Here is a 129531-nt window from a genome sequence, read left to right as displayed (position 1 = left end):
TGTATGCAATCCTGATGGCTAAGAAAGAATAAATGTTAGTAAAAGCTAACTTTGGACAGAGGATGTAAGAATGACTGTTTTCCTTTTGTATTTTTCTACATTTAAAACATTTCCCCTGGGAAATCAAGCCTAAATTTCTCCTCTTTGAAAAGGTCAGACAACCACTTACCTAAAACATTGTTTTATCATCTTAGTACAGTGGTTCTCAACCCTGGCTACTCAGTAAATCATCTGAGAACTTTTTTTAATGCCATACCTGAAACCAAATACAGAGATTCAAATTTAATTGTTCTGAGGTGGGACCTGGGCATTATTATTGTTTAAAAGTGTCCCCCAGTAATTCTAATTTGCAGCTAGGCTTGAAAGGCAATGAGGTAATGTGCTACATTATCTAAATATCTCCCCAATCTCTTAGTAAGCGCCTTGAGAAGGAAACTGATTCTAATGCTTCATTTTATTCCTTATGGAACATTTGATTCATATTTATTGTTTGACTGAAGGTAAGAAGGAAGATAAGAAGGAAAAGATGTGTCCTGTGATCTGAACCTTTCAATCCAATCAGAGACTCAATTGGTTTATTTTTGACTATTATATTTCAGTGCCACGCATTTATTCTATTATCACCCTTAAGCTAAATTTCAATGCCTGTACTTGCTAGAAATTTTACATTCATGACTGGAATAATAATAGAACATGTTCCACGACCCTTGTCAGTCTGTTCAATGAATAGGTGACTGGCCATATGCCACGGGGATCTGCTGCCCTCTGGAGGGTGTTGTGCTGTTACACATGAAAACAACATTTCCTTATGTAGTAGGTATATTCCAAGTAACATGAGAAGTTATGAAACAAAAAGTGAAACAAAACAAAAAGGTTTCATGGTCAAATCATTTGGAAAATGCTACATTATTTATGTGTAGGGAAGTCACAATGCATATTAACAAAATAAAGACTGGGAAGTTCTATAATAAAGAAATTTGTTCAGCTTTGTTTACGGTGGCCAAGACATGGAAACAACCAAAATGTCCTTCGATGGATGGATAAGGAAGTTGTGGTATATATACACAATGGAATACTATTCGGCGGTAAGAAAAGATGATATAGGATGATTCCTGACAACATGGATGGATCTTGAGAGTATTATGCTAAGCGAAATAAGTCAGACAGAAAAAGCAGAGAACCATATGATTTCACTGATATGTGGTATATAAACCAAAAACAACAAAATAACGAGACAAACAAATGAGAAACAAAAACTCATAGATACAGACAATAGTTTAGTGGTTACCAGAGGGTAAGGAGGATGGGGGGTGGGAGATGAGGGTAAGGGGGATCAAATATATGGTGATGGAAGGAGAACTGACTCCAGGTGGTGAACACACAATGGGATTTATAGATGATGTAATACAGAATTGTACACCTGAAATCTATGTAATTTTACTAACAGTTGTCACCCCAATAAATTAAAAAAAAAAATCATTTGGTCATAAAAAAAAGAAATTTGTTTACCAAACTAATTGCATCATTTTTTTTGGGGGGGGGGAAGGGGAACAGGACTTTATTGGGAAACAGTGTGTACTTCCAGGACTTCTTTTTTCCAAGTCAAGTTGTTGTCCTTTCAATCTTAGTTGTGGAAGGTGCTGTTCAGCTTCAAGTTGTCCTTTCAGTCTTAGTTGTGGAGGGTGCAGCTCAGCTCCAGGTCCAGTTGCTGTTGCTAGTTGCTAGTCTTGCAGAGGGCGCTGCCCACCATCCCTTGTGGAACTCGAGGAATCGAACCGGCAACCTTGTGGTTGAGAGAAGGTGCTCCAACCAACTGAGCCATCTGGGAGCTCAGCGGCAGCTCAGCTGAAGGTGCCGTGTTCAATTGTAAATGGGATTATATTTTTAAATATCTCTTTCTGACAGTTCATATTGTTGTATAAAATGCAACCAATTTCTGAATATTAATTTCGTTACTTTAATTAATCCTGCTACTTTACATGTATCAGTTCTAACAGTTTTTTTGGTGGACTCTTTAGGGTTCTCTATATCTAGTATCATGTCATCTGCAAACAATGCCTGAGCCTCCGGGCCAGCCCTAATTGCATCATTTTTAATTTCCCACCTAAGTCCTGTTAATATTTGGGAAACTAATATTATACAAATAATATTTTGTATTAATCTACAAATAACATTTTGGATTTGGAGGAAAACCTGAAAGATTTTTTTTCAAGATGAATAATATTTTAATGAAAACAAATTTAATTATTTTTTTCAGTTACAGTTGGCATTCAATATTATTTTATATTAGTTTCAGATGTACAGCATGGTGGTTAGACATTTATATAATTTATGCTGTGATCCCCCTATTACTCTAGTACCCATCTGGCATTATATATAGTTGTTGCAACATTACTGACTATATTCTCTAGGTCGTACTTCACTTCCCATTTGTGTTTCTTAATCTCTTCACCTTTTCCACTCAGCTCTCTAACTCCCCTCCCCTCTGGCAATCATCAGTTTATTCTCTATATCTATGAGTCTGTTTCGGTTTTGTTTGCTCATTTATTTTGTTCTTTAGATTCCACATATAAGTGGAATCTCAGTCTGACTTATTTCACTTGGCATCATATCCTGTAGTTCCATCGTGTTGTTGCAAATGGTAAGATTTTTTCTTTTTTATGGCAAATTAATATTCCATTGTATATATGTAACACCTCTTCTTTATCCAATTGTCTGTTGACAGGCACTTGGTTTGCTTCCATTGATTTCAGGTAACGTGATACCTCCAATTTTGTTTTCCTTTCTCAAGATTACTGTGGCTATTTGGGGTCTTTTGTGGTTCCATGTAAATTTTAGGATTATTTGTTCTAGTTCTGTGAAAAATGCCATTGGTATTTTGATAGGGGTTGCATTGAATCTATAGATTGCTTTGGGGAGTATGGACCTTTTAACAATGTTAATTCTTCCTATCCATGAGCATGATATATACTTCCATTTATTTGTATCTTCTTCTAGCTCTTTCTTCAATGTCTTATAGTTTTCTGAGTACAGGGCTTTTACCTCCTTGGTTAATTTTATTCCTAGTGTTTTTTTTTGTTTGTTTGTGTGTGAGTGTGTGTGTGTGTGTGTGTGTGTGTTTAGGCAATTGTAAATGGGATTATATTTTTAAATATCTCTTTCTGACAGTTCATATTGTTGTATAAAATGCAACCAATTTCTGAATATTAATTTCGTTACTTTAATTAATCCTGCTACTTTACATGTATCAGTTCTAACAGTTTTTTTGGTGGACTCTTTAGGGTTCTCTATATCTAGTATCATGTCATCTGCAAACAATGACTGTTTTACGTCTTCCTTTCCAATCTGGATGCCTTCTATTTCTTTTTGTTGTGTGATTGCTGTGGCTGGGACTTCCAATACTATGTTGAATAAAAGTGGTGAGAGGGGGCCTCCTTGTCTTGTTCCTGATCTTAAGGAGAACACTTGTAGCTTTTCCCCATTGAGTATGATGTTAGCTGTGGGTTTGTTATATATGGCCTTTATTATGTTGAGATATGTTCCCTCTATTCCCACTTTGCTGAGAGTTTTTTTAATAATAAATGGATGCTGGATTTTGTCAAACGCCTTTTCTGCATCTATTGATAGGATCATATGATTTTTATCTTTAATTTGGTTTATATAGTGTATCACATTAATTGATTTGCAGATATTGAACCAACATTGCATCCCAGGAATAAATTCCACTTGTTCAAGGGAAAGACTTATAAAATAGATGTATTAAAATGAAAAGATCTCATATCCACACAGTGACATTTTGACTGGAGATATACAATTGGATGTGGCCGTGTGATGTGCCATTGCAATAATATTCATGTTTATCTTTCTTCTTAGTTTTTATCCTAATGAAACATTCGAGATGTTTGTATTGTTGCATAACAAATGGAATTGTGACTCGTGTTTTATAACATACGAAATTGAGTTCATATACTGTCAAATGTACCAGGAATCATATTTGACCAAAAATGTATGGATAGTGGGAGGCTAGGCATGTGGGGTTCCACCCAGAAGTTCAATTAGTACAAGTGTAGGTACCTTGTAGAAACTTACAGCTGTATTTTCCTCTGGCTAGGAAGATAGCGTGTTTAGTAGAAATAAAATATTTTCAGTCAAGAGGCTTTTGTGTCACTAATTATGTGATCCTTGCCAATTAAATACATTTCTCATGTGTTAAAGGAAGACATACAGAGCTGTTGTAACTGTTCAATGAGGTACTATATGTAAAAATGCTTCACACAGCTTTTGATATATATATGTATATATATTTGGTGCTCAACAAATTTAAGTTCAATGTAGAGATGATTGCTGAGCACAGAAATAAGACCAAATTAAAGACTCATGGAATCAAAGGGGAGGAAGCTGAAACTGGAAGTAAAAAGTAAAGAGACCAAATATCCCATCCCAATTTGCCAGGGACTGTCCCAGTTTTCACACTTAAAGTCTGATGCTGGGGAAACTCCTTAGTTCTGGGCAAACTGAAATGGTTGGTCATCCTAACTCAGAACCCAGAATACCCCAAGAAAAAACTAGTAGTCAGAACACAGACACAAAATCTAGGAACATTAGGAAGAACGGTCCCGAAATTGACCTTATTTCTCAGTCAAATGGCAAACCGGTCTCAGAGTGTGAGTTGGGCTACGACCACAGGTATAGGCAGTAGACACAGGAGGGAAACTCAACTGAGGGAAACTCAAGATGATATACACGTAGCTGTATGCAAGAGATATTTTACAACTAATTTCTTGAGTGACTGTGGTGGTAAGATTCCAGTGAACAATGAGGAAGGAATAGTCTTTTCAATGAATGTCAGGACAATTATTAACCATAGGAAAAAAACATTCCTTACCTCATACACTACAAAAGTTAGCAACATAGAGGCCCAAATATGGAAATACTTTTTCGAAGAAAATAAAGGAAAAAAGCTTGATGAAGGATTTCTTAAATAAGCTATAAAAAGGGAAAGATTAATAACATTGATTACATTGAAATGAAAAGACCCCATGAACATAGTGAAGAGCCAAGCCATAAACTGAGGAATAATATTTGTGATGCGTCGAACATACAAAGTACTTGTATCAAGATATGTGCAAAAAACCCAAATAATGCAATAAGGAAAATGTCAGCAATCCAATAGACACATGAGAGGAAAGGAATTCAGAGAAGAAACTTGGGTGGTAAAAACATTTTTTAAGAAGCTCAGTTTTACTAATCAGAGTAATGAGAATTAAATAACAATGAGATAACATTTTACACCAAGCAGATTGTCAGAAATTTAAAACCCTGATAATATCAAGTGTTGGTGAGAATGTGAAGCAACAGAAATTCTCTTACACTTCTGGTGAGGGTGTAAATTGGTGCAACCACTTTGGAAAGCAAATTCTCATTACAGATATTTTAGAAGTACACACCCAAGCACTGTTTTCTAGGTGTACAGCCAAGAGAAACTCTCAAATGTGTGCATAAGGGGTCAGGTGCAAAAGTGTTCGTTGTACCATAGTTTACGAGAGCAAGAGACTAGAAAAAAAACCAAATGTCCGTCATCTGTGAGATCAACAAATTGTGATCTAATTCAGTCAATGGATTGCTGTCACACAGCAGTTTAAATAAATGATGAGAGCTAATGACCAATATGAATAAATCTGAAAAGCATAATATTGAACTAGAAAAAGCAATTTGCAGAAGGATTTAGACAGTATAGTATCATTTATATTAAGTGTAAAAAGTGCAATGTTATAAATTTTATAGGTACACAAATAGGTAGTAATAATATAAAAATAGTCACAGAGATAATAAATCAGATAATGGTTACTTCTGAGGAGAAAAAGATGGAAATGAAATCAGGAAAGAGTCCACAGGACATCAAATGTGTCTATTATGTTTTACTTTTAAACTGTCTGAAGTAAATATACCAAAATGTTAGGATTTGCCAAAATTAGGTGATAGATACACAAGTGTCATTTTGTTCTTTATACTTCTCTCTGTGCTTTGACTATTTTATTTTTAAGAAAGTAAAAAATATTCTTAACATTTAAATTCAGATTATTTCAAAATTAGTGTAAAATGTTTTTAAATAATGAAGCAAAATTGTCATTTTAGGAATTGGTCAGGCCAAATTTAACATTATTTCCAAAGAATAGGTTATAGCTACCCAGTGTCCTGACACTATTTCACTGCCACTTAACCAACACTAGATGTCACTTTACTTCATGCATTTAGTTTAATATGAGAGCTTTTTAGCTGTGTTAGATGAACTTCAGTATGTTTTCTAATTTTTCTCTCCAGTTGATATAGAAAATGAGGAAAAATGAGAGTGCTTTCTGCTACATATCCATCCAGGAAGGCCAGAGACACGTCTGTTTTGGTTCATCATTTTTATCTTCAACATCTGCACAGAATAGGACTGCAAAAATATTGTTAGCTGAACTGACAAAGGGTACAAGCGACAAACAGAAGAAATGTTTAGTATCACCAAAATGAATAAAATTACATGGAATGGTTTTTCTGTCAATGGCAGTTAGGTGTTAGAAGGATTTGCCAGGGAAAGATTGTGACTCTAATCTCAAAATTCAATTTGTGGTCGACAGGAAAAGGTCATCATTTCAGATCTTTTAATTTAAAATTGTTATCGCAGTTTATTGGCACACTGGATCTTCCACGAGCGAGGACTGCTTAAATCAACGATTGTTACCCGTTTACGGGGTAAGCACCTTTGATAATCATGAAAACCATGGACTTTCTGAAAATTTTCATATAAACACATAAATTGTTTGTGTGTTTCTGCAGGTTTGCAGACCTCCTTAAAGTTCATGCATGGACCCCAGGTTGGGATCCCCTGCCGGGTCAGGCAGAAGCACTAGCCCAAGTGCTTTTCCCAAGCGTCTTTAACTCTGCTTTTCCTCTGGCAATAACCAGAATGTGCAGCTGAAGCCTGCACACATGATGCGGACTAAACAATTTGATCACGTGAATGAGTGGTACAGAAACTAACCCTACAAATTCAGGTGTTAACCAAACATAGGCAATATCTACTTTGGAAATATTTGGCTTATAGATACCAGTCAAAGTATTTATATATTCTTATCCTGTCAGAATATTTAAGAAAATGAAAAATGCAATAACATATTTATTTGCTAAAATATTTATTTGGAAATTTATTCTTTCCTATAGAGCAAACTAAATCCCAGGAATTGTTCCACAAATTAAAAATATTTCCTTGTGCCTTTTTGTTCAACTGTCTTCATTTTACACATGATGAGAACTAATGACCAATATAAATAAATCTGAAAAGCATATTGAAGTAGAAAAATCAAGTTGCCAAAAGATTTATATACAGTATATCATCTATTATCGAGTGTAAAAAATGCAATATTATAAATTTATCAGTACACATTTAAAAATTTTGTTACTGATTTTCTTGCATCATAAATATTTGAAAAGTAACCTTTAACCTAAACTAGGTGATAGTAGTTGACTTTATGAATATAATTTAGTGAAATTTTACTATATAGTGTAAAGATACTCAAAATCAAATAAGCTTGAAACCTTTTTATCTTCTTTGTTCCAGATTCTTTCCTTATTCAAAAGGCCTCAGAATTCTTCTTTATCATGACAACCCTTTTATTTAAACTACTTAGGCCATAGTTAACAACAGATAAATTGGGTCAATTTTTTTAAATTGTGGTTTTGCTCAATAGAGACTATGTTAATACTATGAGAATGATACCAAATGATATGAGAATTTATTTTTCTCATACTCTGCCACTCTACTATAAGTGTGCTAGGCCATGGTAAAATAAACCAAGTGTATTTTAGAGTCCTGATTTGGTGCAGTGACTGTGTAGACCTAGTCAGTCATAGCACCCACTGTGAAATTACATGTGAAAAATGGAACCTGCTGTAAAAGAAGAGAATCTATATTGGGTTCTAATTATCTCACCACCAAAACAACCCTTTCTAAAAGTTATAGAAGAACATAAGGCCTTTATCAGAGATATAAAGGACTCCATACAGCTGTTTTATTGGGGCAATTAAAATTACGTTTGCTTAAAGCAAAGAGCCAGAGTACTGATCCTTCTTTGTAATTGACAATTATCCCTAGGATGTTTTCTTAAACAAAATGATCAGTGTAAGCATTTTAACTCTATGGAGAAAAAAGTTTTTTCACAACTAAATATTGAACCATTTACCCGATGAAATCTGTAAATTTTCAGTGATTGATTTTAACTATTTCTCTTTGGCCTTAAAACTTAGAAATATCTGACTTCTCTTTATTATAAACTATTGTCATAAGTGCTTAATTGAATGACCAACTTTTTCCTTGGAGGAAACCATCCTATATGAGTCATGGCAGGCTTAATCAATAGATTCCTATTTCCATAGCCAAGATCTTGCAACAACATTTGATTATTCTGTCAATTTATGGTTCTGTAATAAAGTATTTTGTTTTTATATGCTAACACCATGTGCTGAATTTAAGTGTTTATTTTACCTTAATTCTTGACATTTAAAAAAATTATTAGCCTTTTTTTTTAAGGTGTAGAATTTCTCAGCTTGGGGAGAAGTTGGGTGACGACTGCTGGGAGTGTTAGCATTGGACCCGGGTGTTCCTGAAAGCTGGCTCCACCTCCTTCTGCTCCTCCTTGGAAAAACAGACTTTCTTTCTAGCTCAAATTATATCTTCTTTTTATTGAGTTGTAACCACATTTCAAGGTCTTGCAGTCTTCTCTCCTTCTTAGTAACACAATAGAAGTAATTGGGGGCAAATGGGAATCCAATATGGTATAATTTTGGCAAAACAGAAAATAATGTTAAACTTCTTCTGATTATACCCCACCTGCACCCCTCATCCCCAAAGAATGTTAAGTGTTATGAGAGTCGGAACCTGTCTGTTTTATAACCCCTGGAATCCCCAGGGACTGAAACAGTGCCTGCCACCTAGAGGGAACTGTCAATACTGACTGAATGAATGAGGGAATAAATCCAGTATTTCGGATTATGTGACTCTGGCTTTGGGATAAGAAGCCTATTTCAGTTCTTGCAGTCTCTACTCCCCAAGTAGCATTGTGATTTTGAATGATTACCAAGAAGAATTTTTAATTATAAACATTCTCCCAATTCATGAGAAAATTCCACCTCTGAAGTGATCCCATGATCTTTAGTATTTAGTACACTTTAATATTTTGTAGTATCCTGAGCCATTAGTTTGTTTAAAGACTTTCACAAGTGAATAGATCAACTACATCTATTTTTACATGCAGTATCACTAAGTTTGTCAAGTTGGATTCACTTTAAGAGAATTTTAAAAATGCAATTGATGTCACTGGTTTTAGTGTTAAACAAGTACTAGGTAACTATACTTGGTGACTATTTTAACTCACTTATACTCAAATCCTCAGAGTTCCACCATGTTCTTTGCTTGAAATATGAATTTTTATGAGGCAAATCTACATCACAAATAATGCTGAAATGTAGGGGAAATTTTAGGAGCTTTTCGACCTCATGTCTCATCATTTGATCTGGCCAACTACTCTAAGAAGGGCCACCTACTCTGAGAAAGGGTGAACACTTGGTCAGAGCATGGACTTTGCAGCCAGACTGTCTGCATGAGGATCCTGGATCGGCCACTCACCAGTTCCATGGCCTGAGGCAAAACACTTATCCTCTCCTCGCCTCATTTCCTCATCTGTAAAGTGGGGAGGATGACCATGCCTCTGTCATAGGGTTGTTAGGAGACCACCTGACTTGTATCTGTAAAGTCTTTAGAACAGTATACAGAGCATAGTGTTTTGCTAAACAAACAAACAAGAAACATATCATAGTAGATGTTAAATAGCTGTCATCCAGAGATGCTATAAAAGAGATGTTTGCACACTCAGAAAGATGACCTCTAAGCTCCCTCCAGTGCTGCATTCTATTATTCTACTCGCCTCTGGGTACCCTGCGCCTGTAGAACAAGCCTATCCAGTGTATCCCAAACATTCCTTAGTCAACTTGAAACCTTCGCGTATGGCTTTGGAGGGTGTCTTCCCTTATCCTCTTTAAGTTATCCAAATCTTATCATCATCTCCACGCAGCTTTCTTCCTCTCCTCCTCTTCCTCCTTCTTGGCATCCAGTCTCTTTTGGTGTTTTATTGCTTTATATTCTTCTCTTATTGTCTTATGTGCAATTATTGTAATCCTAATCACACTGTAAGTCTCTTGAGAACAGTCTTATGCTTCACTTATGTTTCCTAGCACATAAGTAAATACTTAATGAATGAGTAAGTGGTAGGAGGGAAAGTAAATGGGGAATCAACTCTTTAGTGATAATTAAATGCAAGTAAAGTAGATTATATATTCAATGTTTAGACTATTAATGAGAAGTTCTTATTTCTAAAGAAGTTTTGGTTCATAACTACCCCCTGTCAAATTTTTTTTTTTTTAGTCTGATCTACTGTTAGTGAAATATTTGTAGATTAGCTGGTTCCGCTTCATTCCTTCTCTTGAAACGTGTGGTGAAGTAAAAATGCCTAAAGCAATAATTTGTGGATAAAAAACAGCTGCACATGAAAAATAATTGATGTGGTTTTAAAATTACTCTGAGGTAGAAATTAAAATGCCTTTTCAACTTATGCTCTAAAAAGAGTGCTAAAGCTAATTCCTTATAAATCATGAAATGGAAAGAGGAAGACACAAATTTTTGGATAGTCGATTGATTTTAAATAAGTAGAGTTTTAAAATTTTTTATATAACATTAGAAAATGTTCACTTTGCTGAGAGGACTTAGCTGTAGTTAAATAAAATCTTATCTACACCCTTAGTAATGTGAATGCAATGTTTTTCATAATTATAAATAAGAAAGCTGATCCCTTTGACTTCTTTATAAGTAAATTTTAATGACTTTGTAGTTTTAGTTCTTTTTTGTATTATGCTTCTGACATTTTCCAAGGAGTGACCTAAATGGCACTTCATTCATCTTATTTCCCAAGGGGAGGTTATCACAATTGGGCTGCCCTAATGCCACTTACACCCACCTGGTGTGCAGGTATGTAACTGATGCCTGATGTTGGAATAAAATTGTAAGGTTCACAAAATAGTATTCTATCAATGTGACACAGACAATATTTGATTGAATTTTCAATTCTCCATGTACATAGACCCATCCTTTCTAAACGTATGAAAATAATTTTATTTTATTCACTTGTTCCTTCATCCGAAATTCTTAGCTATAGAAGATATGCTTGTTAAGAGAATTCAAATTCCCTGCTTTTCATTACATAAAGAATGTCTGAGTAATATTTAAAAATCAATACATTCCTTTAGAAGGAAATTGAACAGGAAATAGTAAAGGTTTTAGTCATTATTTTTTAAATTGTGGTATCTCTTAGCTAATGCACACAGGAAGTTGAAAAATTAAGCAGCATTAAAATGTGATGAGTCACTAGCATATTTCTCTGCTTGATTTGAGCCTGTTGTTAATTTCAATATGTCATAAACAAAAGCATAAAGATGAAAAATATGTACATGTATTTTGTTTAATCTTTGAGCCTTAAGATTTATGATGTTTAGCAGTGTTTGTATAAAAAGATAAAAATTGTAAGTATTTATCACATTTACTATATTCTAACAGTTTGCTTTTTCAGGGAATTTGCTCTAAAATTACATAAACATTGTAATTTAAACCTATGCATGGGTTTTGGGAAAAATAACAGGCTGAGACAATAAAGTCAACTAAGTATCTGAGGATTAAAATAGAGTTAAAGCAAGAATTACAATATACTAAAATTAGGCATATAGTTAGAAAGGCTTGAATTTCAACCACATATTAAATATATTTCAGCCTTTATGAGTGGGGACATTCCTTATGAACATTTTACTGATACGTTTTTTAAATTAATTGGCAAGATATATTTTCAGCTGTATAGAAAAAGTATAAAAGAAATAATAATTCATATAAGTGCATACTATGTACAAGACACTATTCTTAGAACTTTACATATAATGACTCATTTCATCCTCATAACATATCTATGAAGTAGATACTACTACTACTATCCCAATTTACAGATGAGGAAACTGAGGCATACAGAGGATAGACAATTTGCCCAAATTCACTCTGTTAGTGAGTAGAAGATCTGGGATTCTAAACTAGAGTTAGAATGCCAGAGTCTGGGCTCATAACCATTTCACCTCTGCATTTGTAGCATGATCAATAATCTTTTAATTTACTTTTGTTAAAATATGAACAGTAAGTTATGGTATGTTGTATTTCACTACAAGAAATACCCAAATAAGTTGTATAGAGTTTTTGGAAATATTACGACATGCTAGAAATCACATTCTTGGACTACAGAATATAAAGACATATAGTGATATTGAAATTTTCTTTAAGCTAATTAGGAAAAAGAAAAAAATTTCCACAGCACTTGAAAGGAAAAAGAAATATAATACTTTTTTATTATATTTTAAGTTTTATTAAATGTTATGTGCCAAGAATTATTCTAAGTGCTTTAATTAACTTATTTAATCATATCAAAACCTATAAGATACGTGTTATTATTCCCATAATATGAATTAAGTTAATTGGGAGGTAACATGCTCACCATGTCCTCTCTCACCTTTATTCTTTATTCCTGGAGATTTATGGGTCTTTGGTGGTTTTTTTGTTGTTATTGTTTTATATGGATGGGTAATTTAGAAACTTTTGGGTGGCTTTTTCTGGTAAGAAAGGTCAGGATCTTTGATAGAGTTGAAAGATAATTGCTGCTTAATGATGGAATGGGGGAGGCGGGGACTTGAAGGCAGATTGCTTTCTACCTGCCATGCAACTACAGCATAATCCAGCATAATCTAATTTAGTAGAATGGTAATAGCCAACAGCTCTAGATTCCAATTTTTCAAATCCTGGCTGTCTCTTTTCTGGTGATTTTGGGCAAGTTACTTAATCTCCAAAGATAGTCTCTTGAATTGATTATAGGGAAACATCCCTGCCTTGACTGGGTACGGTTGGAAGGGGGTGAGGGAGAAGGGAGGCGAGAACTAAGTCTGTGAAAGGGAATGAAAGAGACAAGAGGTTGTAATAAAAGTAAAAATGTTTCTTCCTGTCCTCAATTAACATTTTCCATTACCTATTTGATGTTTTCTATTTGTGTAATGAAGAAATCTGTTCAATTTCTGTCAGCTTCTTCTTATTCGTCTTAGAACTTTCTAGAATGAATGTGCTTGTAAAGAGAACTGACCTACCAGGCCCACCCATGCTGTTATAGTGAGATCACTTTTTACAGCACTTGTTCTCAGTCTGTTTGCCATCTTTCCTGATGCGTCACCCATGCTGCCTGGGAACCACACCCACAAAAACAACTCAGAAACAGATTTTCTTTAACCACATATGACGTTGGTGAATTGGGATATTTTTAACTAGGTTGCACAGCTATTTAATTGATCATTCTTCCTCCATTTTCAACAAATATTTATTGAGAATTTATTCTGCACCCGGCACTGGTGATATAAAGATAAATTAATCACAGCTATAGTCCCCGGCCACCTTTCAGTACCATCAAGTCTAATATGCCTTATACGTTGCCGTATAGACTACCTTTGCTTTTTAAGTTGCTTTCCAACTCGTGACAATTCATAACTTTTTCTTATAACTATGCTAGTATCATCATTTGCAAATAGGTCAGAGCATTTAAACTTGATCCTTTTCTATCAAGGTCATGATTGATTTTCACTCCTCTTTTGGCTCCATCCAGTGCTTTTTTCCAATAGCGCAACCTAGTTGCATGTGCTTACTTTGCACCTAGCACATGTTACTTCCTTTGTGGTATTACCACTTGTGAGGTCTAGACCTGTGCTATTCAATACTGAACGAATACTGAGCAAAATAGTTCCACAAATATATGTAATGAATACATATAATGAATATATATAATGCCCTTTTTATTCAATAACTAAAGACCTGCCTTTCTAAAGAGAACTTTATGATTTCACTCAGATAAAATATACTTTGACCTTGCTTGAACATGAGATGACAGTTCAAAAAGTTACAGTTGAAAATCTGGTGTCACTATATGTTTGGCATTCATCAACACTGACTTCCCTTGGTGAGAAAGAAGCAGCTATGCTATGTAATCCTGTCTCTCTCTCTTTTAAAGAATATTTTTATGACAAAAACTAAGCTACAATGCAGCTTAAATTTGGAACTAAGCCAAACAACTAGGATTCATTATTATCATTACCACCTTACTATTATCATTATCTCATTACAAATATTATTATTATGACTGTGAGATTTATAACTATATTAGTTTTATGTTGATTCTTTTCCCCAGGAATTCCTCCCCACTCTTCACATTTTTAACCTCATTCTAATTGTGTTTATATAAGCAGAAGTGACGATTCACTTAATCACATAATACTACAGTAAAAAACATTGAAGCAATACTGATTTGGGGTAGAAGAAGATTACCCTACTAAAGCTATATTATAGTAACATGTCTCTCAGACATACCGTGTTTCCCCGAAAATAAGACCTAGCCAGACAATCAGCTCTAATGCGTCTTTTGGAGCAAAAATTAATTTAAGACCCGGTTACTATAAGACCGGGTATAATATAATATAATATAATATAATATAATATAATATAATACAATGCAATACCAGGTCTTATATTAATTTTTGCTCCAAAAGATGCATTAGAGCTGATTGTCCGGCTAGGTCTTCTTTTCGGGGAAACATGGTAATATTTCTCTGCTTGCAGCCAAAGAGTCTTTTTGAAACATGTGTAGGTTTGTTTTTGGAGTCAGACATTTGCAGATTATTACTACTTGCTTGAGAGAGACCCAAAATTCCTAATTACACAGAAAAGTGAAATATGTAGGCAAGCAAATTGTGCACTGCACAATTCCAGGGTGTAGTGTTCACAGAGACAATGATATGTATGGTACCTCTGATGTTGTGCAACAAAGCAACCTGCGTGTTTGAAATACTAGAAACATTTAAAGAAAACTTCACTGAACTGTTAGGTGGACCCATAGTCATCTCATTGTCTTTGAAAGTAATTTCATTTGTAATTAAGTTTTTCCTGGAAGCCATGAGATTAAGAAGTAATTTGAATGAAGAAAGATAATTTCTCAGTAAGGAATTGATTTCACAATCAATATTCATTTTCACAAAAATATACCACTGGAAATGAGAAAAAATGAATTTTAAAACATGAACTTAGAAAGTGTATAAAGTGTAGAAAAGGTAAAGATATGGGAAATGATTAATGATAGGCTATAACTCTAGCAATAGTTCACATTAGATAGCTTGAATTCTATCCGCATAAAACACTTAGTGCTGGATAAAAAAATCTTTTTAAATACATTGCTTACTTTATAAAATAATAAGGAAAATCACCAGTCTTCCAATATTGTGACTATTCAAAATGTACAAAATGTTCTAGCCAGTGTAATTAACAGTGAAAAACAAATAAAAGCTATAAGGATTAGAAAAGAAAAAACAAACTGTATGTATATGCATATGATATGGTTGTTTATTCAGGAAAATAAAAAAAACTATATTATTGAAACTAAGAATTTAGTAAGGTTGCTATATATAAGATCAATGTATAAAATAAATCAATTACATTCCAATATACCTAACAATAAAGATTTTTAAAATATTGTTTTTTTAAAAGAAATCATTTATAAAAACAACCAAAAATAGTGTCTAGGAATAAGTCTAATAAAATATTGATGAGATTTTTACGAAGAAAATTATAAAACTTTATTTAAATGTGTTAAAGAGGACCTAAATACATGGAAAGTTATACCACGTTCATTAAAATGTAATCTCAGTTTCCTAAAGATATAAATACTCCTAAAATCAATGATAAATGTAATACAATTCCAATTCACCCAACCCAACAGATGTGGGAATAGAATTGAGTTGCTGGTATTTGGGGAGTCTAGTATAATTAACGGTACCTCTGATAGGAAAAAAATACCTGTTAATTCTGTTATCAAAAAGATGAATGTTCAAATATACTGCAAATAAAAAAGCTATTTTATTTACCAAGAACTGGAATATTTATGTCAACATAAGGAAATTAAGAATGCGATTTCTTGACAAAGGAATTGCTGTCTCAGTTGCAACATGGCATTTTTCATCTATGACTCAGAAGGGAAGTCTGGAATACCTGCCCAAGTGCCTAAGACACAGACGCTATGTTTCCAGATCTAGAGAGGAGAATGTTTTAGCAAGTGTGCCCTGCCACACATGAGAGCATTGAAAGCATCCTGAGGTATCTGAATGACTATACCTCACCCAAAGGCCACTTGTTAAACTATAACAGACATGCCACCTGTTCCTTTAGAGGCCAATAAATGATCTTTGGACAGTGTTGGAGTTAAAAAGTAAACCTATGCTTCACGTTTTTGCATTGTTATAACTAAGATACAACAATTGACTTGATATAAGTATGCAGTCAATGTTTGCTTCTAAGATTGGCTCAGTGTTTACATTTTAAAGGAAGAACACATTTGTTATATAAAAAAGAGGTTTTCCAAATAGTCTGATTGCTTTTGAAGCAGCTCTTAAAACTATAACCTTGTGTAATCAGCCAAACTTTCTGTACTACAGTTACCTTTCCAAGCCTATAACTGTGAGTTTGTGGTATTTTACAGTGAAAAAAGGGTCAGTTCAAAACACAAGATTATAGATGCTCTTTTTAAGAGTTATAATATTGCTTTTTTATTAAAAGTTATGAATTCTCAAGAAGACATAAAGATAAAATCCTTGGTCAATAAGCTTTGTTTTTTGTTTTTTGTTTTTTTTAATGGTCATGAAACCATCATTAGAACATGGAAAAATCTCAGACTAGTGACGTGATTGGTGTTTCCTTTCAACATTTTCTTCTGTGTTTCTGGCTTACCCTCTCACCCAGCTTTTCCTCTCATACATCCTCTTCATTGTTAAAAAGAGGGAATAGACAAAAACTAAAAACTTCATGGAAAGTATGTATGGAAATCTGTTTCCTACAATAAAACCTTTACGTGTAATTTAGATTTTTATTTACTTTCCTCTTCTGTTGTCTTGTTCACTCATTGCATTGCTAAACGTATGATTTAAAAAGGGTGAAAACTGTAAGGATATAGATGACCTGAATGATCAATCAATTTGATCAAGTTGACATTTACAGCATCCTCTATTCAACAACCACAGAATCCACATCTTCCTCAAAATCACATGAAATATACACCAAGATAGACCATATTCTGGGCCATAAAACACACCTTAACAAATTTAAAAGAATAGGAATCACACAAAGTACATTCTCAGACCACAATAAATTAAACTAGAAATAAATGACAGAAGGATAGTGGAAAAACTTCCAAATATCTGGAAATTAAACAAGATACCTCTAAGTAACCCATGGGCAAAAGAAGAAATCTCAAGAGAAATTTTAAAATATTTTGAATTAAAGAAAAATAAAAGTATAACAATCAAAATGTGTGGACCACAGCAAAATCAATCTGCTTAGAGGGAAATGTACAACATTAAATGCATATGTTAGAAAATAAGAAAGGTCTGAAAATCAGTAACTTAAGTTTCCACCTTAGGAAACTAGTGAAAAGGGTGAAATGAAACGGATTAGCAAACATAGAAAAAATGTTCAATTTTACATACAATTCAATAAAAGAAATGCAAATAAAAAATATCGCTTTTCACATACTTAATTAAGAAATTTATATTCCTAAAGTATAATATCCAGTGCTGGTAGGGTAAAGTAAAATAGGCACCATTTATTAGTGGTAGTTGTACAAATTGCTACAGCCCTTCTGTAAAAGAAATTTGGTAATGTAGCCTTAAATCTATTTTTCCTTTGATCTGGTATTTCCATTTTAATGATCATGAAGAAATAATCCCATATTCAGAAAATATTTAATTCACATAGAGAGCTACACAAGTATTATTTATAATAGCAAAAATCTGAAAATAGCCTAAGTGTCCAAATAAATGTGGTATTAAGTAGAAAAAGGCATATCCACTCATTGGAACAGTTGATGGCCATGAAAATTGATATTTTGGGAGAATGTCTAATAACTTAATAATAATGAGTAAAAAGAGTATTAAACAAATATTGTATAAAGATCAGAAAGAAACATACCAAAATAAAAACTGGTTTCTTGGGGTGATGGGTTTGCCTTTCCTGTGGCTTTTCTCTATTTCCCAAAGACCAATGAGGACATAGTGGTTTTGCTCATACGCTTTGGAAACCAGTGGCTTGGGTTACAATCTCAGCTCTGCCATGTGGGTCTCCATTCTCATTTGTAAAGTAAGGATGATGACAGAAGGTTTCTCCCTAGGGTGACTAAGAGGACAGAAGGTGATAATGTATGCCCAGCGTTTAGCACAGGCCCTGCCACACACCAAGTCCCCAATAAACACCAGCTATTATCATTGGCTGTAACAGGAAAAAGAATGGCCTGTCATGAGTAAGCACATTAGAACAGGTTCATTCAGATTTGCACAGGAGAATTTTTATTTCTATATAGGACTCTATTTACTTATACCTCTGGATTATACGTATATTCAAGATGGCAGAATATTTTCAGTCCATAAAGGGGCAATTAAATATCCTTTTATATACCAAAAAGAGGAGTGGGGGGAGACATACTAGGAAACCATAGTGTATTTAACTCTCTTGGTGTATTTAAAAGTACTATACCCAGGACCACACCAATGAGAATGAGAAATGAATTCAAAGCTCCTAGCTTTAGCTACTTATTACCTCAAGTCTGCAGGTTTTGATTTTTTTTTTTTTTTTCAGAGTAAGAGAAAGCAATCTGTACCTCCTCTTTTCCCCTATTGGGTGAGTGGGAAGCCAGAAAATGACAGTTCCACAGAGCAAATTTCCAAGAGGGTCACTACATTAGTAGACAGAATCTCCTGCTGCTTCAGGATTCTTTTTAATATAAATTTTAGTATTGCTTTAAAAATGTTAATACAGTTCTATATGCTTTGGGAACCAAAAAAGAGTTCTGTCCATATGAGGAATATCATGTATTCTAACAATAATTGATAATTTTAAAAGAAGATTCCTTCTTCTCTGTTTGTAATAAAACTTGCATTCCTTCAAACATTCCCGAAGGAGTGAAGAAACTGGGAAAATGATATACTATTCCTTTATGATGAAGGAACCTCCTATAGTTATGTTAAAGAGACTAATTGCATGCATGAAAAAGAATTTAAATTTCACCAGAGCAATGAATTTTTTCATATTAATTTTGTATCAGCTTTGGCTTTAAGGTTTTTATTCCTTAAGTTTAATAAGAAACATTTATGTCAATAAACAGCATTTATAAGTAGAAAAGGTTTAAGCTAGAACACACTGGAGGTGTTATTTTGAAGTTTGCCAGAACATAAATGAACTTATTTTTATTGCAACCTTACATGGCATGGCCTTCCAATTTCTTTTACCACTCATTTACAGGTTTTCAAAATGTATTAATACTCTGAAGCTGTATAAGCTAATAGTTATACATAGATATGTAATAGGCAGAAACTAAACCATTGTCCTGGCTTCATTTTAAATGCTGCTGTATATCTACAAAAGGCACTACAAGAAGCTGAAAGTATGAAGCAACAAATCTTATCCAGCTAAATGGAGAAGCGAATTAGCACTAATTTCCACTTTATGTGTCACTCTTCAGGTACTGCTTTTTCATATTCTGCCTTAAGTTGTTATATTTTTAAAATAAAAATGTAATCATAAAAATTATGATATCGCTAAAAGTTTAGAAGCTAGAGAAACAATCATCTTTAATATTTTTATATAGCCCATGCCTTTTTTATATGCATGTTTCCCATCGTTATATTTAAAGCATAAACATAATTTTGTTTCCTTCTTTTCCCACCACTCAATATAGAAGAAAAAAAACTACAATTGAGGATAATGAAGTAATCCAGAGGAGGAGAGAGGGGAAGTAATCCTGTTGGTAGAGAAGAGAGTAAGAAAGAAAGGTGTTATGGAAGTTACTGTCTGAACTAAACTTCTGAGGATCTGCCAGAATTAGCCAGAAGGAAGAGAGAAGAGGACGGAAAGGGGGAGAGTCTGCAGAAGCGAGAGGCAGGAAGCACTGCTGTCCATCTCAGAGGCAGGTAGTTCACTGTGGATGGAGCTAGAAAGCCTGCGGCAGGAACTGGTACATCATAAAAGGTCTGGGTACCAAGCCAAGCAGAATGACTTCCATCTGTCAATGGTGGGAAGTTGCAGAACATGTTAATAAGTGCTTGGGCCAAATACATTGATGAAACTGCTAACTTTTGATGACACATGTAGTTAGTGGTCTACTTGACATTAACCTCTTTTTCTTTCTAATTGAAGCCTGAACTCGTTAAGGGTGGCGATGTGCCCAGTTAAAATAATCACCTCCTCAGACTTCCTCATGGTCTGGAGAGGCCACATACCCCAGTTCTGGACAATTAGATATAAGCATGTGGGTGAGGCTGCTGGGAAAGCTTTTTCAGACATAGCTGGCATATAGCTTCTTCCCGTCTCTCTTTTTCCATTTCTCTTGCCTAGAACGGGGACACAGGTCCTGGAGGTGAAGCAGGCATCTTGTGACCAAGAAGAAGAAAACCACACAAGTCATCGATGGCTTCACTAAGCAGCTGCACTTGTACTGGACCATCCGCCTCCTGATTTCTTGTCACGTGAAGAAAATCACTCTCAATTTGGTTAAGCTACTGAGTTGGGTGCATACAACTGAATGCAATCCTACCTCATATAATAATATGTTCATTTCTCAGAGATTTGCAATGAACTTAGCATAGTAAAGCTTCTGAGAAGTGCTCTTTCACTTTGTGTAACCTAATGTTAGAGTTATTTGACAACAGAACTCTTTTTCCTCAGAACACTTGGTTTTGCATAGGTTTGCAGACTGTTTATGTGCTAATCCAGTAGATGGATAATTGTGACGTTCCGCAGGAGAGAGGATACAGCAGGAATAACGTGTTAGGGAAGGAAGATAATGAGTTTCGTTTTGAATGTGTTGAATTTGAAGTGTCTAAGGGGAGCTCTCCGTTGACAACTGGATATACGGCCCTGAAGCTCATGAGTGAGATTTGGAGATAAGTAAGGTGGGTGGTGGTTAAACCCATGGCTTACATGGGTTAAACTGTGATTATTAAGGTGGAAACATTCTAGGAGTGTTTTTATTGATAAGGACATTGGCAGCCTAGTTTTGAACCCCTCCTTAATTGCCTTGCTATGCCACCTCTCTCAAAAGAGGAACTGGGAAGAACTCTCCACCTAAAGTCACACACACAGCAGAGCTCAAATCCTGACTTATTAGTTTACTTAGCTGTGTGAACCTGGCTTAGTTATTCACATTCTCTGAGCTTCGTTTTCCTCATCAAGAGGCTGACAACCTAACCTTAAAGAGGTGCTAGAATTATAAAGTATTCAACGTCATGCCGGGTAAATTATAGCTGTTCCATCAGAGCCAATTCCCCTCTCCCTCTAGCTAGATAAGATTTGTTGTTTCATACTTTCATCTCCTGTGTAATGCCTTTTATAGATGTACAGCAGCATGTACAATTAGGCCGGGACAATGATTTAGTTTCTGCCTATTAAATATCTATATATAATTGAAGATGAAATTCCAGGGAAGACAAATACTATAGGCCTTTACAAGTGGAATCTGAAAAAAAACAAATGAACAAACAAAACAAAACAGAAATAGATTCATACAGAGAAAAAAACTGATGGATGTCAAAGGGGATGGGGTGGGGGGATGGTGGAAAAAGGGGAAGGGGATTAAGAAGTACAAACTTCCAGTTATAAAATAAATGATGGGGATGTAATGTACATCATAGAGAATATAGTCAATAATAAAATAATAACTTTGTATGGTGGCAGAAGGGTACAAGACTTACCGTGTTTCCCCGAAAATAAGACCTAGCTGGATAATCAGCTCTAATGCGTTTTATGGAGCAAAAATTAATATAAGACCTGGTCTTATTTTACTATAATATAAGACTGAGTATAATATGAAATATAATATAATATAGTATAATAATAATATAATATAATACCAGGTCTTATGTTAATTTTTGCTCCAAAAGATGCATTAGAGCTGATTGTCTGGCTAGGTCTTACTTTCGGGGACACAGTATCACTCCATAGGTATATAAATATTTCATCACTATGTTGTACACCTGAAATGAATATTGTATGTCAACTACAAATCAGTAAACAAAATTTAAAATAATAATAAAAATTGGGAAAAAATCACGCACACACAAAAATCCCAGGGCAGATCAAAAGAGATCGTATGTACATGATGGATTTGTATTTCACTGTTTTATGTATTTAACACAACTTAGTGTTTCTTGTGTCTTGCTCTTTCCTACCACTTCTAAATATTATTCATTTAATATTCACATTAGGTACTATTATTATTCCTGTGTGTTAGATAAGGAAATGGCTGCACCGAGAGGTTAAATAATTTGCCTACAGTCATACAGCTATGAGGTGGCAGAGCCAGGATTCAAAACTGGGAAGTCAGCCCTCACAGTCCACGACCCTAACCACTACACCACAATGTACAAGATATAAATAAAAGGAATCACCCATACTGTTTACTATTCTTTCATCCTCACCAGGCCATAGGCAATTGTTTCTTTTTCTATTTCCCTACATTTTAAAAGAAAGTACTAATTTGACTCCAAGCATCTTTTCATCAATGTCAGAAATAGCACCATGTATAGAAAGTTTTAGCTAAGAGCTATGGAGAAGAGAAAGTGTTTAAAGTTTGTGTCAATACAGTGCTGCCCAGAGTAGCTATCTCTGTAATAACAACAGAAATGTTCTTGTTTGTTTGAACTTTCTAGGCTCCATATAATTAATTTAAACATGAGAGAGCATGCGTGCAGTTTTGTTTTTTTTTAAAGAAAAGTACCGCTTACCTTCTTGGAAGAGCACATGTATTTTCAAAAGCTCTCACTCCCTTCCTAGGAATGAGCAGCTGTAGCCAGGAAGCACATGAAATAAGAAACAGTGCCAGTGGCAGAAGGCTTAGATTAAAATTTAAGGAAATTCTCAAGATGATGTTTTTAAATGGCATTTGAAGGACATAGACAGGGTAGAAAACTAAACATAGGATTATGTCAATGGAAACAATTCATTTTCTCCCAATACTCTTCTAGTTCAAGGAGAGGTAAGGTCATATTTGTAGAAAACTGATGGATAGCAATGATTTTTTAAAACAATCTGAAAACCCATGTTCTATCTCCTGTGTGTACTTACTGAATGTAAGTGTAAGTTTGGCACTTACACCCTTTATATCACTTTCTTTCTCTTTAAATGAGTGCAAATATTCCTGTTCTTTCCCACACATGGATGCTTTGAGGATAAATGGATCATGTTTATAGTTCCATGGAAGAAAGATACTAGGTATACTAAAAATAAAATCACTATTTCAAAGTCCTTCCTTCCCTTGGAAGTATATAGGAATACCATGTTTATACAGTGTTGTTGAAGAGTCAAGTTTTCCACACAAGTGATTTTTATTCAGAAAACAAATACTAATCCCATTCAGGACTAACAATTTCTTTTTAAAATTTTAACCACTTTTCAAATTTTACGATTTAACTTTGTTAACTTTTGTTCTTTAAATTAATATTTATTGAATGCTTACTACCTGCAACATATTTTAATGGAACTCTTTCTCTGGTTAAACAAAATATATTTTACCTTTTATTAATGACTCTTCAAGACATCAATATATGAAAAGGGAATTTTAGTTTGCTTCAAGCCTAATATCAGCCAACATCACAAAGCTGCTAATGCATTTTTAGCCTACAGAAATATAAGTCCTAGACCTAAGTAAAGGGAACTACTAGTTCTGTTTTATTCTACACTGATCCAGACAAACCTGGAGTTGAATTCTAGATGCACAGTATAAAAGCAACACTGACAAACTGTAGTATATCTGAAAGGGGTGATTAAGATGGTGAAAGGTTTGGAAATCATACCATATGGGTGATTAAACAAACACTTGGAGAAGACCATAGTTAAGAAGAGCAACAAAACTTGACTTCAAATCTTCAAATACCCACAGCATTATACAGAGTAACCAAGACATGGAAACAATTTAAGTATCCTTTGGTTGGATAAAGAAGATGTGGTACATAGTATATACAATGGAATACTATTCAACCATAAGAAAGGATGAAATACCGCCATTTGTGACAACATGGATAGATCTTGAGAGTATCATGCTAAATGAAATAAATCAGATGCAAAAGGACAAGAACCACATGATTTCACTCATATGTGGGCTATAACAAATAAAAATAACAAATGAACAAACAAAACAAACTCATAGACAGAGAAAACAGAAGCGTAGTTACCAGAGGGGAAGGAGGTTGGGGAAGGATGAAAAGGGCAAAAAGGATCAAATATATGGTGACCGAGGGAGACTAGACTTTGGGTGGTGAACACACAATGCAATATACAGATGATACAGAATTGTACACGTGCAACTTATATAATGTTATTAACCAATGTCACCCCAATAAATTTAATTTATAAAAATCTTTAAATACCTATAAGGAAAGAAAGTGGATCTATTCTGTTTAGTTGCAGACGACTAAACTGTAAACATAGGTAGAAATTTAAGATGAGAGGTGTCCTAGTTAAATAAAACAGTACCCAAAATGCAAAGGGCTGCTTCTGAGGCTTTGTTTACTGAGATTTTTGGAACAAAATCTGGATGACCATTGGACAGAGATTTTGTGGAGAGGGTTCCTGATAGGGTGAGAAGTTGGGCTCAATGATCCCTAAGGTCTCTTCTGATGCTGAATATCCTATGATCCATTAGGAACCTCACATATTGTACTAAGTTATAATAGAGTGACAGCTTCATAGCCTTTTGGTGCTTTGCCTCTGCACTAAAAGGCCTCAGACTGCTGTGGGTTTTTTCGTCCTTATGGCTACTTATTATAGTTCTCTCATCCTCCTTATTACCAGGTTGCCTCAGCTCATTCCTTGTTTTAACGACATCCTGCTCCGTTCTAATTTGTTAATTCTAATATGCTGTTGCCTAGGAAAATGGCATAACCAAACTTATTAACATTGCATGAATAATTTAAGTGAAGACCTAAGAGCTTTCCCATGAATAAAGTTTTTGGCACGTCAATTTTTTCTATCTATTTTAGTTCTTAAAGGCCCTTTTAGCTTTCTTCCAAGTTCTCAGGAATATTCTAGATTTAATTTGTCAATTATGTGGCTTCTGGAAACTTGTTGTTGAAAATCCATAGGTTTGTTAAGCTTCCTACTAATTCATAAATTTTTAAAAAATAAATTCTGAATCCATTACTGAAATTTTCAAAAACAATTATAGGCAATGATACATGTATCACTGAGTAAGATTTCCTTATGCAGGCCAATTTTTCCCAGATAGCTTCTTCAAAATGAAAATAGAATTTATAACTAAAGTAGAATTAAATTAAATTAGAATTTAGAACTAAATTAGACTATACAACCAAATGAAATTGATTGGAATGCTAATTACTTTTCTCTCCTGAACTGCTTCATATATAAAGTATTGGTGTAAAGGGACAGATTCGTTTAGAATATGAAGAATCATTCTGATTTCACTGTTTTTTACTTAATCCCTGTTTCTTAGTACATAGCCATAGTTTTATATAACTCAGTCAAAAATATTTAATGAAAATTTACTATATACCAAATAGGTGTTCTCAGCTAAGAATAATGAAGAATATAAGAAAAACATAATAATGTTTTGTGTAGATTATAAAAGACTGCTTTACCTGTAAGAAAATGATTTCCTATCATTTATTTGGTAAAAAGAATAATTTGGAGAGTTGTTTGGTTTCAGTGACTCCATCGGGAAGATTATCTATAAGCTATGAAAAAAGTCCTAATACTGCTAATATTTGAAAACCCAAAAGCTTTATTTTCTAAAGTGTTACTACACATTGCATTCCCATACCATTTGCCACTTCCCACTGTTGACTAGAAGAATAATTTTGATGTCTCCCAAATGGATGATGCTGACCTCACCCCAGTTTCTCCTGTGAAATATAAACTTCTTATATATCCCCAGCGGAGTCATGACAAATAATATCTACATGTGCCCTAAAGCTCTGAATTGTTCTCATCAGTAACACACACAACTGAATGATATCTGTAAAGTAGTCAATTTTCTGGAAAATATTCAAAGGCATAAAATGAACACTGCAATAAAAAATTGCTTTTTACTTAACTTTTGCAAATTTCCCTGGATGTGTACATCGAATTATGTTGTCGTAGAACTTGCAAAACAGTTCCAGACTCAAGTGCTGTTTAATCTCCTTCCATAAGCAGCAGTCTTGAGTCATTCTACCCGCAATTAGCTACTTGGGGTTGCTACTAAGTTCTTCCCGGTAACTATTTCACAGCATTATTGTTTCACAGCACAAGACACTCTACAGGGCGAGCGTGCTCACAAGGGCCGAGGACCTGCTTTCTGTCACGCCCCGTCTCTATACTACGATGTTCTTCAACTGCCCACCAGCTAATCCTAAAACCCCTTTCTTTCAGTACCTTGAGTTTGAAATAGGGAATACGTTTTATGTCACAATGGATATACCTGGGATAAAGTATTGATTGTTTAGCTGAAATGTCCGCCCCCACCCACAAAGGCGGCAGAGAAGCAGCGAACACCACTTAGCAATTAGTGCTCTCGGACACCGGTCACCTCGGGCTGGGTTGGGGGCTTCCTTCCCCAGGTGGTGAGACTCCTGGAGAAGGGGCGGCCGGGGTGCTGGGAGAGAGGGAGGGCTTGTCTTGCTGGGGGATGTGAGAAGTAGGCGCTAGCCTGTTTCGCGGTTTTTTAAGCCCCTTGGCATGCCCTGACCTGATCAAGAGGGAGTCAACTGCTCTCTGGAATGTTCCGGGAGAAGGTGGTAGATTGCTTCCCAGAGGAGGCCTGTGGGTGCTGGAGGGCACCAGGGGGGTCACGCAGGGAGATGCAGGGCGAGCGCCAGGAGGGGCACGAGGGAAGCTGGGGGCCGCGGTGACGGGCGTGCGCGGGGACTGAGGCGGGCGGGACCAGCTGGCAGCGAAGCAGCGGGGGCGGCCAGCGGGGCGAGGGGCTCTCTCTCCCCCGGCCGCGGTGGCGACCCTGCAGCGCGGGCTGCGCCGCCCCGGCTGTCAAGCGAGCGCGGGGAGTGAGGGGCGGGCTGGAGGAAGGGGTGGAGGTGCTAGGGGAGGAGGGCTGGCACCGGAGCGCCGCGGTGTCGGTGCAATAAAAATGCATCCCATGGACCTGCCCATGGAAAAGGACGGCACCGAGACGCAGCAGCCAGAGGAGGTGGTAAAAGCCGAGGAGGACGCCCGGGCGGCGGCGGCGGCGGCCGGGAAGTGAAAGGTCTCGCAAAGTTCAGCAGCTGCTGCGGGCGCCGAACCCCGGGCTAGCGGCTGAGGAGCCCGCAGGACCGCTCCGCGGGGCAGAGCCGCCAGGCCGGCTATGGTCCCGGGGCTCCCGCCGCCCCAAAGGTGCCCCGGCCCCTCCAGGCCGGTGCGCGAGAGTCACCCCACCTCCCGGCGCGGCCCCGGCCCGCGGCTCCCCGCCACCGGCGCGCACTGACCGAGCTTGGCGCCCCAGGAGGAGGAAGAAATAAAGAGCCCCGGTTCCTCCCAAGGACTGTTGGCGCTTCATTCCGCAACCGAGAGGGCTCCGCTCCCTCCCGCACCCGCCCGGCCCGGGTCCTCCCGGCTCCTCCCGGCCATGGGGAGCTGCGCGCCGCTGCTGCTGCTCTGGGGCTGCTCCGCGGTGGCCGCAGGTGGGTGGTGACTCTGCCGGGCCCCCACCCCCTACTTCCATCGCTCCTTCTGTTCTCCACCTCGGGACTCGGGGGTGCAGGGGAGTGCGGGCTGGGAGCGCCGAGCTCAGCTCCCGAGGATGAAATGAGTGGCCATGTTCCGCCTCCTTTCCCCGCTCTTCGCAGTTTAAAATACTATTGATTTTTTTGCAACTGCGATGCACATGCCCTTGGATCACCCGATATCCTGGGTGCGCCCTGCCGGAGATACCGCGACCTTAGTTTCTTTCTGGGTTTGGACTAGTAAAAAACTGCCTTTCCACTTTGTGAGGGAACAAAGGACCAAGCTCGCCATCCCCCGGCACTTCATGGCCTGAGGAATAACAGGGAGGGGTGGCCCAGCGACCCTGGGCGCGCGTGGGCCGGGCCGCTCTCTCGTTGAGAGCGATCGCCGTCGTCCACGACCTCGTGCTTGGTACTAGGGAGCCAGGTAGGGGCACCTGGGGCGGGGTGAGTGCCCTCTCACCGGGTCAGTGGCTGGAACGCAGTGAGACCCGGGTCTGGGACGGTCGGCGGTGATCACTTTGGGTTGCCCAGAGCTGGCTGGCCGCCCCTGGGGAATTGGTACCCTGGCCGAGGCTCCGCAGGAGGTCGGAGGCGGGTCTGCTCCGTGTCCCGGTAACTGGACTACCAGCAGAGGCGTCGTCTGCTGCGCGCTCTCTCCCTCTCCCATTCCGGCTTTCTCGGGCTGCCCTTGGCCAACCATTCTTAGCTCGCCCTTTCTAAATTCCGGAGCCCCTTCTGTTCCTCTCCCTCCCTCTTGAGGATCACCTGGCTTCCAGTTGGGCGTTAAGTGCAGCCCAGTGTGTGAGGGGGAAAGAAAGTGAGGAAATCATCGGTCATCCGGTGTCTCAAACACATCGCGCTCCAGAAAGGGGAGTGTGGGCTGGAGAAACAGACGGGTAGATAGAAAGCATCACTTCTCCCTTCTCTTCGGCTTCTATCACTCTGCCCCCAGAGACGCCGGCCGGCAGTAAAAGCCAGGCTTTAGAATCTACATCCCAAACGAGTCAGGCTCATAACAGCATCCTTGCTATACATTTGGCTGATCACTTCTTTAGTGACCTCCAAGTGTTTTGTCCACCCATTATTCATCCGGCTCCCATCTTTTCTGGACTTCTGATTAGTTTCGGGGCATTTGAAATTATTCAGTACTTTCCCCCAAGGAACCGTTAAAGGTCTAAGATTTTACTTGAGCTCTTCCTGCTTATGTACCCCGCGTGGACTTACACGCGCGGCCCCAGTCACAAAGTGAACTTGAATAAACCTTTCCCTTTTCAAACCATGTTATGGCAAAAACATGCAAGCAACCAAGAGGTTGTAAATAAATATCACAAGCCAAGTGTTTCAAGTCAAAAATACTTGTACGGGCAGTATATGATTTTCCCCGAAATGCTTTACAGGTGAGTCATAGCACATTGTGTGTTTGGGTGATCCCAGCCACGAGCAACCTCTGCTCCAGCTCATCGGAACAGTAGCATACAGAGTCATCATGCACACTTGCACGTGACATTTTAACAGTCTGCCTCAGGAATCCCTTTCTCTTGGTTGCAATGTGGGACTGGTGACCATCCGTGAATGAAATGTCTCTGTTGTAGTCTAAGCTGTCATTTGGCTTCTCCAACAGTATGGTGATAACAGTTCAGAGGTGCTCCCTCTTAAGAAGCAGAAATGTTCAATTAGCCAGAATTTGGGGTTTGACTTTTCTTTCTTTCCCTGTCTGTGTTAACGTTTAAATAGATGATTTTGCTTAAAGCATTCATAATTAAAATGAGAAGCCCAAATTAAAGGATTAGAATATGTAGTCAGGATGTTAATAAGTGGATAACGTTTATCATTGTAAGTAATTTTGAAACATTGAAGTCTGTTGGACCTTTGTTTGGCTGGAAGTGCATGTTTCTTTAAGAAGGTGTTTTAGTTCACGGATAATGTTTAAAGGTGCTGTTAGTGGCAGCCAGACTGTAAACATTCTCCTGTTAAGCAAAGGTAACTACTATATAACCTATCACAGGTAGAAGCACTCAGAAGACGAAGAGCATGCCAAATAAGCTTTTCTGCCATTTAGCAGTTTAGAAGTTATATTTACTTAATATTAAAAATATATATGGCGCATTTGAGCGCCAATGGCCTCTAGCTTTGCCTCCCTAAATGAGGTCCCATCATATATTTATTAAATACTTCATATTGCTTTCCCTAGGGAATCTGTCCCTTCATATTTTTGGATAAAAATATGATAAATTCTACATTTCCTCCTTAATACATTCTTATAAATATGTGAGATAATACTAAGGACTCAAATTATATTAGAAAGATTTAAGTTGGCTGATCTTAAAAACATTGTTCTTTGATATTATGATGTCAAAAACAAGTCAGTATATTTCAAATATAGAGAATGTTTAGAAAGCCAAGTACTTGACAAGATTTAGGCCCATTATCTTTACCCCAATGTTTCCATTTTCCTTCCTCTTGCCCTTTACCTGAAGTGATTTTATCGTCTTTCATGTGCATTTTACATCTGAACATGAAATGTGCACACACATGTACACACTCACACATTTGCAGACACAACTGCTCTGTAAATGCAGACCAGTATTCACGCTCAAATTTGGTAGAATTTCCTCTTTACTGAAAGTCTCAAGTTCTTTGGGGGATAACTTGATTATTGAAGAGGGACTAGATGGACAGAGAAGCTTTCCAGATGGGCTTGTCTTCAATAACATATGCTTTCCCTTCCCTAGGACTGAATGGAGTAGCTGGAGTGAGTTCCCGCTGTGAAAAAGCCTGTAACCCTCAGATGGGAAATTTGGCTTTAGGGAGAAAACTCTGGGCAGACACCACCTGTGGTCAGAATGCCACGGAACTGTACTGCTTCTATAGTGAGAACACTGATCTGACTTGTCAGCAGCCCAAATGTGACAAATGCAATGCTGCCCAGCCTCACCTGGCTCACCTGCCAGCTGCCATGGCAGACTCGTCCTTCAGGTTTCCTCGCACGTGGTGGCAGTCGGCTGAGGATGTGCACAGAGAAAAGATCCAGTTAGACCTGGAAGCTGAATTCTACTTCACTCATCTAATTATGGTGTTCAAGTCCCCCAGGCCGGCAGCCATGGTGCTGGACCGCTCTCAGGACTTTGGGAAGACATGGAAGCCTTACAAATACTTTGCAACTAACTGCTCGGCTACTTTTGGCCTAGAAGATGATGTTGTAAAGAAGGGAGCTATTTGCACTTCTAGATACTCCAATCCATTTCCGTGCACTGGAGGAGAGGTAAGGGTACACGTTTAACTCTACACTGTAAGTAAGGTAGAAAAATGTTACCAGCCCACATTTTTTTTAAAGCATGAAGGTTTACCTGTAGCAACATGAATGAAATTAGAATTTTTCATGAGCTTTATTTGTCATAAATTATTTCTCACCCTTAGACATAGACGTGTAGTCATTTTCCAGCAGGTGGCCCACTGGCTCAGTTTAAGTTGGAATTCTAAGATTTTCATTTTTTCAACATCATCACTTTGCCTTAGAGGTTTGAAAGGCTAAAGATTTTGCCAGCCGGACTACTTACTGTGCTTCTGAAGGGGCAGGAGTTACTGAGACAGCCTGCTCCTGGAGCCCGTGCTGGTATCTTCCTGAACCGGTTAACATAAATAGGAAGTAAATAAAAATAAAGCCAAGGGAGAAAACAATCTGTTTGTCAGAAGAATACTTTGTATAACAGTGGCATTTTGTTGTTGTTGTTAAGATTACAAGAGTGCATAGCAAACAAATGAAGATAGTTTCTTTTAAGATACAAAAGCTCTTTCTGTATTCATAGACACATCGCCAGTTTAGGATCTTATGTCTATCCTGGGCCCAGGACCATCTCAATTTAATTCTACAAAACAGCCTCCTTAGCTACTAGTCCAATTTCTGTGCAGAATTTCTCTTTGTTTCATATTTTCCCTCCTCTAAGAGGGAAACAAGTCTTTTTAACTTATATGGATGTACCTAGATGTACCTCCAGATATATGAGAACATTCAGAGAACATTGGGTGAAAGCAGATTCAGAGAATAAAATATCTTCAACATGTAGATCAAGAAATATCGATTTGGAAAAAAAGAGAAGACAGAGTATAATCTTCTTAATTCTAGTACATTTCACGAAGACACAGACTAAATAGGTGGTTCTCAACTAGCAGTGATTTTGCCACCACCCCACCTCCCAGGGGACATCTGGCAATATCTGGAGACATTTTGCTGGGGGGAGGGACCCTCCTGGTGTCCCTTGGGTGGGAACCAACGATGATGCTACATCTCCTATGGTACACAAGTCAACGCCCCTCCCATTCCCAACAAAGAATTATTAGCCCAAAATGTCACTAGTACCAAGGCTGAGAACGCCTAGACTAGTTGTGAGGCATACATCCAACACACGAGGTACAATGGCTACAGAGACTAAGATAAGCACTCTTCTGGTGGTCATTTATATTACTGTTCACAGACTTTCCAGATGATAGTATTTAATAAGCATTTATTGAGCCCCTACTATGTGTCAGGCACTGTACTCAGTGCTACCAATTCTGCCTTTGGTTTCGGGAGAGGGGTGCTTGCCAGGAGCCTGATGAAAAGGTTGGTGTGGGACTTTCTTCCTCCTACCACCATATATGGGCTTTTGCCATATGATCCAGCTGCTTCCTCTGTGGGCACTCTACAGACCAGGAATAGTGCTGCTGGCACCAGCAACAAAGGATGTGGCACAAACAGCACACAGACTGTTTTCCATTCTTCTTCATGGTCCCTCAAGTTGCCTTAATATTGTAAACCTGTGTGCACCTGGTCGTGATGGACATTTTTAAAGATACCAGGACAGGAAAGAGACAGATAAGTTGGACTCATTGTTTTCTTATGTGGAGAACACTTTGTGTTGCAAACAAATGAATGGCTTGAACTCTCAAATTGCTTTGGAATCGATCCACAGGCTCATATCAGCTCCCTAACATCTCAGTGCTACTGGGCCATGTGTATCCATGAAGCAGCAAAAATAAAGTTTCAGTAACCAGATGGCAGGCATGCTTGCTTAGCAAATATCGCACTGAATGTATTCCAATGGCCCAGCAATTACTTAGAGATGACTAAGGTAACGTTTAATCTATAGCAGAAGCAAAATCTCGTCTTCTTGAGAGTCAATCTACGTGTTGTCATCAGTGCTTACATCAAATTTCAAGCAGATAGAGACTAAAATTTGTTAGATAGTTATTTCAATGTGCAGTCACCTTTTCTATCCAGTTTCAAAAATTTTTTTTCATTATAGTTGTTATTTCAGCTGACTTATATTACAAAGGCAAGAAAAACATCAGGGCTACCTAGTTCCCTCTAAAGCAGTGTTTGCAAGTGTACACTAAAGAAACCATCATGGAACTTCTTCCCTTTAGAGGACAGGTTTGGGAATGAGTCTCCCTACTGAGTTGGAGAGTAGAAGAAAATCTCCCTCAAAGGAAGGACCAGAGCAAGCCTCCCTGGCAATGATTATTACCTGCCTCTCCCATATTGCTTTGGAATATATACGATTACTTCTGAGTTATGAATTAATTTTGCAGTATACTTCTATATCTCAATCCCCATCTTTGGGAATTGAGGGATCAGAAAAATAAGCCAATGAACCTAGTGTCAAATATTTTCTCCAGGGCGTTTCCTCATATTTCATTTATTGCATATTTGTAATACTATAGACCTATATCTTGCCCCATTCTATATAAGACTTCTGAGGACTTCTCTAGGTATTATCCTACTACTCGGGCCAACACAAATGTAGTCCAGACTTAATTTGTGTCCTCTGTTCATTCTAAAATACTTCTTAAGGCTTTTAAGGTCTTAGAGAGCCTATAGCTTCGTGTCTAAGAAACCAGATCTCTATATCTTCAGAATTGAAGGCACCAGTCACCTGAAAGAGGACTTACACAATATGGGCCTAAAAATCCACCCAGAAGAACACTTTTTTAAATCAAAGTTAAGTCTGCTACATAGAAACTTCCTAAAGCCGCCAGCAGTTTCAAAGAAAGGGATAAGGTTACCCTAAAATGTGTCTCCTTGCAGGAAGCAGATTGAGGCTCAGAGGTAAAGTGATTTGCCCAAAAGCATACAATTAGTTATGTGACAGAGTTAGGACTAAATCACAAGTCTTCTGACCTTAAGTCTAGTGCTTGTTCCATAAAACTAGGGTCTCTCTTGTTAACCACCAAGAACCGCTAGCAGAGAGAGGTATGCCTCTCTCTTTGTTCACACTCACAACCGGTTGCTATTCATTTGGCTATGACATGAAGGTAAAAAGCAATTTGCCAAACAGCTTTCTCCTGAGAAGGAATGTCCTCTGAGATGTCAGTGGTATTCTGGGAATAAACGGTTCCATGGCCAAACCAGGTTGCGAAACACTAACTGGGTTTAACAAAATTAAACATTTATAAATATACATACAGGCGCTTGTAAGTATTCTTATTATGTGTCCTGTAGTCCCAAGTGGGAAATATAGGATATGACGTTCTCAAACTTATTAAACCATGGAACCCTCTTTTTGTAGAACTCCAGTTGCTATCTCTCAGAACTCCAGAGACCTCCAGGGCACCACCTGGGAAATGCTGGGGTGGCGGCATGACGTGCTCCCAAAATCCTGGTAAAAGGCACAGACTGGGGAGATGTTGTTCAAGGGATACAAAGTTTCAGTTCTGCCAGATGAATAAGTTCTGGGGAGCAGCTGTACAGCAATGAGACCATCGTTAACAAGACTGTCCTGTATACCTGACATTTGCTGGGAGGGTAGAACTGAGTGTTCCCACTGCCCACAGGCAAACAGTGGCAGCCCTCGGAGCTGATGGATAGATTAGCTTGAACGTGGTGATTATTTCACAGTGTATATGAATAGCAAGTGATCAAACTGTACACCTTAAATACATACAATTTTTGATTTTCAAATATACCTCACTATTTTGTTTAAAAGGTGCAGAGAGGCCTGCGGCTTGGCGTGGTTAGACGTCGAGGCTCTCTGTCACTGGGAACTTAGTCTCCTACTTAGTCGGAGCAAGAGAAAATAATAACCATGAAGCTAAAGATAACAGGTTAATTAGGCTTTTTCAGGATGCAAAGGAGCACCTCCGATCACGTCTGGGTACAGAACGCAAAGCCAAGTGGGGAGACGTAGCAAGCCGTTCTAGGTCCTCACAGTCAGGCCTCAAGGAACTGGAATGCAGGTCATCACTGTTTAGGAAGCAGCATTGTGCTAATAGCCCCAAAGCAACTCCAAAGTGACCTAGTAGTTCTCATCTCCTTAGAAGTGAGCATGGCTGCTCCCTGCTCTGTTAACTCAGTGTTGAAAGAACTCTATTCAGAACTGGATAGCAACCAACCAAACCACACAGACTTTTGAAATTCTCTCCAGGGCATTGTAAATTTATAACATTCGAAGGGAGGCAGCAGCACAGAGACACCAAGTACAGAGGGAGACTGGGTCTCAAATGAAGCAGTAGGCAAGGATTGTTAAAGCGAGTAAGGAATGTGTCCGTCTTATTTGTGCCTGTGTAACCAGCACATTGCTTGGATCACAGTAGGCAATTAATGAATCTGTAACTGAATGAATGAACAAATGAATACTGTGATAAGCACGGATGGGGTAGGAGAATATCCTTAAATGACACAGAGGGAGGAATGAATGGAAGCTTTGGGTAGGGGATATGATTCAGAAACCCTGGTTAACGTGGAGAAGCTGAGTTGGTAACATGGGATACGTTGTGGCTGGGGAAAGGCAATTAATGAAGGATCTCAAAGAATGTTTATTCGTCCATTTAGTCATCAAATAATTTTTGAGTTGCTATGTGTCTGATCCCATTGCAGCTGCTGTGGCTACAGCAGTTAACCAAAGAGAGAAAAATTCCTGTCCCCGTGAAGTTTAGGTTCTGGTGGAGGGAAGGGGGAGATAGAAAACATAAATTAAAATATACAGTATGTCTGAGTTTGATACTAGTAAATACTAAGGAGAAAATGAAACAGGGTAGGGGATGGGAGTGCTGGCAGGGAAGGGCTTGCTGTCTTTAAAAGAGATTGAAGGATTTGTATTGGATGGAATACACAGTGACGAGAACTCTTGAGTTTCTGGCAAGTTTTCAAGAGTGAACAAAATCTGTAATGAAGGGTCCCATTCCTTTCAATCTGTAGATATGGAAAATGAAGTTGTGTATTAAAATGACAAACATTGGTAAAAATCCCTCTGGCTAGTGTTTCTTAGAATGAGAGCATTTGAAAAGGAACCTAAATGTCATCCATGGAAAAAAAACACATGACTGATGAGTAATCTGAAGCCTAAAGAGATTTAAGTGATTTGTCTACAATTACTCAGCTGAAATCTGTATTTCCTGACTTCTAGCCCAGTGCAATTTCCACTAGACTAGGTTAAACTTCCTTTGTGCCAAGCCAGGTAGTGTGAAAGATTCAAAAACTATTTACATTCCTTTCCTTCGCAGTCCTTGCAATCTACTGGGTGAGAGATTAAACGGGATCATTTATGGATTGATTTATTAATTATTACGAGATAGGGCAAGATTGATTTCCCCAACACGTTGTACAGATAATATGCCTTTCAAAACTTGAGTATTTATTTGTCTCTTTAGGCCATCGGAAGGATTATGTTGTAATACCTCATGATAAAGTCAGTACGGCACAAATGTGCAGAAAATGATAAATTACTTAATCAGGTTTTTACAGGTATTTACATTTATAATGTGCTAAGCGATATTTAGGGTTTTTTAACTTAAAAGATAAAACAAAGCAATGCAGGAGTAGATGGCTTTCTAAGCACTGTTCTTTGGTGAGCTACTTGTTTCTTTAGTCATTGAAATCCGCTCATGCCTATTTCTGCAGCAGCAACAGTTGAGTCACGTGGCAGCTAATGTCCACTGAAGCCTTCCCATGTGTCAGGTGCTCTGTAAAGAGCACTGCACCCCTTATTCTCCCAAGAACCCTCTTGGTTGGGTATCAGCATTAAGCTCATTTACAAACAAAGAAACTGAGACCTCATGAGTTGAAGTAACTTGGTGAGAGTCAAATAAGCAATGAGCTAACCTGCGCCAGAACTGGAAGTATTAGTTTGCATTGAAATTATTTACATGATTAAGCTTTATTATAACTCCAAATGTTAAAAAAAAAACCACAAACCTAAACTAAAACTAAATTTCTGTGGTAATTATTGGTATTGTATACAACTTACTGTTTAACTGATAATTTGTGATATGGTTTCATGAACTTTGCATAAAGAAAGTTGACAGTTTTTTACATTAGATGGGAAAACTATCTATAACAAGTAAAGATTGTTTGCAGTTAAGGTTACTCAAGATCATTTAAAACGAGCTATATGGGAACGAGAATCACAGTTCTTCAGTACCAGTTAGCGTACTTTTATGTAATTGGTTTGTTTCGGGGTCTTCAAAGGGGAGTACTTTTTATCTAGCTAGTAATTGCCTTAAGTAATTTTTCTAAGTTAGTCATCCCATGTATTAATGTTTCACTTTGAAGCACGTTCTCTGCTACAATTTTGTTGAACTTCCTTGAAAATAGAATATTGTATATATTTGTTTAGAGTACTTCAATTATCCACATCCTTCCTGTAGGGATGGGGCTAGAGATTTATAACAACACGTTTCCAAAAAATGCCTTTAGTTTAAAGAAAATCCACAGAGTAGTTATCAATCAAAATTATTTAAAGAAGCGACATAAAAATTAGAACCCAGAGATTAAATCAAACTTTGATTTACTGATTTCAAAAGGTGAATTGTTCCTCCCAAAATACCTTCTTTTCTAGCTATTAAAAAACAAAAAATCTGTTTAGCATCTGTTTGTTTTGTATTTGTTTGATTTGATGGTGTAACTTTGCCAATATTTGGTCAAAATATTCTGGAACATTTGAGACATCAGATTGTAAATGCTGAGTTAGTAACGAATGGTTCACATTGAATAATTAAGGCCGGACAGTGAAGAGTAGGTGAGGGGTAGGCATCTGGGGGTCAGGTTTGTCTGGGCACACAGGGCAGCTTCCCACCAAGGAATGGAGAACCCTACAAATCAGAATGTGGGGATTGGGGGATTGGGGACTGTGGAAGATGTGATTCAATGAATCACGCCAGTGAACATGGCGGTCATTGCTTCTGATCAGTAATCAGACGAGTCTGGTTAATTCTGATACCAAAAGTAACCAGAAAACTTGGTGAGTATAATCTCTCCATCCTCTGCACAGCTGTCCACTCTGTGTCACACACATGTAACTATGGCATCATGTCCCCTCTCTTCTACTCCTGTAGTGTTTGCTTCTTGAGGAACTTCGTCCGCTCTGTCGGTGTATGTGCTTTGTGGCTCCGCGCCCCCCAAACTGTACCTAACACACATCCTCTACAAGGCATAAATGTCTAAAAGTACATTTGTTGAATTGAATTATTTGAAAATAACTATACAATAATAAAACTGTCTATTAATTGTGTTGGATGTTACACATCTACCAAGTACTGATCTTTTCAAAGTAGTCATGATTCATTCATTCTTTCTACAAATATTTAAAAATGTCTCCTATGTCCCAGCCACTATTTTAGGAGTTGGGGATACAGTGCAAAAAGTCAAAAATTCCTGCCTTTGAGCTGACATTCTAAATGTAAGGTGCTAAACAAGGTGAAATATACAGAATGTTAGCTAGTGATAAGTGTAAGGGGGGCGGAAAGCCGGTAAAGGGACCAGGAAGTGGGGAAGGTTTTTTTTGTTTGTTTTGTTTGTAAGTGTTTAGATAGAGCTCCCAGGGAAAGCCTCACTGAGACTTTTGAATAAAGAGCTGAAGGAAAGCAGAAATGGGCAGTGGGCCTATCTAGGGAAAGAGCAAAGGCCCTCAGGAAGTCTGACTGGTGACATCAGGGCAGTGAGGAGGCTGGTGCTGAAGCAGAGGGGTTGAGGTGCAATATAGTAGGTGAGGTCAGAGGTCAAGGATAATGGGGAGCTGTGGGAGAAAATGTGGGTCCTTGTAAGTAGGTGTCCAAGATGGCACAAAATGTACACTTGGATCAGTTAAAGCCTATTGATTATTTTTAGTATCTCCTATCACTCTCAAACAGGTCCTAATTTGAAATATAAGGTGTTATAGCTTTTACTCTGAATGATATTGGAAGCCATTTGAGGTTTTAAGCAGAGAAATGATACGATCAGTTTATTTTGAATGGGATCACTCTGGTTTGCATGTCAAAAAAAGACCAAAGTGGGAAGGAGAGGAACCAGCTAGAATGCTGCTGAAATCACTCAGGCCACACTTAATGGTGCATGGACAGAGGGTAGCAGTGAGAATAGTGGTCGAGTTCTGGGTCTATGTTTTGGAGAGAGCCCATAGCATTTTCTGCAAGGCTGGGTGTCGAGTGTGAGAGAAAGAGAGCAGTAAGGATGTTTTTCGCCTGAGCTGTGGAACCATAGAAAAGCCATCTACTGAGATGGAGAAGATGCTGGGGGAGCAGATTTGGAGAGGGATGCCAGGGCCTCGATTTTAGAACATTAAGTATGAGTTGCCCATGAGACCTCCAAGTGGAGATACTGAGTAGGTAGCTGGATTTGTGAGTTTAGAGTTCAGAGGAGAGGTTTGGACTAAATATATAAATTTGGGAGTCATCCGTTTAGAGATGGTATTTAAAGCTGTGAAACTGGGTGAGATCATCAAGGGAGTGGGTGTGGATTGGAAAGAGGAAGGTCCAAGAACTGAGCCCAGAGCAGGATCAAACTCACTTTTACCAAAATCACTTTTGCAACTGCCAAGGCTTATACATAGAAAACCAGTGTCACCAACCTATTGGTCCAACAGTTGTTAATTAAACAAAGCCACAACGTGACTTACCAGTGGGTGCAAATTCTAAAATGACAAATGTGAGGAAAGCGTGAGAGCTGCAACCTCAGGTTTTCAAAAGATGAACCAAAAAGATGAACCTATTTAGGGGGAAGAGAAAGTACTGATTGGATAATGACTGATGATGGAAAAGAGAGAGGGAACAGCATGGGAGGAGAAAGATACACTTGAAAATACCATGTTGAAAGAGAAATGTTGATTTCAGGGACCTTTGAGTTTTAAGGGCCTCGTATTCATTTCATTTTGGCTCATTCAACTTTTCATCTTTTTTAGAGTCAGAATTTCAGCTATAGGAGCAATGTTTTTTATGGAATGCCCCTGGACCATTGCAGTATTGGAACTGAAATTAAAATATAGCGCTGTACACATTTTTTTCTGCATAGTGTGTTGTGAAGTTTGATTTGCAGAATGTGATGGAGAGTATCTTCCTCAGGCAGGAAAACTGTACCGTTAATCCCATTTCAGTAAGTGTTGACATGTTCACAATGTCAAGAAACAGCTTATTAATGTTGAAATCAATATATACTACACTGATGTTGAATTGTTCTGTTAAGGGGAGAAGAGAAAATCAACACTTAAAGATCACAGCAGAAAGTGCAGTCACTGTGCTGGGCATTTTGCACACATGTCACTTTATCTCTAAGAAGCACACTCTTTTCCTGGGTGGTTTGTCTGGTTAACGAACGAACAAGAACAAACCACCGACCCTCTCTCGTCATATTTTTCTCTTCTCTTCCTAACCTTCCTGAAACTGACAGAGAAGCAGAAGTCTTTCCACGTGTCAGCTATGTTTGCTGATGTTACTTTACACTTTATAATCACAGTTCCTAAAAAAACAAACACAAATTATGAAAGATATTCAAATGCTTTCTGCATGACATCATGTTTATTTGTGCTAACACTGTATCTTTTGGATGCTACTGAGACTTCTTGGTCTTAAAATTGAAGAGAAAATGTAATGACTCTCTTAATCTCCATTAAGAATTATTGTTTCTTTTTGTTTCAGCCAATCTGACCCTTTTGAGGTCTTTGAGGTTTTCCATCAACCCCTTTTGTAATCGATTCCTACATTTCTCTCATATCTTATATCCCAATAAATGACATCTGACCCTAGCCCCCACCTCCAAATAAAAAGCAAAGGTCAACGGAGGACACGTCAAACCAATGCTGTAGTAGAACCAGGCACCTCACTCTCCAGGAATCCTCATCCTTGTTTGGGGTCCTAGCACACCCAAAGGGATGCAGCACTCACCCTTTTGTAACAATAGCTCCCTCTCTGATGATTAGCAAAGTTCAGAAAAATATAAGCCCCTGGGGGGATCCTTCCTGTAGGAGGGGGTATAGTGAGGAGATGTAGTTTGCAAAAAACAAAAAACAAAAACAAGATGATCATCAACTCCTGCTTCCTGACTCCCCAGTTCTCTTTCCATGTGCGATATCAGTTCCTATTTGTTACTTCTGGCCATTTTCCTTTCTAATTTTCATTTATTTCTTCCAACCATCTATTTATGTCACATTAGACCACTTCTTATATTTCCTGTCTGGCTGAAAAATACCTATTTGTCTGCAAAACAAATGGACATGATATCTAGCCTGCCCCCATGATTTTCACTCTGGTATCTTCCATCAGTTTTCTCAACTCCATTGCCCCCTTGTCTTTCTGTCACATCCCAGTTCTAGATCAATCATACTGTTAACCTTCTTGCTCCTTCAGCTACACAGCTGAACTCTAATGGGAAAAATAGTAACACTCTTGTGTTGAGAGATGCCTCTATAAATTTATGTTTCCCAGTCTCAGTTTGGCCCTCGAACTTCCCTGGAAATCCTTTCTTCTTTCGCTCTCTTTCATTCCTTCAGTGACTCTCCTCTCCTTACACCCCTCCTCGCACCCAATGCTTGCTCTGAGCTAAAGGGCTTGCCTCTCACCTGAGTGGGAAAATAAAACCTGTATGAACGACATCACTGTCTAACCCAGAAAAGCCCATCGAGGCAAAAAGCTGAGGCCCATTCTCAGTTCCTTTCTCTCCTCAGCCAGCTGCCGTCACTCACCAAGTCCTATCCCATTCGGCTACTGGAGTCTCTCTGGAGGCCACACGCTTACTATCCCTGCAGCTACTATCCTGGTCTAAGCCGCCATTATTTTTCATCAGTATACATCATTGCACTCTTCTCCTGAATGTTCTATTCTGTCTTGCTTGCTCCCCAATCTGTTCTCTATACCACACTCTGGAGGATCTTGTTAAAATCCAAATATCACTTCCCTGCTTCAAACTCTTCAGGGATTCCCCAGTTCCCTCATAAAATAGTCCACATTCTTTAATGTGGCATCTAGGCCCTTTCTGAACGCCCCTTGGCGCCCCTTCTCTCTCATCACCGCCACTTATACCTGAGCCTCCAGCTGTATCTATGGCACTGCTTATATTACGCCCAGGTGCCATGCTCTGTCTTATCCTCTGACCTGGGCACACGTACTTTCCTTTCCTGAAGTGCTTCTCCTCCCCTCCCCCAGTCCTACCTCACATTCTCTTAGCTAAGTTGTCACTCAAATATTTTTTGGATGGATGGATTGATGGATAGATCATTCCTACTTATTCTTAAGGACTTTGCTTAAACTTCGCCTCTTCCCCAAATCCTGGGTTAGGTGCACTATTTGCGTGTGTCACACACGTGCATCACAGCACACGCTCACCGCTGTCATAACATTTATCACACTGCTTTGTGAGCTCCTTAAGGTAGTCCACACCATACTTTGAGCAACACCGTCTGGCATCTAACATGGTGCCCAGCATATTAAATATTTATCAAATAAACGAACTCTGAGGTATCATCTGTTAATATTATTGATAATAACTATTTATTGCTTTTTGTGGTTTGAAGCTTTTTTTTTTTTTTTTGACGGAGTATCTGGTATGCAGATCCACTAAACAGTCTGAGAAATGACTTGCTAAGTGTCTCATAAGTTAGCCGTTTAGGATGACAGATCCTAAGGGAGACAGTTGATCAGTATAATTTCTCACAAGGACAATGCCATAGGTTCCGTCCCTTTGCAAATCCAGACCACTGGCTCTATTCCTAACCTGTGAAGGCTTGGGATAGAGGGTTCTAGTTTAGATGGAAAGGACAAATCTATCACCACCTCTTGAAAAAGGGTGGAAGTGCATGTAAAGGTTAACTTGGGGGTTTTATTTTATTTTCCATCAGTATTATTAGAAATGACTGGATAGAGGGCTTCGTGCTTCTGCTTCTGCAGTGTTTCCAGCTGGGCTTTTCACAAGGCTATGTTCAGTGCAAGGGTGGTTGTTTTGTGATTCTGGGAAACAACTGCCTGGTGACACCTCTCGACACACTTGTGCAGTTATTTTTTTCCGTGGGATACACTGCCAAGCTTGTTACTCCCTCTCCCTAAGTAAGAACTGCTATTTCAAGTAAGCCAAATCCAACTTACCTGCATTTATAGAGTTGGGAGGAGAAACTAGCTTTGAAGAAAGAGGTTTAAATTTTTTTTTTTACAAAAACCAAAAATCTTGTAAGCGATGTCTCTTTCCTGTTACCTGAACTTCACTGTAGTATATTTTTGCCTTCAAGGAGTTCACAGTCTGAGTGGGACTTTTAAATAACAATCAAAAGGTAGGGAAGGGAATTGCCATGGAAAAGTGCACATGTGTAAGAAGGTCATCCGTCAAAATGGTTGTACAGTACGGTATGGTGGGGAGTGAGGAAAAGAGAGGGGTCAGGGAAATGAGCTGGCCCTGGAGACTCAAGTCAGTACAAGTTCTGGTGAGCCTTGGGCTCGATCCTGTGGGCAGTGGAGACCAATCAGCAGTTCTTCTGGGAAGAGATCACATAATCAGAACTGTTTAAGAAACACAACTCAGGGAGCAGTATGAAAGATTCTGGAGCAAAACTGATGGGATTACATTTACTAGTGTTAAACATAAATTTCTCATTTTAAAAATAAGCTGTATTGCCACCAGAGAGGTGTGACTTATCAGCCTTTCATGTGAAAAAGACCTAAGAGTTTCTGTTGATTGTAATATCAATACAAATAAACAATATATCATCACTGCCAAGAAAGCTCATGCAATCTTAGGCTACATTAACAGAAGAATAATGTCCCAAACAAAGGAGAGAATAGTCCTGTTGTGTTTTCTAGTCAATGCATAGCTGGAATATTATGTTCAGGTGAAGATATTCCTATTTAGAGAAAGCTGAGCAGACCTGGTGAGATCAATTAGAAACCTCTAAGTTGGTTCTCACCTCCACTGTCACCAGTCCAGTTCATTATATAATGAACAATTAACTTGGGATATTTCTCCTATGAGAGAGGATTTACGGATGTTCAGGCATTGCTAACATTCTTCAGATGTTTACAGAGAGATTAAATGGACTCCGATACTTTCAGAAGGCAAGAATATGACCAAAGAAAGACTTTCTTAAAAACTGGGTGTATCCAGAAGACAAAGTGAGCTCCCTTGAGTTTTCCATCCCATGAAATGTTTCAGCAGAGGCTGAATGATCCCCAGTGAGAGATGTTACAGAGAGAACTCATATACAGATTTGGAGGTTTGTCTCAGGACTCTCTAATTTCTCACCACTTCTGAATACACAAATTATTCCATAGAGTGAGTAAATGACTGAAGAAAAACCCTTTACATCCAAACTACTCCAATAGTAGAGGTCATAAGTTGGGTACTGCTTAGCTAGTCACATTAGTCTTCCTGCTAAGTAAGCAGGAGCCATCAATTTTGGTGTAATATTTTGGGGGAGAGACCATTTCTTGTAGAGTGAGTGGTCTTTCTTTATAACCATTTAACATAAGGAAGTTACTTAATTGCCAAAGAAAGGGGAAGTGGGGGGAAAAAATTGAGTCCCTACTCTTTGAATCTCTATCTTATATTAATAGATGACATTTTATCTATAGTATATAATATTACTAGATGTGATGTGGTATCGTAACACTGGAGTTGGGAGTCCCGTGTCTAGTACATCACCAAGTTCTGGTGGTTCTACCTCTAAGTTGGTTCTCACCTCCACTGTCACCAGTGCAGTTCAAGCTCCCTCACCTCACACTTGAACCTCTCAAGTAGCCTAAATGACTCTTTCTCTAATTTAGGGGCCTTAGAGTCTTCATTTGTAAATTGAATCAATATGAGAAAGAATAAGGCCAGGCAAATATAAATTTGTGTTTTATGAATGGCTAAGTACTATATACATGTTAATTAATAATAATAATATAATTCAACTACATTATTAGTGAAGTGGACTTTTAGGCAGTTCATTCAGGCATTCAGCAAATATGTGGCTACCCACTATGTGTCTAGCAGTATCCCAGACTCTGGGGCTATAGCAGCAAACAAAAATAGACATAAAATTCATTCTATGTCTAAGCAATTGACTTACAAATAAAGTTGCAGAACACAAATCATTGGTAAGCTTGGGACTTCCCTTGCTAACATTGGTCGACTGTCAATGTTTCCAAGAGGATCAAGGGTCTACAATTTTGCTTAGTGCTTATGGATATTTAATCAGAGAAGCATATCAGTCTTGGTCATTTAGTAGTTGATTAAGTTAATATAAAGAATTATATACTTTTTATTAAAGCAGTAACCTAGTAGTCTTCATAGATAGGAAAAAGCAGACTGGAAGGAGTTAGATTTAGAGAAAAATGAACAAATCAGATGTACTAAGGACAATTCATGTCTCTTGCTTCTATATTTAGTTCTACATCTCCATTGTGACTCTAGAAATTCTTTTTAAACTATACTATGAATGTCAAGTACAAGATAAGGAACTAAGATTTTAAAGATATTTTTAGATGGCAATGTCACGGTCAGACACAAGTATGAGCTTCAAGTAAAATTTCTTATCAAAACTGAAAAGCAATGTATCCACCTTCACCTTGTTGGTATTTCAGACTCAGGGAGGAATTTCCAAGTGATTCCAGTAAGTGGTTGCTCTGTAGTGAACTTAGAGCGAGTGAGCAGAGTTGGATTCCTGCTCCTCATCCCGATTCCCTATTTGGATTTGATTCTGTTCTTAGGAATAGATACTCTCTGTGATTTTGTATGGCAGATTCGTTGTTAAGATTAATGGTCTTTCAAAATAATATGTGCCTCCTCAAATGTCCCTCTGGAGGTCCTATTCAGCTTAGTTAGGGACTTATAACATACTTATAAGATCATCAATTTGAAATACTGTAACCAGAACTCGCAAGTACCTGTTTACAAAGAACTTGTCCCAGGCACACATGGAGATTCATGGGCAGGAGTTCAGTGATGTATTATTTCTGCTCCTTTTTAGCTCTCCTTTAAAAGCCCACTTGGTAAAGCATTTAGCTACTTCTGGATGGTCTAGAAGACTCTGTGAGTGTACCCAGGAGGATGTGTTACCTATGGAGCTGGCCCCTGGTACTGTCGTCCTCAAAGGCCATTTTGATCTCTTGGTTGGTGTCCAGCCAGTCCCTTCATCACTGCATTGTGTGGGGAGACAGGGGAAACTGATTTCTGTTTCTCACGTAGCTACCGAGTATTTACACTGCTGCCACCCACCTCTCCCAGGCCCCACCCCTTTGTTACCTCAGCCTTTCCTGTCAGTTTGCCTGTCAGTTCAGTTGGCATGTAGCCAGAAATATTATTTTCTCATGAACTAAATAATACAATGACAGGTGTTATGGAAATATGCAGATAACATCACAACATTCTATTTGGATATAGAAGTAACTCTTTCGTCCCCTTCCCCACCTCCCAAAATAATGACATAGGAACTGCAGTCTTGCCTCCCCGTTTTACCATGATTGGAGATGAATACTCAAGAGACTACATAAACGACACTCTCATAGAGAACTAATATTTCCCTCTCATTCCCCTGTCTCCACTCATCAACTCCACTTCTTTCCAAACTGCTGTACTGAAAATACTGTATAGGTCTTTTGAAATCTGAATATTCCTTACATTATGGAAAAACCTTTGAAATACATTTGGATTAAAAAATAAAATTGGGAAAAGGAATGTGCAGATATAGAGGTTAGAGTTTGACACCTTAGAGGATAAAAGGACTGGAAAATATTATCATCAGTAGCATGTACATATAAATTTAAAAAAGAAAGAAAAAAACAGAGGTCATTTGTTACTGAGCCAGAGTGGTAAATGGTCTAGAAAACATGTGAAATGAGACACTAGATATTTTACCCGGAGAATGAAAGTTGATAGCTGCCCTTAAATATTTGAAGGACTTCCATATTAAAGATAAAATAGACTTATTTTGTATAGCTCCTAGACTAGTATTACAAGTTACAGAGGATAGATCCTTGCTTAACACAGAGAACCTTTTTGATAATTAAGACCATCACAAAATGAAACATCCTGCCTGTGAGGGTATGTGATCTAGTAGAAACGGATTGGTATCAGCTATTCTAGTGGAACTTCCTGCACTGAGAAATTTGGGTTAAGTGGCCTTACGTTCTCTTCTGATTTTTAAATATAACAATATTTTGAGCTGTTTTCTAACACCACTTTTGACAGAGCATAATTTTCGAGAATTAGGGGACAACTGAAATGTATGCATTATTAATGTTTTCTACCAGTTTTGTATCCAGAGTACCTACCACAGTGCCTGATACAAAGGATTTCTCAATAAGTAACAATTAAGTTAATACATAAATGATTATAATTCCTTTATTAAAAAGCTTAGTATCACATAGACCCGGGATTTTATCATATTTAATCATGGCCTAGTCATCATTTAGAATAAAAAAATGACACTAATGTTTAGAGATACAATTAGAATTTATATTAGCCAAGTTTCTATCCAGGTTGGAAATGTTTTTTCTCATCTAAAGTATAGGAAAAAAATACTTTTGGAAACTGAAATGAGATTTCAATTGTTTCTCCTTGGAGGTCAGAATTTCTATTTTGGGGGATTTCTTGCTCTGTAAGCCCCGTGGCTTAAACATCCTGAATAATTCTGTACTTCCAGCTCTTCTCTATATAACCTCTACTCTGGAACAAAAGGACACAAACTTAATTTTATAGTATGTACTGTTTTCTGTCTTTATGAATTGTATAATTTGGGCTACCAGTCTTTCAGTAGAGTTGACTGTAATGCATTAAATGTAGGTCAAAGTAGAAAAAAATCTGTTTTTTACTTTTTAAGTCGGTTGCTGGCTTTTATTTCTGCAAGTCTTTCTTTCTAATTCAGCTTTCAGTTCTCTCCCTTAATTCATCTCTTGCAACTAATCCTTCTACGTGAGACTGGAACTTAATGGGAGGAGGTAAATGAGATTGATCTTTACTGGGAAAACTTCATGGTGGTGATGAGTAGCTGTCTTCAAGGTCTCCTACAAATGAAGGACAAAGTGACCCTATGCTAGTGCAACAGTAACAGCAAATATTAGCTGTGGTTTAGGAAAAGTTGGGAGGTCTCTTTGAAGTCTGTCTGTTTGGTAGTGAGGATCTCCTCACCAGGGTAACAATGTTTAAAATTTGATATATTTTTTAAACCTTAATCAAGACATTTTGGGTGCTCCTGATGAAGTCTCCTAAATGAAAAGTTAAAAGCACATTCTAGCAGATGTTTGCCTTATGGAAATCCCAATAGGCACACACATGTTTGACAAGAAGGCTAGTTTTAAAGTCAAACTACAGTAGTTCCCCCCCACACACTTATCTGCAGGGGATATGTTGTTCCAAGACCCCCTGAAACTGTGGATAGTCCTGAACCCTATATATACTGTTCTCTCCTATACGTACATACCTAGGATAAAGTTTCAATTCCGCTTCCACGGGGCCACTATTAAGTAAAATAAGGGTTACTTGAGCACAAGTACTGTGCTATCGAGACAGGTGATCTGATCAGCTAGATGGCTGCTGAGTGACTGGCGGGGAGTCTATACAGCATGGATACTGTGGACCCCAGGGCAGGACCAAGCAGGGTGGCCCGAGATTTTATGATGCTACTCAGGATGGGGTGCAATTTAAAACTTATGAATTGTTTATTTCTGGAATATTCCATTTAATATTTTCAGACCACCGTTGACCATGGGTAACTGAAACCAAGAAAAAAAGAGAAAGCATGGATAAAGGGGAGACTATTGCAATTGCCAGCTATGGTTTTCTATGGCACCCTGTCAGGGAAAGTTTATACATATATATGCATTTTTATAAGGTAGATTAATTGAGGGGATAAACAGAGGTGATAAAACCATTTTAAAGCCTCTCATGTGAAAAATAGCTGGAAGCTTTTGCCAGAATGGATAATTTTACTAGCATTTGGTCTTGTTAGTGTTTAAGAGTTGTCTTACTCTTAGAGAGGGGGACTACAAGAAAATAACTCTGTGTTTATAGAAATGTAGATGTAGTTAGGTAGACTTAGAGAATTCTTCTGGATGCGAACACCTGAGTGTTCATGGCTTATCTTTCTTCTCATGTCACTAGGTTTTGTAAGTTCATTGGCGATCCAAGGATGACTCTTTTAGTGCCCTTTATTTAAAGCCTCTATTGTCCTGCCACAGGAAAATTCACTTTTACTATATGCATAATTTTACAATCTGCATTAAAGTAGCTTGATATTACAATTAAGTGACTGAGGCATAGAAGAGTATAAGTAGGTTTGTTCTGATCGTGTTGAATGATAGTAGGACCCAAGTGAAATTCTAGGAACTTTTAACTTAATAAGTGAAATAGCCACCTGGAGCCATTGTAATTTCATCTACTTTGAAAAAAAGGGGGGGATATCTGCAACACTATAGTTTCTGCTATTTAAATACTCAGTATGCCTCCAAATACAACAAATCATATGGAAAGCAATTTTATTTGCAAGTTTTATTTGCTCAAGGGAAAAATCTCCAGTAGAATCCTCTATCCTTTAGAGAGGTAGGGGAGAAATAAGAAAGAATAATTACATTTCATATTCAAACTGATCAATCAGCTAGGTTTTTCCTTTTGTCGGATTTTTGACATTCCATAAGTTGCAACATGTTAAAAAGTGATCAATTTGAAATGGGATTTCTGTTTCTGCTCATGAAGGATTAACTGCTGTAGTAATTATAGTCCCACAGTAAGATAACTAGAAATTCAGAGAAAATATGTGATACAGTTGTTTCAGACATTGGACAATAGGCAGCACAAGACTAATCTGTGAGAGAGGGAAGCAAACAGTGAAGCCTGTGACTGCCCAGTTTACTGCCTCGGCATTTCTAAGCTACCCCATAGCACGGGAAACCCAGAGCCCCTGGTCTCAGTTACTTGAAGAGACAATATGTGGCCTTTTGTGTTCGGCTTCTTTCATTTACCATAATGTTTTCAAGGTTCATTCACGGTGTAGCCTGTACCAGTACTTCATTCCTTTTTGTGGTTGGATAATACTCCATTGTATGGATGTACCACATTTTGTGCATTCATTCAGCAGTTGATGGACATTGGGTTGTTTCTGCTTTGGGGCTACTATGAATAAATAATGCTGCTGCGAACATTTCTGTACAAGATTTTGTGTAGACGTAGGTTTTCCATTCACTTGGGTATATACTGAGGAGTAGAATTGCTGGGGCATATGGTAACTCCAGATTAAACTTTTCAGGAGCTGCCAGACTGTTTTCCACAGCAGCAGCAATATTTTACATTCCTACCAGCAATGTATGCACGTTCCAATTTCTCCACATGCTCGTCAACGCTTGCTATTATGTCTTTTTGATTATAGTCATCCTCGTGGATGTGAAGGGTATCTCATTGTGGTTTTGATTTGCATTTTCCTAATGACTAAGGATGTCAAGCGTCCTTTCATGTGCTTATTGGCCATTTGCGTATCTTCCTTGGAAAAATGTCCATTCAAAGTTTTGCCTATTTTTAAATTGGGTTCTTTTCTTAGCATCATGTGGATAAATGTGACAGAAAGAGAATACATTTTGGAATTCAACACATGGGGTTTCTAATCTCTGCTCTCAATAATCTTGGATAAGTTCCTTAATAGCAAGATATATTTTCCTACCTATAAAATAATGATACTGGCCCCATGTGTATGTTTGAAGATTAAAAGAGAACATGTATGTAGATGTTGACACAGTGGGTCAAGAACAATCATTATTATCAAGGTTATTAACATTATTATCTGAAATGAATCTCTCATTTTAAAAATGCTGTTAATTGATTCATTCATAGTATTGACCCAGAGTTTTTTTTTGTGTGTGTGTGTGTGTTTTTACTATTGTAGGAGAATTAAACCTTTTGAAACTTTTTTCAATTAAAGTTGACATACAATATTATACTAGTTTGAAGTGTACAACACAGTGATTAGACATTTATATAACTTATGAAATGACCACCCTATTAAGTCTCCTCCCCACCTGGCACCACACATAGTTATTACAATATCATTGACTATATTCCCTACACTGTAATTTACATCCCTGTGACTGTTTTTATAACTGACAATTTGTACATTTTAATCCCTTCCTCTTTTTCACTCATTACCCCAACCCTCCTCCCATCTGGCAACCTCTATTTTGTTCTCTGTATCTATGAATTTGTTTGTTTTGTTTATTTATTTATTTTTTTTTAGATTCCACATATAAGTGAAATCATATGGTATTTCTCTTTCTCTGTCTGAGTTATTTTACTTAGCATAGTACCCTCTAGGTCCATCCATGTTGTCACAAATGGTAAGATTTCATTCTATTTTATGGCCGAGTTATAGTCCATTCATCACTGGATGGACACTTAAGTTGCTTCCATATCTTGGCTATTGTAAAGAATGCTGCATTGACTATAGGAATGCATACGTCTTTTCAAATTAGTGTTCTGTATTTCTTCAGATAAATACTCAGAAGTGGGATTGCAGAGTCATATGGTAGTTATAGTTTTAATTTTTTGAGGAACTTTCATACTGTTTTCCATAGAGGCTGCACCAATTGACAATCCCACTAACATTGCACAAGGGTTCCCTTTTCTCCACATCCTTGCCAATGCTTGTTGTTTGTTGATTTATTGATGATAGCCATTTTTATAGGGGTGAGGTGGTATCTCATTGTGGTTTTTATTTGCATTTCTCTGATGATTAGTGATGTTGAGCACCTTTTCATATGTCTATTGGCCATCTGTATGTCCTCTTTGGGGAAATGCTTATTAAGGTCCTCGGCCCATTTTTTAATCAGATTGTTTGGGTTTTTTGGTATTAAGTTGTATGAGTTTCTTATATATTTTGGATATTAACCCGTTATCGGATGTATCATTGGCAAATATGTTCTCCCATTAAAATAGGTTGTGTTTTCGTTCTGTTGAGGTTTTCCTTCACTGTGCAAAAAAATATTTAGTTTGATGAACAGACACTTCACCAAAGAAGATGTATGACAAATAGACACATGAAAAGATGCTAAACACCATTAGTCAACAGAGAAATGCACCTTAAAACCACAGTGAGATACTCCTCACATTCCACTATCAAGGCTAAAATTAAGAAGACTGGCAATACCAAGTGGGGGTGTATAGTAACTAAAACTTTCATCATAAATTGCTAGTAGAAATGCAAAATAGTACAATCACTTAAAAAAGTCTTGCAGTTCCTTGTAATGTTAAATATGTTCTTACCATATTACCTAGCAACTCCCCTCCTAAGTACTCATGAAAAATAACCTATGTTCTCACCATGAATTCTATCTGAATGTCCATAGCACATTTATTCATAATAGCCAAAATCTGTAAACAACCCAAATGTCTATAACTGATGAATGAAGAAACACACAGCCCAAATTCTTCAATTCTTTCCCTTGTCCTCTTTCTTTCTTGAAAACCCTATAAACTGTCCCTTATTCAATCTAGGCTCTCACATCTTCTGCGAGCCAGCCAAACCCCTTAATTTTTTCTTGTTTCTTGCTCCTGAATTGCATTTGCTATTATTGATTACACTTTCTTTCTTTGCATTCTCACTTCTTTTGGCTTCTATGATGATGAATTTTCATTATTTTCCTACATTGCTCACTGATCTTTTTTTTTTTCTGGATTATTTCTGGCCCATCTCCTTCCTTCTGATCTTATGAGTAGCCCCTAAAGCTGAGCCCTTTGTTTTTAATTTTTGTTCTGATACTCATTTCTTTGCCTCTCACGTATGGCTGTTCTGCCCACCCCATCGCCACTGCATACACCATAGTTCAGGCTCTTCTCTTTGCCAGATTGATTCTCCTACAAAAAAGTTCTGATTATTTCACTCCCTTGGAGACCAGTTTAACACCTTCAATTACTGCATAACCAAACCAAGTTAGCTGTGCTGTGATGGTAATAATACTAAACTTGGACTCCAATAATCTGGGTTCAAATACGAGCTCTGCCACTTACTAGCGAGGTGAACTTGGACAAATAAATTATCTTCTCAGAGTTTCTGTATCTAAAACATGGGAATGAATAATACCACACCATGTGTTTAAGAATGAAATAAGATAAATAGAACTGAAAGCAGTTTATAAAATGTAAACTATCATTAAGCATGAGTATGATCTTTCAACAAACATGTGTTTACTTTTATATGTGCCAAGCACTGGCTATACACCAGGGGGCAAGCAGGAAAGGCCTTTTGTACTCATGGAGCTCACAGTCTAGAGAGGAATATAAGCAATCGAAAGAGACATGGTAACTTTCAAGTCTGGATGAAATAACCGGTGCTTGAAGTAGCACATAGAAAGAATGTCTCATCTAAGTTAACAGTGGAGAGGAATGGTGAAGAAAGCTTTCTGAATAAAGTGACATCTAAGATGACACCTAAAAGAGAGGTCAGTGGGCCAAATAAGGGGTGGAGCAGCGGGTGTCAATGGCAAAGAAGTGTGAAAAGTATTCCAAGCAATGGGAATAATAGCATGAGGCCAGGAAGGGAGAGAGAGCCATGGAGCTTTCTAGGAACAGAAAGGAGTTCAGTGTGACTGGTGTAGAAAGTTGAGTGCACAGAGAAGGAGTAAGAGTTGGATGGGCTGGGCAGTGATAACAGAGGGAAAAATCCATGCGATTTCCAGCGTAGGTCAGGCAAACAGAAGGTATTGATAATCCAAGATGAAGTAGAGGATTCTCCAACTGTGCACCAAGCATGGGGATGAGAAACAGAGGTGATCGATATTAGGAAGTTACTCAGGTAGACAATCAACGTTTAGCTTCTAGTCGCTGGGCAATGTTCCTTGATAGGACTCAGTCCCAAAGCTAGGAGATTGGCAAAAACAAGGCAGGTCCCCAGTAAAAGGCTATTCACCAACCACTTTTATTTATAAAGAGCACTGACTTTTCAAGGTATTTCTGCATCTGATACCTTTTTAAAAATCTTCACTGCATCCTTGTGAGCCAAGCAGGAGCAGGTATTGCTTTTATCGAGGGTATAGTTAGTCTCATCCATTATTAGGATGACAAGTGGAAGTGGGATAATTCATATATATTATTTTCTTTAATCCTACATTTTAAATTTAACTTTAATCCAGGAATGGCTGGTTGCCAAACAACTATAAAAGTATCATATAGAGGAAAAATCATTAGATTGAAGATCAGGAAACTGGATTCTACTCTTAGCTCTGTCACAAACCTATTGGTTGACCTTTGACAGGTCACTCTACGCACTCTGTGCCTCAGTTTCTCAAGCTGGACTAGATCATTGATTGCTAAGGAGTCTTCTGACACTCAAATCCTATGATTCCAAATACAGAGAGCAAAGAAAATCTAGGAGTCTAAATGTTTTGGAGGATTTTTAAAATTTATTTTTAGCCCCAATCTTAATTTGTATTTTGGTTTTCTGTCTTGTTTCTTGTTCCTCCTTGTGTTTCTGTCATTTCCCTTCCCCCTGAAGATATTTAAGAAGCTGCCTTTTCATCACTTTAAAACTGTAAATATGCCCTTGAAACATGCAAAGAGGCTTTTGTGTACTTACAAATCGAGGTTATTATCGTACAAGTAAGTCACTTGAGTGCACTGCATTCCTCAGCTCCATTGAGAGCTTTATTAGGTTATATTGTCCTATCTTAGAAGGACTAGTTGAGTAGATAAGACTCTCCCACTTTAAAAGGTGGGCTATCTGATGAAACAGGGTGCCTAATGCTCCAGAGTGTAAGCAAAAGGATTTGGTACTGCCCAAAAGACAGACACATTTCTCTAAGACAAGTAGGTGCTCCACTTAAAGTGGCTCAGTCAAGGACAAATGTTCTAAAATTAAACCAACCAGCTGTTCCACACAGACGCCCACCTGCCAATCAAGCTATCTTCTCCTTGTCTAGCCTTCTCTCTTCCTGTAACCTTCTCTCTTCCAGAACTCCCACTCACTACAACCCTTTAAAAGCGTGAAACTTCACATGCTTTCCAAAAGGTTACTTATCCAGGAGAGCAGAAAGCCTGTGTCAAGAACATATTCCTATTAGGGTTCCTGCACTCACTTTAGGAATCTATGCTCTTTAAGCTTGTCATCTCAAATATCTGAAACTTCAACCTAAATGCTGTAAACTGGCTTCAGAAATCAACTGACATAATCAACTGCCTCACTTCCTTGTTAGTGAGGTGGCAACACAAAACTAGAGTGTGTGAATCCCACTAAATTTTAAAAACTTAAAAATATGAGCGTTTTCAGTTTTGGGATAGCTTGATAAACAGTAGAAATGGAGACAAATACATCAGTTTCTATGTTTAGCTCTTAGGTGTGTCATCAATCTGACAATAAACAGAGCAGTTGTCAATGTGTAATAACAAGATTCAGCTGAATTGACCACATGCTATTTGTAATCAACTAGTAAAGGGCCAGATAAAACAAATGATGACTTTATCATACAATTGGAAATGTTTCTCCATATAGATGTGATTCTAACCAGGCTTAAACAGAGTAGGGAAGAAATGTGATTCTTTTTCTTATACAGAAATAGTTTTTACTGTGGAGGTGATTTGTCTTCTTATTAGATTACTTTAGGCAAAAGTTCCAGGGATTCTTCTCTAAATGTGGTATTATTCTTGTGGTTGGTGTAAATTTATTACTGAAAATGCATTATTCAAAGTAGGCACTCAAAAAGTATTTTAATATTGATTAATATTAAATCCATTTTTTCTACAAAGTAAAATTTTATTAGTCCTATTGGGTGTGGTATAAAATTAGCACACACCTAAGATATTTTGTAAGATTATTGTAAAGTACTATGCACCTAGTATATTCTCTTATGAATAAAATATCATCATATAAATAAAATTTTACTATATTTATATCATCATTCTTACACCATAAAATTAAAATAAACCTGTTTACCACGATTCTATATTGACTCACTGTTTTGATATGTATTATTGAGAATCTTTAAGACAGGATTAAATGGGAATACAAAGATGCATAAGAACATAAGATAAACAAAAAAATAAAGTAGAAAATTATATAGGTATCATAAATTATAAAAACATTTATAATGAGGGTTTACCCATCTATTAAAAGATACTAAAAAAGAGTTATTGAATAAACTTACAAAATTTAGATGCTTATTTTTTAAATTATTTTTCATATTTCTTAGTTTGATATACTCAATAAGAAAACTCATTTGTTTGTCAAGCCTTTTTATCTACTAAATGTAACCCACTTCTAACTTTATTATAAACTTTCAATATGTCATTTCTATGATATTTCTATACAAAAATAAGGGCTTAGTCCAGTTATAGTTTTATGAATTGTATTTCATAAAAGTTAAGCTGCCTTGGTTTTCTAGACTTCACCTCTCAGCCAACATGCAGTAACAAGAACCAGACTAACACTGATGCCTGAAACAACTAAAAAACTGGACAAAATATATGAAACAGTTGTTTTCAGGTATTGGACGTCAGGTAGCAGAGAACAGTGATCCCTGAGAGAGCAGAAGCAAATGAAGTGAGCCCTGTGAGCGCCTCAGCTTATTTCCTAGAGAGAGTTTCCAGTCCGGTGTGCAGGGTGTAGGAACCAAGGAGGAGCCTAATGGATATCCTTAAGGCACTGAGAGTCTAGAAAGGCCAAGGTGGCAGAGTTTGCAGGGCAGAGTACCAGAGCGAAGAGAGCTGCACTGGGAGAGACTTCCAGAGATCTACAGATGGTCCCCCTCAAGTCTTTTGCTGAATACTGAACAACACTTGCATGTAAGAAAACTACCTGAGGCCATAGAAAGAACCACCCTGAAGGACAAAGGGAACAAACCTTCAGAGGTCACTTAGCACCAGGAATATTCAGCCGAAGTGTAAAACCTTACAATTCAACTTTGTAATGAATCAATAGAGTAAGTGGAAGTGTATTGCCTCAGTAAAAGGGCCGAAATAGCCCTGTAGTAAAGGATGCATTGGTTCTACCCAGCCAAACGTAAAAGCAAGCCTCAGAAGAATCAAGCTATTTCCAAGTAACTTAACAGCCTCTCAGCAAAAAGCTCAAGAATATGAAACTATCCAGCACTCAACAATGTAAAATTCACAGTGTCTTGCAGCCAAGCAAGCTGTGCAAAAAGTGGGAATATACAATCCATAATGAGCAGAAAAATAAATCAATAGAAACAGATCCAGATATGACACAAATGACAGAATTAGTAGTCGAGGACATTAAAACAGTTATTATAACTATGTTTCTTATGTTCAAGAATATAGAGGGAAGATTGACCACCTTAATCAAAGCATGAAAAGTATGACAAAAATCCAAACTGAACTTCCATTGCTGAAAAATACAATGTCTGAGATGAAAACTACATTGAACAGAATTAGTAGATTAGACACTACAGAAGAGAAGATTTGTGAAGTTCAGTACTAGCAATAGAAATGATCCAATATGAAACATTGGGAAAAAGAGAAAAATAAATAGATAAATAAATCAGTTATTTAAATAAATCAGTGAGCTGTAGAACAACTTCAAGCAATCTAATACATGTGTAGTTGGAATCCACAAAGGAGAGAAGTGAGAAGAATGAAACAAAAAAATTAAGAAATAATGGCTGAAATATTTCTAAATTTGATTTTAACTATAAATCCACAGATCCAAGAAGTATAATAAACTTTGAACATAAGAAACAAGAAGAAAACTATCCCCAGGCACATCATAATCTGATCATTTAACAACCAATAATAAAGAGAAAGCCTTAAAAGCAGCCAAAGGGGGAAAAATATAACACATTATGAACAGAAGAACAAATATAAAAATGACATCGTTTTTACAGAAACAATGCAAGCTAGAAGACAGTGGGGCAGAATCCTGAAAGTACTGATAGACAAAATTTTGTCAACCTAGAATTCTATATCCACCAAATATATCTTTCAAAAATGAAGACGAAATAAAGACTTTTTCAGGCAGAGAAAAGCAAAACAAAATGAAACAAAACAAAACATCACCAGCGGACCTGCATTACAAGAAAAGGAGTAATTCAGGCAGAAGGAAAATGATACCTGATGGATATCTGTACCTATACAATAGAATGAAGATTATCAAAAAGGGAAAATAGGTGGAGACATGTAAATAACTTTTTTTCTTATTTTTAAAATCTCTTTAAAAGATAATTGACTTCAGAGCAAAAATATTAACAATATGTTGTGGAGTTTATAATATATGTAGAAGTCAAATGTACGACATAGTAGCCTAAAGGTTGAGAAGAGGAAATGGGTGCACAAGTATATTGTTGTAAGTCTTTTATACCATATGTGAACTGATAAATATTACTTAACGATAGACTGTGTTAAGTTAAAGATATATACTATGAACCCTAAAGCAACCATCACTTTTTTAAAAAATAGTTATAACTAATAAACAGAAAAGAAATAAAAGGGACTCTAAAATATTCAATCCAACAGAAGACAGAAAATGACAGGGAATAGAATATAAAACAAAAGGCAAGATGGTGGATTTAAACACAACCATATCAACAATCGCATTAAATCTCAAAGGCCTAAATATTCAAATTAAGCATAGATTATCAGGTTGGATAAAATCTTTTAAAACACACAACTATGCTGCCTATAAGAAATCCACTTTAAATATAAAGACATAACTAAATTAACATAAAAAGAATGTAAAAAGATATACCATGCTAACACTAATCAAAAGAAAGTTTTTGATTGTGGCTATGTTATTATCAGACAAAGTAGATTTCAGATCAAAGAATATTACCAGGGATAGAGGAACATTTTATACTGACAAAAGAGCCAATTCATCAAGAGGATATAACAATCCTAAATGTCACTTCAAAATACATGAAGCAAAAACTGCAAGAAAAAATAGGTAAGTTGATAATTATAGTTGGAGATTTCAGTATCTTTCTCTCTGTAGTTGATAGAACAAGTAGAGAAAATCAGTAAAGATACAGAAGATTTGAATAACATTTTCAATCAACTTGACCTAATTAACGTTTATTTATATAACACTCTACCAATAGCAGTATAATACACCATCTTTTCAAGGGCACAAGGAGGATTTATCAATGTAATCCACATACTGGCCCATAAAGTAGTATTAATAAAGGTAAAAGCATTCAAACCATACAAAATATGTTCTCTGACCACAAAGGAATTAAATTAGAAATCAATAACAGGAAGGTATCTGGGAAATCCCCAAATATTTGGAAATTAAATAATATACTTTTGAATAACTCATCGGTCAATAAAGAAATCAAAGGAGAGATTAGAAATCGTTTTGAAATGAATTAAAAATGAAAACTATTATCAACATTTATAGGATGCAACTAAAGAAGTACTTAGGCGAAAAAGGTCTCAAATCAATGATCTATGATTCTATTTTAAGAAACTAATAGAAGAAGAGAAAAATTAAACCCAAAGGAAGCAGAAGAAAGTAAATAAGAAAGATAAAAGCAAAAATGAAATAGAAAAACAATAGAGAAAACCACTGCAACCAAAGCTGCTTTTCTTGATAATATGAAGATGTCTAGGATTTCAAAAACCATTAAAGAACAACTGCAGTTATGATACTGAAACTTTCATTTTTCATAGATAAGAAAACTAGGCCAGAAGCCATAGAAAATATCTAATATTTGTATGTGTTTTGGTGCTTGCTCATGCCTGCCTAACCTGTTTTCTTAAGAATATGAAAGATCTTGTGTGTTACTGAAGAAAAAGAATCCACAAAGTCATTTGAAATTATGTATTTTAAATAGGTATTTATTATACGTGTATATGTATTCACATACTTCTCATGAGAGCAGAACTTGTGGTAAGAACATCTTGCTTTCTTTATTCTTCTAAACACTATTCCGTGTTTGGCTTCTCCTTTTTAAAAACTTTATTTGGAGAAATAGTTAATTCATTTATTCATTCAGCATAATTATGAAATGCTATAGTATGCCAGGGACTGTGGGATATGCAGGAGGACGCAGCTGTTAATCAAATAAGATCCCTGCCCACTGAGCAGTTTAATATGAGGTACAGATGAGGAAATAGGCCATAACAGTGTACAAGTGTAAAAGTGCTATCATGGAAAGAACAAGTGCCAATGGAGCCCATAGGTTGGGTAATGACTTGGAACTGAAATATTCCTCAAGCTAGCATCTAAAAAGAATCTTTTTTAATGTGATAACTAAGTTTCTTGAATTATTATGATTCAACATAGGCAACACAATTTTAGGTATGGAGCAATATGTAATGCATGAGTTTGATACTGAAAGAATCCCGTGACTATTATGCAGCTAATATTACTTCTTAATCTGTTCACACTGTATTAATATTCTATTGAAATTTTCATCTCAGAGTATAAGACATATAGAATGCTATTTTTACTAATTTTCTGTATTATTGGGGGGGGGGTTGTAAGTATTCTAGAAAAGACAGAACATACAGGCGATCCTTACTTGTTCAGAACTTTTCAAGGATCTGTTTGTTATATACTAGGGCATAAGCAATGGCAGAACTTCAGCCAAGAATCCAGATCTTTAGGCAAAGTTGGAGGGATTCCAGGCTTAGAGAAGTGAGGCAAGACTAGAAAAATCTGAAGATTCCAAAGATTAGTTAGGAAAGGGTCCGTAATTCATTCAGAAGTTCAGCCATGTTTTAAAACTACGCATTTCCTTTAACTTATTGATTTCACATTGGGACATCTATCTTCAGAATATTATACACTTCCACATTTGAGCCATAAGATTGTTCATTGTTGTTGGTTATACTGAGAAGTTGGAAACTGAGATGCCTAACACTAGTAGCCTGGCTAAATAAATTATGTCATAGCCACACCATGGAACTCTAAGCGGGTTTTTCAATTATGTAGCCGTGTTTCTCAAACTTTATTGGACATCAGAATCACATAGAAGGCTTGTTGAAACACCCCACCTCCAGAGTTTCTGATTCAGTCTTGCGCCCTCCTATAGGGCCCAAGAGTTTGAGTTCCTAACAAGTTCCCAGGCCAATACTTGTGCTGTTGGTCTGAGAAGCCACGCTTTGAGACCCATTGACATGTTTTTATTGACTAGGAAAAATATTCACAAAGTAGTGTTAAGTTAAAACAAAGCTGTTTACCTTATAGCGCCTGCGTATATACATACAGAAGTTTAGATGGAAACATATCAAGTTGGTCTCGCTGGTTGTCTTTGGGGTGGATCGCATTGTAGGTGCTTACTGTTTTCTACGTTGTTGAGTGACAGATTTTTCTGTAATGAGCATAGTGTTCATCACTAAACCATAATCAAATTTCTTAATTTAAATAAAAAGATCATGAAATCCCGGCTAAGCACGAACAAGCTGGAAACATCAAAGTAGGTTTGATCCTAGTCCCTGTCTGGCTTTTTAACTATGTCTGGTTGGGAGTGTATCTTCCGAAGTAATCACAGACAGAGGAACAGTGATGGGCCCATAGATACATCCTGTTCCTGACGGGAACAAAAATAGAAGAGGCTGACGTTCTATGGAGTGCTTCCACACTTTTTCTTATTTCAGCAGTGCCATACAGGCTTCTTCTGGGGATGTTTGAAGAAAAACTGGGTGGGACCCAAAGGGCGACCTGCCAGAAGTTTGAAGCATCTGGATTGGCGCACGCTTTGTTTCCTGATGCAGGGTAGATCCATTTCCCAGGGTATCAGATTAAGGCGTCTCCTTTCTGGAAAAAAGATTTCATGGTTTGAATTCCCGTTCACTTTTGTGTCTGTGGCACTCTGCTGTCTCCTTTCCAACATGCAGCCTCAGGGGTCATGATGTCCCTTCCCTGCTGATATCAGCGTGCCAACTGTGGTGTCATGCACACCAAACACAGAGCTGCCATTCAGCTTCCACAGTCTGGGTTCAGGAAGCAAAAGAGCTTCTAACTTCCTACAAACCTTGACAGATCTTCCTCTAGCCTTGCATGTGAACAGTTCTCAGGGGGGAGGTGGGTGAAGGCAAGGGAGCGAGAGGGAACAGAGCAAATGTCAAGGGTGACTATGTGACAGGAACAGAGAGAACAAACAGTTGCCACCAATGTTCAGGGAAAAGAAGGGTGGGCAACAGCACAAAGAAGTATGCCATAGACTTTGCAGCGGAATACTTCTTTGCTTGGCGGTGGTTACCCTTTTCCATGTCCTTGCATTACTGTGGTTGATAAACTAGGAGGTAGTCACATCATTAATCGTATTTAGAGCAAGTGTACCTCATGGATGTCTATCAGAATTCCAGTGTTTAGGATGTCATATTGAAAACGAATTCCATAGAAAGTGCACAATGGAGTCAATTTTTAAAATATGATTCAAAATATAAAATTATGTTCTGAGTTAAGCTATTGTTAAAAGAGACCTTACTTCTATAATGACTTTCAAATAGGTGACATATTTGTTGGAAAATTTTATTCTGTAATATGTTGCTTTCCACCACTTTACATGTGAATAAATGGGGCAGAATATTGTTTGCATTTAAGGCACAACTTCTAAGTTTTGCAAGTTCAAAAATAGCTAGAAATGTAGATGCTGGTTAATGATGTAGTTATTTATAACTTGTTAAAATACACATTCTTACCACTCACATTCTGGTGCTATAACATGAATTCAGTATATGAATCTGTTTAGGACTATATAAAAGGAAGTTAAGGTTTTTGAAATTCTCAGCTATTACTTGAATGCCAAGAACAATATTATAATTAATCAATTAATTTACCAAAATGGTATTGACAGTGCTAGGCACTGTCCTGGGACACGTCGGTGACCCTTTTCTAGAAGTTTACATTCCAGACTGGGAAGACAGTGAATCATTAAACAACTACAAATATAATGTGTCAGGTAGTATTATAATAAGCACTAAGAACAAAACTAAGGCAGGGCTATTATAAGGACTTTGTATTTTACTGAGAGAAATGGGAGGTCTTTGGGTGGGGATGGATTTAAGCAAGGGAGTGACATGATCCAACTTCTGTTTATAGAGAATCACTCGGGCTGCTGGATGGAGAGTTGCTGTAGGAAGCCAAGTGCCCCTTGAATTATCACCCGCTCCCCCAAAGTTGTATTTCATTGAGGACAGTTCTGTACCACCAGTAGACCCGGAGATGTGATCTACAGTTGATTCTCACCTTTTCATACTCTTGATGTAAAATCAGTTTCTAAAATGGAATTTTTACATCTAAAGTATTCCTTAAATACATTTTTTCTGGGAAGTTACTTTTAGATACATTCTCTCTACATGGGACTTTATCTAAAGCCTACTTTTTAATAATTACTTTCATACTACAGTTGATGAACAACAGGGATTTGAAATGTGTGGGTTCACTTATATGTGGATTTTTTTTCCCAATAAATACTGTAAATGTATTTCTTTTTCCTTATGATTTGCTTAATAACATTTTATCTTCTTTAGCTTACTTTATTGTAAGAATATACCTAATAATGTTATGTACCTAATACACATAACATACAAAACATGTGTTAATTGACTGTTCATGTTGTTGGGAAGGCTTCCAGTCAACAGTAGTAGGCTATTAGTAGTTCAGTTTGGGGAGAGTCAAAAGTTATACTTGAATTTTTGACTGCATGGGGGTGGGGTGGGTTCAATGCCTCTAACCCCTTCATTGTTCTAGGGTCAACTGTATTTGGTTTTCAAAATATTTCTGTGTATGTCCACTATACTTCAATTAAAAAGAAAATCTAGTGTGTGTGTGTGTGTGTGTGTGTGTGTGTGTGTGTGTGTGTGTAGTTTTAACATATCTTTAAAAAGTCAAGAAATACTTAAGAATTTTTTAGGGGGGGACTTTGTGTTTCTTATTATATAAATTAACAAGATTGCTTTGTTCTATTGGGTTTTTTAATTTGCATAAGGTATAACTTAGTGTTAGCCTCCTTATAATACTGTTTCATGTTATCCTGTATTTTGGAATTCCTTTCTTATATTCCTTGGTTTCTACTGGCTGTGATTTCCTCTTCCACCATCCTCTACTCCCTCAAAGTAACAGGTTCACTAGAGAATTTTGCATCACCCCACCCTAGGGCCTCTTTTATTTCCCCCATTACTCTTCTATTCCCCCAATAACCCTACGATGGCCTTTAAAAGGGCTGCATTCATGATCTGGCTCTGTCCTCCTCTCCAAACACTGTCCCCTTATCCCCTCTTCTCCAGTCACACTGGCCTTGTTGTTCCTCCTTGAATAAGCCAAGACTTATTTCTCTTCAAGGCCTTTAAACTTGCTGTTCCTTCTGCCCAGGATGCTCTTCCCCCAAGACCTTTGCCTGGCTGCCTTCACCTCAATAGTCAGTTCTCTGCTGGTTACTCAGTTATAGTTCTGCATCCAAACAGGCAGCACATCTGTTCCTTCGCATCACAGGGCAGCTCTTCCCCAGGTGTGATCAAGGCCGAAAAACCTCTTGTGATCTTATCACTTACAGACACAAGGTATAAATCAAACCAGGACTACGTGGGGCACACAACTCGAGGTGGGCACACAGTTCTGTACACTGATGGTATCTTCTTTTTCTTTACAGGTTATTTTCAGAGCTTTGTCACCACCGTATGATGTGGAGAACCCTTACAGTGCCAAAGTACAGGAGCAGCTGAAGATCACCAACCTTCGTGTCCAGCTGCTAAAACGGCAGTCTTGTCCCTGTCAGAGAAATGACCTGAACGCAAAGCCTCAACATTTTACACACTATGCCATCTATGATTTCATTGTCAAGGGCAGCTGCTTCTGTAATGGCCACGCTGATCAGTGTGTACCTGTCGATGGCTTCAGACCTGTCAAGGCCCCAGGAGCATTCCACGTGGTACGTAGAACACGTCCTCACCAATGAAAAACAAATCGTAAGTTGCCTTCTGCTTTGGGCACTGGTAGTCTAAGTGCCCTTGGAGTTGGTCTATGCTTGCAAGGTGCTTCTCATTTTTTCCTCTGCTGATTCACTCCTCCAACCTCATCCCCATCCTATAAAGTGCCTATTAACTTGTTTTTTCAATCGTCAATTTTAGAATTATAAATAGTCAAGCATGATAACCAGATTCCTTGGAAAACATCCATGCCAGTTTTTAGACCCATGACCTTCAGATATAAAGTGTAAAATGAGCAGTAGGAGAGGTTGGCATAATCATGTTAGTGGCATTATCACCCAGAAGCCAGCTTTGACAATAAATGGGGACTATTGTTGAGTAGATTTTAAAGTGAAAAAAATAACAACCGCAGTTTAATGCCTGGTATCTTTTGCTGTCCAGCCAATGAAATGAATAATAATTCTCCTCTGTGAAGAGTGGCCTGACCTCCTCTCGCCCTAAGACAGAGTTAAGCTTTCTTCCCTCTAGGTCCACACATCTCCTTGTGCTTTCATCTGAACTGTTACTTGTCTACATCTCCCAGGAGATCATGAACTCCCTGAGGACAGAGAATGTGTCATCTTTGTATTTTCAGGACCTGGTACATCACCTGAGCCAGCAGTAGGTCTTCTGTAGGCGTTTGATTGAATGATAGCAATGTAGGCATAGGGAGATGACGGAAAATTACTGTCATTGTTTGTTCTCAACTCACCTTGTTCCAAACAAGATAATGAAGTGGCTCAGACAGCCAGCCCCTTGTGGGATGCATCTATGATGGGTGTTAGACAAGAGGATGGCAAGGAGGAGGGCACTCTAATTCTTTAATTTTATATTTTGCTCTGATATTTATGATCAAAGCAAAACAAAAAAAATCAAAAATTAAAAGGCGTCCTAGTATCCTAAAGGGTAGACGTCTCCATTTGACTTCTTTTTCCCATCCCCAATGTAGGACAGAGCCTGCAGGGACCAGGAGCCCAGTCAGTACCCTGTTTCCCCAAAAAATAAGACCTAGCTGGACAATCAGCTGTAATGCGTCTTTTGGAGCAAAAATTAATATAAGACCGGTTATATTATATTATATTATATTATATTATATTATATTATATTATGAAGACCCGATAGTATAGTATAGTATATTACATTATATTATATTGTATTATATTATATTACATTATACCCTGTCTTATATTATAATAAAATAAGACCAGGTCTTATATTAATTTTTGCTCCAAAAGCCGCATTAGAGCTGATTGTCCGGCTAGGTCTTATTTTCAGGGAAACACGGTACTGGGCTGAATCGCTGGGGTGCAGGCAGCAACGGGGTAACTACAACAACTAGGACAGCTGCCAGAGAGTAACAAAAATAGAAACAATGCTGTTATTTCTAGAAAGGAAGCTGGGGCTCCCGAGTTGAAGAAAGTGCAGCATTCATTCAACAAACACCTACTAGTCTCTAGACACTAATGGATCTTTGAACGATATTGCTTCAGATAAAGAATGGAACAATTTGTTTTTTCTAAGTTAATTGAGTTCGGGTATGATTCAAGTAGAAAATAACTCAGATATTCTAGAGACATGTCAACTTACTGGACTGTAGTTTGTGTGAGGTAGAGTGCTAGTAAATTGCTGCCATTATATTTACATGCATTAGTAAAAGGAGAGTTTATAGGCTACAATGGGCTGAATGTTTGTGGTCCCCTAAATTCATACACTGAACCCCTAAAATCAGTGTGATGGCCCCAAGGGGGGGCCTCTGGGCGGTAATTAGGTCGTGAGAATGGAGCCCCCATGAATGGGATTAGTGTCCTTATAAGAGGCCAGATCGCTAGCTCGCTCTCTTTCTGCCACGTGAGGATACGATGGGAAGGAAGCTGGCAGTCTGCAGCCTGGCAGAGAGCCTCACCAGAACCTGACCATGCTGGCACCCTGCTCTCAGACTTCCAGCCTCCACAACTGGGAGATATAAATTTCTGCTGTTCATAAGCCACCTCGTCTGTGTTTTCTTGTCGTGGCAATCCAAACTGACTAAGATGCTGGCCGTTTGTTCCCTCCACTGTCTCCTTTAACCCAAGCCTGATAGGGTCGCTTCAGAGTAGAGCCCTGAGCAACAGGACAGACACGGCCCCTCAGACACGGCCCAGCGTAGCCCATATCTGTGGGGTGAGTGACCTGTGAGACAACCTGAATGGCTCTGATCAACCCAACTAAATTACTCGAGTCCTCAGGAGCCTTATAAAACATTCATGAGTATGCATTTAAAAGAAACAGTTTCTCTCTTTTTAAAAAGTCTTCTGAATGTTACCTTTCAAAGAGTTAGCAACACTTTCTAAGGCTGAAGAGAAAATTCTAGACGTTTCTGTTATATCCTCTGGGAGTATGCAAATACACTGACCAGGATGAGAGCCACTCGGAATGGGTGTCTTCCGTCTGCTTCTCACCCAACAGCAGCAATCCCATCATCCTCTCCTGTGGCTGGGCCAAGCTGCACAAGGTATGGAACCTGACCCACTGCAAGCTGACGACGAGCCACAACAGCCACGGGTCACCTGACCACTGTGAACGTCTCTCCAGATGGATCCCTCTATGCTTCTGGAAGGCAGGACTGCCAGCCATGCTGTGGAACCCCAGCAAAGGCAAGCACCTTGATGTGCTAGATGGTGAGGACATCATCAACACCCTGTGCGTCAGCCCCAGCCACAGCTGGCTCTGTGCTGCCACGGGCCCCAGCTCAGGAGCTGAGACTTGAAGGGCAAGCTTGTTGTAGATGAACTGAAACAAGAAGTTATCCATCCCAGCAGCAAGGCGGAGCCACCCCAGGACACTTCTCGGGCCTGGTCTTCTGGTGGCCAGACCCCGTTTGCTGGCTACGCGAACAACCTGGTGCAGGTACGGCAGGTGACCGTCAGCACCCACTGTAAATATATGCCAGAGCTTCAGAAATGAAAACTGCCTTTCTGACTTATAAAGAAAACTAATTCTATTAAGCCAGCTAAATTCAACAAGGGATAATTACGCTGAGTTACCAGAGACTTACAAAAGTCTTAAAATACTATTCTGTTCAATCTTCTCCCAGCAAGAAAACTGTCAACCATGAGCCCATGCCCATGTCTGTGACTGCTGACCCTCTGCTCCCTCCTGTACCCCCTGCCCTCCTGCCGCCCACTGTGGATCTGCTGTACTCCATCTACATCCTGTCTGGGGTCACTGACACCCTCCACCCAGGCCCTGCTGCCTCGGCCTCTGCCACAGCCAGCGCCTGGTGGGCCCATGTGGAGACGCAAGCCCCAGATCCCATCCTAGGGTCACAGAGGCCTATAAGAGAGACACCAACAGCAAAAAGATGAGCCTGGGAGGTGGTGCCTGGAAACCTTATACATATGCTTCCTAGTGTCTGGAAGCAGAGGCCCAGATTGCTGCAAAACAATCTGGACAGAGAATACCTGCCCAATGCTAAGACGGCTGAATTTTGCAAGGCGTCTGCAGACCTAGTGTTGGATGAGAACAGCAAAGTGCTGCAAAGTGGCCGGTATGTCACTATGCATGAAGGTCATTTCTGGAACAGGAGCCTTAAGGATCAAAGCCAGTTATCTGCAAAGATTTTTAAGTTCGGTCTTGATGTCTCTCTGCCCCAACCATCCTGGGGAACTCACACACCCATCTCCACAGACGCTGGCATGCAGCTACATGGTTATCTATACTATGACCCCAAGACCTGTGGCTATGACTTCACAGATGCTAAGAAGGGTACTGCAGAAATGCCAGCGCAGTGTTCTGCACGCCTGTGCCGTCAGTCTCATGCGAGTGGACCTCTTCTTGAGCAGTGCAAGGAAAGAGCAACAGCAGTGTGGAAAAAGAATCCCTCTGCATTTCTTGACATGACTTACCTAGGCTTTCGCCTGTGGGGATGGCAAACAGGATGCTTGGGCTACACACCACATCATCAAAAAGGGCATTAATGCTTGTCTCTGCCAATTCTATGCCAAGAACATGGGCTTATACGGTGAGCTTGTGGGAGCCTTCACTGCAGTCTGCAAAGACGCTAATGCAGCCACAAGCGTGGAGTCACAGCTAAAGATCTTGATCCGTTCAGTGTGTTCCAACCCTCCTCCACCATTCTGACCAGCTCACATTGTCAAAAACAATGTTTGCAAGACGTTAAAGTGGCCAACCTCATCATTAGCATGAAGATTCAGCCGGTCTCGAAGCCCAAGAAGGAGGGCTCCTCCCACAACGGGCAGCACATCCCTGACCCGAGTGGCTAACGCCTGAACAGATGGAGCCGCTGACCAAGATGGAGTTCTCCTTCTACAGGACGAAGGTTGGCCGCCTCTCTGTGACACGGGTCGCCTAGGATAACTGGGCTACCTTGCTCATGCCATCCATCCACCAGGACACCAAGTGATTTCCCTCATGAGAAGGAACAGAGACAGCCTTCCTGTTTTCAGTCTGCTGTTGTGAGATTCACACAGAGGATGAGGGAGAGTGGACAGTGGTAGGGGGAGCATTTCTTTAAACCACAGTGATGGAATGTGTTTCTCAGAAAAGAACATGTTATGAAATGGGGCAGAGGCATCCATGGCTGGCGTCTGGGACTTTTGGGCTCTAAACCAAACTCTTTCCCAGCCTCTTATCTCCAGCTTTTCCAAGAGTTTACATGTGCAAGAAAATCATGCCCGCCCCCCAAACCTGTCCATCACGCCATTGCAATATTGCAGGAGCTTTAACTGCAGCACCTTATAATGATGTGGGGGTTCCTCAGTGGATCCAGCGTAGAAATAGCCCAGACTAGAGGATTTGTGAGAAGACCTAGTCCTAACATTAACAGTTTGTCCTCCCGTGATTGAACAATCTTATCAACAGACCCTATCACAGAAGTTGTGTTTTATGAAAACCAGCAAATCTGCCGCCACTGCAGCAAGGAAAATACAAGATGCTGTTTCCTGTCTTATTTGAGAGGGGGAAAAAAGAAAGAAGGCCCTCCTTTTTAATAATTGCAGGCATTTTCATGTTCCTCTCTCTTCCCTTATCACTGCTGTCCTTTTCGTTAGTGTAAAGGTTTAGAACTTGCCTAGACTTTCATCTTATTCTACTACTTGATTGAACATCAACCCCATCCTCTCAGGACTTACTTATTCGAAAAATGAAGAACGTAGTTTATTGTTCAGCTCACACCCTCGCCTTTCTCAGCAAAGACTAGCAGAGTGTAGGCAACTGCATTTTATTTTGGCATCTTCTTCAGTGATTGTTTCCTGTTGGGTCGTTGCCTCTGCCCAGGTGGACCTCGTGCTTCTGTTCAGTGCTGTTGTGCAGTTGCTCCTCTCACATCATGAGTCAGGCGATGCAGGGTAGAACCAGGAAAGAGGTGATTCTGGGCTTTGGTTTTAAGCTGTGTGTGCTGCCAGCTGGACTCAGGCTTCACACTTTGGAAAGATAACCACCATCTGCCCTAATTGTGTAGACTTATTGCAGCCCGGTTTCTCAGTTACAGTAAAGTTACTGTAGAACCACACCCCCTCCAGAGAGAGAGAGAGAGAGAGAGAAACTATCAACCTCTAAAGGGAATCTGGATAACCAAGTAAAGGGGATTATATAGTAAGTGTTTTTCCATTCAAAAGGATGTTAGAATGAGAAGTCTCCATTTAGAAGACTCTATGGGATAGAAACCTCATTTCCTTACTAATCTCAGGCTGCTTTGAAGTCGGAAGCAATTTCCTTTTAAAATAATGCTAGTTTGTGGCTTCCTGCCCCCCAGCTTTCATATAGATTTCAACTTTTGCAGCAGTGGAGGTAGCCCCTAGTGCTGTAACTATGGCACGCCCTGACACCAGGCGTGAACAAGTCAAATCTGGAGCTAGAGCCAGGTACAGGTAAGAAACAGGCTAGCTGACCAAGGCTATGTTGGCTTCCAGGGATCTAGTTCCTTGAGAATGTTTGCTATCTCTATTCTATAAAAAAAAAAAAAGTCATAAGCAATTGGACCAGCAGACGCTCAGAGTTGGAAACATGAATGGTTCTGGCTTCAGATTTTTCCATCGCAAAGCTTAGGTGCATTTTATTTTTATACATATACTTTTTCTGGATCATGAAGAGCTGGTATCAAATTTGGATATGGTTGTCTCTTTTGAATGTGATATTGGGTCCCTCTGATTGCTTAGCTGACCAAATTGCACGTTAAAAGCACTGTCTTTTGCCTCATGAACAGCATGGCCGTAAGGTCTGTTGTTCTCCCACATCTGTGTATCTGTGAACACCGTTCCTTAGAGGTATGCAGAAATAAATAGCTGGGTTTGTACATTGTGCCTGCAGAATGGAAGGCAGCCTCTTAAGAAATGCCATTTTTTTTAATAGTCGTCTTTTCCTAGGCATGTGTGTGTAAATCTAACTTCTTTAGCTTCATTTATAGCAGTCATTCTCAAAGGGTGGTCCCTGAACCAGCAGCGTCAGCATTACCTGGAAACCTGTTAGAATTACGAATTCTCAGGCTCCACCCCAGACCTACTGAATCAGAACCTCTAGTGACGGGGCCCAGAAATCTGTGTTTAAGAAGCCCTCCAAGTGATTACAATGCTTGCTGAAGTTTGAAAGCTGCTGCTTTATAGACAGCGACAACTAATATTGTTGTGAGGACAACTAGTTAGTTAATACAATCTGATTTTACGGGCTCGAGTTTTTGATGGCTGATGATAGAGAAGAAAGTTCATGGAAATGATACTTTGTTCCTTAAACTATGTAAGATTTTAGGGTCACTTTCTATATTTGGGAGAAGAAAGTAGGAAATGGTTCGAAGTGGGATATAAGTCGGCTACTTCATTTACCTGAAAACACTCCTCCTGTGTTTTTTAAAGTAGTACCACCTTTTTCATGTTTCTCCTTCTTCTCATATCTGTTCCATTTATCCTTCACCAGTTCAGTTTTTCCTCATCTGTTCATTTAACTGGAGGGCAGAACAGTGTAGTGATCGGTACCCTAACAATGGAGTCAAATAGACCTGGATTTGACTCACCACACCATGTACTGTTAGTCTCGCTGAGCCTCAGTTTCCCAAGGAAATGAGGATAATATTTATGTAGTTATTGTCAGGATTCAAAAACATGCTGGCCAATGCCCAGTATATGATTGGCACTACTCACTGTTACTGCGGCTGTTATAGTGCATGATCTCAGCCACTTCCACTGCTTTTCCCACAAACTCTTCTTCCCCTAAAACGTCAAAAATAAACCAGAGCTTAGGTGCTGTTTGACATGTTTACAGGGGTAGGGGTTTGGTGGCAAGGCAAACTATACTTTGACTCTAGCCTGCTGGGATCCCAGAAATTACGGGAAGAGGAGATCTTAAGCTTTTTTCTTTGCAGCTGGAGAGGGCTGATTTAGTTCTCTTTTTCCTAGCAGCTGGTGATTTTACAGCTGTTGGCTGATGGATGGTAATAAGTAGGAACATGGAAATTTTCGTTGTTTTAGTAAAACATCCATTGGATAACACAGAAGCCTTAGAATATCATGGAGAATTACTTAAATTCTTGAGTTATACCTGTTAAGGTGTGTGTGTTTTTTCTTTTGTAATCAGAAACTCATTATAAAAGAACATCAATATTGTGACTGACGTGTTGAAATCTAACAGTAAACATTGAGACCTGTGGAACCATATAGTGGGGTTTTTGAGGAAAGTGTTACTTAGCTACCTAGCTGTGTGAAACAGGTTTTAGAATCATTCATACAGTTTCATTACAGAAGTTTTTCTCATCTGAACCTGAATACATTTATTCATGTATTTATGTTTACACATCTTATATATTATGTTTTGTGAATTCAGAACAGATTTTAAGACCATAGTTTTTATTTTCTTTACTGTGCTGTAAATAAACCAAAAGTAATAATTAGAAAGCTCTTGACTCGTTAAGGAATTAAGGAAAAGAACAGAGGGCTTAAAAACAATGAATAAAGTTATTAAATGAGAACATTAAATCAGAATATTAAAATATGTTTATATTGTAAAATGTGCATTCATGTTTGGAAATGAACACCTGTAAATTAGTTCTAGGTCTTCTCAGCAGAGAAAAAACGACCATGGGTTATAAGTGCTACTATTAATAGTTTCCACTTATTGAGTGCTTACCGTGCACCAGGTCTGTGCTGTCATGCTACAAATGTTATTGAATTTCATCTTCACAACACCTGGATGATGCATCATCATCATTTTCTTTCATAAATAAGGAAGTGAAGCTTGGAAATGTTAACTGACTTCCCAAAAGTTAAGAAAGAGTAGAGCCACAGTTTATATTCACCTGTCAGACACTGAAGCCCATTTTCTTTTTGCTATTGTTGTACTGTTAAAGATTTGGATCTGACCAGGGTTGACATTATGCCAAGGACAGAGAAAACAGAAAGGATAAAGGACAGGAGGGGCAAGGGAGGTGGGGACGGGCTCCAGGGAGTGATTATCAGGACGGACCATCAAATCTGAACTGAGCGAGGAGGGAAGTGAGGACATGAGACAGCAAAGACTATTCCCACTGCTAAAGGTTTGCTCTTTTATATTTTATGAAGCCCTTTCCCGTGCATTGTTTCACTTGATCCTTACTACAACTCTGGAAGGTAAGTATTTTTATTTCAATTCTGCAGATAAGAGAAACAGATACAGAGAGATTAATTTATTTGCTTGAAGCCACAGTGATAGAGCAATTACTCACTCAAAATCCTTACTACTGTGCCCCACCTCCACCCCCAATAGGCTACCAAGAACAAAACTCTTATTAAAACGGCTCTTTTGATAGGGAGTGGTAATCTATCCAAGTCATCTACATTTTAATATGGAACCAGAAATTAACATTGATTCTCTCTTCTCTTCCATTCTCAACTAATGACGTGGCTCAAAGGGAAGAAAGAAAGAGTCAAAACAATAAGTTTGGATAATCTACAAAGTAAATAGTTTAGAAGTGACTATCTTTTGGGGGGTATGTATCACCTTTGATGGGTATTTTTAGTTTTATTAGGAAGAGGAATTTTCTTGATCTACAATCCTTTACTTCCGTATGTAGTAATTTTCCCTGAGAATGAAAGGCAGCAGCTATCCCAGTTATTTTGTTTTGTCACATCAGATCTGGAGGAATGGGTAATCCTACTATGAAAGGGGGCACAATATCGTATTCCTAATATTAACAAAATATAAAGCCTGCCAACTTGATACTGTTCATGTGAGATTGTTCTCCTTCCACCTCAAGGTCTTAAGCGTCTTATTTCAGTGTTCCTGTGTTAGTATGGTATAGTTTGCCAGTAGTCCCTTGGCAATGAGTAACTACAGATACCATAGAAGGTGAACAGAATGTTGTTAAACTTCATTTACTACCTTGTTTCCTAGTAGAAGGGCAAACCAGTAAAATATGTCCATGGCTGGAAGTTATTAGTGTTTTGACTACAAAACTTCCAATGGATCTGGCCTTATTTTCTTTCTAGACAGTAAGACATGCTCTCTTTTAATGGCAAAAGTTGCCTGCGATTACTCTTTTTATTCGATGATCAGGAAACCAGAAGACTTCAGACCTAGAGGCATCACAAAAAAATGTTTGCACTCATGAAAGAATTCCATGTGAGTTTCCTTTTAAGAGTTCCCCCAGAACATTTAAATATTTATTTATAGGCCTTTGACTGTTTCACGGAGAGGTTAAAGGATAAAAATGCCTGAAAGCTAAAATGTTGGTTTCAGAGCTGCCATCTCTGAAAGTAAAATATAAGCCAATAGGAAAGTAAGATTGATTCTCCAAATATAACATTTGTACATTCAACTTTTCATGAATATGCTTTGCTGAATGTGAAATGCATGTATATTTAGGTCAAAACTGGGGCATTGTAAAGGTACAGAAAGGACTTTCTTTAACATGTGTAAGCTGCTAATTCTATAAATTAGGGAAACAAGTTAAATTTGACTTCTGTTTCTTACTATAAGGTGCTCCTCAGATATCTCACTTTGCCTATTTTCTTATGAATATTGCTTTTCAGTGTAGCATTTTGGGGTGCAGCCTATGGATAGTTGGGAGCCTGGAGTCAGAGCTCTGGGTCCGGAAAGCCTAGTTTCCCTTTTTAACTGCTAATATAATGGGGTGAAGGGGAACCTTCATGGGAAGAGAAAAGCTGAGGTTACAGATAGGTATCTGACTTCTGGTTCACAGCCCCAGGTCTCCTATCTCTATGGTATTTCATTTGTGTCTTGCCAATTTTATAAGAGCTGGAAATGTACTTCAATTTGCCCTAAAACAATGACATTCAGTAGACGATAAGCTGTAATTTAAGTTCTCATTCCCTTTTACAAGGAGAATTTTTAGTGACCAGACACATAAGGTTAGAATACACACACACACCATAATTATTCCACTGGACAGAGAAAATTCACAACCATTTCAAATAGTGAGGAAAACAAGTTCTGTTAACCCTGGCATTCTAACCTTATTACTATAGTTGGAACTACAGTTGTATTATATCTTAGCAATGTCAATACTTTAATGGAATAAAACAGTGCATGTGTGGATGTGTAGAAGGACTATAGTATTTGTTAACTCATAAGACGATTTTTTTTCAGTTATATGGAATTCTGATATCTTTTTAACTTTTCTCTCCAACTCTTAAATAGAGAGAAAAAACAGAAAATCATCGTTTCAAAAACTACAGTTATTTAGTTTTAAGAGAGCCCACATATTAAAAATGGAAAAAAACATTATATTTGTTCCACTATTAAATATTTTAAATATAATACAAACAATTACAAATTTGTTATGAGTAAACACTGATCAAGTGTCCTTGCCTTTTACGTTGGCATCTCTAAGGGCACGACTACCAGACATGCAGCTGAGCTGGCTAGGTCAGCTCCCAGAATTCCTAAAGGGCAGTGGTTTCACTGCTTCCCAGGTAAGGCCCTGATAGGCATTAAAATTAAAGAGAACATGGAATCCTAGTATTTCCATATGCTGAATAAAGGCTAAAGATAGTAGTTGTAGCCCATTTATCTTCTTATCATTTGTAGTTTATTCAATTCTCAAATGTAATAAAAAAGGGAACTTGACTGTGGGATTACACTTTGCCACCTAACTTCACTAACATGCAAAGCAAGGAATTACAGCCTCTTTTCTGGTTTAGGTTATTAGTGGACTTGACACAAAAACCCCAATTATTCCTCTGTCCTTCCAGAGTCTCCTGTACTTCTCTCAATTAAAACATTTACCTCACTGTATTGTAATAATTTGCTTACATGTCCAACTTTCCCTCTCTGCTAAACTGTCTAATTCTTTAATAGCAAATACTGGGCCCTTCACAATGTCTAACATAAAATAGGTTCAAAACATCCTGGGTCAACATATGAATAAATGAATCAACGACATTTTTAAAATGAGAGATTCATTTCAGATAATAATGTTAATAACCTTGATAATAATGATTGTTCTTGACCCACTGTGTCACCATCTACATACATGTTCTCTTTTAATCTTCAAACATACACATGGTGCCAGTATCATTATTTTATAGATAGGAAAATATATCTTGTTATTAAGGAACTTATCCAAGATTATTGAGAGCAGAGATTATAAACCCATGTGTCTAATTCCAAAATGTATTCTCTTTATGTCACATTTATCCACATGATGCTAAGAAAAGAATCCAATTTAAAAACAGGCAAAGATTTGAATGGACATTTTTCCAAGGAAGATATGCAAATGGCCAATAAGCGCATGAAAGGACGCTTGACATCCTTAGTCATTAGGAAAATGCAAATCAAAACCACAATGAGATACCCTTCACATCCACTAGGATGACTAGAATAAAAAAGACATAATAGCAAGTGTTGATGGGCATGTGGAGAAATTGGAACCCGCATACATTGCTGGTAGGAATGTAAAATATTGCTGCTGCTGTGGAAAACAGTTTGGCAGCTCCTGAAAAGTTTAATCTGGAGTTACCATATGCCCCAGCAATTCTACTCTCAGTATATACCCAAGTGAACTGAAAACCTACATCTACACAAAATCTTGTACAGAAATGTTCACAGCAGCATTATTCATAGTAGCCCCAAAGCAGAAACAATCCAATATCCATCAACTGCTGAATGAATGCGCAAAATGTGGTACATCCATACAATGGAGTATTATCCAACCACAAAAAGGAATGAAGTACTGGTACATGCTACACCATGAATGAACCTTGAAAACATTATGGTAAATGAAAGAAGCTGAACACAGAAGGCCACATATTGTATTATTCATTTTATATTAAATGTCCAGAATAGGGAAATCCATAAAGACAAAAGATGTTAGTGGTTTCCAGTAGTTGGAACTCAGGGAGGCATGGGAAATGAATGCTTAATGGCACAAGGTTTCTTTTGGGGGCAATGAAAATGCTCTAGAATTAGATGTTGGTAATGATTGCACAATTTTTCTAGTATACTAAAAAACCACTGAATTGTATGTTTTAAAATGGTTAAAATGATGAATTTTATGTTATGTGAACATAACCTCAATTTAAAAAAATCAATAACTGAAAAACAAGCAAACAAACAAAAAACCATGACTGGTTACATACGAATTTATAGCATGAATATATTTCTTTTCAAGTCCCAGTCATTAAGCTGACTGCTTTAAAGAGCAATAGCTCTGGATAGATGAGTATTGAAGAAAACCAATGCTTTCATTAGCTATGGCTGTTGTTTCTGGCCATGTACAGATGATCACAGATTTGTTAATGTCTCCACATCCTAACAGAGCTGCCAAACAAGCCTAAGTTTTTAATAAATCAGTATTTCCACCACGATCTTTCAGATAAGCATACTCAGTAATAAAGACAATATTTTGTAGGGTTCACCTAGACACAAGCAATTTTTCAATATGAAAAGAAGCATGTGAATGAATTAATTCAACAACAAAAGACTATGGAAGAAAACATGCCCTAGCAACTGGCTTCTTGTACTACAATCAGGGCCTCATTTATCTTAGACAAGTCAACTTTTGTAACACTCTCTGCACTGTATAGAATACTGAGTGACAGTCAAACAGAGCTGTCAAGAAAAAAGGAAAACAGTGGGAAATGTGAACTAGGACGAATTAAAAAAAAAAAAAACTTTTTAAGAGAATGCAAAATAGTCTGTGACAAGGAATTTTCCTTTAAAATAACCAGAAGCTATGTGAACACATTGAGCAAGTGAATGTCAATGGGGAGGAAAGTACTCAATAATCCCCCACAGCATTTCTAATAGAACTTACCTGGCCCCCAACTAATTATAAAAACCCATCTAAATCCTAAAAGACATTGAACAAAACCTTCCTTCATTATCCAACCAAATGCTGCTTGACAGAGAAGTTGCTTACAAAATGAGTTCTACCAGTTTTTTGCCTCCACTCAGTTTCCCAGGTTCTTGCCCTATAGTTGTGTTAATAGTTTTAAAAGTATAGTAGAAATTCTATATTGTTAATTCCACTTTTGCTATTTCTAAAATTATTTAAATTAAATAGGTACTAAGAAATTGAGATTGATAGGGTCCCTTTTCCCCTCATTGGGATTTTTTTCATAGGAAGTTATCTTAGGTGTTTGTGGAAGGGAAAAAAATCCTCCTGATGACATCACTGTTCTAAGATGGAGCCTCTGATATTTTAAGACCCTCTTGGGAGTTTTGTTCCCTGTTCTGCCACTGATTTGCATTGTGACTTAGAAAAGTTTAAGTATAAAAAGACAAGTATAAAGTGAAATTATGTAGAGACTTAACTGAGATCAAATGAAGAGCAGAGATGGAGTGAGTTGGATGACTATTTGTAACTGTCCTTAGTAACTCCACACAGTGACCAGGTCGTAATTTGGTTTAAAAGAAATTTCAAATTACTTAGCTGTTTATCGGGGTGACAGTTGTTAGCAAAGTTACGCTATATACTGAGATAGTTTCTTATATAGGAAACTTAAAGTCTGTCTATGTACAAGAACTATAGCAAGAATTCAGTGATATTTGTCAATCTTGTTCTATATCTTGCAGCTGAAGAAATTATGGCTTTTATAGAGGAGAAAGTAAGTGAATTTGATATTTTAAGGCAAGGAAGTCTTAGATATACTGAAAGAAACGTCTTAAAATCAGAGTGCCTTACTTTATTGCCACTGTATATAAGTACATCTGAAATGAAATTATGTGTCTAACCTAGGTAACTTAATGGATTTAGCCCAATAAAGGTATCTATTGGATAGACATCATTTTTGAAAGCCCAGTCATCAGAAATAATTCTTAAAACCCATTGGAAACAAAGAACAGGTAGAAAAATGTCTCCTAAGTTGGTGGTAGTATGATCTTATCTAAATGTAATCTTCATAACCTTCCTGGGCACTCAATTTTCAGTTCAATGCTATTTAGATTTTTATGGCAGAAATATTTATTACAGTCACCAAAGGAAAGATAAAGTGCCTGATGATACGGAAAAGAGGAAGCGAGTAGAATTAATCTGTGAAAATATTAGGTTGGTGCAAAAGTAATTGTGGTTTTTGCAATATAAACCGCAATTACTTTTGCACCAATCTAATATAAGCTATTCAAAACCCATTTAGCTATATAAAGCATGTTGAAATTCCAGTTTTCGAAGTACATCCACAAGTAGTCTTGATAGAAGAACTTTAGTGGAGGATAAGAAATGGCAGTGATAAAGGATACATTTTTAAAAAGTAAAGTCATGACTCTAACACAGATATAAAATAAACATGTGTCCACAATTTTATTTACCTCATTAATTAATAAAATACTGGTAAGACATTATAAGTGGTTCAAGGGGAAAATGCAAAGAACCACACATACGTAGGCAAATAAAGAATGCTGAAATATATTTACAAATAGAAGCAAAAAAGGTCAATACTAAGGGCAACGATCAATTGCATTCTTCCAGACAACTGTTTTGCATTTCTATGAACAAGAATTATTTGCATTATTATTAATTTTCTACAACTTAGAGAGCTATAAGATACTTCAATGCTAATAAAAGGCAGAGATAACTTAGAACATGATAGAACACTCAGTCACCTTTTTGGGAGGGGAGGGAAGGGGTCATTTCAAGATCTTTTACAATTTTTCCCAACAGAGAGAATATTTTTTATTAATTAGGGGAAATATGCAAAGAAAGGATATTCTGATAATGTGGTTTCCCAAGTGATGCTACATTTGAACCACTTACACCATGGTTATCAATAAAAATGGTTTCTATCCCTGGACTCAGAAAAAGAGAGACTTGCTTTGTTCTAGGAAATCATTACTCTGAATGATAATAGAATCTGACGTAAAATTACTCAAGAGCCCACAATTGAAAGTGTTCACTAACAAAAAATATACTGTTGAACCAACAGTACATTTTAAAACAATTAGGAATATTTTAAAATCTTCTTTCACTTAGCTTTTTAAGTGAGGTTAATTAACAATATTTTTAAACATGTTTTTTGCAATTTATTTGAAAGGCCCAAATTATGCTTTTCTCTGCCCTGGAGCAGTTTCTGCCTTCCTTTCTGCCTTCCTTTCTGATGGGTGGGTTTGGGGGGTGTTGGTTTTACTTTACTTTGTTTTGGTTTTGACTAATCATCTAATTTTCACAAAAGGGGCCATGATGTATGTTAAAGGATAAACCTTAAAAATTGATTTTAATTCTCAGGTCTAGCTGTAATACTGTAAAACAAAGGTCTGCTGGACCATATCTTTCAGCAATTTTGGAATTAATACTCATAATTTTGAGTACACAGATTTGGTAGTATTTGGAAATTTTGTATGTGTGTATGCATGCTTCTGAATACTCCTTTAACTCCAGATAAACTGCCATTTAGATATATAAATCAAAGCTTTGAGGCACACAAAATTTTGTACATGAAAAAATGAAAATAAGCCAGCAAAAGTGACCTAAATTATTAGGTTATGCACAGTGTTCTCACCATTCTTCATAACCTAAATTAAAACTGACTGTAAAAGCCATCACACGCAATGATATTACTCTCCCTACCATCTCATAGCTGATAGGGAGAGTAGATAACATAAAGGAGGTGCTACCTACAAGGAACAAATCTCTAATGAGAGTTCAGTTACATTCCTGTTATCGTCTTCTTTTAAATTTCTGATACGTAGGGCTTGTTAACACTTGCATGATCAGTGCACAGATAGGTTTTACACTGAATCAATCAGGATCTAAAAGGATTCTCTACCCCTACATGCCCTGAACTTACTATGCCAGGTGTGGGAAATGGGGGCCAATCTCCCTGTAGTCACCCAGCCGCAAAGCTCCTCGGCTTCTCCCAGATGAACAGGACTAATAATCTACTCAAGAACAGAGCACTCATGAAATGCAATGGCTCACTTTGAGTACACTCCAGCCTTTGTCCTGAAGAACTTTTCATGCACAAATTGGTTTGGAACACACGAATTTTGTTTAGGTAACACCCTGAAGAGGGTTGGCCAAAGTGGAACCCTCAAAAATCGTACTTCCCAGGGTCTTGCAATAGCATAGTTTAGGGATTAAGGTGGTGACTCTAGAATTCAAATACGTCTACCACCTATTGCCTTTGTGACCTTAGGCAAAGTATTTAAATTTGAACTTCAGTTTTCTCACTTGTGAAATGGCAATGATAACTGTATCTACCGTACCTTGTGTAAATCCAATGAGTTATTATTTATACAATGTCTAGAACAGTGCCCGGTACATAGTACTACCCAATATTAGCTACTACTACTATTATTGTTATTACTTATCATCATTATCATTCTTCTCTCTCCCATTTCCCTCCATGACTGACCACATTCCTTGGGCTTACAGTAAGTCTCTCAGAGCAACAAACAGTGACCACTACGCATAAGAAGAACATCCCAGCATGCCTTGCTGGGGGGGGCGGGGGAAGCTAGTATACCTCTTATAGGAAGCAGTCTGGGCAAAAGTGAATGTCTTTAAATCCCACTTTACCCCAAATCCTGCTTTGTGACAAACAATTGAAAGTATCCCATTCCCACTTCCAATGCATAATTAGCAACCTGCCTTCTTGGGAAGTTTTTAAAATGGAACTAAACTCCATACCGAAGGTTCTCGATTCTCCGTTAAATATACATTGGCTGAATGAAAAACAGTAACACATATTTGTTGAAAACCTATTATATGTCAGTTACTGGGGATTCAGAGAAATTTAGGCCACTGTTTCTTTCCTGCAAGGGCTTACAATCTAGTGGAGAAAAGGCAGATAAACGCATGATTACCATACAGTGTACTAAATGCAGTTTCCTTATGAAATTTGCATTGGCTCCATTCATGCTTTTTTCCAGTCCTGTCAGCCAGAGCAAGTTTCTTGGCAAAATAGTGAAGTAGGCATCGCTTATCTTTGGCTCTTTCCCTCTCCCCTCAAGACATTTCCTTTCCCTCCTTCCAGAAGTCACTTCCTCATCTAGGCAACTCTGAGTCCAGTTCTAGATTTGAGAACAGATGACAGTAATCCCTTGCTGCCATGTTTGTTGCTAATAATTTAAGGATTTTCTCCTTCTGAGTGTAAGTGCGTTCTTGTAGGGAGCTCCTAAAATACCTTTGAAGAGCTAAAGGAATGAATCTCCACAGGAAGAATTTCAGGCAACTGGCTAGCTAGGAAGAGAGAAGTCTCAAAGTACTGGCCAATTTTCACTCTTGAATCATAATTGCTTCTGCTCTATATCTACCTTTATTTTACTGCCCAGGCTTTCTGACAAGAGCTGTTTTCTCTAGTGTTCAAGTACAGACCAATGAATAGATTGTAGAGCTTTTCAATTACTTGCATTCTTGCTACATATATTATTGGGCAAGGCTTTGGAATACTCAGGCTTCAACCTATTTTGCGCCTCTGACAGTATGTTTCAAGCCCCCTTTTCCATCAAACTCAATTATTATGCTTCAGATTCACCATAGAATTCCCTCTTCTTCTTTTAAATTAAAACATGCAAACCTTTCGTGGGGAAAAGGAATGTTTTATTCGTTAATGAAAAGACATGTTTTCCTCACAATGCTTTCTATTCAAAGGTTAGTGCTGTAGCATTGTTGTGCGTGTTTTTGTCCTGCATACGAGAAGCAGGTTGTAACAGGCTAGGCTGTTATTAGAATTTATCTCTTTTCATGCATAAGAAGTTCATTCTTTTAAAGGTTAATCCTTTTCTCTAAAAGGGACATATCTCTTTAGAAATTAATCAGCTTTTGCCTTCACCTTTTGTCTTAAAATTGCTGCATAGCATTGTTCCACTTCTAAATCATTTGTCATAGCCAAACGGAGGTCCCTGAAATGCTGCAGCTGCCTTTAAGTGAGCATTTTTCTTTGTTTCATACAACAGGCACTGTTTGCATCCTCTTTTTACAAACATTTGTTCAAGTTCCAATGACAGTATGAAAGAAGATTCATTTTTCATTGGAATTCAAAGTCGAATGGTAAAGAATGAAAATAAAATCATGTATATGTAAACAATAATGGCACAGTAGCACTAGGAAATTACTCAATTTACGAAATTCAAGACTTTCTGAATACTTAGCTGTAATATCTTCTTTTTCCCCACTAATTTTCATTATAATTTTTAGGTGGAAAGTTTCTTGGAAAGCAGTTGGGAAGCAAATTTTATCACACATTCCTAAAAGAATTTAGTTGCTGTGCTTCCTCCAAAGCATTCATCAGACTGATTTTTTGCTTTGATAATTCCATTATGGTGAATGTCACTAGGTGATGACGTATACCTTTATTTGGAAGGCGGGAGCTAGAATATTTAGCCTATGATTTCTTTAGTCACAAACAATGGGGAAAATGCAATAAAGAAAGAGGAAAAGGTAAGGAGAAAAATCAGAAAGAGTAGAACTTAGTTTAGGTATAGTCAGTATTGACAAATGAAAGTCCGTCTTCAGAGACTATCTATTAACATTCACTTTTTCATTTGTGTCACAAGTAGTGCTGCAGGAAAGAAGAGATATTCTCCCAGCTCTCTCTTGTTTGATTTTCGGATGATCTGGAAATGTTATGCAGTGATGAGATGGCAACAGGGCCCAGCCATGTGACGTTTTCTCTGGTAGTTCAGAAAGGATGGTGGGTAGTTGCCTACAGCCAAGCAGCATTCACAACATAGAGCACGAAACCTTAAGATTGGAAGGACCCCAAAAGTTGTCTTAGCCAACTGCCGTCTAATGTTTAAATATTCTGCAATATCTTGATAAGTAATTGTGCAACCCATATGCCTGACACTGTCTGCATTCTCACAACCTCTTGCCATAGCCAATTTCCTCAGCTCCATGACTATTAGACTATTAGGAGGTCTTCTGCCCACGCCCGCCACACACACACACACACACACACACACACACACAGGAACAATAAAAAAGCAGTTTTTCTAGGTAAGATCTGTATATCTTACAAGGAGGGATTTGAAAGATAATGATTTCCTTATTTTGCCCCTCATCTAGATTCCTATGTCTGTCACCTCAAATATGAAAAAATGGTATTTTCTTTTCTGTGTCTATTTTGCTCTAATATATATCTGTCACCAAACTGCACAGCTATTAATGAACATGCAGTTTTAATAATACCTTAAATTACTGTCTCAAAATTTATATGAGGCCTTCCCTGTAAGATAAATATGCTAAAAATGACTTACAAATAGGCTAATATTGGTAATAAATAATTTTAGATATAGGTATGAAAATTTTTGACATCAACATAATAAAGTACTCTTGGTATAATAGAGGGGGTTATAAAACTCACAAAATATCCAAAATGCCAAGGTGTGCCTTTTACATAATTGGGATTTATAGATTTGTTGTTAAAGTAGATTTCTCATTTTCCAATTAGACAGCCAGACACCACTGCTCTTCAACCAGGCCTTGAGTTCATCATCCCATTCTCCTGCCCTGTCTCTAGTTCATGTTTGTGTACCAAACATGAGCTATGTTTAACTTGTTACTAAAGTTTCCTTTTTCTGTTTTTTTTTCAATGAAGACCTGGTTTTACTTGCACATTTTTCACGAGCATCAAATAGTGGGTAATCTTTCAAGCTTGAACAGTAACAGTTGTATCGCTGAGGAAGGATTTCTTGTTTCAAATGACCTAGGCAATGATTTACAGCTATTTTTGGTAATACTCAAAATGACAGCTCCTTGAATTGTTCTGTGTGCAGAAAAATTTGCTGGGCTAGCATCTTTCAGACCCTGGGAGGTTCGTCCCCATTCTCAGCATGTGGGAACAAGGGCATGTTCTGAAATCCTTACTCCAGAGGGAAGTGACCTGTCCACATTATCTTGTGATACATGTGAATGTTTGATGAGGCTTCCCTAAATGTCTGTGACCTCCTGATGCCTGGAATTTGTGAGACAGAGCTAACCTCTAAGTTGGGTGAGATAAGTTATAGGCTTTGGACATTCCAACACCAAACCTCATAAACTGACCTAAAATGATAGTTTAGTTCCTTTAAAGAAAACTAACAATACTTTGCAGCATCTACCTTAATATAGTACTCTATAAATGGTTGTTAAAGAGCAAAAAGAATGCCAAAGGCAGCAAATAGAAATTAACAATCTTTTAAAATTCTGAACATTATCAGAAAATACTTGTGGACCCCACTGGCTGTTGGAAAGCATAAGCTAGGGTAAAAAAATATGGAAAAGAAATAGTAGAGAAGGAAGGGGAAGAAAGAACATAACAGATGGGATGTGGAGTACAGCATAGGGAATAGACTCAATGGAATTTTAACAGCTATATACGATGCCAGAGGGGGTACTAGTTTGGGGCCAGGGGTTATCACTTTGTGTGGGGTGTAAATGTCTAACTATTACATTGTTTTGTACACCTAATGAAACTAATAAAAGAGAGAGAGAGAGAGAGAGAGAGAGAGAGAGAGAGAGAGAGAGAGAGAAACTAACAGACAAGATAGAAGTGAGGCAGAAAGACATTTTTTTAAAAAAAAAAAAAGAAGAGTATTTAATATACTTTTCAATCATTTCCTTATTTGAAAATCTTCAATGGATCTTCTGTACCTACAGGATAAATTCTAGCTAGCATTCTTAAGCTGATATGTTATGTGTTCCATGGTCTAGTTAGAACCTACCTCTCCAACACATGCTCTCTGATTTACTTATTGACTATCCCAAGAATATTCCTCTGGGGTTCTTATCTTCTTGACTTTGCTTTCTAAGGCAAATCCTATATACTCTTTTTAAGACGCAGCCTCAGAGACTACACTTAGAAGTTTTATACAGATAGAATGTATTGACCTTGGTCACTACCATATTTGTTTCAGATTTCTTAACATTTTCTCAAATGCCCTCCTCAGATAATACTCTATATAATCCCCTAAATGGCAGTAATGGATTAGGGATGGTTTATTCTAATAATTTTGACTCTAATTCTGTCAAATATTTGTCTCCTGGCCTTTTGTGTGTGTGTGTATTACAGGTTATAAAATTTAGACAATTAACAATCTTCTTTTCCCACTAATCTTCATTATGCTACTAACTTCCATCAGTTAATATAAGTATGCCTTCACTTCACAAAACTCTTTAACTTTGGAAGATTTTTCTTACTCTGTTTCTCCAAAGACTCCATTTTGTTTGAAATCAGCATCTAGTACAAGTAAACAAAGAATCGTCCAGTTTTTACTGAGAGCCTTTAAAGAATCTTAGCATGCAGAAGTTATTTGATAAAGAGTTTCTCTTTTTTCGTGATAATAAGGAATGTTGAATTTAAAAGATTTAATAAAAGCAGTAGAACTGGAGCATTTTTACCAGAATATATATGAAAAACCAGATATTCAGGGACTAAGATGAAAAGACCTCACTCTTATACAGCAGTAGAAATTGAAATCTTGCAGATCTCCAAATTTAAGTGCAAATTTGTCTTTAGAGCTTGCATGGATGTGTGAATGGAGATGTATAGTAAACTCTTGCAACTCCATGTGACTTTACATATAAACAGATCCTAGCAAAGATAGTCATGAAGAGAAGCCCAAGAAAATAGGTAACTATAACTCAACTCACACTTGAGCACTCCAAGACCAAAACCAATAAATTGAATATATAACATTAGTTGAGTTTCTACAAAGAAAGTCAACAAAAACTTTTGCAATATCACGGTATTCTAAGGAGAACCAATTTCACCCTCATAAAAAAAAAAAAAAATCTATATGCTTACTAATCCCTAAAAGCTAAAAGAACAGCTATAATTAATTTTAATTAAGCACAAAAAACCTTACATTACAATATACAGAAATGAAAGTTAGCAAGATGGCCACCAAAATCGTTTTTTATGAAATTTTCCAGATTATAACTCTTAGGCCTCATGTAGCCTGCAGTATTCCAAGCCCTATATAATTCTTGCGCTTGAATATCATGTGAGTATAAGGTCCATAATAGTTATATAACACTTTTGGATAATGCATATGCTATTTCCAGAGTGCCTTCACAAGTAGAACCAATGACATATATACTAAGAGAATTAAAAGAGAAAAGGGCTCTGGGTAAAATAGCACAACTTACTGGAATGTTAAATTAGGTCAAGCGGTAGTACCTCAATGTATTGGTGTAACTATTTCCAGACTTATTGAACTCTAGGGATGCATTTTGAGTCTGGCCACTCTAAGACATGTCATTTTTAGGAGGTCCTTTATTATTGCAGTCAAAATATTTTAGATTTTTCCCTAGCCTCCTAGCACCACACCTTGGTACATTTTATTTCCTCATCCTGGGAACTTTCTTCCCTTCTGTCTGTCAGAAATACTGATCTTCAAGGACCAACTCAAAACTAACCCTTTTCATAAAGCCCTCCAGAACCACCAACCTATGGTAATTTCTGCATCTCCTGAATTCCAACATCATTTTGTTTCTTACGTATTTATTTACTGTAGCTTATCTGTAATTTTTTTTTTTCTAGTAAATCTTTTTTTCCCCCAGCTACATATACTTTTCTTAAAGGCAGAAATTATATTTTGTAATGCTCTGCATACCAGACATTGCCTAACATAATGACTCTCCATTGTAGATATTCATTAAATATGTGTTGACTGGTTGATATAATTTATTATGTTTACGCTGATTTACCTTTTATAATGTTTCTCAAGGGGAAAAAATAATAAATATAAAAACATCTGATAGATCTAAATTTGGGAACCTGGATAATTTGGGAATTCTGAGCTACTTTAGAAAACTTTCATTTGTTTAGTCATGACATCATGTGTCAATAAATGCATCCCGGTTCTGGGATTCATGGTGATACTTAGTTATTAGGAATTATTCAAGATGACCTAAAATATTAATTTTTAGAAATTCAGTGAGCTAATACAAAAAGTATTAAAATTCTCATAAATCTCTTAGATCCCAGAGAATACACAGGATTCCTTTCTATGAGAAATACTATCTTCGTAAGCCCTCAACTACTCCAAACTGTGGGATTAAAAGAAAAGACCTAGTCATGAAAAAAAAATATTCAAAGCCTTAAAAATATACATATTTTGACCATTTAATTTTACTTCTAAAAAACATATTCCAAATAAATAAAGATATACACAAATAGGTAGCTACAAAGATATTTATTAGAGAATTAAAATATAATATGTAAAAATACTTAAAAGCCTACATAACCAAAAATAGGTGAATGGATATCGTATGGCTAAAGCCAACCAATGAGAAAAGATTGTGGGAAGAATCTTCCTCCCTAGCATCGTTTGTGCTCGTAGCTCTTACTTATTTTTGTTTGTAGGTCCATGGGAAGTGTATGTGTAAACACAACACAGCAGGCACCCACTGCCAACACTGTGCACCATTATACAATGACCGCCCCTGGGAGGCAGCCGATGGCAAAACAGGATCTCCTAAAGAGTGCAGAAGTAAGTACCGAGCCCACAAGATGCAAAGACTTCTTTGTAAAAGAAATGTATTTGTGGACTTCTTGTCTCTGGAAACATACGAGTAAAGTGATGGGTGACAGACACTGTAACCTACACAAACATCGCCCATATCACTGCCCACTGTGACCTCAGACATCGGAAATAATTACTGCATGCAAATTTGCCGATGTGATTGTTTTGCCAAGAATGTGTTGTCCATTTGCTTGGCCACTTTACAGGTCCCAAGCACCTTTCTGGAGAATTTGACATCATAAAAACATGGCTAGATACAAGGACAACTGAGGATTATGGTGTACAATTACCCTTATAGATGAGATAATGAATTATAATCATGAAAACAGCTGTCTTGAACTCATTTCTCAAAACAACCCTATAAAGCAGGTGGTGTTAATCCCATTTTAGATATCAGGAAACTGAGGCTTAATAAGGTTAAGTAAGTTGCCAAAATTAGTAAATGATAGAGTCAGGACTTGATCCCAAATCTTCAGACTCCAAATTACATATTTTTTTCTATAATTCTGTAATGCCTTTCTTTTCACTTTACTTGAAATGACAAATCAGACTTGAAATTAATCCAGTCAAGAAGGAGACTGCATTACCAGGGCTAAGTCTGGGTTTGAGGTTTGAGATTAGATAGGAGGGTTAAAAATATGGGAATATGAACGTTTTTCTTGTTTTATTTTTCTGTTTTTTTTAATTCAAAATGTTCAGAGAGCTACGCATGCCCATAACAATGTTTACACTCACAAACTTCAATTTTACTAGGTTTTCAAGGCAAGTACTGTGGGTAAAGTTGTGAGTGTCTCTTCTCATACATAATTTGGAATCATAACTGATTTATTTTAGTTTCTAGGAAATATAAAGGATTTCCTCTAAGCATAAATCTTAAATTATCTTATGATGTGTTCTTTAACGATTATGAATCTTCTCAAAATATCATAACACATCAAGGAAACAATGAAAAACAATAGAACAAACATTTTTAAACAGTGGACCTCCAGGAAAATATCTGGATTCTTATTCTAAATCACTCATCTAGAGAATCTAAAGAATTTCTCCTAAATTCCTAGAATGCCATTCTGGCCCTTTCCAGAGAAACCAACTGCACATCTAAATACATGTAGAACATAGAGACTTGTCACTTGGCAATATTGACTGATAATCTTAGAAATGCCTTTGAGAAATTGTTACATAAGAAACACTGCCAGCATCTTCTATAAGGAAATTGAGCTTCTATAGACTATGTTGTACTCACTAGTACAATAGCTGATGAATAGAAAGATGAATCAATCTACCTGCCAGTTTACTAACCCCTGTCAACCAGAAGTTTCCTTCCAGGCTCATCAGTGAGCATGAATTCAGGCCTGTATCTGAAATACGAATTGTCATTTTCAAATAATGCTTGACAATCTAGGGTTTTCTAAGCAAGGTCCTGGGACCCACAGTCATGACAGTGGTCCTTGGGAAGTAACAGGAATGGAAACGATGTGTAACCATTAATGAGGAAAAAAAATGGTGGCCACCCAAATAGTCTTTCCAAAATAATTGTCAACTCCAGTTGCTAAGGTAACTGTGATATCACTGCCTCAGTAGACAAATCTATACTTTGTTGACTATCAGGCATATCCTGAAACTTTTAAAATTAAAAATCTAATACTTCAATTATATTTCAAAATACTTACAAAGAAACACACACCAAAAAACTTTGAAAAAAGAAAGAGATGGGAAACTAGAGTTCTTAATATGTACCTTTTTATATTGTTTTGATTCTTGTGTACCGTGAAAATGTGCCCTAGTCAATAAACTAAAAATAAAAATTTTAAATTATCAACAGCTTACCCTATTTCAACTGTCTGAATACATCTTAGAAAACCTGCCACTTCATTTTTAATTATTTGTTTTCCCTCCATGCTTCTTTCCTCCAGCCTGTAAGTGCAATGGACATGCAGATACGTGCCACTTTGACATTCACGTGTGGGAGGCATCCGGGAATCGTAGCGGTGGCGTCTGCACTGACTGTCAGCACAACACGGAAGGTCAGAATTGCCAGCGGTGTAAGCCAGGCTTCTACCGCGACCTCCGCAGACCCTTCTCTGCTCCAGATGCTTGCAAAGGTAAGTGAACTCATGGTTACCAGCAAAAAAGGGAAGACTTGTACAAAGGAGATGAATCTTTCCATCCTTCGTTTGCTGGCCCAAGAGAGAGTGGTCGTGAAATTTCAGAGAATAAACTCAAACACATCAGTTAATTTCGTCATTGATAAGGGGCAAGAATTTTCTACTTGTTAGGTGAACACAGTATGATATTCATAACAGTAATTCTCCTTTCTCACTCTCCATGAAGTAAAATTATTTACCATAAAACCAGATTTTGGAAAACAAGATGACTAATATAAGGGAAAAAACAATAATAAAGAGGGTGATATGTTTAAAATTAAGAATAAATATATGAGTAGAGCATAGACAATGAATGGACTCAAACTGATGAAATAAAGAGTGGTTACCTGTGCTTGGGTCACTCTAGCTTTCATCTCTAGAGTGAACTTGAACACCTGTTTTGGTTTCGATATGAGTGCACTTTTGTTGACACTCCTCTAGCGTACCCCTGTATCAAACAAATTTAGAACATAACAATAATTCCCTACTCTTTCTCAAAATACTAAATTCATATAGAATAGAGTCAGCTTTTTGGTGGGCATAACTCCAAGAAGTTTATTTGAAAAAAAGGGCGGAATTTTAAAATATCTGTCCAATTATCTGAAACATGTGACTATAACGGGTACATAGAGATCTTAAGTAAATGTCCAATGTGGATGAATAGCTCATCTAATTACATGAGTATTTACATGTCTATCAACTCAGAAATTACTAGAGGACAAAAACTACTCAAGGCTGTTAATGAAGATTGATGATCACGCCCTTCCTTTCCCTACAAAGGACTCCATGTTCTAGCTCAAAACAGTGACAGGAAGGGAGCAACACAATAGGAAACAATCATTTTAAAATCTTGGTGGTTTTTTGTTTGTTTATTTGTTTGTTTTTTAATTTCAAGGAAATATTTTATTGCTCTTGGAAAATACATATTTTTTCACATCAGGCAGGAGATATCTACATGAAAATTTGAGTAGGCTTGTTTGTTGCCAGCTTTCCCTCTTAAATTGTAGAAGACAGATTGTGGCACAGCTTACTTTCAACACTGAGCCCAAAATTTACATTTGCATCATGATGTTTTTCAGAGAATTCTGTTTTACTCCTGCTCCTTGTGCCTACTCAGACTTGAAGCTAGGAACTGCTACTAATAAATCACATTGTTACTCTCTCCCGGTTCATATAGAAAAGATTCAGCTTTACATGCACCAAGTAGGGGATTATGAAAATAAGTGACACCAATTTAGTCCTTTTAGCATAATTCGTAGGAGGCAGACGAATTGGTAGGGAAGATCTATATTTCCTTCTTTCCTTCTATAGAAAGATCCCTGATCCTCTGGGTAGACTGCTCAAGAAAGGGCTATCTCCATTCACTTTATGTCTATTTCAGCGTATGTTTGGAACAGAGATGCCTGTGACCAGTCACTTTCCTAGCATGGTTCTCCTTACAGACAACTTCTGGTCCTTCTTTCCCTTTTCTGAGCCGGGCAGATCCCAACACTTATTAGCACATCCAGTTCTTCTCTCTACCTAAATTCTCTCCATAATATATTGTTTAATTGGCAATGTTTGGCAGCATTTTCATTATTATTTAGTAATGTTCTCATATCATTAACTTTCTCTTTGGCAGATGTGCCCTATGTCACCTCTAGAGTTATTAATTCTGATAATAAATTTTATAACAAATAAGTTAATGTACTTCACATTTATTAAGTACCTAGAGTGTACCAGATTTCATGCTGGGTACTGACAGAGATGTTGCTACAGCCACAACTTTTCTCCCCATTTCCTTCTTTACTTTCATGAGGAAGGCAGCATCAAGAAAACAAGTTGATATTTTAAAAAATTTAAAGCATTTCAGTGTGTGGTTCCATCAACAACATGTACAATGTTATTCAAAATAACAATTTTATTATATTTATTCTACTGTGCTCACCAAGGCAGAAAAGTAACCCGCTACTCGGTGTGTGGTCCAGAGAAATCCCACTGGCATCATCTGATTAGAAAATGCAGAACTTCTGATCCCACCCAAACCTACTGAATCAAACATGCACTTTAACAAAATTCCCAGGTGACTGTATCATTTTAAAGTTTGAGAATGCTTCGGAATGCTTTCAATCAACAAGCGTTAAATTTTGGCATTTTAGCACTTGTTCTAAGGTTAAGTTTTTTAAATTAGCCAGAACATCCTACCATTCCCTGAGCATCCAAATTAACCAAGGTTTGCATCTCTACCTATGTGCATATGAACTTAGATTTTTTTTTAAATGAACTACATGAAGATATACTGAGGGGAAAAAAAAGAAAATCTGGATAAATGTGTTTCTATGGTATAGCACTTTCCAAAGTTTGATCCATGGAATACTAATTCCATGAGATGTTAATAGGAATTAGGATAAGGGGAAACTTTTCTAACGGCCTAGAAAGTTACAAAATGGTGATTTAATCAAAGGCGTCTTTACTTCAGGATTTCTCAGAGCTTTTCATATGCGAATGTTCCTAATACACCTCCTATAGAGCTTTGGAGAATGTAAGAACCAGAGTATGGTTTTCTTACAGAGCATCTTGTGGGACCAGCGTCCTGCAGAACACACTGGGAAATGTTGCTATTGTATAGTGGCCATATCTATATGAAGATTTCACTTGGAAAGACCTAGCCTAGAAGATTCCTTCTGTTTATTTGGTCCTCATTTCCAAGTGCCAGAACCTACAACTGTACGCAAGGAAATAATAAACCTTCTATTTCTATCAATGAAATAATTACAAACAAAAACTAAGCCTGGGCAATCTACAGTGAGCAATGATATATGAAAACACTTATTGTCCTTATTTCCTAGTTCATGTCTTCTCAGGAGTTGGAACCATTGAAAACCTGAAGCAGCGGCCCAGACAAAAATTGCTAGAAGTATATAAATTATATCTCAGTTTAGCTCAGGAGACATTTGTTGTGTGGTTTTTCTGTGCCAGGCACTGTGGTAAGGATGAAAAGGTCTTCCCTAAAGATCTTACACTCTAGATGAAGAGCAATTTACAATAACAGGTCATTTTGATACACTGTGGTGATGGTGCTCATATAATCTTAATAGCTGACATTTACTGAGTGCCTACTCTTTTCTGTTCACAGTTCAAAAGTCTATCTATATACGTATTAATTCATTTAACTTTCACAAAAGCACTTTGATGAAGGCATTATTGTTATCCCCAATATATGAGGAAAGTGCAATGAGAAAGATACACCAAGTGCCTTAGGAAGAGTGTGGGGGTGGGGTGAAGGCAGCTAAGAGAGACTTCCTTGATGAGAAGCCTCCAATTCTTCTTTGGTGGCTGCTTTTATTTGTGCTGAAACACAAGATCTGTCCTACTTTCTAACCAATGACTGCCTTTGTTGCCTTTAATGAGTTGATCTAGAAAATGGAATGAATTGATGTTATTCAGCCTACTGCACATTTAATAGAGTACTTACCTGTGCCTATTAATTCATTCAATAAATATTGGTGACACTAATCTTGGGACTTTGTTCACAGGTAGGCAGCTAGCTCCCTGCCAAATAAGCCAAAGATTTGTTGGCTCCATTCATGTTCCAGGCTGTATTTTTCCTCCCACTCTCCTGAGAAGCACTATGCTAATTGTTGTGGTCCTTTTGTGTATACTTAATTGATGGTGATAAATGCATCAAACCTGAATCAAAAGGGCCTCGAACCAAACCTACTAGCCTAAATCACAAGATTTAGTCTTGTGCGCAATTAAATCATCTCTGTTCTCACTTCCTCTTTATTTCAACTGTAACCAGAGTCAACTGTGGGACCCAAACAATCAACTACGCATTGCCATTGCCAAGAAATCACTTCTGAGGGTTCCAAAGGTGTTGTTTGCTTTTTTAAGGTCACTGGGCATCATTGAAACTGCATTTATTTCTACAACTCAGAAAAAGAATTTTAAAAGGACAGTGCATTTAAGGTCTGTGAACACAAGGGACAATGTGAAATCTCTCCAGCTGAATCTAGGGCTGAGCGCAGCAATGGAGGTTCAAACTGGTTGGTCACTAAGGGACAGACATAATGGAAAATATAATTATCACGGTGTACTCAGGTACTTTGAGGATCTACTGTCTCTCTGTTCCAAAAGAGAAGTCTCTCTTGGAGTAACTCATCTGAAATCTCTAAAGTCACTTATGAGCCTTTGGTATCTATAATCTAAGTCGCCTTTTCCATGGCAGGCATATTATAAATGTGAGAATAACCCTAATAGGCAAGTGGCATGCAGACTTTCTAAGGAGAAAAACCAAACAAAACAAAAAGCCCTGATTTGTAGCACTGGCCAGTTTCTGTGGTTTAAAATTTTCCCACCATGGCCAGTTTCAAGCTACCAGATCATTGTTTTTAATCAGGATGTCAGTAACTCAGATAGACTCTAAACCAAAAGTGGGATGGTTTCTCTCCTTTGATCAGAGCCTCGCCTGCATCTCCACAGCCCCCTTCTCTGGCCCAAGCACTTCTCCTCTCTAGTCAAACCTGTGCGTGGATCAGAATCACTTGGGAGCACTTACAGAAAATACGAAATCTCAGAGTCCTGCCCCTGACCTTCTGAATCAGAATCTCCAATAGGGATGGGGACAGATATCTGTATTTTTTAAAAAGCATCATTGGTGATTCTGATTCAGCCTCCTGGCCAGCATTTAAGAACCACAATATATACATTCCTGTATCCAGTGTGAGCTCTGTTCACTTTCATCTTTGGATGAAAGATTTTGAGATAATAACCATCTATAACTTAATCTTCTCACTGAATTAGCCGTATCTCTGACAGAAAATCCTAAAGGATTACTAAAACTCTGGCTAGACATGTTTTTCCTGACACAATGATAGATATGAAAGCTGGTGAGCATTCATGTCAATTATCTTCTCCCACTTAAGAATGCCTAGTTTAGAACCTCTGCTTTTCTCCAAGAAAAATTTCCGGCAGAATTCTAAGATGTCTGTTTTTCATGTAACTATTTCAAAATAAATACCTAACAATTCTATTCAGAGAATGCCCTTTTATGCATAGTACATAAATTTATTTACTGTAAGTATCTCACACTTTGAAGTGAATTATTATGTGACTGGAATTTATAATAAAATTAGTTTACTACTACATTGACCATTTGCTATTACATCCATATTTACATATTTCCGAACATAGCATTAAACTATTATGTTATTGTGTTCGATTTAAATAATCATTGAATTCAGTTCTTCATGAAGTCTCTTTTCCCTTCCCCCTCCTTTTAAAACCAAAAGATATATTCAATGTTAGACTTTGGGAAAGTGGCTATGGAATATTAACAGCTATAGAAAATTTCCCTTACTTTAGTAAAACACATGGTTTGATACAGATTTGTAAAGAAACTGCTTTGTAGAACAGAGTTAGCTCTCTTTTTAGGAAGCAGAGAGCCAGTCAGTAACTCTACAATAATTCATTTATTGACTTTTACGTCAAGATATATTTTTAACTATTGCATAGTCTGTCTCCATATTTAAAGAAAAGTCAGCAAATGGAAAAGAAAGCAGAGTTTATTCCCTGTCAAAGTAAATAATTTCTTGAAAAACTGACGTGCCCTTCCTTCCTCCCTGGTGGGCCAAAATAAATGTAGTCAATTGCTTTTTAGCAGAATAAAAATAAACTTGGTCCCTCTGCCCTAAAACCCAAACCAAGTGTTTACCAAGATATTGTCTGGTTACTTGGTTACTGTTACCCTAACTAGCCAGCTAACTGTATAAAGAAAGAGTTCTACCATTCATCCAATTCTTTTCTTCTTCTTCTTCTTTCTTTTTTCCCCCTCTTCTTTCTGGCTTAGGTAAGAACTGCTCAACTGATAAAAATACAAGTGCTTTAAGTGGGTGGCTATCTTCCCACAGACTCCCTTTCCATCCTTCACACTCTAACCAGATATTACCTTCTCATGATGCTCCCAAGAAGAATCTCTGTGTTTGTCTGTTTGCTTGTACCTCTATTTAACAATTATTTCATTCTACCTTTTGGATGGTTGTTCTTTCCTTTCAAATTGTCTCAGAAGTAAAATTTTTTAATTAATTAAATCCAGAATATCTTACCAGAGTGACACATTTCGGAACCCATGAGCACCTTCCATTTTTCATTCTTGTGCCTGTGTTCTGGTCTAGCTCAGAAAAGGATTATTCTCAAAGGTCATTGACATTTCTTCCAGTGGTAGCTTAGTGGGCTTTTTCTTTCAAACTGCAGTTTTAGAAAAGCCACATGAGTTCATTCTATGTCATATAAACAACATAGACATCTTTGTTTTATACTGAAAGTAACTGTGAATGATTCCAGCATAGAGTCAATATGAAGTAACTGTTTTTGAAAAGCAAACTTTAAATAGAACCAGTGATTTGGCAATAATAGTTGGGAAGCTTCAATCTCAACTTTTTAAAAAATCTAGGATATAAGACCAGAGGGTTAAGAAGTGGAAAAGATAGAGAAAACATACATGTCATAATCTAATATTCATAGTAGGACTATCCTTTTAAAAGATTAAATAACACATATTAGAGTTCATCCAAAAAGGAGAAATTTTATGAATTGATGAATAATAAAAGTCAGTCAAACTGGGGAAGAGCAGAGTTCATGGAATTCTCTAAAAAGTTTCCAAAACAGAAAGTAGTTCACTGAATAAATAAATAATATGTCATTCTGCATTTGAGGAGGACAAGCATTCAATAATCAAGCAAATTGTTATAAAACACTGAAACCCTCAGAAAGTCTGGACAAAATTAGACGGGGTATAAAAAGGAGAAGTAGCATTTGTTGAGTGGCTGCTCTGGGCCAGACACTGTACTGGGCAATTTACATAAGTTCTCTCTTTTAGCCACTTTTATGAGGTAGGTGGTATCTTTTATACTTTATAAATGAGGACACTGAGGCTTCATTTGATTATATAATTTGTCCAAGTTCACACAGCTGAACTTGGAAGGGCTGGGATTTGAACCCAGGTTTGTCTGACCCCAAAGACTTTGATCCAAAGACCTACAAAGATCCAAAAAACTTGATTCCACATTCTGACCTAGATGATGAAAACAAAATGAACTAACAAAGGTGGAAATAATCAGACATATAGAGTCAAAAATAATTATTAAAGAACTTAGAATTTTTTTTTTTTAAATTATGGCTTTGGGTTTTGAGTGAGACCCTGCTTACTGATAAATAGCCATGTAAAATGTAAATATAGAGAACTGCATTTATCTTAAGGAATCTTGGTACAAGAAAGATGAAAGTAACTGGAGAGTGTTCCAGATAGACCAGCAAAACAATCAAGAAAAGAGAGATACTAATGAATAAATATGAAAAAAGGATAAATACTCTCAGACCAACTAGGAAAGAAACTTCTCGGAGAGAATATAACTTTCTACACATACTCAAAAGATGTAACGGGATATAGGGAGTGGCAAAAAATAATTTACTTCCCTAGAACAAAGAGTCATAATTAGATATAATTGGATGAAAGTGAGGAAAGGAATTTCAGATTGATTGATGTGACAAAAAATTTTGCTGCCAGTGAGAGGCATTTATAGGTAAGGAATGTCTCCTACAGAGTTAGAATTAAAAAACTTTTATTACAAACAATAAATAATAAAACTCAACTTAGTGAAGCATTAAATGTAGGAAGTAGTCTTGCACTCATGTAGGGAACAGTCTTTCACTGGCAAAATTAAGAATAAATCTGTCCTACTTTACCATTTCAGTTGTCTATGGATTTCCTATTTTGCTTTGTTTTTCTGTTCCTAGTATCTTAGTACTACAAATGCTGTGGTGCAAAGATACTAAAAACCTATAAAGAAATAGTATGAGCCTTTTAGGAGGTTCATCAAAACATAAAATCATTTCATGGTTGTTGCTTATTGAGAGGCACATTCATTCAAGAGAGAGAGATTGAGTGAGTCCCTAAAATGGGTCAGTTATGGTCCTAAGTTTTGAGGATACAGAGATGGAAAGATGTGGTTCCTACCTTCTAGGCCTTCACAGGGTCCTACAGAGACAGCAGTGAGGCAGAAAATCATAACGAGATTACATTGGATGCCAGAAGACCCTTAATCATTAAGAAATACTTACTGACTATAATTCATCTATTATTAAAATCTCAACATAGATTTACTCAGGGCCTACCATGTGGCAGGCCTGTCATAGTCACTGTATATACAATAAAACAGTCCCTAACCCCACAGAAACAGACGATAAATAAATGTGCCCAAGTAAATATGTAATTAAAAACTGCCATTAAGTGTTATGAAGAGAAGAGTACCATGACAGGTTATAGCAGGGACTCGTGACATCAGTTCCAAGAGATATCTAAGACAGATGGCATAAATAAGGGCTCTTTTTCCAAAGGAAAAAGGAGCTAGGGAAGACCACAATTCCTGGTTAGGTTCCTGGGAGGATGGTGCCTGAGAGGATTGGCACTACAGGAGGATTTCTTCAACAACAAAGTAATGGTGTGTGATATAACCAAATTCTTCAAAGCAAAATACAGTGTCCAAAATTAAACCAAAAAGTTTTTCCATAATAAAATCTGTACACTCGAAAGTACTTTTCTTCTGTTTTGACTGAAGTAGCACCCCAGGAATATAAAGCTGGCTATTTAGCTATCTAAGATCTCTTAGCTATACCCAGGAATAAATCGTAACTAGCTCTATTACAACCTGTAAAGAGGACAGGATGATACAGAAATCAAATTGAGGGTCTGCACAGAGCTCACACAATGAAGCATTAGATATAAAGGGTATGACTTTTGTATTTGTTTGCATTGCTCATTTAAAAGTTTATATAAGACAGTAAGTATACGTCACTGTATATACAATAAAACAGTCCCTAACCCCACAGAAACAGGCGATAAATAAATGTACCCAAGTAAATATGTAATTAAAATATGTAAAAAATACCTTACATGTATTTGTTAAAGCATTAAATAGAGGCAGGAATGGCTAGATTTCATGTATAAATGGATCTCCTTCTATTGGGTGGGAGGTACAGTAATAACTCAGGAGACACTGCATTTCAGTAAGGGACAGGCGAGTCTTAATTTAGATTATTACTAGATTTATTCTAGCATAATTTTGTTTGAAATTAACATATACCTTGAATATTGTGGAACTAGCTCTCTTTGAACACAATGCACATAACATTTAAAGGACGACTGGAAAACTGCTCCCTGGGATAGTAAACGGGTAAATCGTATTGCCTGTCACAGAGTCAGTTTGTTTACAGCATATCCTGTATGTTTTTTATAACTATTCATCCACTAGCAAAAAGAGTTGACAGTAGAAGGAAAGGAAAAAACAGTACCAAAAAAGGTAGAAGACTTTGTTTTATCTAACATTTAACTTCACACTTAATATAGTCATAACAGTTCATTTTGTCTTCTTTCTGTTAAGAGCAGCTTCTCCAAGTCATCTCCCTGAATTCCTCTGAGAACTTCCCCAGGCAGCTGCGCAGCTTTTGAAATAGCTTTGATATTAAAAATCCCCCATCAGAAGTTCTGTAGGGCCTTGGCCTTTTCGGGAGAAAACAATGTTGGGAGCCTGGGCTGTGCACTGAAGGAGTGGCCACGGGGCCTTGGTGAAAGGGCTGGACGGGCAGCCTTTCCCAGCTGAGGGCCTTGAACTTTGAGTTCTGTTTTTAGAAAGGCTAAATCAGGAGCAAATACTTGCAGGGTATTTTGCTCCTAGTGTAGCTTTTACTAACAGCAGAGCAAAAGCTAGAGCCATAAGGTAATGCTAAGGAGTCCTGGCAATTTAGAAGGGGTGAGATGCTGAACTCAGCTGATTCTTTCTACAGCACGCTTGGCATCATGGGTCACTCTCTGAGAGAAAGGTGTGCAAACAGATGCCTAGAGTTCTATTGAAGGTGGGAATAAAAATGAAAAGGCAGCAGTGGTTTCCTCTGACTCCACAACCAAAGGTGGTAGCAACCCCATCAGAATAAAGGAAGCCGTAACTCTCCTATTAGTTCCTGGCCATTTTGCATTCATATTTACATACTTATTATGTTCACATAGGTTGCCATCTGTGACTGTTGTCCTACATTACTTTGTAGGGTACCTTCCTATAAGCAGCAAGATCATAGATCATACCCTACTTCTTTGCAGCATACTCTGATCCACAAAAGGAGAGTAATTCTTCCCAGGTGCAAAGCAAGGAATTTCAGACAATTATGAAAGCCAGTTAGATCATTAATTTCCTTTAAAAACAACCCATATCTGCAATGAGGCAGTTACTGCTCTTTCCTCTGCACTCCCATGCCCCCTGCACTACCTCTTTATAACATTTACTGCCCTGTAATGATTGGCATATCTCTCTTCCCTCACTGAAGAGCTAGTGACCCTGTCTTCATCTGTGTATCTTCAGCCCCTGGCATACTTTATGTTACCACTAAAGTTCAACAACTCTTTGATGAAGGGTGTGAATGAATGAATGAATGAATGAATGAATGAATGAATGGTGGGCATTTTTAAGGTAGTATGTTTTATCCAGATAATAATGATAGTTACTCTTTCAGCATTTGGTGCCACTAAATGCCTGATACATTGATACATACATACAATGTATCATTTAATCCTCACACAACCCTATGACATAGGTATTATTTCTTACTTCATTGATGAGAAAATTGAGACTTGAGGTGGTTAGTTTCACAAAGACTTGTAAGGAATAAGTGTCATAAACAGAATTTGAACTCATCTAGTCTGACTCCTAAGCCTGTGCCCTTACCAACTCTATTATATTGCGTTGTTTTATTTTCTGTCTTCCTAAGATACTACAGGTAATTTCCAAACAGCTGTATTTATTGTCAGCCTTTATGGTTGAAATAAATATTAGTTTTAGAGCCTTACAGATGCACTAGGTTATTTTAAAACGTTTTCGTTCATTGTTTCATTAACAATTATGTTTCTTGGTGGAAGATACTCCAGAGCAGCCTATTGTCCTAAGTCTTTTCTCTAATGCTCTGTAGAGGGACGTGCTTCATATCACAGATGTCTTGCTGCAACTGTATATTTGTAAGTAAACTTTATATAGCCTTTAGCAATTATCTAAATTCATTATTTGAAGGGAACCTATTGTGAGATCATTTGTAAAAGTATCAATTTCCCCTATCTCATCTGTTTTGAATGTTTTATATTACTATTTCAGGTTTTCTTATAACAGGACATATCAGTAGAGAATACACTATTTTAAATTAGTCATTTGCATTCTTAAAGAAATCTTGTGACAATAGTTAGGAATTAGAAATGACATTTTAAATAATTCTGTCTTACTAATTTGGTTGTGATAGCAGCTTAGAGCAAATGTTTACTATTGGGTTTTATGTCTAACAAGAAGAAGATAAAACTGAGGGATTTATATCAGTCCAACTGGGTTGTGACTTTGACATTCATCACAAGGAACATGCAAAAGTAAATGCTTGGGTTACATTTTAGACTCAACAATCAATAAGGAATATACGTTGGCGAATCAGAACCTGAACCACAATCTAAGAAGAACCATATTTTTCCCCAAGCAAGAAGAAAATATATTTGCATTTTGGAAGAAAATAAGAAATGCAGATTGTGTGTGTCAGATATTGTCTGCTACACAATCTTCAGGAGATAGGTATGCAAGGCAAGCCTCAGTGTGAAGTCTGAAAAAGTATGCCGTGAAAGGTGTCAGGGCCTTCTGCCTGGAGCTAGTTCTGCATAGTTTCCAAATGGTATTTTTATCTCTTAATTATGTAAAAAGTCACATTGACAGAAATCCACTAGCACATGTGATAGAATCACATTCTTCTCTGGCCATTCCAGAAATGTGTGTACATTTTAAGATATATGGTAGTAGAGAGAGGTCAAATCTTAGAAAGGCTTGAATTTTGTATTAAAGGAAAAGATAATAGTGGTGGTAGAATACCATATATTACATTAAATGTGGGTCCTACAATGTCTTTCTTCTAGTTCCCCTATCTGCTGTCAAAAACCAAATTGACTGAACTGAGTGATACAGTAACTGTTGGTTTACTCACCTCACAATACTGAAATGTTTATATTGGATTATGTGATTTCCTTTAAAGTCTTCTCATTGCGCTTTGATACATTCATGTTACATATTATACATTCTCTCCAAATGTATAATAAACTTCAGTCTTCAGTTTTCCACTCAATGTACACTCCAGACACACTAAACGTTTCAGTCTCCAAATGGCCAGGCCCTTTCACGTATGATTCCCACAGCCTGGAATGTCCTTCAGGGGCCTAGAAAACAACAGTATAAGACAAAGATCCTTCTGTCAATAAGTTCAGAGTCTAGCAGTAAGGGAGACAGGCATATAAACAAATAATAATGATGGACTGTGATATATACACAAAATAGAAATATATACAAAGACCAGAGGCAGCATAAAGGAGACAGTGGTCTGAAGGGAGTGGGACAAGAAACATGTCAGGGTCCAGACGGACACGGTGGGGAAAGGCAACGCAGGCACAGCCAAGGGAACCGAGGGAGGAAAGACCTTTACATCTTCAGGAAACAGCAAGTGCTTCCACATACAGTGCAATGGGGATGAACTGTACACTTAAAATTGGTTAAGATGGTACATTTTATGGTATGTGGGTTTTTTTTAACCACAATTACATTTTTAAAAAATTATTTAAAAGAAATGCAATGGGGATAGTATCTCCCTAGGCTGAAATAAGCAACCGCCTATCTTCCCCTCCTTGTCAACTTGCAAACTCCTACTCATCTTTTAGGATCAGCTCGAAGGTCTATATGACCCCTCCTCTGTGGGTCTTATGTGATTCCCTCAGTCCGTTTTCCCTTCCTCTGCTCCTGTAGCACTTTATGTAGACCTCTATTGTAGTACTTATCAGTGTATGGAAATTTTTTGTGTATGTTTCTGTTTCCCCAACAAGAGTATGCATTCCTTGAGGGCTGGCATCATTACTTATGCAAACATAGATCCTACATCTCTACAAGATTTATTGAATTAGTTAGTTAATTCACTATTAATTAACCATGTGCCAGACACCACACTGTTTTACATACATAATCTCCTTTCATCCTAACAACTGTTATGTGGGTAAATATTGTTCTCATTTCCACTTTACAGACAAGAACACTGAGAAAATGAGAGTCTAGGTATCTTGCCAAAAGTCATACAGTTAGTAGTTGAGCTCTGAAGACAGATTGAAGCCAAACTGAGATTTTAATGACAAAGAAAATAATCAATGAAAGAAGTTTCCAAGGGAATAAAGGAAGGAGTTAGTTGAGACATTTTTCATGTGATTCTTAGAGAAGACTGGAAAAATAAAGAGATTTTTGAGGTGGAGAAAAGATTATCCAGAGGACATTATCAATTAATTAGAAATTCCAGACCAAGTGGTTAGTGTGAATTAAAAAGGGATATTTTGGGACAGCCACTGTGAGAATTTTTTTTTTTTTTGAGAGGCGAGGTAAAATTGAATAAATAGGGTTCATGAGCATCAGTTAAGGAACCCAACTGAGGTTAGGGTATACAAATTTGTGACGAATCCAATAAGCACATTATTTTTACTTTGTTCAACTATTTTTGCTATCCCAGGAACAAAGAAAGTGTTAGGGAGTCCCAGCCTGTGAGCAGCAACATATGCTACATAACAAAATACCACAGACTGCGTGGCTTAAACAATAAACATTTATTTCTCACAGTTCAGGAGGCTGGATGTCTGGGATCATGCTGCCAGCGTGGTTGGCTTCTGGTGAAAGTCCTTCTGGGGCGGACTGCTGACTTCTGTTGTAGCCTCACATCCTTCACAGAGGAAAGAGCGCTGCCCTCTTCATCCCCTTATCCGGGCATCGATCTCATCACCCCCAGCTCCCACCACTGCACGTGTCCACTCACCTGCATCTGTGTCCAAATACTCTGCTTTCCATCCTGTTACTATGAACTGATCACGCTCCTACCCAAGGCCAGCGCCTCCACTTCTACACCAGATCCCGTCCTTTCTTCCTCTCTCAAGTATGCCCAAGTATTCCTCTAACAATTCTCCCATTTCTTTTGGTCATCAATCTTTCCCTTTCTGCTGAATCATTTCTATCAACATCAAACATCGAACATGCTGTAAATTCTCCCGTCTTATAACAAAACTCAAACCTTCACTCAAGTTCATATCCCCACTCAGTTTTAGCTGCCACCACATTTCTATGCCCTGATGGAAAAATCTCAGAAGAGCTGTCTGTTCTTATGCTCAACTTCGTCTACAACCATTCTCACCCAAGTCCTCTTCAGTTAGGTTTGCCACTAATATCACACTGGGACTGTTTCTATCCAGGACACCAGTGGCCTTCGTGCTGTCAAACGCAATAATCCACTCCCATTCCTCACCTTGGCCCTCTCAGCGTTTGACACAGTTGATGTTGTCCTATCTCTTTGAAACTTTGGCTTCCAGAATAACACACTCAAGATTTTTTCCTTTCTCACAAATTGCTCCTTCTTTGTCTTCTTTGCTGATTTGTTCTAATCATCCCAACCAAAATCCATTCATGTTTAGTGCCTTCAATTTTAGAATAAATTGTGTGGTTCATTTTACAGCAGATAGGCTTTTCTGGTTTTATCTTCGCATCTATAAACTGACATTGATTCTCCAAGCATGTACCAACTGGCTAATGGAGGAGCCTCAGAGATACGCCGTGTGGTGAAGGGAAGCAACTTTGGGATTGCCAGGCTGCATCCCCACAGGTAATCTAGTAACTCATCAGCTCTTGTGTGTTCTCTCTGTTGTAGTGTGCTCCTGCCATCCGGTTGGATCAGCTGTCCTACCTTTCAGCTCAGTGACTTTCTGTGACCCCAGCAATGGTGACTGCCCTTGCAAGCCTGGGGTGGCAGGGCCACGTTGTGACAGGTGTATGGTGGGATACTGGGGCTTTGGCGACTACGGCTGCAGGCCCTGTGACTGCGCAGGGAGCTGCGACCCTCTCACAGGAGACTGCATCAGCAGGTGAGTGCGCATGGCTCTTTGCTCAGGGATGTGTCTTTCAGATTCTTTTGGAGATCTGATAGTGATTTGGAAAAACTTGCATGCCATTGGTGGAGCAAAGATGTCTTTTGCACATCTTTTTAAAGAATTTTTGTCACGTTGCAGAGTCAAGTCCTTTGTTCTTGCAAGATTCTAGAGATGATCTAGTTCATTTTGCAAAATAAATTATTCTTCTTGACAATAGGCCCTTAAAACGCTGAAATGTGAAAGGATGGGAAGGTGACTGATAAGGCTTAGATCTCAATAAATAAATCCGTCTCATTGAAGAGCTGAGAAACTCCTTGAGTTCTTCATCGTTTTCTGTTTTATTAGCAGCACAGACCTAGAATGGTACCATGAAATCCCTGACTTCCATTCCACGCACAATGAGAGCAAGCCGACCTGGGAGTGGGAGGACGAGCAAGGGTTTTCTGCGCTTCGACATTCAGGTGAGATGATAGGTGTCACCGGGTCTCGTGTTTCCGGGGATGGTCCTGGCTGACTGTGATTCATAACAAACCAGAGAACAGCTTTTGGATTCTAACATGGGAACTCTTAAGTTCTGAGGTTTAATAAAGTAATGACCCCTGTAAATAGAAAACTGTTAAACATAACTAAGGGGTATTTTAACAAACTTTTGTTTATTTTTTTATTATTAGAGTAACATAAGTAATTAGTATAGAAAATTTGGAAAATGCAAAACATCACATTAAAAAAAAAAAAATGTCACCCAAATCTCATTACCTCACTGTTACTACTTTGGTGTGTTTCCTTTTCCCTAAAATATACTGTTTTACACAATTGAGAGCTAACTGAGGGTATCAGATTAGGAAATGTACAGATCCATTTAAAGGACAAATATCCTTACCTAGTGTAACTTAATATGTACAAAGTAAAAGCTAGCTGTGAACTCCTTAGGTTTTATACCTTTTTCACTACTAGAAAACAAAAATAACTTTACAAACTAAATATAAGCCAAATGATAAAAACTAATAAAATTCAAATTAACATTAATTAAATATGAAAAATAAGTTTTTCACTGAAGCCAAAACACAAAAATATGGTTCTTTGAATTTCCCAGTCTATACTACTGTTTCCTCTGACTCAATTTTCCTATGACGTTTATCTGTTGTTTTATTTGAAGAACCTGGCATGATATTGGTGGGAACACAATTTCTGTGTTCACCCTGACTCTATTCTTTGCTTGTAGGAAAATCACATGGTTCTATTTAGCACCAATTTGCTTCTTAACACAAACATAGATGTGGGCATAGAATCTTGTGTCAGTGTTTGGTTGTAAAGTGCTCACTAAAATAATCCAAATTAAACTGAAAATAAGTTTAAAATATGTTTTATTATTAAACATTACAAATGCCAAAAATGTTATATGAAAACCCATATACACACCTTCTAGAGTTACCAAATCTTACACTTTGACATATTGTTTCATATTCTGATTTAAATTTTAAAGTGTTAACAGATACAATTGAGCCCCCAGTGCACCAATCCACAAGCTTACTAGTCTCCCCTACTCCATAGAATAACCACTAACCTGAATTTTGGTGTTTATCATTCCCTTCCTTGGTCTTACGGTATATATATATTTTAATGTCATTAACATAATGACTTACCTACCCTTTCAAAATTATTTTTTGATCTGAATATGTACATTTTTTAGTTTATCCGTTCTATGAATAAACTTTTTTTATCTTGTTGTTTGCCATTTAGGATATTTCCAATTCCCAGTTTTTCACTGTTATATGTAATGCTACCATGAATGTTCTCTTATGTGACTGAGCTCTTGAGGAGTGTCGCTAGAGCAGAGGCTGGCAAACTGAGGTCCTCAAGCCAAATCTGGCCTGCCATCTGTTTTGTTACAGCCTGCAAGCTACCTGCTCTAAGGGTTAAATGATTACACTTTAAATGGTTATATAAGCACCTGCATAACATCTTTAATTTGGTCTCTTGGCTCACGAAGCCTAAAATATTTATCATCTGTCCCTTTACAGAAAATGTTCACCGACCTTTGCCGTAAGGTACAACCTAGACACTGCTGGGTCACGGGTGTGCTTATTGTCAATTTACCACATATTGCCAAATAGCTCCTTGAAGTGGTTGTACAGATTTGCATTCCACCAGCAAAGTATGACATTCTGTTTCTCCACATCCTCATTAATACTCTGTATTTACTTAACAAACTTTTATATAGCACATACAACGGGCCAAACACTCACTATTCTACCTCATCAACCCAGCCACAGTTTAACTCATTTAATAGTTATTGGACTTCTAAAGTTAATGTTATCAAACTTGTCAATTTTTACTAACCTGGTGGGTATAAAATAGTATCGCGCCATTTAAAATTGCATTTTCCTGATTATTAACAGGTTTGGTAACTTTTCATGGTTTCTTAGCCAGTCAGTTTTCCTTTTTTTTGTGAACTTCCTATTTGCAATTTTCTTACTAATTTGTAGAAGTTCTTTATGAATTAATTCATTAATCCAACAAACATTTGTTGAGTACCCATACGGTGTGCCAGTGCTGTAAATGTAATACCTGAGCAAAACAGACAAAAATCTGAGCTTTCAGGAGTCTATATTCTTGCAGAGGAAGGCAGGTAATAAACAAGTAAGAAAAATATTTTTAAAAATGTAATGATGTTTAGTGTAATAGAGAAATAAAGCAGGGGTTGGGAATAAGAAGTGCTTAGGAGGGCCATACTTTTAAATAGGGGGATCAGGGAAAGTCCTAGGTGACATTTGAGAACAATGCCTGAAGGAGGTAAGGGGGTGAGCTTACAGATAACAGAGGGAAGAGAGTTTAGGCAGAAGACACATCAAGTACAAAAGCCCTGAAGTGGGACTAGGCCTGGCTTATTCAGGAAACAGCAAGGAGCCCAGTGTGGCTAGAGCAGAGTAAGAAACCACAATTTAAATACATTCTCTTAAAGAACTTATGGACCCTTCAAGAATCAGAAACCCAAATCTGATAAACACTGGCATTTGTAATTCCATATCATGGGGTTGTTGTTGTTTTTTTTCACTTAACATAGTCTTATGACCATTTTCCTAATGGTTTCATTTTAATTCACAACAGAAATAAGGTGGGAAATAAGGCAATGTGACATTATCATATTTATCTTTTGCATACTCGGAAAAGAAAAAATCTTTCCCATTAATTTTTTGGGTTCCATGCTACATTATCTGAATTCTACGATATTAATAACCACTTTTGCAAGTTTCCTTCTATTTTTCTAAAACAATGATTTTCATAATTCTCCAACTTTGTCTGCTAAGCCAATCTATAAAAATCAAGTTTTTAGGACCTTCGTTGAGCCAGGCATCATGTTACCAGGGAGCTGGCAGCACACGAATTAAGCCCATAACGTGCTGGCAGCAGAATGACTCCAGACTCTCACGTACACAGCAGCTGTTAGGTCTGTGATGTCCCTGGAGAGCCGCTGAAATTAATCTGGGTGAGCTCCAGATCGAGGAAGACATTGTTCAGTTTCCTTCTAAACAGCAATACTCTCACTGGGTGGAGAATAGTACTCCTGGGCCCCTCTTTTCAACAAAAAAGTGATAATCAGTTTCCTAAGCACCGGGGTGCATTCTCAAATACATGTGCCTACCCACCTATTTCCCTACCACACATTTCCATGACTAGGAAGGTAATATCCTATACCAATAAGATACTCTTAGTTCCTACCACTTCTTGTGAGGTAGAGAACATCAGATGTACAATTTCACTTCTATACAACAAAACTGGCTCTAACTAGTACCAAAGAACTGTAAACAATTCTCTCTCTCTCTCTCTCTCTCTCTCTCTCTCTCTCTCTCTCTCTCTCTCATCCTAATACCCAGTGTCTCTAAACAGGTTTTCCTCCTCTTTCAGATTTCTTTTAACAAAACACATCTGGGCTGTAGCCTGATCAACAAAGATCCATTCAAAAACAAATTTTAATATCTGATTTCTTATGAAAAGAGAGCACTGGAAAGCAGCCAAAGAAAGGTCTTCCAATAACAGACCTACGTATGTTCTTACAGGATGAAGGACTAAAGAGAAGAACATTACACTGAGGAACAATATATGCCATGTGGAGTTTCATTAAGTTTTACAGCATGGTATTGGCCATGCTCTCCTGCTTTAGTGGAACTTTCCAAGGCAGTGAGCTCTCCACTTAAGTTACTACAATTTCTGATTGAGTAATCCTCTCTGCTATGTTTAGATTATAAGCAATATTATTTAACAGATCACACAACATCTCATTTTAAGTACCTTTGATTTCTCTTTCTCACTACCTAATTCCACTGTGATTTTTCTACTTGCAAATCTCATTCTCTGATTTCTAGACAAGCTTTCGTTAGAGCCAATATGTCACTGTTTCCCACATTGCTATGTCTACCTATCCAGTCTCACCAGGATCATACTCTCATTTCCATTTGGATGTTCTGTCAGCATCTCTAATCCATTATATTCTCCTCGTACTAGACCTCTGGTGTGTTTTTGCCTGATCAGACCCATTTCCTCTTCTTTCCTGCTATTTCTGTGGCAACTCAACCCAATGTGTTCTTTGAGGAACCATTCTTCCCCAATTTAATAGTTCTGGAGAGGCCAATCAGGTGTTCTGTCCCTGGGATTTAAATCTTGAGCTTAAAGTGACAAAGTCTGAAAATGATTGGCGTTCATGATTCCAGTGGGGAAAGCCATGAAAGAGACGACCCAATAGTTCCTAGATCTCTGGCGCTCTCCTGATTCTTGTCCTTTCAGAGTTCCGGTTCCTTAGCTTCTTCTCCTTTCTATGAGCTACTCCATATCCTTTCAATAATTAAGTGAGACAACTGATTGCTACCAAAAAAACCCTTAAATTATACACCCCTGAATGCTCTCCTCCTAACTTCCCAATTTCTGCTAAATTGTCTGTCATCTGAGCTGAAAACTTCAAGTCCATTTTTGTGTTTCCTCTTCCATTGACCTCATCCAATCCATTGACAAAATTTGTAGACCCCAACTCTCCAGCTTCCCTTGATATTTCTCCCTATCTAGATCCGTAGCCACCTCTCAGACCCACAATCCATCTGTCTTAGAGAGACAGTGTAGGGGAAAGATCAGGGGCTTCAGATTCTCCCAAACCCAGGCTTAAAAACTGGCTTTTCTACTTGTTAGCAATGCTACCTTGAACAAGCTAATAAACTGCTCTGAGCCTTCATTTTTAAATACTACCTACCTCATACAGTTATTATAAATATTAAAGATTATAGGGATAAAATTCCTTATATGGATTATGGTCTGTAGTTGACACTCAGTTTGGTTCCTGTTGCTGTTATCAGTTTCACTGGTTTTGTAATTGATCCCTGCCTCCATTTTCTCTCCATTCCAATACTTTTGATATGGTAATGCCAGATTAATTTTCATATATATGTATATTTTTTAATTCATGTAACTTCTTTAAGATAATAGCTTTGAAAATTCCCCTTTATTTAACAAATTAAATTCAGGCCCTAATTGCTTCTCACTCAAGGTCCCCATGATACCTTCTACTATTCATTATTCAATCTGTATCCAGGATAAACAGAATCGCTGACTCTTCCATGAATACACTCTGCTTTTTCTCTCTTATATTTGTTTGCTCACTCTTTTATCTCCATATTCCTGTCAAATTTCTACTATGTTAGAATCTTATATGAGTAAATAAATATAAAACAGTTAAAATAGTGCCTGACATACAGTAAATACTCAGTACATGTTACCTGCCATTATTACCACTCAGTGCCTGTGAAATGCAATGCATGCAGGCAAGAGGGGATGGGTGAGGGAATTATATCTAACTGTTAAATCAGTAAGAATCAAAATCCTATCCATTCTGGGCTCTAGGAATATAAAGGTGAATAAGACATAACCAGTGTCCTCAAGGATCACAGACTAGAGAGGAAACAGATACATAAATATGAGAATACTATATATAGACTATGTACAGAGGCATTTTGAAAGTCTTCCACAAGGTCTGGCAAATCTCTCACACATATTTGTAATACATGATTTTAACTGTTGGTATAAAGTATCCTACTTATTCTTCAAAGTCCATTTCAAATCCTTCTTCAGCCATGAAGACTTTTCCCATCCCCCCAAGCATGTGACTTTCCCACCCAAGTGTATTGTACCTGTCTTAGAACCCTTACCACTGTTTATGTACTTGCTGTCCTCATCTTACTGAATTGTAACCCTTAAGACAAGAATTGTGTCTTGTTCATCTTTATATACTCTGAAGTACATAGCATCATGTCCTGCATACCATAGGTGCTCATAAATACTTTTAAATTAGATGGCATTACCTTCAAAGGACTGCCCAGTTATTTTACTTTGGTGAACATTATAAAAATTATAAAAAGATAATTGTCTCTTCCATAGGTAATCCATTCAGTTGTTCCTTTCCATTAGCATGGGCTACTAATACTGGACTATATCACAACATCAATTACAAGCATTAAAATATATCACTGTTTCTACATTTCTATATTTCTCTTAGGTCAATACTTTATTGGATAATAGATAGTTCAATTCAGAAAGTGACTCTATCTCTTTAATGACTTTTCATGCTTCCTTAGTAGGTATGAATTATATGACTCACTCAAGCCTTAAAGCGTTATGCTACCTAGATTTACTTGCTGTTTCTTTTTTTGTTATTGTTCCTTTAAATAACTAACACCTTTTTTCATTTAATTTCTGTAGGTAAATGTGAATGCAAGGAGCAAGTGTTAGGAAACTCCAAGGCATTCTGTGGAATGAAATATTCATATGGTAAGTCTGAAGTCTTTGAATGCCTCTAAGATTCTATTCAGACTAAGTACAAAGAGTGTTCTAGGAAATGGAACACCTAGTGTATAACATCCCCACTAAATCAAAGCATTAGTCTTATACAATAATACTAAACACAGTAATCTGGCCTTGGCCTAGATTTTCCTAATACAGATGGCATTGATTGGTGAGGGCAAGAGGCTTGTAGAGCAAAGGCAAGGGTATCCTCCTATGAGGAGAAGAAGCAAAGAACAAAAAGAAAAATCCATGGTACATAAACCTTTCTGATAGATGCTTCTTATCTCAGTAATCTATCTAAAAGGGAAGTCTCTAGTCACTTGAATGATTCCTGTGGCAGTTTATCAGGTAACACTAAGCAGAAATCAGTTGAAAGCAGTATTTCATAGAGATTAAGTGCTCAGGCATCGGTCTCAGACCTATACGGGTCTGATTTTTGGTTTAGTGAGTGGGTAACTTAACCTCTCCAGACTTCCTTATCTGTAAAATACGGACGATGTTACCTTCCCCATGAAATGAGATTTTGGAAAAGCACATAGCACATTACCTTGCATGTACTAAATGCTCAGTAAATGGTTGGGAGGGAGCAAAGGATATATATTTTTGAGGTACTGAGAGGAGCTGTCTGCCTGAGTTTCTTCCCTGTCCTCTCTGTCTAGAAACTGCTCTCTCTCTCAAATAACAGGAAAATGTAGCACATAGACAAAGAAAACTATCACTTCCTTAAATACTGTTGCTATCTTCAAATTCTAAATAGCTTTATGTTTGCTATTAAGTGTATTAAAGATACCCTATCTTGCCAACATATCCTTGTGTCTAGGCTTTTTATTTGTTCCATACTTTATAGGGCCTGAAATATGCATTACAATGAAGAGAAAATTTTAAGTCATGATTTCTAAAACCAAGTGTTTACGTTCTTGATAACATTGTATTTCATCTCATAAGAGATAAAAAAGTAAATGTTAAAAACCTCATAAATCTTATCTAAAATTACGTGCATATTTCCCTCCTTTAACCTGCCAACTTGACTAAATAATAGAAAAAAACTTATGAAATGCATAGTACCTAATAAAGAAAAATCCGTTTAGAAGGAATGGTATTTACTATCTACAGAAAAAAAAAAAAAAAAAAATGACCAGTTAGTTCAAAGTCAGTCGGTCCAGTGTAAATATCAACTGGTTTTCATTATCACGTAGTTCAGTAGGTCTCTGACTGAACTTACAAACAACCACATGGGCATCTTTTAATGTAATGATATTATTTTCTGCTTACGAGAACTTGAATGCTCTTAATAATGTAATGAAATACTTTGGTCTCATTAAGTGCAACATACCTACATACTTGGAGATAAAAGATTTCTCCTTCACTCTCCCTTTCTCTGGCTTAAAGGAAAAAACTTGATTTATTTGATTATTCCTTTAGCAAATACTTAACTGCGCTATCGTAATGAAGAGACACTGTCCCTGCTCTCTTTGAGCTTATAGTCTAGTGAAGAAAACGTACTTCTTGAGCCTTGGCCACGTGTGAGGCACTAGGCTATGTACCCTTCATGCAGCTCTCATCAGGATTCTAATCCAAACTCTACCTCTAGTCAACCAGGCATGCAAACTTGAGCAGTTCACTTCATTTCTTAAAACTTGCCTCCTTATACATAAAACAAAACTGGATGAGCTCTTAAGACCCCTTAGAAGTCTAACATTTGGTGATCCCATGAAGACAGCTGTCTGACAGCCATGTTCTCAGGATATGGGACCAGCTAGGATAGGGTTCTATCATTACACACCATCTTCCATCAAGATATAGATGAGACAATAAGAACTCTCTTACTAATATAGAATAGTGCATCCAGTGTTCCTTAGGTCTACTTTCTTCCCCACCCCAACTTATTCCATTACTTAATTCCCGCCCCCAGCATCCATTTCATAGATGTTAGAGCACAATAGACTCGTGAGTCATATAGAACACTGGAGCTTTGCCCTCACGTGGAACTGCCTCCCTAACCCCACTCCGCTTGCATTTTACACCAGTGGAAGCTTAAGTAATCAATAGTATTATTTAATCTCTTGAGAATATTTAAAATATATCCTGGGAGTAATATTTGCCCTTCGTCATAACGTTATACACAGTTAGGCAGAAGAGTATAATATAGTTAGAATCTAAATAAAAATCAGGATATAATTCTACTCCCTATGCACCTTCTTTCTATGTTGATTTGATAGCTGAATGTGTTGAAGATTATATTTGCAGTAGGCAAATGGCGATGAGTAGCAGTTGAAAATGTCTAAGAAGGAAGAGTATAATTAATATTAATGAGGTGAAGCCAGTGCAAAATCGATGATTGTTAAAGCAAATTTCCACATTCTCATCATCATTAATTCATTTTTCCATTGTACTCTGAAATGCATATTTAAGTTGTTCAAACCGCGAAAAGATAATATGAAGGTAATACGAAATTCTATGCATTTTGACTTTTGAAATTGTGTTGTTACAGTGATAAAAATAAAGATTCTATCAGCTCATGATAAAGGATCTCATGCTGAGGTCAATGTGAAGATAAAAAAAGTCTTAAAATCTACCAAATTGAAAATTTTACGAGGAAAGCGAACATTATATCCAGAATCATGGACTAACAGAGGCTGCACTTGTCCAATCCTCAATCCTGGTGAGCATTCGACTTTTCTAGTTATTAAACTACCTTGTCTCTGCTGATTTGCTGTTTGTCTTACATTCGCTGAACCACAACTTAAATAAACTCAGCAAGAGCATCTCTCCTTTTCACATCTGAATTCTGGGGAAAACCCAAATGGAATTCTTTGAACTGACATCAAAAAATTATTTCTCAAAAAAAAAAAAAAAATTATTTCTCTTCCAGGTGCTCTATTAAAGTATATTTTAAAATCCAGCAATATAATATCCTCTGTCCTGAAAGAGAAGTCTCAGATTGGTTCCAGGTGTCAGTAGCACAGAAAGCACTTTCATGAATTTATCTGCCACTAACACTTTATCTGAAAGCTAGGTCCTATTACCGTGCCCTGGGTAGAAGTTGCTCCCAAAGGAAGTTCAAATGCAAAATTTCATCTGTGCAAATAATATTGAATTCATTTTTACTATTGTATGAGAAGCATCTGTTTCTCCTGGAGAGAAAACAACTCTCAAGTTCTCATCATCTTGTTTTTCATTAAATGATCATTCTGGTTTCAAACTAGAAACAGCAGAAATAAACAAACAAGCAAAGGAAAAGAAAAAAAGCAAAAAAACAACCCTTTAGACTCTTAGAGAAACTTGGAATGGAGTGAAATTTGCACCTCAAAATGTTATGGCAGAGGTAGAGACAAGCAAGTAAGCATGGAATCCATACCTTTACACTCTACAAGTATACTCTTCATACTGTGTCATAAGCTGCTTACTTTTCTGTCTCCCTCCTTAAATTTAAGGATGGGATTTAGATTTTTGACCATAGTGTCCCAGTACCTACCATTAGTACCCAAATAATAGTAACATAGTTCCCAGATAGTAAGTTCTAGCAAACAAATAATATTTTTAAAAATCCCCTATTTCCCTGTTCCTGTAGTTGCCATCTGTGTCTTAATGGCACTGTTGAAACAGGTGCATGATTTCTCTTCTGGATATAAAGCCTTCCATATATAAGTCCAGGAAACCACAGTCATATTAGTAAGAAGTCACTTGTGGTCTTTGATAAATAAATTTGAGAGAAACAAACAGATCAATGAGAGAGAAAAATAAAAACTATCAATAAAATATCCCCCCAACCTAAACCACCTGAACAATGATATACAAACTCTTGATTTTAGTTCTACTATTAACTAATCTTTCCCACCTTTTTATACCCCTTCAGTATTTTAATCAATTTAAATGTTAATAAAGAAAAGAAAACAATTCATTTAAAAATAAATAAAGTTTCAAAAAACAAATGAGGTCATCAGAATCTTAGATTTTGAATACGGGAAATAGTCATTAATCTGCGTTCATTTTCCCAACCATCTGTGTACAGAGGCTCTTTCTATAAAGCACTTTCTACTATCTTGGCAAAAGAAAAAGAAAAAAAAAAAAATCTGCCCAGTTTTTTAGCAAGACATTAAAAACAAAAGCTTTGACCATCTGAGCCACCCTCCAGGAAGTGAACTATACTTCCTAATCAGATTCCTGCCAAACAGTCAAAGAATCAACTGATTTCATCACAATTGAAAACATAAACGTAATTATTCAAAGAATTCTTGAAAACATGTTTACTTGCTTTGAAGAAAAGACTGGAACCTGCCAAAGCAAAACCAGACACTCTTTCATTTCACTTTGTTTTTTTCATTTTTACAAGTTCAATAGCTAAGGCCAAAGAAAGCTGATAAGAAAATTCTGAAACCTTACACATCAACTTGCTTCCTTTGCTACTTTTGAAAAGGAGCGATCTAAATGGGCATCCCTGCAAATTCATTCGTTCCTACATTCATACACACTTTTACTCATTCATCAATCATATATTTTAGAATGTCAAGACCAGCACTGAAATATTATATTTTCTTTTTTTATGGGTATAAAATAAAATTTGTGCCCTCAAGCATGTAGCAAAGTAGATGTCGGAAGCATAGAGATAGGAAAATAAATTGTAAATGCTAAGAAGCAATGCAACAGATAACATTGCTTTCCATGATAATTTTCGGCTTGATGCTGCTCCATATTTTATGGATTTATTCAGTATCATTTTTATTAGTTCAATTTATATTTATACTTTAAATTAATGGCAAATTCCTATAACATTTGTTTTTTTTATAGTTTCAAAGTAAATTCATTTAAAATACTAGACTTAACATTGAAGTTTCCTAAAAATTATTTATTGTATTTTTAATGAGAATTTTACTATTTCAGAGATGAAACAAACAATATCAAGAACATTATATTTTAACTAGTCTGTTAATTAAATATTGGGATTCATTTTCATGCAGAGCTAAAGTTACCCTTTAAAGAATTTAAAATACCTTTTAATCCATCTGACATTTGTGCTCTCCAGTGGTTAAACCTCTTTACGTCATTATTATATTTTCCTTTTAGTTCTCTTCTTTGGAAAACACCATCATAGCTATCTTTAAATTTAGGATTGATTTATTTTAATAACCTTTTAAATAACCTTTTTATTATTATAGAAGCAATATATGCATGTTATAGAAATTTAGGGGGAAATTTAATTCACATTTCTGCTCCCCAAGATGTTAACATTACTTAGTGCAAATCCTTCCATACCTTTCTCTGTGCACATATATATTGTATTTTTTAACCAAAATGAAATCTTAGTATATGTTCCATTCTGTAACCCACTTTATTCAGTTAATGATCTTTACCTTCAATTTTAGTTTATTGTCACTAATACACAGACCATGTTCCAATTTCCCAACTGATTCCAAAGTGTTTCATAGAGCTGGTTTGTCCTTGCCAGTAGTCAATCCAGGACCACACATTGTATCTGGTTTTTAAGTCCCTCAAATATCTTTTATTCAAGTACAGTTCCCTTTTCATTGTTGTTGAAGACATATTGTTGAAGAAACCGGGCCAGCTGTCCTGTAGTTTATCCTACCCTTCTATGTTTGTCCGGTTGGTTCCTTGTGCTGTCATTTAGCTTGTCCCTCTGCCTCCTATATTTCCTATAATCTCTAAAGAAAAGTTCGATTGATTCAAGATAAACATTTTGACTAGAATTCTTTCCACTTCATGTTGTATATTTCATGTTGTGTACTTCATGTTAAATCACATTAGAAGATATATAGTACCTGAACGACCCACCATCAGGGTTGCTAAACTTGACCCTTGGGTTAGAGTGATAACGATGGTCTCTCCATTGGGCAGTTTTGTTTTCCCTTTTGAGACTACAAAATAATGAGTGTGGTGTTACTTTAGTCACTATACAAACATCAAGTTTCCCATTAACTATTCACTTAATGATTTTATCACCATTGGTAATCCCTTCCTGAACCAATAATTTCATTAGAGTTTGAGAAATGATGTTTTTCTATTCTAATTCCCTTCATTTATTAGTTGACATTCTTCTGTAAATTGACATTCTTTTCCAAGCTGGGCTATTATGTTACCATGAAATACAATTCTATTGTAAAGGCCGGATAAATGCTAAATTCTTTCCTTTTAATTTCTATTTCAAAGTAAGGAGTGGTTTTAAAGACCTGCCTCAAAAGACGACAAATTAATTTTTCTCTGAAATTTTCTTTTTTGAATATCATTTTGGAATTATGGATTTTTGTTGATTTGGTGTGTTTCAATACACACCATTATGTTTCTTGGTGCTCAAATTATCCCGACTTCAATAAGTTATAACCTCTTCTTGCTGACTCTGGTATCCTTTTAAAATGATCCTCATTAATATTTGAAAGCTTCCTTGTTCAATCAGATATCCCATGCCTTCCTTGTATCTTCCTGCCCTGGACCTGGAATAAGCCATTCTCCAAGAAGCCTTGTTTTTTTTGTTTTTAGTGAGATTTGTTATTAGAGACCACAGTATGTCTCTTACAGAAGTTCATTACTACTGGGATGACATTTTTTTCTAGGTCATTCAGTGAATAAACAAGAATATATATATTATATGTAAATATAATATAATTATATATATATATGTATGTGTATATATATATATATATATACACATACAAACCAGGAGTTTAAATGGATATTTTCTATTGAATTTTAACATCTAGTGTTTTCTCTTCATTTGAATTTAAAAGTATATGTCTCTTTAAAGTTCAGCATAGAGAATATAGTCAATAATGTTGCAACAACTATGCATAGTGCCAGGTGCATACTAGACTAATGGGGGGATCACTGCATAAATTATATATACATGTCTAACCACTGTGTTGTACACCTGAAACTAATATAAAATAATATTGACTATCAACTATAACTGAAAAAAAATAACTTAAAAATAATAGTTTCCAGTACCCCCAAAAAAAACAATAAAAATATATCTCTTTATCTTACACTGGAAATTTTAATTTTATAAACATAATTACTTATTTGCCCTATCCTATAATATTAATAAAAATTGTTTCAAAACACCAATATTAATATCACTACAAACATCTCCCGAGGGAGATTATCACATTTCTTTTTATTAATATATAGATAATGAGACTGTCTTTTCATTTTGTGCATGTGTTTGTTAGCCAAAATGTTTTTTAATTTGAAGCCTTAGAAGAATTTTGAATTACAAAGTCTGGTCAAGTCTTACCACTTTTTTTTCAAATGTAAAACAAACATCCTATATTCTTAAAAACATAATCAACTTTACATAGAGAATATGTGTTATTTTATATAATCCACAGTTCTTTTCCAATATGTTTTCCCAAATGGTTGTTAAACTTTTATAAAACCCTCCTTAATCTGTACTACAATACTTAGTGAGTTCCCAAGGAACACTGATGTGTAGTAGTCAACTGCTAAGTCCCATGGAATCCTTACTTCTTTACCATAGAGGGTGGTCCAATATAAAGTTCTAAAATCAGACAGACCCGAGCTTGAGTTAAAGTCCTGCTACTACTGAGAGACACTAAACAAGCTTCTTCATCTTGCCAAGACTTGAGTTTCCTCATTTATAAAACAAGAAGAAAAACAATACCTATTTCATAAGGTTATTTTCAAGATTAATGAGATAATACATGTAAAGCAATTAGTACACGCTTAGTAAATGCCAGCTGGTATTGTCTGTTACTCCCTGTCTGGACCATAAATATATAAAACCATGAACCATGAATATATAAAACTGCTGAAGTCACATCTCCCCGCTTCAATAAATTATGATACTATATAATCCCTTTTGTTCTCTTTTAGGTTTGGAGTACCTTGTAGCAGGACATGAGGATGTAAGAACAGGGAAACTAGTTGTGAATATGAAAAGTTTTGTCCAGCTCTGGAAACCATCTCTTGGAAGAAAAGTCATGGATATTTTAAAAAGAGAGTGCAAGTAGCAATAAAGGTGTATAGCACATAATGGCACTTCTCTACGTAGAAACTACAAACAATGGAAAGGAGACCTCAAAAATGAAACTGGAATTGTTTTTAAGTGCCAAAATGTATAGAAATGTTCCAATGCATGGGTCTTGTCTAACCTTTCTCTTTCTCTTTTGGGCCCATGTTTAAAAATATTTTTTTGCATGAAGAGGAATGAAAAATCTTGTGCTGATACCTGTTTTCTATGGAACTGATTGTGAAATTCATAACTATTAAGAATATTTTAATAGCAGTATATTTAGCAATAATCCATTAAAGGCAAAACATGTAACAAGGACTCTTCCCAGCTTCAGATATGTTACTACTTACATTTGTACTACTTAAAGTAATTAATGAGATTTTAAGGAATCCCCAACTCTTCTATCAGAAAAGGTGTTTCTTAAAAAGAGCCTTCTCTTGCGTGATGTGTGTGAACATTGGTCTGTGGGGTGTTAAATGGAACCTCTCCACATGCATGTAGTGTTTCTTTGTATAAAGCACTTTAATACCTACCACTTGTGTTACGAAAGTTTGGAGACTGCTGTGGACAGAAAGAAAAGAAAAGAAAAGGGTGTGTAAGAAAACCTGCTGAAACAGAAGCATTGCCACTACATGTGAACAAAAGTGACTGTACAAAGGAAGTGGTACTATTTAACTCTGAACACTTGGACAAAGTATGCGCAGATGCAACCTTAAAGAATATGTTTGCATGAAGTCCAGGTTCAGGCTAGAGGTTAGATTCCACATATACCGGCCATGATGAAACTTTTTAAAAAACTGAAGAAAAAGAGGTTTTAAAATAAGAGAAAAGAAATCGTAAGTGTAGAAATATGCTTTGGTAAAGAGGAAATGGACTTTAAATTTTAAAAAGCTCATTTATTTGCAATGCACTTGTATACACTTCAAAAATTATTATAGACACAGAATTTGTTTTATTTGTGTGTTTAGTATTTAAACCTGAATATTGAAACAGTTTCCTCCTTTTCTTTATTTACAGTATATGGTCATTTATATTTACTCATATTTTTGACACAATGTATGTTGTGATAGTTCACCAAATTACAGTTTTTCATTATTATTCCTCTTCTGTTCCCATGCATAATCACTCTACATATTTTCTTCTGTACTTGAATATACAAAACATGAACCACAGTGCCATAAGATTAACTTCATATTCAGAACATATTTTTTTCCTGAGGTCCTGTGGACTTGCAAAAAATATATATATATTGCTTTGTTAATTTTTTTATATGTAATAAAGAAATATTATCTCCTGATTTTTGTCTCATTTCCTGATCAACTCTTTCAGTGATGCTAAAGGTTTTAATGAGGGAACTCAAATCTAATTCCTTAAATTAAGAAAATCAAACAAGGGACTAGTGTTTCTACTGTTACTCTGGGGTTTGGGGTTGGAAAAGATACTAATTCAAAAGAGTTTAGCTTCTGTAGCCTTTTTCATCACATGCACTGAATTTATTTTTTATATTGCATTTACTTTTTAACTAATTTTAAAAGTAAGAAATGTTCATTGTTGAAAACACAAAAAACCATAATGGGGAAAAAAACACCTATATTCCAACCATCCTGTGATAACAGCTGTTAACATTTTAGTGTCTATGTTGTAGACTGTTTTCTATGCATATACATACCTTCTATAGAATTAGAATTATACATTTTCTTATGAAACCCACATTTACCACCTGTAGCATGTTCCTCAGCTTCTTACCTAGTCCTGTCTTATCCTAGCAGGTGGAATGCTATCTAGTAGGGAATGATTTACAAGCAACTTATAAAACATGTTGGTAAGTAAATCATACCCCCAAAAATATTTTAAATACATCAAATATAGGATTTTCTTACATGTCAAAATTGCCAAGTTGCCTTCTCTTCCATTTCACTTTATCTAAAACAACTATTACCCATTAAAAATTCAAATAATGTCTTTTTTTAGGAGTAGAAAGATGTCCATGACATAATAAGTGGGGGGAAAAAAAGTGCAGAACAATACAAACAGCATTAGCCCCACTCCAAAAACACATTTGTAATATACACAGTGTTTTAACTGTTCTGAAAGGTAGACAGATTATAGCGGTATTTGCCCTGAGAGGGGAAAGAGAGAGGGAGATTTTCCCTTTTTATTTTGCATATATCTGTACTGCTTGACTTTTTTTGTTGATCATGTACTACATTTGTAACTTGTTTTTTAGAACAATTAAAATGCAATCAATTGTTATAAAAGCATGTTCAAGAAAAATTATAAAGTTTAATTTTGTCTAGTTTACCAAATTGTTGGGCCTCATATGTCTTTCCAGTCCTCCTGGACTAGAATCTCCTAGTTGCTCTTTCCAGCACCTTTTCTGACAACATTCCAAGAATATATAATCATTGGTATAATCACGTCTTAAGGTCACTGGTATATACTCATTTCTTAAGGTCTTGATTCTCAAATCAGTTCCAGCCCTTCCACTGCAGTTTTCATTTCTTATGAGCATCATTTGGCTTCCAAAGTGAAAAAAAAAAAAAAAGAAAAGAAAAGAAAATCCTGTGTTTCCCATTTGTAAGAGTAAACAACGAAATGGAGTGCAAGCTAGCTGTCCCATGACCCCATTTCCATTCCATAATTCCATCATTCTGCCACACTCCTATATACACTTTTTCCTCTTTGGCATCTTTCAAAATAACCGTCTTGATACCAAGGCAACAGAGTCAAATAAAACTTCCATCTATGGCTGCGTACAAACCTGAACACTTCCTTCAAGAGCTACTGGGAAAGTCTCTGCCCCCAGAGCTTTACGCCCTGTGCCATGGGGCTTATTAGTCAACAGATTAGTTGCATAATCTCCACATACCTCTCTGTAAAATTTGCCTGAGGTCAACCCCTTCGGTGCCCTCTCATTACATCACTTTCCCCATAGAGGAATGTTACTAATATTTAGTATTTGATGCAATGGAAATTCTCAATAATAGGATAATCTTTTAATAGTGTCCACTAAATGAGGTCAAATCTGTGGGGATGTGACCATGAGTCCAAAAGGCAGCATCCATCTGGCTATATTAAACAGAGAGCAAGGCCTATTATGGGTAAACATAGCTCTTTGGGATGCTTTGGATTCTGGCAAAACAAACCCTTTTCTGAATGATCAGAGACTTATCAACTCTAAAGGGTGGGAAAAAGAACCTTGAAAATTCCTGTGCTGCTGTCCCTTTGTCACTCCCCTGGAATGCCTACAAACAAGAAGCGTGAGCCCCGCCTGGGCTGCTGGGGAGTTTTCCAGAGGCCCCAGGACTGAGCTGTTTTTCTGTTCATTGTTTCAATGATAAGCAGTCTCCTAACCTAACTTTATCAAAGAGCCAAAGTTACTCAAGAATTATTTCCCACAGCTTGGAAGGAAAATATTTATGAATAACCTCAATTTTGCAAGGGAGATTGGTATGATAAAAATGGAATAGAAGCAAAGGGGTGTGCCTTGGATGACTGATGTTTTTTTTTAAGTCTCTCAGAGAATGATTTATCTGAGAATACTTTTATTTATTTATTTATTTATTTATTTATTTATTTATTTATTAAGATTTTATTGGGGAAGGGGAACAGGACTTTATTGGGGAACAGTGTGTACTTCCAGGCCTTTTTTTACAAGTCAAGTTGCTGTCCTTTCAATCTTAGTTGTGGAGGGCGCAGCTCAGCTCCAGGTCCAGTTGCCAGGGGCACAGCCCACCATCCCTTGTGGGAGTCGAACTGGCAACCTTGTGGTTGAGAGGATGCGCTCCAACCAACTGAGCCATCTGGGAGGCAGCTCAGCTCAAGGTGCTGTGTTCAATCTTAGTTGCAGGGGGCAGAGCCCACCATCCCTTGCGGGATTCAAGGAGTTGAACCAGCAGCCTTGTAGTTGAGAGCCCACTGGCCCATGTGGGAATCGAACTGGCAGCCTTCGGAGTTAGGAGCATGGAGCTCTAACCGCCTGAGCCACCGGGCCGGCCCTGAGAATACTTATTTTTAAAAAATGATGCCCTCGTCCCTGTTTTCCTACCCTTTCACTAAAGGAATTGAAGTATTTTTCTACTTTTTGAGCATTACTGACCATGTTTGAGAACTGCAATTTTTTTAATGAAAAATTCTCTGATTTATTATTAGTCAGCTCATACTGAACAATTTTTTAAAAAGCAGAATGTTAGTCACGAGAAAGAAAGAAATATGCACTGGGCCAAATAGGTATTTTCAAACTGTGAGATGCATATTCTGTAAGAAGAGGGTATTTGTAAATGCTGAATACAGCTCCAATTTCTTAATATGTACTCACAGGTGAGTGACCATGTTCTGAAGTATGATCACTAGTAATGAATTTATAAACCCAAGGATAGCTAAGATTTATTAGGAATGATCAAATCATAGTGCGCTTATTTGAACAAAGAGGATTGACAGCCAGGCAGGGATCCTTACTTTCCTGAAAGAAAAATAACCACTGTCAGCAAATTTTCACAATATGGGCAAAATGGTCTGCTCAGAAACTCCCTGGACACATCCATCTCAGCCAGGACACCACCTAGGATTTCAAACTCGGTGAATAAGAAATAAGAAAGATAATAACATCAATAGCAAACAATAATTAAGAGTTTACCACAAGCTATGTACTTTTTAAAGTGTTTTACATGTATTATTCTCATTTGATCCTCCTAAGCACCCTTGAAGTGCATGCTATTATTATGTCCATTTCCCAGATGAGGAAACTGAGGCACAGAGAGACTAACTAAATTGTCCAAGGACACTCAGCTAATACTAATTGTGGAAACTGGATTTGCACCTGAGCATTCTAACTCTCAGAGTTCATATTTCCACTAAAAGGGAATTCTGGCATTGAGAAAGGAATCCAGGTGAGGTGGTGCCAACTATGACATTTTCCTCATTGGCTGTTTCTTTTAGATCATATTTGAGGGAAGAGCACCAAAGGTCAGCATTTCTCCCACTGTCCTTCTCCATACTCCATATTATAATGTATCCTAATAGTCTATTCTGTGATTACATAATTTTCTACTATCTTTCTCATTATTACATTGCCATTAGGATAATACTGCTTACCATAATTTATGCTAAGATGAAAGAGTAACAGTCCATTTGTTACCTTTGCTTTTTTCCTCTTGGTCGGGTTTCCTGAACTCCATGTAGGCATGAGGTCTGATTTTGCATTTATAAATAGTGACCCTGAATAAACTCAACAGCATTTCAAATTGATGCTCTCAATTTAATTTTAGAAAATTTAAGAAAAAAATGGTTTTGCCACTTATTGAAATGAAATTTTAAAGTTATATTTTACAAAATACATAGTCAACAAAATATTTACTATCAATAGCATTGCCTAAGAGTGTTTTTCAATATGTGTACTCATCATAAGAGTGGTTATTGCTTTTGCCGTCCTAGGTACCAGGTACTGTGCTAAGCTCTACACGACTTACCTCCTTACGAAGCCTGCACTATTATTAGGTGGAAACTGAGGGCCAGGGAACTTAAACAATTTGTCTAATGTCACAAAGCAAAGAAGCAGCAAAGCTAGAATTGGAACCCTGATTTGCCTACCTCTAGAACTCATACTTTTGACCTCTATGATCTACTGAAACCTCTATACCAATCATTCTCAAACAACATGCTTAGAAAAATCAGCAGACATGGTGGTTAAAATGCAGAGTCCAGGCCCCTACCTCAGAACGCCTATTTCAGAAGGTCTGGGTGAGAACCCACATACAGGTGGTCTCATAGACAAAACTTAAAGAAGCGCTGCTGTAGACACCCCTACAGAATAGTCCCAAGAGTATCACAGAATTCTTCATTAGCTCTGCTTCTGCAAATGTATCTATCTCCCTCTGGTCATACATCTAGTTGGCCTTCATAAAAATATTATTTTATGAATAACAGAATCATTGAACAAGTTATGGTTATCCAAGAACTAAACAGTGGAACAGTGGATCCCTCCAGTTTGTATGGACCCTGCTTCCTAACCTGGCCTTACACAGAATTGTGAAATACCTAAATTGGTCTTTGATATCTTAGCTCCTCAATCCACGTTGGGCAACACCCTCGCAGGTGCTTTGGCTTTGCATGGCTCAGAGTCTACACGAAGACACTATACAAACTCTATAAACTCCCAACTTCCCTGTCAAGATGCTGCTCTTCACCAAGAGACTGACAGATTGATAAGACACAATAAATCATTCTAACGAGATACTCTCCCGGTTCCCTTCCTTCTCCCTTACACAATGCTTCATTGACCCAAATAAACCATGCGTGTCTGCAGAAAACTTTCAATGAGTGATTGACTCGTATCCTGGAAATTTCAGGCACTGATGGCAGGCCAGTGATGGAGGTATTTTCAGTCGACTGAACCTTTCGATGCCTCACAAATCAGACTGTTTAGGCAGCTTCCTAATTTCCCTTTAGGCAGTGCCAGTCCTGCTCACATGTTCAGTTGTACTCCACTCAGAGGCTTAAGAAGTAAGGAGAAGGGTGAAAAAGCAGTGACATTGGGAAAGGAAAATATGGGGGATGGCCTAGCTGACCCTCTCAGAAATGAAGATTCAAGTCACAAATACAATAATAATCCACACATATTTCACATTTTTCTTTCCCATTCCTGTAAATGAGAATTAAAATTCAGGATAACATTTTCCTTGATAGGTATGAGGAGGAAAAATCAAGGAGATGTACACTGCTTGCATCCTAACCAATGGAATTCCTTAACCTTAGAAACACTCATGTTATACACACTTTCATGTTCCAACCTCCTAACCATGGAGACTTGCCCAGCAGTGACCTTCAGCAACTAAGAGAGCTGTGTATGACAATTGAGAATGCACAACTCTGTGTTCTCTGCCTTTGATAAAAGTTACACCAAGCAGTTTGAAACAAAAACACAGTGAACACATTTTTTTAAATGCAGTATTTATAAGTACACTTAATTAGCATCCTCCAAAATTTTACAGGTTTCACCAAATGTATCAAGAAAGAAGATGAACTTTAGGAAAGACCCCCGTCCAAGTTTTCACGTGCCCCCCAATGTTATCCTATGAGGATTAGATAAAAGGTTTTTGAGAAGTGGTGTTGAAAGCTTCATATTGGCCATGGTTGATTTTTCAGGACTCCAATATCTTTATGAAATGTATTTTCCTTTCTTAAGCAGAAATAAAATAACGCATGTGTGGAAACAGAACAATAAATGCTCTACAACATGAGAAGTTCTTTATAACCCATTTTCATGGCAACAAATAGATGCCTGCCTTGTCTTACTCTCCCATTGAGTAGGTAGTCCATTCTGTAAATTGCTAACAGGACTTATGGAAGGGTAGTGGGCAGGAACAGCATTTTCTGTGCCAAAAACCATTGAAATCATTATCTCAATTAATCCTCAGAGCAATCTTTTGAAGTAAGTGTTATTATCTCATTTTACAGATGGGGAATGTGAAATTATGAGGAGTGGAGTAACTTGCCCAGGGCCAGTGACTAGATGAGCCAAATATTCAAAATAGGGGTCTATCTTATTCCAAATCCTATGTTCCTTCAAGTGCATCATGCTGTCTTAAAGCTATGAGCTCCTTTCTCAACATCAGTTGTTAGATTGTAAATCTTCATGCATGAATTTACCAACGATTTCCTATGACCGTCCTATCCAGGGGGCACTGTTCTGGGCCCTGGGGACAGAGCAGTGAACAAAACAAAACCCCTACTCTCATAGAGCTTGCATTCTAATGGGAGGACCTCACAAGATAGCTATAATAGTCCCTGCTCTTTGTCCAGATTGTAGGGCTTCTTTACCGAGCACTCAATGGCCTAAATTATTTAAGAGAAGTATTCTTTTTCCACCACTAAAGGAAAAATTCAATGCAACAGACCCCATCACCTGGATTGTATTGAACACTGTTTTCCTCCTGATGAAATGAAAGCAATAAATGACTAAATTCTTCAGAGTGGAAAGCTGTTATAATTGGCTAATGACCACAAAGCAGGCGTTTTTTGAGTTACACTAAATGCCTGGAGGGAAAGAGCAGAATTCTTCCTCCCACCGCCCATTATGCAGTTGACAAGGTCCTGCTCTGTGCACTGCTCATTAATTTTCCTGTTGGCTTTAAAGATTTACAACAGCGCTGTCGACGCCCATGCGTGAGAAACACAGGGGTCCCCCTGTGCCCAAGCCACGGAGCACTGGCCAACTTGGCTCCCCACAAGCCTACTGGGGGCCCATCCACTAGAGTCATGGTAGCTGGGGAAGATTCACTTGCCTCTATGAGAAATAACAGTGACCATAATAGAAAAAGAAATTCTAGGCATTCTTTCAAGCCGTTGGGAACTTCCAGCACATTCCAGCTACGAAAGAATTTAAGTCCCTCCACTCATGTCCAAGTTCCAGCCATCCCTGTGTGTTTTGTATATTTAATAGACCAAGGCCTAGTAATTAACTCTACAAATTCTCTCCCTGCATTTTTTATCATGAACCGCAAGCTGATTCGATAGGGGAGGTCAATTTGGAATTTGGCGAATTATCCTCAGGCTTTGGGCAGTGACAGATTTCAGAGATTTGAAGATTCTCTACATAAAGCATAGCTATTCCAGACATTTTGCCAATCATCAGGGACCTGAATGTTTTTCCAAAATATTTTATCCCTTAAGCTTTGGAAATCCACATCCATGACTACTTATGTCTGTTGTAAGGAGAAGTCTTCACTCCTTTCGAGGTCCAGAAAGTCAAATATTCGTGTGTCCTTTTCTAGGCACA

The 129531-nt window shown here is 37.4% G+C and overlaps 1 protein-coding gene, 1 long non-coding RNA gene and 2 pseudogenes across 3 annotated transcripts; 3 read left to right on the top strand and 1 right to left on the bottom strand.

The window, feature by feature from the left end:
• Positions 1 to 27349: 27349 nt before the first annotated feature.
• Positions 27350 to 122052, top strand: NTN4 (netrin 4). 2 transcript variants are annotated; one of them, XM_019732201.2, is made up of 10 exons: positions 27350 to 27858; positions 30636 to 31165; positions 64630 to 64908; positions 88654 to 88780; positions 90727 to 90915; positions 105727 to 105940; positions 106295 to 106407; positions 112688 to 112756; positions 115263 to 115433; positions 120617 to 122052. In XM_019732201.2, exons 1-10 carry the CDS (start codon positions 27804 to 27806, stop codon positions 120751 to 120753), a joined length of 1884 nt encoding a protein of 627 aa, XP_019587760.2. In that variant the 5' UTR covers positions 27350 to 27803; the 3' UTR covers positions 120754 to 122052. The 2 variants fall into 2 exon arrangements, with proteins under 2 accessions (XP_019587760.2, XP_019587759.2); XM_019732200.2 differs by having other exon boundaries at positions 106292 to 106407.
• LOC141570153 (uncharacterized) lies at positions 61695 to 103121 on the bottom strand. The gene is made up of 3 exons (XR_012494065.1): positions 102991 to 103121; positions 72076 to 72144; positions 61695 to 61793 (listed from the first exon to the last, which is right to left on the bottom strand). It is a non-coding gene; the product is annotated as an uncharacterized LOC141570153 (long non-coding RNA).
• Positions 65496 to 68025, top strand: LOC109447581 (small ribosomal subunit protein RACK1; annotated as a pseudogene).
• Positions 67912 to 69420, top strand: LOC109447582 (aspartate aminotransferase, mitochondrial; annotated as a pseudogene).
• Positions 122053 to 129531: the final 7479 nt, after the last annotated feature.

This window comes from Rhinolophus sinicus, linkage group LG02, assembly GCF_036562045.2.
Source record: "Rhinolophus sinicus isolate RSC01 linkage group LG02, ASM3656204v1, whole genome shotgun sequence".
NCBI classification, from domain to species: domain Eukaryota; kingdom Metazoa; phylum Chordata; class Mammalia; order Chiroptera; family Rhinolophidae; genus Rhinolophus; species Rhinolophus sinicus.
Note: the sequence above shows the minus strand (reverse complement) of the source record. Positions and strands in the feature narration are given on the sequence as shown.

Bases quoted from the DNA above. Each gene is read 5' to 3' on its own strand.
- NTN4 (XM_019732200.2), top strand. From the start codon at position 27,804: ATGGGGAGCTGCGCGCCGCTGCTGCTGCTCTGGGGCTGCTCCGCGGTG. The intron at 64,909-88,653 runs GTACGTAGAACA...TTTTGTTTGTAG, and splicing joins CCCCAGGAGCATTCCACGTG to GTCCATGGGAAGTGTATGTG. The intron at 105,941-106,291 runs GTGAGTGCGCAT...CTGTTTTATTAG, and splicing joins ACAGGAGACTGCATCAGCAG to CAGCACAGACCTAGAATGGT.